Source organism: Protomyctophum bolini (genome assembly GCF_963924005.1).
Source record: "Protomyctophum bolini genome assembly, chromosome: 1".
In the NCBI taxonomy this organism is placed as follows: domain Eukaryota; kingdom Metazoa; phylum Chordata; class Actinopteri; order Myctophiformes; family Myctophidae; genus Protomyctophum; species Protomyctophum bolini.
Window position 1 is genome coordinate 5,702,320 of NC_137862.1, and position 144,179 is coordinate 5,846,498.

The following is a 144,179-nucleotide window of genomic DNA, read 5'->3' on the forward strand; positions in this document are numbered from 1 at the left end:
GATATCATTATAGCATTGTGCTATTTCATTCAGCAGGTTGACAAAGAAGCACAAGAGCACAGCAGGACGAGTGGGAGAGCCAGAAGGAGAGCAGCGTGGCCATGGTTGATGAGTGCTACGAGATAGAGCTGATGAAGACGCCTCCTTCACTACAAAAGATGCGGATCAGGGATTTAATGAATGGCCTGATCAGCGCCAAAGAGTTCTTCCACAGGTTGGAAAATGAACAACCGGTTTCAACTCTAAGTGATGTCTCAATTGTGGTGAAGAGCAAAAGTGGCAGAAAGCAGAAGCTCCACAGGGTTAAACTTATATATATATAAATATAGGGTTAAAGTTTTATCTTATATATAGGGTTAAAGTTTGAGTTATTTATGTTGCAGTGATTTGTTTGTTGGCTCCATTGTAGGGAGCCATTACCAACTGTGGGTTTGTGTAGGGGACATGCCAACAGTGTTTTTATAGAGAGAACTCTGATTATCTTATATATATATATATCTTATATTATATTATATGTGTGGATAATTTATAGACTACTATGTAACACTTTAAACGTGTTGTGATGTCTTTGGACAGAATCCACTGGTAAGATTGTGGAATCAATCCTGGGTTGGTTTGGTCCATGGGAGGGGCCTAGCCTTTATAAGGTCCATGGGAGGGGCCTAGCCTTTATAAGGTCCATGGGAGGGGCCTAGCATTTATAAGGGTTGGTTTGGTCCATGGGAGGGGCCTAGCCTTTATAAGGGTTGGTTTGGTCCATGGGAGGGGCCTAGCTTTATAAGGGTTGGTTTGGTCCATGGGAGGGGCCTAGCTTTATAAGGGTTGGTTTGGTCCATGGGAGGGGCCTAGCTTTATAAGGGTTGGTTTGGTCCATGGGAGGGGCCTAGCCTTTATAAGGGTTGGTTTGGTCCATGGGAGGGGCCTAGCCTTTATAAGGGTTGGTTTGATCCATGGGAGGGGCCTAGTCTTTATAAGGTCCATGGGAGGGGCCTAGCCTTTATAAGGGGAGGACCTTCCACTGCACAGGAGTCATTGGGTATGGGCACATCTAAGATTCCATGCGCGGCCAAAGGAAGCCGACTCCCGACGTATTTTCCGGGTTTTTAAGACAGCTGGTGGATGGAAAAGAAGCTCCACCCATGCGGCAGGTTGCCGCGTGGGCCAGATTCCCAGAAAAGCAGCTTGGCCCAGCCCAATGATGCAAAACACAGCTCCTTCTGTCCACGCATGGAATCTAAAGTGTGCCCAGGCTAAGCATAGCGTAGGACTTAATTTATTGTATGTTCCTTGGGTATAAGGAGAGTTGGGCTGTTGATTTATGGTACAAACCAAAACTAAGAACATACAGTATCGTCTTATCGAAAATAATTATGGACCTGAACTTTTAGGTTACACAAAATCTATCAAAAAGTCAAAGATCTTTTTGTGAAAAAAGGCATGTTTTGTTTGTGTGAAAGGGAGCTAAAAAAAAAAACGTATTGTTTATTGAAGCAATGATTTGTATGTTGTGTCCTATAAATCCACGTGGGCTGGTCACCTTTGGTGCATGACACATAAATAAATAATCTATCTATCAATCAATCAATCATAACACGGGATCCCTGCAATCAATTTTTTGACAGCTCCTGTTGCTAGGCAACGCCTTGCGCACAGCCATTCACTTCCTTGTTTACGGGCCGTCAAAGCGGTCTATTATCTCTGAATCTACGCCGCCGTCCATGGTTTTGATCAGATCAATGTCCTCATTTCTGATTTAATCAAGCATCTGGAATATGAACGCTTCTAAAGAGAGACGAGACGTGACAGCGTGAGGTAGTAGTAATGGAAGATTAGACCTCCCGCTTTTGGGGGGGAAATGGAAGGGCGGGGCTTTTCAGAGTAAAATCGGCCTCATCTGCTTGGCACTCTAGCACCTTTATTTTGACAAACTCTGGCAGCATCGTAAGTGTTTTAAGTGGTCAAATTGGTGGGCCGCGAATGCTTTCAAAGTGAGTCCCGATCCAGAAAAGGTTGGAATCCACTTAGAAGCCGTGTTCGCCACGGTGTTTCTTTCCCTCCTCAGTGCAGTATACAGTATGTTTGAACCCCTTTTGGTGTTTTAAAGCATTATGTTATACTTTAGCTATTGAAAAATAGCAGATCTACAAGCTCATAGCGCGCCACTCGGATGGGGGGTTGGCGGCCAATTACATATATTGTTGGGGCTCCTTGACATGAAATATTGAGCACCACTGATACAGAAACATGGATATTTCAGAAAACTGTCATGATTTATCAAGAAATCTTTACATTTCTACGTCAGGCCAAAATGGGTTAAATTGTCAAGTATGCTAGAAACCCCGGGACAGTGAGGCTTTCATGTCAAGGAGGACCGCTATAAAAGAAGATCTGTGTTTTGAGTAGGGCCGGGACTAATTGAGATTAATTTAGATGAATTAACTACAGAAAAATTAATGGCGATTAACTACAGATAAATTAACCGCACCTTTTTTTTCCACCGCGGAACGTTTCTCACTGGGCTCTTTTCTATAGTACTGAAAACTGGAAATAATAAAACGTCCCCCCATTTTGTGTTGCCTAGAACTGGAGGTCTGACAAAAAACAGTAACAATATGAAGTAAGTACAGCTTTGTGATGTCACTGAGATGTACTTGTTACTGTTACTACATTTTTTTTCAGACCTCCAGTTCTAGGCAACACAGAATGGGGTGACTTTTTATTATTATTTCCACAACAGGAATATTAATGACAGTAAAATGTTGAAAATGAGTGGTATCCTGCAGTCACTATTCATTGATTCACTGGGATACCAAAAAACATTTAAAAAAAAAGGTTTCTCGCTGTTCTCAGGTTGAATATTGATATGCGATTAAAATGCTACAAAGCCTTTGATTAATTAGATAAAAAAATGTAATCGAGTCCCAGCTCTAGTTTTAAGCTATTCCAATTTTTCAAAACTTGCAGATCAGTGATTTTTCGAAATAGCCGATGTTGGAAGTGGTTAAACCGATTTGATGCAATATGAACTCATTTCGCTGGGGGCCGCCTGGAAGCTTCTCAAGGACCCCCAGGGGGTCCCCAGACCCCACTTGGAGATGCACCGTTTTAGAAACAACACAGGGAAAACAAAAACATGTTCGTGAAACACACAATCGTAGTTGGTGTCGCACAACTGATAGAAGTGTAAAATCAGGTGTAAAAGCAGGTGTAACAGCTCCCATCAGCAGGCTGAGAAGTTGCACCACATAGAGCTGCAAACCCAGACAAGCACAGCTCCACCTCTGACGGGCGCCGTACTCCACTTAAAGGGACACTTCACCCTTTTTGCAAAAACATATATGTTAATGACGTTAAGAAGCTTTAGAACACTTTCCTGGGGGTCTTTATGTGTGTAATATGTGGTTTTAGATATTTTAGATTGTAGCAGTGAGCCCGGTGTCTCTGATGTCATGGACACTGGTCTCACTTCCTTCCTGGACTACATGTTGTCTCAGTAAGACAGATCTCCCCCTATCCACAAGGAGGAGCAGAGCACCAAAGAATTATGGGAATTGTAGTCCAGGAAGGTAGTGAGACCAGTGTCCATGACATCAGAGACACTGTGCTCACTGCTACAATCTAAAATATCTAAAACCACATATTACACACATAAAGACCCCCAGGAAAGTGTTCTAAACATCATGAACATATATATTTTTGCAAAATGGGTGAAGTGTCCCTTTAAGCATTGTTTCCTCTCCCCGTCAGTGTCGTGAATGTCCCTGACCAGAAGAGGCTCTGCTTCTCTAGAAATTATGTCAAGGTCTTTCCATTTAGGTCCAGTTGTCTTGTAGCCACTGATGAGAGCTGTCCTTCTGTGTGTGTCTGTGTGTGTGTGTGTGTGTGTGTGTGTGTGTGTGTGTGTGTGTGTGTGTGTGTGTGTGTGTGTGTGTGTGTGTGTGTGTGTCTGTGTGTGTGTCATGACACCTCATGAGTTTGAAACAGATTTGGTTGCGTCACCATCAACAGCCAATAAGGGACCACCATCCTCTGCCGTACATGGTCTACTGCACAAATCGCAAGTTGGCATCTCGACAGAGTGCGGTTCTACTTTATTATTGTCTTTGTATTATTGTTGTGGCACAGAACTATTTGGCTTCCTGTACCTTGTATGAGTGAGTAGTGGCCAATAAAGCTTCTTGATAATGGATTCCATGTAGAGAGAAAGGCATTGAGCTTTAAAGAACAGCCTGTGCTTAGGTAGGTAGGAGTGTACGAGGTCAAATTGACACCGTGGTTGACTCGGTTTGCGTTAAATACCAGTGCAGAGTCAATTCAGTTCTGTTCTGCAGTTCTTTACTGTCCAGTTTAAATGCTGCTTGTTTTAAAAAATAAATAAATGACAAATAGTTTTTTCATAAATTCATACAGAGCCATGCTGATGATTCTATCAACATGTGGGAGCAATCGTAGCACATGGTTCCAGTAGTACTGTGTAGGTCCCAGTCAAGGGTTCTGTCTGTCTACTCCACACTCACCCTGCCAGGCAGGGTTCTGTCAGGGTTCTGTCTCACCCTGCCAGGCAGGGCCGTCCCAGGGTTCTGTCTCACCCTGCCAGGCAGGGTTCTGTCAGGGTTCTGTCTCACCCTGCCAGGGCAGGGCCGTCCCAGGGTTCTGTCTCACCCTGCCAGGGCAGGGCCGTCCCAAGGTTCTGTCTCACCCTGCCAGGGCAGGGCCGTCCCAGGGTTCTGTCTCACCCTGCCAGGGCAGGGCCGTCCCAGGGTTCAAGCGACTGCCCTTTTCCACGAGGGAGGAAAGTAGTTCTCTGGGCAGTGGTTCTCAAGCATTTTCATTTAAAAAAGGACCCCTGGGTTTGATATGAGCTTTATCTCCAGGAACCCCCAATTTACTCCTCAATAAACTCCTCAGTGCTACTTTGAACAGAGTTACAGACCCGTCCTAACTCCTCAATGACCCCTGGGGGGAGAACCACTGAGGTAGGACATCCAATGAGAGGTGGTCTTGTGTCTGGTGGTGGTGGCACCGTACCATACCGCACCGTTCTGCTCCCCATCCCGGTTCCGTCAGATGGCGAACTCGGACCCGGTGCGCCGCCCGCCGCGGGTCATCAGCAGGAGGCGCCGTAGACGCAGGCCGGTGAACGGGTTGCACCACAGCAGGGAGGCGGGGCTGCCGAACACCGACTTCATCCCCTCCCAGCGCACGCGGCGCTCCCACGTCGGCTTCTCGTTCTTCAGACGCTCGATTTCCTGGACGAGGGAAAACAGATTATACAAGGATTAGCTTTTTGTTACAGTTAATGATAGCGTCCACCGTTAACCCATTTTGGGGGCCGCCGGGAACCCCTTTTGGTGTTTTAACCCATTCTGACCTGAGATCAGATTCATACGAGGTTTTCCACTGACTGGACACACACTGGTCTGATTAACCCATTCTGACCTGAGATCAGATTCATACGAGGTTTTCCACTGGACACACACTGGTCTGATTAAGCATTACGTTATACTTTAGCTATTGAAAAAATAGCAGATCCATTTGCCATTCTTTGAAAAATAGTGAAAATGTGGCACAAGTCTTTGGGTTTTTCAGAAAACTCATGATTTAGAAGACATTAGAATGGTTCTCAGGTCAGAATGGGTTAACCGTCTATACATGTATGGTGACGTCCATGTAGACGGCATGATGGGAAAGGAGAGAATGAATACAGAAACCTTATCATGTGAAGCAGTCTGGAGCCAATGTGGATCTCAGACTTCATGTGGCATCAGTCACACACATGTATGACACAATGTACTGTACGTCATTTGACAGCCATTTGACAACAACCTGCATGAAGCACCACTCATGGTCAGGGCCAGATTGAGACAATAATTGTGTCTGGGAGTCATACAGCTGGCCAGGCCACCCTGACCCAGGCACCTAACTCCATCTGATATCATCTTATTTTGGTAACATTAGACATTGACAAATGCAATTCAAAAACAAAATAGATTTCAGACATTTGTGGCAAATGCCTATTCTCTCCAGGCCAGCAAAACATTTAAAAAAAAGAAAATAACTAATTATAGAGATAGAAACCTTTATCGCGTTTCTGGCCTGTATCAAAATGTGATTCATTTTTTTTGTCCTGTGTTTTGACAGGCCATGACGTCAGAGATCAGTGATTACACTGGCAGGCCTTGTGCAAGTACCAAAAATAGCAGTTATTGTACTAACCATACAACAATTGTCTATTAACCCATTCTGAACGGGAAGCCATTTTGGTATTAGCATCATGTTATGCTTTAGCTATTGAAAAATAGCAGATCTACAAGCTCATAGCGCGCCACCGAGTGGCGCGCTACGAGCTTGTAGGTCTGCTATTTTTTGAAAAATCGAAGAACGACTGACATTTTTTAGAATCTGATCTCAGGTCAGAATGGGTTAATCAGACCAGTGTGTAGTCCAGTGGAAACCTCGTATGAATCTGATCTCAGGTCAGAATGGGTTAAAACGATGGTTTTCCACTCCGGCGTGGTGGCGGTGGATGTAAACTCACCGTCTCGTCGTTGCAGATGGAGTGGATCTGCGTGCCGAACATGACGGACGTGAAGGTGAGGAAGAGGGCGGCCTCCAGGCAGAGGAAGATGAGCAGGAGGACGGACACGCCCGGGGAGAAGCCGCCGCACTCTGGAGGTCCAATGAGGACGGGGAGAACCGTTAGGACCGGATGACGTGAGCGGATGACGTGAGCGACGTGTAGCGATTGGCTATCGCACGCTCGCACACGCACCCTCGCTCGCACACGCTCGCGCGCTCGCACACGCACCCTCGCACGCACACACACGCACGCACACGCACGCACGCTCGCACGCACCCTAGCACACACACGCACACACACGCACACGCACCCTCACACACACACGCACACGCAAACGCACCACTCAACAGTTCATCTGACATTCATGTCAGATGAACCACGGTGTTGTAACGTCCCATGATCCACAACAACACAATGTGATGAGAATTGAATTGCTTGGAACGAGTCACGTCTTCGTCTACAAGCTAATACAATAGAATAATACAAATTAAAATAAAGAATCAGGCCACAAAAGTAACTAAACGGCTTGTTCCACACTATCATCCTATATTGGTTGATAATGGTACCCCGACTTTCAGCAGCCTGTCACAAAGTTTCCCAAGGGAGTTGGGTTGGAACACATTTTTCTGTGATAGTAGACACGTTTATGAACGTTTATTGTGAAGAAAGCTAGTGGTAAGCATTTTTTTTTCTTGCAGATTTGCCATAAATTAAGCTGACTTTACGTAACCATGTGCAGCATCATCATGACTCTAAGATGACGTCTTGTCAACTGAACAAGAGTTTGATCCCAGCTCTGTGGAGTGGCACGCCGTGACGCCGCATACACCACATTTAGGACTGGAGCATAAATGAGGGAGGAGCGGTAATGAGAGTGCTTACGGTTCCACTGGACTTTGATGCAGGTGAAGAAATGCATCCCACTGAGTCCCAGGGCGTAGGCGGAGATCAGGGCGATGTACATCTGTAGGGGAGACATGTCTGTATCAGCCAGGATGATGATGGGTAGCTACTGTATGGAGACATGTCTGTATCAGCCAGGAGGATGATGGGTAGCTACTGTATGGAGGATGATGGGTAGCTACTGTATGGAGGGCAGCGTTAGGAGGATGATGGGTGGCTACTGTATGGAGGGCAGCGTTACTCACTGGGCTGCAGAGCACTGTTGTTGGACTGGTTTTACCACCACAGGGAGCTGTACTCACTGTCTGTCTACATTTCTACAACACACACACAGCCTGCACTGTCTGTCTGTCTGTCTGTCTGTCTACACACACACACACACACACACACACACACACACACACAGTGGCACAGCCTGCACTGTCTGTCTGTCTACACATACACACACAGTGACACAGCCTGCACTGTCTACAACACAGCTTCTCAAACTGTACTCACCGTCTGTCTACACACACACACACACACACACAGCCTGCACTGTACTCTACAACACAGCTTCTCAAACACACACACACACACACACACACACAGCCACACAGCCTGCACTGTACTCTACAACACAGCTTCTCAAACTGTACTCACCGTCTGTCTACACACACACACACACACACACACACACACACACACACACACACACACACAGCCGGCTATTGCATAACAGGGTGAGGCATGTGAATGGATCGAATCCTAACACCAAGCATCCCTAGTGGTGATAGTGTGTAGTAGTGTACGACTTTACAGTAGTTGCTGTAAGAGATGGAAAAAGCTCTTTGAGAGAGCAGAGGGGGGGACAGAGAGAAAGTGAGTGTGTGTGTGTGTGTGTGTGTGTGTGTGTGTGTGTGTGTGTGTGTGTGTGTGTGTGTGCGTGTGCGTGTGCGCGTGTGCGTGCATGATCGTGCGTGAGCGTGTGTGAGAGAGAGAGAGAGCGAGAGAGAACGTTAAGTTCAATACAATTTAAACGAGCCAGTCTGCCAGGCTGCAGATGGACATTTATGTTTTTCTGTTTGTCCCATTATACATTTTTATCATCCTCAAAGGCCTAGGATCATAAATAAGGTTTAAAAGTCCTGTGTCATCTTACTGGGGGCTGTGTGTGTCTACTTACAGGCCAGGGAAAATAACTGTGTCAGAATATGCTTGTACCGTGCGTGTGCGTGTGCGTGTGCGTGTGCGTGTGCGTGTGCGAGAGAGAGAGAGAGAGAGAGAGAGAGAGAGAGAGAGAGAGGGGGAGTGTGTGTGTACCGTGTACTTACAGTGAAAAGTACAAAGTATCTCTGGTTCTTCTCTCCCACACAGTTATTCACCCAGGGACAGTGGTGATCCATCTTACGGATGCATCTTTTACAAATACTGCAGGGGAAAACACACACAGAGAGAGGAGACGTAACATCAGTGCACTGGTCTCACTCTGCCACCATTATGATGCTGATTCTGCAGATACTGTACACGCTTTGATCCCGTTTACTGACGCTAGTGTCCGTCAGTCTTAACCCATTCTGGGCGGTGTTTTAAACATCGTTATAATTTAGCTATTGAAAAATACCAGATCTGCAAGCTTTTTGAAAAGTCGTGAAAATGTGTCGCACATTTGGAATATATATTTTTTCAGAACGAACGTTTTTAACTCAAATCTTTGCTTCTGGGGGGGGGGGTTCCTGGAACAACATATTTTCAGATGGGGGTCGGAGGCCAATTACAGATCATTTTGGGGGTCATTGACATGAAATATTGAGCACCACCGATATAGAAACATGAGGGTTTTTCAGAAAACTGTCAGGATTTTAGAAGGCATTTGTAGATTTGTCGTCAGGTCTAAATGGGTTAAATAGCAGTAGTGGCTATTTTCACCAGACGACACCATCATTCAATGCATCAGTCACAGATTTTCTTCAAGACATAAATCTTTTTTTAACTAATCCAAACAAGGAGCACAGTACAGTTACAGTACTGGCTTTATGTGAACATCCCGGAAAGTTTTTAAGTTGCTCGAGTGAATATATAGATATTTGATATAATAATTGAGTAGTATGGTTTTTAAAATATTACAAATATACATATCAACAAATCAATTAATGACCAAAGTGACATTTTATTCTTTGTCGCACAATGATAATGCAAAATAGTGGAAAATATGGATCTACAGTAGACGCCAACTCTGCAATTTTCCACGATGTATTCATTTTTTTTAATATTATAGTTTGTTTTAACTTTATGCCTATAATGACAACACCAAAAATAAGTATTGATTATTAAAAATAATAGATTTTTATTATATTATCAATCATTGACCCTTTTTAGTTTAATCAACTATTGCACCCTTCAGAAATGAACCGAAGTTCTGCATCCATGTTAGAGTTAGAATATTTGTCTTTCTTTCTCTCCGTTATAATAACTGATCTGATCAGATATGCTCGGCAGTTAAAAAAATGCTCTTTGAATCTTACAACAGCCAAGGCTGTATAAAGCTGACAGCTTATGGAGATTTACTGTGATTCCAAAGCACATCACTGAATGCAAGTGCAGGGAGATGGGACGCTGTGATGAAATGTGGACGACACAGTAAACTAAATACAGGCATTATGGAGTGGCAGGGAGCCAGTTCTACAAGGAGCCAGATGGCATGGTTTTCACGATATCAAGAAGGACTTTTAAAAGAAACATGATGGTCGGTTCTGGTGGTTTTCCACACAAACCATTGAATGTTCCTTAACCCATTTTGGAGTGGGAACCAACCCCCTTTTTGGTGTTAGCATTGTGTTATGCTTTAGCTATTGAAAAATAGCAGATCTACAAGCTCATAGCACGCCACCGAGTGGCGCGCTACGAGCTTGCATGGCGCGTTGCGTTGCGCGTTGCGTTGCATGGCGTGTTGCATGGCGTGTTGCATGGCGTGTTGAAGGCGTGTTGAAGGCGTGTTGCATGGCGTGTTGCATGGCGTGTTGAAGGTGTGTTGCATGGCGTGTTGCATGGCGTGTTGCATGGCGTGTTGCATGGCGTGTTGAAGGCGTGTTGCATGGCGTGTTGCATGGCGTGTTGAAGGCGTGTTGAAGGCGTGTTGCATGGCGTGTTGCATGGCGTGTTGCATGGCGTGTTGAAGGCGTGTTGCATGGCGTGTTGCATGGCGTGTTGCATGGCGTGTTGAAGGCGTGTTGCATGGCGTGTTGAAGGCGTGTTCTCTGACCTGCAGTGATGCGCTCGCTCCGGTTTGATGCTGCAGCACTTTGGGCACTTATAGATGACCTCGCCCGGCTTCAGCTGCAGGCTCTCCATGTACTCCTTAGTGGCGTTGCCTTTAGGAACGGAACCCTGTGGAGGAGGACACACACACACACACCACACACACACACACACCACACACCACACACCACCCACACACACACACACACGAATTGCAGAGGTGTCATTGACAGGTTGGCTGAGACCGTACTAGGGTATTTTCTAACACAGAACGCAACGGGAAGTCTCATGCCATCCTCTGCCCTCCCAGTAGATCTATAGGATTTTGATCAAACAAAGTTGCCCTTTAAAGCCTTCCAGCAGTGGAACCTTTAGCTGCTGACTCAATATATTTGGGTTCATATAAAATATAAAATATTTAGTACGACCGTCGAGCCGATTCTACTCTATGGCTCCGAGACATGGACACTTGTCGGGCAAAAATGTTGTATTGTTATTTGGTAAATGAATGTCCCTACTGTACTTAGCTCTACAAGCTCACAACGCATCACACAATATATAAACAAAACAAAAAAACAGATAATGAATGAATGAATAAATGAGTGGTTAGTGGGGGTCATTATTGATTCTGATACCAACTATCATCCAGTGCTAGTTGGTAAAGTGCCCGGGTGTGTAGAAAGTAATCAATTAAGAAAATGCGGTAAACGTAGAAATCGCTTTCCCGCACCGGACCGTTGGGATTTGAACTACGTAGAAATCCCTTTCCCGCATTAAGGGCTGTATTTTGCGTGTCTTATAAGTACCAGGTCTTATTACCTAACTTGAGTAAACTAAAGACCTGGGAGGCGTGATCAATGCCATTTGGCTATTCTGAGTGGCCAAAGAGCATTGATCACGCCCTCCAGGTCTTTAAGTTTACTCAAGTTAGGTAATAAGACCTGGTACTTAAAACACGCAAAATACAGCCCTATGTGTGTTAAGAAGCATTAAGAAGAGCTTGTGACTAAATAATAACTACACCGGGAACATTGGAACAAAGGTTGTATTTTTCCAGTTTGTACATACAAGGTTTCCACCGACAGCTTAAAGGACGGTCTAAAGGACGGTTTGTACATGAAGGTTTCCACCCGACAGAGACGGTCTACGGGGACACAGTGAATTAATGCAATGTGTCATAATAATAATAATCTGTCAGTCTGAAGTACAGTAAGTACATATGAGCAGATGGATCCGGAGTTGGTTGCAGGCATTTGAGTGGGGGATTATTTCTGTCAACAAAGTGAAAGGTCTGCTGCCTCTCTGCTGAAAGTCTTTAATTGGACCAATTTAGACCATGTTTAACCCAAATCATATCGTTGTGTTGTTAGAACATATCTCTGGCTACCTAGCTAGGTAAAACACATTGTTAAATGTAGGTTGGCTGAGATCGTACTAGGGTATTTTCTAACACAGAACGCAACGGGAAGTCTCATGCCATCCTCTGCCCTCCCAGTAGATCTATAGGATTTTGATTAAACAAAGTTGCCCTTTAAAGCCTTCCAGCAGTGGAACCTTTAGCTGCTGACTCAATATATTTGGGTTCATATAAAATATAAAATATTTAGTACGACCGTCGAGCCGATTCTACTCTATGGCTCCGAGACATGGACACTTGTCGGGCAAATGGACATGGACACTTTCAAAGAAATTGGAGAAACGGCTGGATGGCACTTACACCCGCCTTCTAATGAGAGCACAAAATCTCTCTTGGAAGAGCCACCCATCGACTGATCTAATATACGGCAACCTTCCCTGTGTTTCTTCACTATAGTCCAATCCAGAAGAACACAGTTTGCCAGCCTCTGCTACAGAGCTGACAATGAGGTTATATCTTCCCTTCTTCTCTGGAGTCCTGCCTCAAAGCAGACCCAGAGGTAGAAAACTGTCGTTCCCTCTGATGTCATCGCTAGGGACACATGCATCAGTAAGCAGCTAGGAACTGGGATAGCAATGAAGGACCGGGAAGTCTGGTGTGGCATTGAGTTGTTGTTCAGCCATTTAAACCGTAGGATGTGTGGAGCCGTTCTAGCTAATCCAACCGATGGATCGCGAGGACGTTTACACACCTCCTAGCGCAGATATTATATTCAAAAATGTTTCCTTCTTTTTTTGGGGGTTGGCCTCTCCTTCTGCACCATACTCCTTGCTGTTCCCCGTTTACAGCTCAGAAAGAAAGGCTCGTATCTCCTAATCTAAGGAGCTCTACGTGGTTCTGACCAGATGGATATACTAAGCTCTTCATTTCTGACTTCAACACGCCTCTCGTTCAGAATATGAACGCGAGGGATTATCTAGCGACTGTATAGTAGTAATCATAGCGAGGTAAACAAGCAACATTATTTCTCCCGATTTTTGTACGGAACGGAACGGGGCGGGGCTTTCAGAGTAAAAGCTGCCATATCTGCACGGCACCCTGAGCTGTCAGGCGCCGATTGTGTTAAAGGTGCTGAGTTGGTCGGATAGGCGGCTGTCCAGAGCAGCTCTGGCCATGATGGCCCAAATGAGCCAATTGATTTCCATGGAAACCCCAGCCTAAGCTTCATTCCTCATTTCCCCACACCCGTCTATTCCCCACAACTGCCATTTGATTACTGAGGGCCGATTCATACTCCTATTTTACCGCTGTAGTGCCGAAATGATTTCGGCTCGTCAGAATATTTCAGTAGCACCGAAGAGCCGACTTTAGGACGGTACCCGCCCCCCCCCCCCTTCCCCCCCCCCCCCCCCCCCGAACCTCAAATGACGTCACATTGTAGGCTCTACAGAGCCGAACCCACTTTTATTCGCCTATAAAATAGGAGTATGAATCGCGCCTTACTCACCGATCCCCCCGTTATTACAGACAGATACAGAGACCTCCATTATATGGGCACAAAAGGGACTCAGACAGACAGACAGACAGACAGACAGACAGACGGTTACAACGGGTACTTTGACAATGCTGTAACTGCTGTTTGACTACAATCATTCATTATTATGTTTTATACCAGATGGTAAACTGTAATCGTCGCTCAATCAGTTCAAAGTGCAACGCCTGATCCCACTACATTTTAACCCATTCTGGACGGGAACCCCTTTTGGTGTTAGCATCATGTTATGCTTTAGCTATTGAAAAATAGCAGATCTACAAGCTCATAGCGCGCCACCGAGTGGCGCGCTACGAGCTTGTAGGTCTGCTATTTTTGAAAAATCGAAGAACGACTGACATTTTTAGAATCTGATCTCAGGTCAGAATGGGTTAATCAGACCAGTGTGTGTCCAGCGGAAACCTCGTATGAATCTGATCTCAGGTCAGAATGGGTTAATGACCAACCAGTTGGACAATTTAAATGTCCTATAATAAACCTTCACTGATGGTGACAGGCAGCATTCCCTGTCTGCCATGACAAGTACATCCTGAATCAGCATCCTCAATCAGTCTGTCTGTCTGTCTGTCTGTCTGTCTGTCTGTGTGTCTGTCCCGCTGTTACTGTATATGTGGACCTGGCCCCTTTTGTGCCCATATATGGAGCCGAGTGATTCACAAATCACTCAGCTCCATATATGGGCACAAAGGGGACACACACACACACACAGACAGACATGATCTGCTAGGTCTCATAGTAAGTGCTCACTGCGTTCGCAAAATCATTAGCAAACCAACGTATGATGTAATCATGCAATGACATCACAACCATATTAATTCTTAGTTCTTTATAATTGTCCGATACACTAAACATCAGTTCACAGTGACTTGCAACGAGGAAGCCTGAGTTAGTCTGTAAGTTAGTTGTCAACGCTCATTGACGGTGGAGCTGCTGTGTGAAATGTTTCACTGGACGATACATCTGGAAGGAGAACATAGGACTGACCAGGCTGCTGCTGTGGTGGTCGGACACCAGATCTACTGCTTTGGAGGAGACGTAAACCAGATGGATCACACTGAAGTACACGTCTTCAACACAGCGTCTTTATGTTGGAGGAAGTTGACCCCAGGGACCCCTGGAACAGGAGAACCTCACCTTGAGGTTCCCTCCAGGCGCCAGGGCCACACAGCTGTGCTGATTGGAGACACTGTCTACCTCTGGGGAGGGTGGACTAACCCAGGTTATAATTACTTGTATAATGTCCTTTATGCCTTTGATGTCGACGCCCACAGATGGTTCAAACCACAGGTTTCTGGGACCGCTCCAGAGTTGAGGTGGAACCACTCATCCTGTGTGTTGGGGAAGGTCATATTTATCCATGGGGGATACAACCATACTGGACCCACTAATGATATCTACAAGTTGGACTCCACCACAATGGTCTGGACTTTAATCAACACCAGAGGAACTCCACCTCCTGTTTCATACTGTCACTCTGCCACCATCATTGGGACAAAGATGTTTGTATTTGGGGGCTATGGGGGTCAGCACTACAACACCATCAGAGTGTTTGACACAGAGACCAACCTTTGGATGAACACACCTTCTACACAGCTGCTTCCAGAAGGACGCTGGGGTCATGATTCAGCCTTTACCTACAATGGAGAGCTGTACATATTTGGTGGCCGTAATTATTTTTATAACAATGGCCAGTACTTCAATGATCTGTGGAGATTCAACCCAGAGAACTTCTCCTGGAAGAAGGTTGAGCCACAGGGGAAACGCCCACATGGGATGACAAATATGTGCTGTTGCATGGTGGGAGATCGGGTCATCGTCTTTGGAGCAGAGAACAGACCAGGTGACCTGTATGTCTTGGACTTCAGTCCTAGCCTCAAGAGATTATGTAAGCTAGCAGTTATTCAGTACGGTCTGGAGCAGTCTGTACTCCGACACGACATCAGGTGGGAACTGGCAGCCATGACTAGAAACCGAAAATGAGAAAATAAACATAGTCCTCTAAACTAAAACTGGAAAAAAACAGTGAGCCCACTAAAATAAACAAAACTGTAAATAACATAAATACATGATAGTTTCACAGAGATGTGTCAAGTTCAGCTCCTATCTCGGCTGCTTTGTTACCAGTAAGACGCGCAAACGCGGGAAGCGAACGCAGCTGAGACCCTGCAGATCATGTCTGTCTGTCTGTGTGTCTGTCCCGGTGTTACTGTATACTGTATGTGGACCTGGCCCCTTTTGTGCCCATATATGGAGCTGAGTGGACCTGGCCCCTTTTGTGCCCATATATGGAGCTGAGTGGACCTGGCCCCTTTTGTACCCATATATGGAGCTGAGTGAACCTGGCCCCTTATGTGCCCATATATGGAGCCGAGTGATTGCTGATGCAACACACTCCATATTTGGATAGCGGGACAGACACACACACACACACACACAGACACACACACAGAAAGACATGATCTGCTAGGTCTCATAGTAAGTGCTCACTGCATTCGCAAATAACAAATAGAGTGAATGCCCCCCCACATATATTATTAACTGTAGTAAGCCTCCTCAGCAGCAACAATCATTGACACAGAACTACTGTAGCATAACTTCATAACATTTACAAATCACAACAACACTCACTGCAAAAGGAAAGCGCGAGACACGGCTAAAGCATTTACGGGAGTCCCCAGCCCATAAGGTTCAGAACCCCATTTACAGGAGTCCCCAGCCCATAAGGTTCAGAACCCCATTTACGGGAGTCCCCAGCCCAAAAGGTTCAGAACCCCATTTACGGGAGTCCCCAGCCCAAAGGGTTCAGAATCAGAACCCCATTTACAGGAGTCCCCAGCCCAAAAGGTTCAGAACCCCATTTACGGGAGTCCCCAGCCCAAAAGGTTCAGAACCCCATTTACGGGAGTCCCCAGCCCAAAGGGTTCAGAATCAGAACCCCATTTACAGGAGTCCCCAGCCCAAAAGGTTCAGAACCCCATTTACGGGAGTCCCCAGCCCAAAAGGTTCAGAACCCCATTTACGGGAGTCCCCAGCCCAAAAGGTTCAGAACCCCATTTACGGGAGTCCCCAGCCCAAAAGGTTCAGAACCCCATTTACGGGAGTCCCCAGCCCATTTACGGGAGTCCCCAGCCCAAAAGGTTCAGAACCCCTTCAGCGGTTTTCAAACTTTTTTGTGTCCGAGGCACACCAATGGGAATTGCGATGTATTGTCACATTGTTATTGTTATTTTCACAATCACTTTTTTTGAAAATGTGTGAATAAAAAATATATATATACATAAAGTGTATTACCGATTACACATTTTCCCCAATAACAGCTCATGCATGTGGTTAAAATACGTTTTGTAGGGTATATATGCTCACAAAGTACTGATATTTCATGACTTTTTGTATAGTTGTATATATTGTATTTGTGGTTACACCTAATACACCAGTGTGCCGGCCCTCTGCACACTGATTGAGAAATACTGCACAAGTTAATTCTCGCACTGTGCTCAACACTGGTTGGCAGTAAGACTCATGAGCCGAAGCACAATACTATATTTTATGTAATATAATAGTCAGGGACCTGCTAACATTCCACACATTCTATCATTCTCTCTTAATCCATTCTGGGCGGGAACCCCTTTTGGTGTTAGCATCATGTTATGCTTTAGCTATTGAAAAATAGCAGATCTACAAGCTGGCGCGCTACGAGCTTGTAGGTCTGCTATTTTTGAAAAATCGAAGAACGACTGACGTAGAGGACATTTTTAGAATCTGATCTCAGGTCAGAATGGGTTAAGCCACAGACTGCTGGGGACAAAAGCTTACCAATGACTATAACAGAGACACAATACTGTACGGTATAGGAATGAAACGGCACTTATTGTAACCTTATCGCTGCCAAAACAAAGACAGGATTTCTGTGACCTGGTCACCTGGAGGTGGGCTATTGAAACTGCTGTGTGTACACCTCTTACAGGGTAAGAGGTGATGCTGTTGCAATCTTTCTTTCTGTCCCTGTAACGTTAATGTGTGACTTGAAGTTGCAACAGTCATGTGTTACACACACGCACACACATCTCTGTCTCTTGCCTGGGCCCCCATGACGATAATAGTGCCTCTAGTTTCAGACAGTGCTGTTATGTTGCTCACCGGGTCGGTCAGCATGGCGCGGAGGTGCGCGGCCAGCGCCAGCACGGCCAGCGAGTTGAAGGCGGCGCCGTTGAGCAGCGAGTACCAGAAGTCGTCGGAGGGAAGCAGCATGACGAAGTTCACCACGAACTCTGCGTACAGGACCAGGAACCACGTGACGCCCGCACACACCATGCCACAGCTGTCCTGTACGGAGGAGTCATATCATATTTATATATACTGTACACCATGCCACAGCTGTCCTGTATGGAGGAGTCATATCATATTTATATATACTGTACACCATGCCACAGCTGTCCTGTATGGAGGAGGGCAGTCATATTTATATATACTGTACACCATGCAACAGCTGTCCTGTACGGAGGAGTCATATCATATTTATATATACTGTACACCATGCCACAGCTGTCCTGTATGGAGGAGTCATATCATATTTATATATACTGTACACCATGCCACAGCTGTCCTGTATGGAGGAGGGCAGTCATATTTATATATACTGTACACCATGCCACAGCTGTCCTGTATGGAGGAGTCATATCATATTTATATATACTGTACACCATGCCACAGCTGTCCTGTATGGAGGAGTCATATCATATTTATATATACTGTACACCATGCCACAGCTGTCCTGTATGGAGGAGTCATATCATATTTATATATACTGTACACCATGCCACAGCTGTCCTGTATGGAGGAGTCATATCATATTTATATATACTGTACACCATGCCACAGCTGTCCTGTATGGAGGAGTCATATCATATTTATATATACTATACACCATGCCACAGCTGTCCTGTATGGAGGAGTCATATCATATTTATATATACTATACACCATGCCACAGCTGTCCTGTATGGAGGAGTCATATCATATTTATATATACTGTACACCATGCCACAGCTGTCCTGTATGGAGGAGGGCAGTCATATTTATATATACTGTACACCATGCCACAGCTGTCCTGTATGGAGGAGTCATATCATATTTATATATACTGTACACCATGCCACAGCTGTCCTGTATGGAGGAGTCATATCATATTTATATATACTGTACACCATGCCACAGCTGTCCTGTATGGAGGAGGGCAGTCATATTTATATATACTGTACACCATGCCACAGCTGTCCTGTATGGAGGAGTCATATCATATTTATATATACTGTACACCATGCCACAGCTGTCCTGTATGGAGGAGTCATATCATATTTATATATACTGTACACCATGCCACAGCTGTCCTGTATGGAGGAGTCATATCATATTTATATATACTGTACACCATGCCACAGCTGTCCTGTATGGAGGAGTCATATCATATTTATATATACTGTACACCATGCCACAGCTGTCCTGTATGGAGGAGTCATATCATATTTATATATACTATACACCATGCCACAGCTGTCCTGTATGGAGGAGTCATATCATATTTATATATACTGTACACCATGCCACAGCTGTCCTGTATGGAGGAGGGCAGTCATATTTATATATACTGTACACCATGCCACAGCTGTCCTGTATGGAGGAGTCATATCATATTTATATATACTGTACACCATGCCACAGCTGTCCTGTATGGAGGAGTCATATCATATTTATATATACTGTACACCATGCCACAGCTGTCCTGTATGGAGGAGGGCAGTCATATTTATATATACTGTACACCATGCCACAGCTGTCCTGTATGGAGGAGTCATATCATATTTATATATACTGTACACCATGCCACAGCTGTCCTGTATGGAGGAGTCATATCATATTTATATATACTGTACACCATGCCACAGCTGTCCTGTATGGAGGAGTCATATCATATTTATATATACTGTACACCATGCCACAGCTGTCCTGTATGGAGGAGTCATATCATATTTATATATACTGTACACCATGCCACAGCTGTCCTGTATGGAGGAGTCATATCATATTTATATATACTGTACACCATGCCACAGCTGTCCTGTATGGAGGAGTCATATCATATTTATATATACTGTACACCATGCCACAGCTGTCCTGTATGGAGGAGTCATATCATATTTATATATACTGTACACCATGCCACAGCTGTCCTGTATGGAGGAGTCATATCATATTTATATATACTGTACACCATGCCACAGCTGTCCTGTATGGAGGAGTCATATCATATTTATATATACTGTACACCATGCCACAGCTGTCCTGTATGGAGGAGTCATATCATATTTATATATACTGTACACCATGCCACAGCTGTCCTGTATGGAGGAGTCATATCATATTTATATATACTGTACACCATGCCACAGCTGTCCTGTATGGAGGAGTCATATCATATTTAGATATACTGTACACCATGCCACAGCTGTCCTGTATGGAGGAGTCATATCATATTTATATATACTGTACACCATGCCACAGCTGTCCTGTATGGAGGAGTCATATCATATTTATATATACTGTACACCATGCCACAGCTGTCCTGTATGGAGGAGTCATATCATATTTATATATACTGTACACCATGCCACAGCTGTCCTGTATGGAGGAGTCATATCATATTTATATATACTGTACACCATGCCACAGCTGTCCTGTATGGAGGAGGGCAGTCATATTTATATATACTGTACACCATGCCACAGCTGTCCTGTATGGAGGAGTCATATCATATTTATATATACTGTACACCATGCCACAGCTGTCCTGTATGGAGGAGGGCAGTCATATTTATATATACTGTACACCATGCCACAGCTGTCCTGTATGGAGGAGGGCAGTCATATTTATATATACACACTAGGGCTGCACGATATGAACAAAAATTCATATCACGATATATATGGCAGATATCTCGATATCGATACGATGACGATATATCGTGCAGCCCTAGCTGACACCGTCGTCGGGAGACTCCAGACCTGAATCGCCAGAACATATTTTCTTAATGGGCGTGGCTAGCGATGCAGGGCTAGAGCCAGGCTACAACAGGACAGAGGGACAAACGAGTGATGGTTTATTTTCCAAGGGGCACAGGCTAAAATAGAGGGCTGGCTTTAGAAGTGGACGATATATTGTCGATATAGACGATATATCGATATGTCGACGATATATCTATATCGCGATACCGTTGCCTTTTTGCGATACTGATATTGTGCATGTTCATACCTCGATGTCAATACGATAACGATATATTGTGCAGCCCTAATACACACACCATGCCACAGCTGTCCTGTATGGAGGAGTCATATCATATTTATATATACTGTACACCATGCCACAGCTGTCCTGTATGGAGGAGTCATATCATATTTATATATACTGTACACCATGCCACAGCTGTCCTGTATGGAGGAGTCATATCATATTTATATATACTGTACACCATGCCACAGCTGTCCTGTATGGAGGAGTCATATCATATTTATATATACTGTACACCATGCCACAGCTGTCCTGTATGGAGGAGCCATATCATATTTATATATACTGTACACCATGCCACAGCTGTCCTGTACGGAGGAGTCATATCATATTTATATATACTGTACACCATGCCACAGCTGTCCTGTATGGAGGAGTCATATCATATTTATATATACTGTACACCATGCCACAGCTGTCCTGTATGGAGGAGCCATATCATATTTATATATACTGTACACCATGCCACAGCTGTCCTGTATGGAGGAGTCATATCATATTTATATATACTGTACACCATGCCACAGCTGTCCTGTATGGAGGAGTCATATCATATTTATATATACTGTACACCATGCCACAGCTGTCCTGTATGGAGGAGTCATATCATATTTATATATACTGTACACCATGCCACAGCTGTCCTGTATGGAGGAGGGCAGTCATATTTATATATACTGTACACCATGCCACAGCTGTCCTGTATGGAGGGCGTCATATCATATTTATATATACTGTACACCATGCCACAGCTGTCCTGTATGGAGGAGTCATATCATATTTATATATACTGTACACCATGCCACAGCTGTCCTGTATGGAGGAGTCATATCATATTTATATATACTGTACACCATGCCACAGCTGTCCTGTATGGAGGAGTCATATCATATTTATATATACTGTACACCATGCCACAGCTGTCCTGTATGGAGGAGTCATATCATATTTATATATACTGTACACCATGCCACAGCTGTCCTGTATGGAGGAGTCATATCATATTTATATATACTGTACACCATGCCACAGCTGTCCTGTATGGAGGAGTCATATCATATTTATATATACTGTACAGCATGCCACAGCTGTCCTGTATGGAGGAGTCATATCATATTTATATATACTGTACACCATGCCACAGCTGTCCTGTATGGAGGAGTCATATCATATTTATATATACTGTACAGCATGCCACAGCTGTCCTGTATGGAGGAGTCATATCATATTTATATATACTGTACACCATGCCACAGCTGTCCTGTATGGAGGAGTCATATCATATTTATATATACTGTACACCATGCCACAGCTGTCCTGTATGGAGGAGTCATATCATATTTATATATACTGTACACCATGCCACAGCTGTCCTGTATGGAGGAGTCATATCATATTTATATATACTGTACACCATGCCACAGCTGTCCTGTATGGAGGAGTCATATCATATTTATATATACTGTACACCATGCCACAGCTGTCCTGTATGGAGGAGGGCAGTCATATTTATATATACTGTACACCATGCCACAGCTGTCCTGTATGGAGGAGGGCAGTCATATTTATATATACTGTACACCATGCCACAGCTGTCCTGTACGGAGGAGTCATATCATATTTATATATACTGTACACCATGCCACAGCTGTCCTGTATGGAGGAGGGCAATCATATTTATATATTCAATTCAATGGAAGTTGGTGGTGTTTGAAGGACCTGGAAGAACACTCTACTTCCAATTGTTGAGGAGGCGCTATATGTACAGGTTTGTTTTTAGTCCAATGCTTTAAAAACGCCATTGACAATGAAGGGAAACTTAACGTCATCTTGTAACTAACACAAACATAAAATGCCATTAACAATAAAGAGAATTTAATGTTTGTTTTGACACCGTTTGTTTTACATCACCATTACATCACCTAATCATAGGACTTTAATATATCAGCTCCCCTCACTTCACACGGGTTAGCCGCTCTGGGGGTGTTGGTATGTGCAACAGAACCTTCTACAAATGTCTTCTAAATCAGTGATTCTCACACTTTCAAAATCTTTGAATTTTTTTCAAAAATAGCAGATGTACAAGCTCGCAGTGGATGCGAGTAGAGATGTCTGATACTGTATTGGAATAGTATCAGTATCTGCCCTTATTTGGTCATATCGGTATCTGCGAATATGCCAGTCTAACCATCGATCTGACACAAGGGTAAGGGGTTGCTTTCGAGTTGCCCAAACTGCACATTTGAGTGAGGCGTCTGCTATAAACACAACACCAGATATATAGCTAGATAGCTATAAACACAACATGAGATATATCTGTATATCTGCTACTTTTTTTAAGCAAACACAAAAATCTAGCAGATCTACTTGAGCATGTGACATCTAGTGAGCTTGTAGATCGGATATTTTCACTATTTTTGTGCAACAACGTTGTACAGTAAGTATAGGGCTAACAATAATAAGGGTTAATCATAATAATTGATGAAGTCATTATTTATACAATTTATTTTGGAATATTTTCAAATATGTATTGATATACAGTATCTATATAAAACTAATTATATATACAAAATAAACATGTTTTCTCGATCATTCATTCATTCATCGAAATAATGGATATTTTCCGCCCTACCTGTATGAACCAAACGGGGCGACTCCCAGCCACGTGTCCCACATGATGCGAGGCCCCCACCATGACCCCAGGGGCCAGGGGCCCCGCCTCCAGGTCCCTGTCGTCTGACAGTAGGGGGTGCTGTTGGTCCATGTCTCGTAGCCGGTGGCCTGAAGACTGCATCCTGCCCTGTGGAGAACACCACATTATCTATTCACTGTGTTTGTCAATGTCCCATGACTCCCATCTACAGACATAGTTAGTTAGTTAGTTACTTTATTGACACAAATGTATAAAACATTGGGTCCAAACAATAATAAAAAACCCATGAATCAAAAATACATACACAAAGAATAAATATGTCCCATCTACAGACATACATAAAGAATAAATATGTCCCATCTACAGACATACATAAAGAATAAATATGTCCCATCTACAGACATACATAAAGAATAAATATGTCCCATCTACAGACATACATAAAGAATAAATATGTCCCATCTACAGACATACATAAAGAATAAATATGTCCCATCTACAGACATACATAAAGAATAAATATGTCCCATCTACAGACATACATAAAGAATAAATATGTCCCATCTACAGACATACATAAAGAATAAATATGTCCCATCTACAGACATACATAAAGAATAAATATGTCCCATCTACAGACATACATAAAGAATAAATATGTCCCATCTACAGACATACATAAAGAATAAATACTGTTCGTCCTAAACTGAAGTCATCACCTATAACATCACATCGGAGCATCCACCTCTGAAGGAAGTCAAGGACTTCAAGTCCCTGGGCTGAGGCTCATGAGTCAACTCAACTGAGCAAGATCTTAAAGTGAGGAAGGCACTTGCATGGAGGGCCCTGAACGGCATGGCCAGTGTATGGAACTCCAACCTCCTCCGCCAAACCAAACTCAGCTTCTTCTATGCAACGGTAGTCTGTTCTCTTATACGGCAGTGAATGCTGGAATAAGCTCTACGAAAATAATGACTACTATACCACAGACTACTACACACACACTACTATACCACAGACCTATTACCATAATTATTAGACTACTATACCACAGACATATTGCCATAATGATTAGACTACTATACCACAGACTAGGCTTGGGCAATATATCGATATTACCGTTTACCGCGATATTTGAAATCAATATCTGTAATATCGTGGAGTATATAAGTAATATCGAATACCGATAATACCCAATATCGTAATTTTACCGTCATGTAAATATGGATTTTCTTTTAAATAAACATCTAATTTACTGTATGTGTGTGTCTGTGTGATGAATTTACAAGTATTTCATTTTAAACAACTATAATTTGCCTAATAACTTAGTGTCCATGCATTGACAACAAAAATGTCCTGCATCTCGGATATTCAATTAACCGGCATGAGAAAGGTTACATCGGTTCTAAATACAGATCATTTCGGTACATTTTGGGTTAATAGCCCAGCCATATTCAGTCTGATGCATTTCTATTGATCATTTGTCAGCGTACACAGCCCAGTCATCTCTTGAAAAAGTCATCTCTCTGAAAATAGCATAATCTGAAACCAATACAAACACAATATGTTTTTTAGGTGCTTTGCTATAATTGTCAAAGGAACATTCTTGTCTATCTGATGTGGATGAGAATGAGGCCTCAGCGTTGAGTGGAGAGGCCATGTCATTGTATAGAAAAATAGCTAAAATAACACTTTTTTTAAAATGTATTTGCCAAACAACAATCGAAACATAGATACATTCAAGAAAAACAAAACAAAATGAAGACAAACCAGTACAAGAAACAAAACAACAAAAGAGAGGGGAGGGGGGGGGGGGGATACACACTATTCACTGTTGTATAAATGCCATTTTTCCCCAACGTTTTTCAAACAGCTCCGCCTTGGTCCTCAGATTATGAGTCATTTTCTCCATGAGATATTATTTCTTACATAATTTCCATCCAGTGTTCCTCTCTAGGAGGGTCTGCTTTCTTAGCTGCTATTAATTATTCTGAGCAGGTATAAGTCCTCATGTCCCATTGTGTCCTCTGATGTCAGTCCAAGGTATAAACTACGGGGGTCAGGACTCAGGTTAGAAGGGTAATTTTTGCTACATTTGAAACATAAGAAAGCCTTGATAAGCCCTCCTGTTTCTGTATCTGTAGATTAATAACCCTGGCATTGATGTGGTCAGCTTCGGTATAGGGAACGGAACGTCAATTTCAGATTCATGGTGATGGTGAAAGTGTACGATATAGCATCACAATCATTTTAAACACTTTATCCATTCACACGTTGGGCTATTCAAAAATAGTAGATCTACAAGCTCGTACATTGAAAAATATCGAAAGATATTTGAATAATATCAAAACTTTTTGGAAAAATTGTTTTAAAAGATTTTGTGCATACATCTTCTCTTCCGAGGGTCCCTGGGAAAAGAATTCAGATGAGGGTCTGTGGCCAAATAGTACAAATACATTTTGTCATTTGGAGTCCTTGACGTGAAAAAGTTTGAAGACAGAAGCTTTCTGTGTTTGGTTGGCTGGGTTTACTTCACCCTGCTGGCAGAGACTGAAGGTAACCCGCCCGAGGGCCATAACTATTGATTATCTTCTTATCCATTATAAAAATCACGAAGCGTGCTTTTTAACTTTATAATTAATTTAATCAATTAGTTTGATTAAGCACTTGGGCCTTATTTTATATTCGTTGTACAAATGTATCGTGTGAAAATACCAATAACTCATCCACAGGCTCAAAATGTGTCGTTGTGAGCTGATATTTTGGGAATTTTAGATTTAGATAAAAAAAAATATATATAATAGATATTTTACAAAAGTCTGTGAAATCGACATGCATATTATTACCAAGACGGTTACATATACATATACATCCAGGATCAGTTTCCTAAATGGTCATCGATTCATCCTCAACTGCACGGTCATAGTTTGTCTCAGGTTGGTCCCTGGTGTCCTTGACATGACGATGACGACGGAGGCACAAGCTTATTGCACTGACTCACGTTACAGCAACAGTAAAGCTAAAAGGGCCTCCTCGTACTGGCATGCAGAGTTGAGCCTGAGGTTGACTCAACCTTGCTTTTTTAATGAACCACAGTCCTATACTTTGACCCTTTACCTTGCTTTTCTAATGAACCACAGTCCTATACTTTGACCCTTTACCTTGCTTTTCTAATGAACCACAGTCCTATACTTTGCCGTATGACGAATAGCAAACAATTGCAGGTCTAAAAAAAAGCTGCAGATTCCATTCTTGATGGCAGACTAAAATTAAATTACCTCTCGTCAAAACATCACATCTGTGACCCGGCTAGCCAAGAGGAAGGGTCATTTGTTCTCCCCGGATGGCGTTCAGGAGAACAACTGAGAATATAGTCCAGATCTCAAAACGACTTGCCCATCAGGTCATGTTCTCCCTGCTCTCCTCCATCACTAAGCATAGATCATTTTGTCAGCATCCCGTTTCATATCGTTGCTGTAGGGCAGCTCCATCTGTAACAAATAATGCTATCACTGGGGAAAAGCTTGCATGTCCAAAAGACCGTTCCTTTTCAATTATTACATTCAAAACCTTTTTAAACAGTGAAAATAGCAGATCTACAAGCTCACAAGCTGTCAGGCGCCAAGTAAGGCATTCTTTTACGGAGAAAAAAAAAGAGATTTCTGCCCGACAGACAGCAGTGATTTGACGCATAGGATTTCAAATGATAGGTCCCAGAGAAAACCCTTTGCACTATTGATGTGCATTAGGCTAAGCATGCGTATGAGGATTCCAGCTGCCCTGCAGTATGGCTAACTGTTTTCATCCTGGCTTGTTATTCATTATGTTTTTTCATTAAAAACAATATCAGATCTACAAACCTATCACAATGTGTCACTAGAGCTATTTTTGTTGTCTTGTCGTCTCAGTTTTGTGCACGAGGCCCCAGAATTGAAGACAAACAGTTAGCATTATGTTATGCTTTAGCTATTGAAAAATAGCAGATCTACAAGCTCATAGCGCGCCACTGAGTGGCGCACTACGAGCTTGTAGGTCTGCTATTTTTGAAAAATCGACTGACATAGAAACATAGCTTTTTCAGAAAACTGTCAGGATGCAGAAGACATTTTTAGAATCTGATCTCAGGTCAAGATGGGTTTTAAGTGACTTGAAGTCTAGAACGGAGCTGCCTAGATAAGAGCAAAATGTGTCATGTCTTTGTGCCAGTAGCCACTAGCCATGCATCCAGGCTGCCATCCAAATCCACTCTACTGTTGGTTTCTGCTTACATCCAAATAAAAGGGGAAAATCAGCACGTTTGCATATCAATGGCAGCGTAGTGGGAATGCTTGTTTGTGTAGGGAGAGAAGGAAAATGGCAGAATGACAACAGTGGGCTGAATGAAGACAGACTGGAGAGAGCTGCAGAGTCAGAACCAGTTGAGTCCAGACAGACTGGAGAGAGCTGCAGAGTCAGAACCAGTTGAGTCCAGACAGACTGGAGAGAGCTGCAGAGTCAGAACCGGTCCAGACAGACTGGAGAGAGCTGCAGAGACAGAACCGGTCCAGACAGACCTTAGAGTATATATGAATAGAGATGGCATCCGAGTTCTCCTTCCATCCACTTGCATTAAGTTGCTCAAAAGCGCATGAGGCGATTTCACTCCTCCTTCCCGGGATAGGAACAGAGTGCATTCTGGGATGGATTGCAATAGCGTCTGGGCCCAAAAAACACATGAACGCGCTGCTGTTGAACGTGCACGAAACGCGCACAAACGTGCTGCCGTCGTGAACGTGCACAATGATAGTCAACGGACCAGCGTGTTCATGTGTTTGGGTCCAAATTCGGCCACCATGTGACCATTTCGCCTCAGGGTTTCCTCTGGGGGCCGTCTCTATTCATATATACTCTAAGAGACAGACTGGAGAGAGCTGCAGAGTCAGAACCGGTCCAGACAGATGCCTCAGGGAGGTCCCTGCTCTCTGAACGTCTCATTTCATCCTTCATAATTATGGGGACGGAGAGATTTAAAGGGAACGGGGAATAAATTAAATACAGTTAAGAGAGTCCACTATACTGTACTTTGGTCATGTTCAATTATAACACCTATATAAACCTGGCCTGATACTGCCAGGAATTTATATCAGAGATTAGTAATGTATGAATAAACTATAATTTATATCAGAGATTAGTAATGTATGAATAAGCTATAATTTATATCAGAGATTAGTAATGTATGAATAAGCTATAGGCCACCGTTTGGTTCCCATGGGACCGAGACCCATTTTGTCATTTGAGTGACGGACCAATTTTTATGGGTCACGACGACTAGAGTAAAAATCCCATTTTCTTTTCCAACATTTAAAAATATATGTTCAAAAGATTTGTTTGAACCCATTCTGACCTGAGATCAGATTCTAAAAATGTCTTCTACAAAAAAATGTCTTTAAAAAAAAGCTGTGTTTCTATGTCAGTCGTTCTTCGATTCTTCAAAAATAGCAGACCTACAAGCTCGTAGCGCGCCACTCGGTGGCGCGCTACGAGCTTGTAGATCTGCTATTTTTCAATAGCTAACACCAAAAGGGGTTCCCACCCAAAATGGGTTAAATAAATCAATCTAAGAAATTCCAAGAATAAAAAAAAATATATATATATAATAATTAAGAAGTAGTACTCGCGACATTAGCCGATCTACAAGCTTGCAACGACGGGGCACGAAGCGACGACACGTTGTGTACTTGTAGATCTTCTATTTCCCCACTTGTTTGGGTCCCGGGCAAACGTCTAATCTCTCTTTTGAATCTAGACTTGAAAAGTTTGGGAATCACTGAGCAAGGCATCTACAAGAGGAGCTGTTCAGTGGTCAACAGTAGTACTACGTACTGGGCAGTTCCCAGGTTTAATGTGTGTGCAATATGTACAAAAGTTGTATACTTAACCCATTCTGAACGGGAACCCATTTTGGTGTCAGCATCATGTTATGCTTTAGCTATTGAAAAATAGCAGATCTACAAGCTCATAGCGCGCCACCGAGTGGCGCGCTACGAGCTTGTAGGTCTGCTATTTTTTGAAAAATCGAAGAACGATTGACATTTTTAGAATCTGATCTCAGGTCAGAATGGGTTAATCAGACCAGTGTGTGTCCGGTGAAAACCTCGTATGAATCTGATCTCAGGTCAGAATTGTGCGCCTTAATGCACACTGGAAAGTATAAGCAGGCTTGATAAATTACATAAAAACACACGTGTAGCTGTAGCTGTATGACCACAGAGTCTCTCCTGTCAGGAATAATCCTTATGCTTTCTTTCTATGCTGTAAAGAAAAAGGAGTCCGTGTTGCAGAACTGGTGATTTAAAATAAACAAAATGATAATTCAAAAGGACAAACGATGATCAGCCAGGGTTCTAATTATGTATCGAATCTCCGTAGTAAAACAAACAAAATAATATATCTCTTCCTCTGAATAGCGCGACCGCTTCCCTGCACACCAGAACAGAAAGTAAACACAAGATATCCCATAATACTCCTCGTCCGAGCCTCAGCCCGCCAACACAGTTAAAGGAACAATCCCCCTGTGTATACCTTAGGGTTACAGCTGTAGAGAGGGATCGAGGGAGGTGGTTCATTATTGGGTCAGTTTCTCAGCAATTGCTGACTAGGTGCCAGGCCAGTCCTTAAAGGACCGCTTTTCAACCAATCTTCATATAATTGGTCCTCTCCTCACCAATGTTCATGATAAAATACAAATGTCTTTCTCTCTACTCTGTCTGTGTCTCATAGGAGGGCTGTGGGCAGTTCAGAAACCTGTCCACCAGTGACATCATCGTTAGGCAGATTTTTTTAAACCACAACGTCCACAGTGATTAGATCAGAGGTGGTGGTGTCTCTAACGTCCACAGTGATTAGATCAGAGGTGGTGTCTAACAGTGTTTAGAGGGAAAGATAGCACAGCCTGGAAATACTGGCCAGTGAAATGGGTTTCGAATTGATTGGCTAAGTGACTTTGTTTATTTTTCAGTGCCATGGTGGAGCCCAAAGGTGTACTCTACTGTAAGCCTAATGGGTTCCTCTACTGTACCCCTAATGGGTTCCTCTACTGTACGCCTAATGGGTTGAGTTCCTCTGTGACTTCATCCTCTCCCAAAAAACAACAGGCACATACAGTAAATACATCTACCCTTGACTGGATATGCTGACATAAGTGAATATAATATTATAATCCTATATTTTCTGATGCAACACAATACAACAAAATATAGATTCTCTAATATCATTAATATTGCATGCAAATCCATTATGTAAAGGGATCCGCAACCAAATAAAGAGATTTATTTAGCCTTTAAGGACTGTTAGTATGAGGCTATGAGCATGCCCAAAACAAAAACATAATTGCCCAATCCCCCGCCGGCGGGGTAGGTTCCAACTACACGTACGATATTTTAGATTTTCCCTCCTGGACCCCCCTGGGGTTTAAAAGGTTTTAAGCCCTTTATATTTGTCGTACGGAGAATAACACAAGTAGCAATTCTATAAGCTCACAATGCCTCGCAATGCAACGTGTTGTGAGCTTGGAGATCGCCATTGTTTTTGCTTTAATGACGTTTAGCTTTAACGGAATGACCAAAATAGTGTCTGCCAGGTTGCTCAAAGTGGTTAACAACCCCTGCTGGTGTCTCTTGGTCGGCATCTATTCATTTATTTCAGGATATCGGATTAGTCTTCATTCACTCTTGTTTACTTCCAGCACACATTTGCTGCATAGCACACGTTCCACACACCCGCAGGGAGTGGAGTGCCCGGCCTCGAGTCGGTGGCAGAAACACCACAAAAGGCTCTGGTCAGGCTCTGCCAGTGGGCCTAATGAGACCAACTCCTCTCACCTGGCCAGGCTCTGCCAGTGGGCCTAATGAGACCAACTCCTCTCACCTGGTCAGGCTCTGCCAGTGGGCCTAATGAGACCAACTCCTCTCACCTGGCCAGGCTCTGCCAGTGGGCCTAATGAGACCAACTCCTCTCACCTGGCCAGGCTCTGCCAGTGGGCCTAATGAGACCAACTCCTCTCACCTGGCCAGGCTCTGCCAGTGGGCCTAATGAGACCAACTCCTCTCACCTGGTCAGGCTCTGCCAGTGGGCCTAATGAGACCAACTCCTCTCACCTGGTCAGGCTCTGCCAGTGGGCCTAATGAGGCCAACTCCTCTCACCTGGCCAGGCTCTGCCAGTGGGACAAATGAGGCCAACTCCCCTCACCTGGCCAGGCTCTGCCAGTGGGACAAATGAGGCCAACTCCCCTCACCTGGCCAGGCTCTGCCAGTGGGACAAATGAGGCCAACTCCCCTCACCTGGCCAGGCTCTGCCAGTGGGACAAATGAGGCCAACTCCCCTCACCTGGCCAGGCTCTGCCAGTGGGACAAATGAGGCCAACTCCCCTCACCTGGCCAGGCTCTGCCAGTGGGACAAATGAGGCCAACTCCTCTCACCTGGCCAGGCTCTGCCAGTGGGACAAATGAGGCCAACTCCCCTCACCTGGCCAGGCTCTGCCAGTGGGACAAATGAGGCCAACTCCCCTCACCTGGCCAGGCTCTGCCAGTGGGCCTAATGAGACCAACTCCTCTCACCTGGTCAGGCTCTGCCAGTGGGCCAAATGAGGCCAACTCCTCTCACCTGTGCAATTTCCAGCCTCTGCCTCAGCCAATTGATTGCCATGGCAACCCCACACCTGCCAATTGCTTAGTTAACCAGTCCACTTTTCACAGTCAGTTTGCACTCTTCAGACACAGGCAGACAGATACAGAGACCTCCATGTGGGACATGGACAGACGGACAGTTAAAATGGGTGGTGTGACAACAGGTATTGCATACTAGATCTCCATATACACTATGGGCACAAAAGGGACAGACAGATAGTTAAAACGGGTGCCATGACAATAGGTATTATTAGGTTCCCAAGTTGCATCGTTCCCAAGTAGGCCGGTGGCCCGACGGGCACATACAGGTCTAGTCGCTTTAATCAATAAAGAAAAAGTGATTGCAGATCATTTAATAACTCAAATCTATTATCAATTCATCCCCATGTGGCATGTCAGTATCAGGATAGGTTAAAAGTTTAAAAGAATGTCAAATCCATTTTTTTTTTAATTGTGAAAATAGCAGTTCTACAAACTTCTGCATAAGTGCTTAATCGATTACATTTGAAAAATATAAACTAACTTTTATAACAATTATTAAATTAATTGAAAAAGTAAAAAATACATATAAATTGATCTTCACTCTACATAACTCTAAAGCAAGTCATTATTCCACACCCTCTCCTGAACACCCGAACCAATCCTAGTCGTCTTTTTGGGAGTGCCAACATGGGAAAAAGGAATGTTGCATGACTGGCTCTTCTGTTGTGTTACGGTGTGGAAACAGAATACAGCCTGGCCCAGTCTGCTCTGACATGGACTAGAATACAGCCTGGCCCAGTCTGCTCTGACATGGCTGAATACAGCCTGGTCCAGTCTGCTCTGACATGGACTAGAATACAGCCTGGTCCAGTCTGCTCTGACATGGCTGGCATGGACTAGAATACAGCCTGGTCCAGTCTGCTCTGACATGGACTAGAATACAGCCTGGTCCAGTCTGCTCTGACATGGACTAGAATACAGCCTGGTCCAGTCTGCTCTGACATGGACTAGAATACAGCCTGGTCCAGTCTGCTCTGACATGGACTAGAATACAGCCTGGCCCAGTCTGCTCTGACATGGACTAGAATACAGCCTGGTCCAGTCTGCTCTGACATGGACTAGAATACAGCCTGGTCCAGTCTGCTCTGACATGGACTAGAATACAGCCTGGTCCAGTCTGCTCTGACATGGACTAGAATACAGCCTGGTCCAGTCTGCTCTGACATGGACTAGAATACAGCCTGGTCCAGTCTGCTCTGACATGGACTAGAATACAGCCTGGTCCAGTCTGCTCTGACATGGACAGCCTGGTCCAGTCTGCTCTGACATGGCTGGCCTGCCATGGACTCGAAATAAAGGGAAAAACTACAACAAAAAAACAGTCTTGTCGTCCGTCTGTATTTGACTTAACTAAATAGTTCCCTCCTCACAGTCGCATGCCTTTATATCCAGCATTCACCATGTAGACTCTACATGGTGAATGCTGGATATAAAGGCATGCGATATATAGAGCATGAGTAGGCTACCAATAGGAGCTGGATAACTGGAAACACGCACGCAAGCACAGTCGCACACAATTAGAAAGTGCAGTACTAAACTGTGTATTAGGATTTGGGCAATTACAACAACATGCTAACATAGCATATAGGCTAGCCTGTGTCCGTCCAAGGCTAGTGTGTAACAAATTTGATTGGCTTAGCATGAAATGTGATGTATGATGATGTATAATGATAAGAGCACCCCTCACTTCACACGTGTGCGATAATTTAATCTTGATTGAGGCAAAAGTGCAAAAAGAATCGTGATATTGATATCAAGTTATATCGCCAAGCCCTTCTTACTAGTAGTCGAGTAGTACACTGCCTTGTACTAAACTCTGTATTCATTCAATGTGTTGCAACTGCTCTCTTTCACTTCCACATCTTGACCGGCAAACACCCAACGGCGATTCATATTTCATAGTATAGCACGTCTTGCTATGTTGCAAACAGTTACTGCCAATAAGTGGCCTTATTCATCAATGGTTTCCCTTGGTTTTAAAATATATAGGTGGTGGTAGTAGGATTATATCTGGCCACTGGCTACATCAGAGTCTAATGATATCAATGTATGGACTAAAGAGTAGGAGTACTTGATTGATTCCACGTCTTTGTAGACAGTGAAATGTACCAACCACAAAAACAACAATAAAATAGATTACCGGTAGTCTGGTTAATAACCACTTAAGCCCTGCCTTATATAGAATGAAAGAATTGTGAATAGCCAATCTACAAGCTCACACGTTATAGGCTTGTGGACAATATGATATTTTCTCTTTTGTAATAATCATAATCAAGGCAAATGTTTTAAATTATCATGATACTGATTTGAATTCACCCAGCCCAACATTATTCTCCCATTCCAGCTGACTGGAATGGATGATGTGGTTAGTGTCCTCCTGTCCTCCATGAGAATGTATACCCATTACCCAATGCCTCCCTGCTTGGCACTGGCACTCAGCATCAAGGGTTGGAGTTGAGGAAAGTCCCTGTAACATAGTACTAGCATCATTTCCAGGGGGTGTACTTGTACATCAAGCTGCCTCACGCTAAGGAAACAGGAGATAGGCTGATCTCCTGACATAGGCTTTATGGTTCAGGAACAAGTTTCACATAATCCTGAAAAGGTGAGTTCAGCAAAGGTTGCATTTGTCTGTATAATACTTGGACATTAAATAATTGTGAGATTGATTTGAAGTCATATAGTCCAGGCTTACCATGGATGTGAAAGTTATGATGGGAGTTATTTCATGCGCCAAATACTTTGTTTACTACTGGCCGGCCACAAGCTGAAACAACCACAGACGGATTACAGCTTGTCAAGTGACCAAGATAAGAGGATTTCCTGACCATCTCTAGCGGCTAGCGCCCGTCCATCTCACCCCATCCGCCTAATTTACACCTCATTATGCTGCTTAGTTCACCTCATTATTACTACTTATTTTGAGTTAGTGTTTGTAAACAATTGTAAGTATTGCCTTTGTTAAATGTTTGTCTGTGTCGGACCCCAGGAAGACTAGCCTTTGTCAAGGCAAAAGCTAATGGGGATCCTTATAAACAATAAACAATAAACTACTACTACTAATAGCTGCTGCTTTGTGGACCTACCGAAGTGCTACCTATCACCTTTGTGCCTAAACTTATGCACCTCATGTCTAACCTCAGTCTACTGTACATAGATTATGCTGAATATAATGTATATCGTCTCTAAGATTTGCCTAACCTTGACATGTTTCCCTTTACGGTTAGATTCTTTTCCCCCTCCTTGCTCTCCCTGTCACCCACCTCCTTTTCTCTCTTCCTGAAAAACAATGATGGAATCTACATAGAAACCCATTCTTTACACCTGCAAACCTGTAATGTGACAATAAAGTTCTGATTCTGAATTAACGACTGCCCATCATTTACATAAACAACACAGAACGCGAGCATACTATTGAAGCAATGGTATAGCACTGAATAATGCAGAATAATGTTGCACTGTATGGTGTATTATGACACCAGCTGCTCTCTCACAAAATTGATCACACTATGCTGAACTTAATTCATAGTGAAGTTACATGTGAAGTACTGAAGTGAATTAACTATAAGGCAGTGTGAAGCACAGCAGCTGGCCTACTGAGTATAGCAAAGTATTCCAGATGGAACTGAGCTGAATTTATACACACCACCACAGTAATGTTAGTTACTGAAGTGAATTCACAGTTGATGTAAAAAAAAAATGCATGTCGTGACTGAAACTGTGCGACAGCATCTATCACTCTCAGACACACACACACACACACACACACACACACACGTTATTTTGTGTCAGTGTTAATTAATCATAGTAATCAATGCATGCATATATTCGATCCGCAGCTATAACCCGGTCAATCCCATTCCCAACCAAAAACAACATGACGCTATATAGCTTTCTAAAAACACTGTTGTTACAACACACACACACACACACACACACACACACACACACACACACACACACACACACACACACACACACACACACACACACACCTCAGTAAACTAACGAATCAATTCATTCACTTACCTTCAGCTTTCTTCATTCATTGTGACGAGAGAGACCACGATATATATATACATACACGCATATTTTGTATCGATATGTGTTCATTTTCTCGTCTGTATAACAGCCTCCATGTCCACCAGTGTTCTTCGGTCCATTCTGAGCACCGAACCAAACACGCCCGTCCGTCAATCACTCCCAAATTACAATGTGACTTCCGGTTAGCGGACTTCACAGTAAAAGCATGGTGGCCGGTCGGTGGGTGTACTGGTAAGTCTATGGTCTTCCCCCCTCACCCTGTGTACTCTCTGCTGCCCCACCTGGCGGAGTCAGGTTAGGTCGGTGGGCCTAACCTGACCCAATTAACCATTACACTTGTTTACAAGAGGGTCCACCATGTTCAATTCATCGAAACATTTAGAGACGTACAAATAGACACTTCTATATAGTCAAAGAACAGAACAGGAATTCATCATAATGGAGGTAAAAAGGGAAAAGAAACATATAGCCTACAGTGAGGGGAAAAGGTTCAGATTTTACGGGGGCCATAGTTTCGAATTGCAGCCGTCCGTATAGGTGCCCTTTGTGGCGCTGTTAAAATGTACTGTCAGAGTCCTACAATATTTTCTGCCAGGGACCCCGACGCCCACCCCATGTAGCACAGACAGGCTACAGCGGTGTCACATTTGACTTAGCCCCAGTATGTTCCCTCAGCACTATACTAGTGCACTAGTATAGTGCTGAGGGAACGTATACATATACTGGGGCTACATTTTACGTAATACCAGGTGTTATATGAAAAAGCATGCATGCTTGCATCAATGCATGCTTTATTTAGTGAATCATAACAACAACAACAACCTCCAGTGACATTTTTCCATATAAGCTTTTTTGGGAACGTTGTCCAAGTAGAGGGGTCAAGGGGTCACAGGTCACACACACACGTACACACGCACGCACACACACGCGCGCACACACACACACACACACACACACACACACACACACACACAAACATCAAGTAGCTTTGTGTGTGGCTGCCTGGCTGGGTCTGAGCACGAAAAAAACATTTGGGTTTTCAAAACCAATTGTGTCACTGTTGTGCAGCCTAACACACGCATACATATTATGATTTAATGGTGTATCAGTAGGCTACAGTACAGTACAGTACAGTACAGTAGAGGGACCCACACGGTAACTGTCATTTCTCAACCGTTTTGGACATGGGGAGGCTGGCCGGAACCGGACCGGCACCCTGGGCTTGTTCCAGCGGGTCTGGAAGTTTCGGGGACCCCCCGGAGACCCCCACACGCACCACTTACTTCACACGGGTGTGATTTTTTCTTTTTGTTTTACAAAGGACCTTCAAATTGAAAATGTATTATTTTTCTTTCTCTGTCTGAAACAACACCTGCCCTTTTAATCATGATGGGTGGTCTGTGCCCATGCTTATCGCTCCCTCTAGTGGTAGGCTACAGTACTGACTTATATTGATTCAGATACAGTAGACCGGTAGGTTAGAAGTTGGTCTATAGCCTACTCTATAATAAATATTTGTAGGCTGAAGTGATACGTGATCCAGAGTAACAAAATGTAATTTGGTGTAACACCAGTAAAACACCAGTATTTCACATTCAAATGCAATAACTTTGTTTTGTTTCCTATAAGAGAGACAAAAATCAAATATCAAAGGATGCAGTAAAGATAGCCTACTACTTTAATAGAGTTTAATAGCTTTTATTCAGAGTAAAGCTAGTAGAGTAGAGAGAAATAATATCATTACAAGTATTTTCTTCTTTGTTGAACTGAATGTTTTTGTTCCAAGGTTACTTAAGAAGAAGAAGTAAGAAACAGTGACATCATCAAATTAGTAAAACACTGAACACATTGATACATGTGTTGCACTGAATAATAACATTATGAAGTACAACATTCTGGACAAAATAAATGTGTATATGTTGTTGTGAGCGCTAGCACAATTATGCCATTGGTGTTCATTTATTTTTAAGGACGGATTTGAGCATTTAAAATAGTGACTATTATATATTCTCTAGACTCCTTTCATCAATGGCCCTGTCGATACATTTTAACCACCTCTTTATGAAAATGGGGACACATAGGGGAATGGCACCTGATCGCATGCTCTTCTGTTTTATTCGGCATTATGTAGGATGTAGAAATGAATGAGTAGCACTTTCTGGCAAAGCAGTGGTAAACTAATAAACGCCTCAATAATAGGATTGATTAGGGGGATGTCACTCTGTATAGGTGTCACTGTCTCTTGTATAATTTGTAGAAAAGCCAAGGCCCATATCTTCCGAGTGGTAAAAATACATACAAAACAGCCCATCAGGATTGTCGTCTTTAAATGCATTTAAACAAAGCTTGTTCCACATTTAGTTACATTTAGTTTTCCTTCTAGGCAACACCCTGGAACATAAACATTTGACAAAGGCAGCAAATGTCAGCAGTGTAACCAAGAATCCTACTATTAAGAACAACATAACATCTACAGAGTGGTAAGAGTACCAGGGCATTTTGTAGGCCTGTGTGCGGAGGTGAGCAGCACCTTTGTGTCTCATAACAAACTCTATCCAGAACATGGCGCTGTCCAGCGGCTTCATTGGCGTGTCTCTGTGCAACCTGGAGAGTCTCTGCATGTTGTTCCTGTAGGAAGGCTCATGGAGAACCTCCTCAATGCCTTGCAGAAATATATCTTTGTTCATAGTAAAAATGTCAATGACCTTTGCTGCGCCTCGTATCTCCATTTTAAATAAGTTATCATGTTGGTCAAAAATCAACGGGAGTCCTACTATAGGAACTCCATGGTACATGGCTTCCTGAACTCCATTCGTTCCTCCATGCGCTACAAATGCTTTGGTCTTTGCATGACCTAACAGGTCATTCTGTGGCATCCAGTCCACCAGTAAAGTGTTGTTGCCTAGAGTAGCAGGCCTATCACCTTTATGCCTCCAGATTACTTTCTGAGGTAGCTGGGCAAAAGCTGCAGCTATCTCCTCTGTTAAGTCTTGTGGAAGCTGTCCAACTAGAGTCCCCAAAGACATGATGATGACTCCATGTTCCCCAGAACCCTGGACAAACTCTTCCAGGTGTTGCGGAAGAGGTTTAGAAGGTTTACACTGGAACCCTGCCATATAGATAACATTAGGCATGGTGGGGCGAGGGAACTCAAACACAAAGTCAACTCTCATCAGCCACAGGTCTGCTGCTTGAAACAGGGAGATGAAGTCTACATCAGAACCAAGGTACTTTTCTAACAGACCAACATAATATGGTGTGACATAATTATCTGCTTGGAATTTCACAAAGGCAGATGCCAATATGTTTTTTATTCTTTCCAGAAAGTTCATTTTATCTGTTAGCTCCATCACTGGATTTGGAACATAAGAAAGTGGAGACGGTGCAATTGAGGAATGGCCTTCACCAAAGGTGGTCCATCTCACGTTGAAGACTAGTGGTAAACTAAGATAGTGGGCAAGAATAGTGCCGCTTGGCAGAGCAGGATCAGTGAGAACCAGGTCATATTTGGAATCCTGTAGAGACTGCATCAGATATTTGTTTTCCAAAATGTCTTCAAGCATGTTACTAACGGTCTGGTGCATTTCTGAAGCCTTTTCCGCTACTTCCATTTCTAGCTTGAAACGAGCCCAGGCAGACCTTCCTTGCCTCTGGATTTCCAGAAGTCTAGACACAAATGTCTCGAGAAACGCCTCATCTAATCCACTTGCAGCATCAATCGTGATTGCAGTGTAGAAAGGTGAGCTTTCCTTAATGTACCAGCTATCATTTGATCGCATTACTGAAACCTGGTGGCCCCTTGCATGCAGCTCCTCAACTATGACCTTCATATTCACCCAGTGGCTGCCATCGACAGGAACAACAAGAACCTTACCCCCATGAGCAACGGCTGGACAGAGGAAGAGGACAGCGATCCAGGCCAGGTGGAAATGCATTTCTTCACTGTAAAAGCCAATGAAGGACACAGATTACTTTTAATAAATGTGGTGTAAGTAATACATTTTTTTTAAGGCTGGGTCATACAAGACTACAGAAATGGGACCCAATGCCTCCAATGCAACATATAGTGTCATATCCAGGGGGTGTACTTTTACCTCAAGCTAATTAACTCATGCTACAGAAACAGGAGATAGGCCAAGGCTGCTTACTTAGAACTGAAGAGACGTGGAGACCCCTGTTATTAACCAAACAATGATTTTATCTGAATAAAATCATTGCTATGCTATTTGTCTGTGTGAAATAAACCGCTAATCTTAATAAATCAAATAAGCACATAACACTTCACTGTTGCACATAAACTAGGGAATTGGTTATAGAAAGTGCACTACAAGTGGTAAGATTATCTATATACAACAATGGCACACAATGAAAATTGTGCAGCACACACACAGGGCATGACCAAAGTTTACATCAATTACCTCTCCCCATACATATAAGGCCCATGTTACCTTTGATGGATAATCCGTAGCTCGTTCTGTCTTCACCAGTCGTCATAGGAAAGAAAGACATCAGGAACGGTTTCAGAATGTATAACTTTGGGTTGGACTTCAGCCATGTTGTTAAACTCTCAGCTGATAACAAAGCTGACTGAAGTGTAGCTGACCAAAGGAGAATAGAGCTATGATTAAAGTGCCTTGCAGAGTGGAATGTAATCGACGCAATAAGCACTACGCAACGGTTGGTGAGAGAAATCTCTCGAGGTAACAGAGAGAGAAATATTTTTACCTGTACTTTTAAACAGAGAGAGAGAGACATAACAACAACAACAACCTCCTGTGACATTTATCCATTTAAGCTTTCCATAATAGCTGTTTTGGGAACGGTGTCCAACTGGAGGGGTCACAGCCACGGGTCACACAGTGACACACACACACACACACACACACACACACACGTACGTACGCACGCACACACACACACACACACACACACACACACACACACGCGTTCCTGTGGGTCTGGAAGTTTCGGGGACCCCCCGGAGACCCCCACACGCACCACTTACTTCACACGGGTGTGATTTTTTCTTTTTGTTTAACAAAGGACCTTCAAATTGAAAATGTGTTTATTTTTCTTTCTGTCTGAAACAAAACCTGCCCTTTTAATGATGTACTTTATTTTTACCTGTAGGCTACATTGAGATTTTTACCTGTACTTTTGGTGTCCAAGTGGAGGGGTCACAGTCACGGGTCACACACACACACACACACACACACACACACACACACACACACACACACGGCCCTGCCCATTTTGATAGGCTGGAAGGAATGGTTTAGGGTTGACGACAGAGTACGGCATCTTGCAATGGGCCTGGTCCACAAGATTCGCTACAACAACACCACCACCCAGGGCCGGTTCTAGGCATAGGCGAACTAGGCGGTCGCCTAGGGCCTCAACCACTGAGGGGGCCTCGTCACAGGGAGAAGATTTTTTTTTTTCATGTATCCCTTACATGGGCTACTGGCCACATGTGGCCCCCACCTAGCTTCTTAATTTTGATCTCAAAGTGCACCAGATTGAAGCATTTTCATGGCAAATTTACAATTTTTATCCGGCGTGGCAAAGCAGGAGGGGGGGGCCCTCTGTATAATATGTTGCCTAGGGCCTCAAAAGGCCTAGAACCGGCACTGATGGTCGGGGGGGTAGGACCAAGGGATTTGGGATTTGTTTATAAACATTTTGGTATTTGTTTATAAACATTTGTGATTTGTTTATAAACATTTGTGATTTATTTATAAACATTTTGGGATTTGTTTATAAACATTTGGGATTTGTTTACAAACATTTGGGATTTGTAAGTCTCATGGGGGGGGTAGGACCACTACCAGTTGACCTGTAGTAAGTCTCATGGTCGGGGGGGTAGGACCAAGGGATTTGGGATTTGTCTATAAAATTTTGGTATTTGTTTATAAACATTTGTGATTTGTTTATAAACATTTGTGATTTGTTTATAAACATTTTGGGATTTGTTTATAAACATTTGTGATTTGTTTATAAACATATGTGGCCCCCACCTAGCTTCTTAATTTTGATCTCAAAGTGCACCAGATTGAAGCATTTTCATGGCAAATTTACAATTTTTATCCGGCGTGGCAAAGCAGGAGGGGGGGGGGGGTGCTCTGTATAATATGTTGCCTAGGGCCTCAAAAGGCCTAGAACCGGCACTGCCACCACCTGTCTAAATACTTCCTTAATGTCAACGAAGTCCACACTTACAACATGTACCAGACGTAACCAGAGGGAGTTCAACAAACCGAGAAACCACGTACAACCCAGATTCTGATTAAATTAATTTATGAATGATTGCCACTAATGTGGACATTTTCAATCAATCAATCAATCAATCAATCAATCAAAACCAATAAATAGAGCTAACATTTACAGCTTTGTAACATTTCCTTCATATATAATTTTTTAGATTTTTTGGAAACACAATTAACTGGGAAGTGGAATATTGTAAATAATTTAAATCATATCCTACTCCTTATTCAAACATGGTTATTCATTCGAGATTCCCACACACATGGGAAAAAAAGATGAGTCAAGTTAGTCAACCGCCAAAGATGATTGCAGTCAACATGAGTCGGCTGGAGACGGTCATAAACTGACGTCATTGGGTCGCACCCCTCCATTCGGTATTTCTGCCACGTCATACTAAAGTGCTTGAGCCACATAGAGCAGTTTTTGCCTCATAATAGTAACAAAACAGAAGTGTGTAGCCTAAAATGCGCCAGAACATTATATAATAATTATTATTATTATTATTATTATTGTTATATTTGTTGTTGTTGTTATTATTATTATTATTATTATTATTATTATTATTATTATTATTATTATTATAACATTGATGACACATTGAATTCCCCAGGACTTTTTGTGTTATCCTTTTAGCTTTAAGTTACTGTAACATGTGCTGTTTCCATATCGGTTCTGTCTTACAAAAACTAAGGGGAAAACAAATATCATAAGTAGGCTAAGTACTCCTCATGCCCGGCTACTGTTTACTTCTCAGTGCTACAGAGCCCGCCTACTGTTACTGTATCTAACCTATCTCACACATAGAGTTATTCTCTAAGTTATACTCTAAGATCTCACAGCCTACACATAACATGTACACAACATAGTGCGTTTCCGTATCCGCCCTACACCGGATATAAACCGCAAAGAGAATATCCCCAGTGTACAGCCCGGAAGCTCACATACAGTATTACAGTAGGCATTGATGATGATGTAGTTTCAAATTAACAACACATTCATTCAGCCTCACGTTGTTACAACAACGCCATTCAACCCGCAACCCAACCTCCTTACTTTAGAGTTTAGACGAGTTTTTCACCGGTAAGTAGCACCATTCTTTTTAACTTGACAACGTTTGACGTTACATTTATGGACGCGAGTAAAGTGTTTTATAAGTAATATGGTAGCTTTAGCCCTTTTTAAGCTAGCCGAGTAGGGCGAAATATTTGAAATGTTTGAAAAGCAGATCTACGTGATATTTTCAGACAGACACATACAAGCACTATTATAGATCCCCACAAAGTTTTAATCTATCTTGGTACATATGCTCTGCACTCATAGTTAACAATTAATAGTCACTCATTTATGGTAATTAAGCATTTTATCACACACACAGGCATGGTGGACACATTAATTGAAATGTGTGAATAATGTCTGATTATTTACACTAGCTTCTTACTACTGCATTTGATTACATATTGATTACACTATTCAGGGGACTTGTTGTTAGCTGCAATAATCTATTATATAATTTATAATGTGATGAATCTAGAGTTGCCTCCATTGACTCCCCACTCATCCAATTTGCGTTTGCGATCTGCTTGTTAAACTCTGACGTTAAACTCACCAACATTGCAGCTGTAGTCCAAGCTTGAATTATCCTCTTTCAATCTGCCGAGCTTGTTTTTCATAAAAAATCCCCCGTAGACATGTTATGAGACTTTCTGTCAAGACATTCTGTGCAAGTGATTCTTTTTCTGGAGTTTGGATACAAGTTATTGTATGCGTGGCTCACCAGGAAGTATAATGTAAAATGAACAAACTTGTCTTGATTATCTAATCTAACTTAATAATGAACATTATATATTATCTGTCACTTTCATAATAAACGTTGCAGATACAAAGCATTTGACTTTAAATTACAACTTAAAGTGTCAGAAATTTGGACTAATAATTACTTAACTAATTAACACTAGCATTATATCTCTGAAGTAAAATCAGACAGAAGTAGCCTGTGCTTAAATTCATATCTGGAAAATGTTTCAGATGTTATACATTTCTGAGATGATAGAATGGTGATGGATGATGATGGTCATGGAAGAGGAGCCTTCTGAAAGCTTCATGGGTCAAAGATAATCAACTTCAAAATGACCTCTCAGACATGCTAGTGGTAGTAGTGGCCTTGGTATCAGTGTGGGATAGGCCTGGATCATATTGCATGTCCTGGATAGGAGGTGTGGTCGTCACCAAAATCCTGTTTCCCAGACTACTGTAGGTGTGTTGTGTGTGTGTGTGTGTGTGTTGCAGAGCATATGGTATACTGGAACTAGGCAATTAACCAGTAATATAAATGTAAATATGTAGAAGTTAACAAGGATGCCTAACATTCAACAAAATAAATATTACAGTAAAAACAGATGCGTGGTCCTGCCATGTACCCTCAGAAAAAACAATTAACCACAACATAATACACCACCAAAATACAGCAATATAAAGTGCACACAGAACAATTTCCAAGACCTGCGTCTTTGTTAAAAAATCTCACCTGTGTGAACCGAGTGGTGCAACTCCCCTCTCTCCCCCCCCCCCTCCCCTCCTCTCTCTCTCCCTCTCTCTCTCTCTCATTAGCAGGCAACAGTCTGTCAGCACTGTCTCTCTCTCTCTCTGTTTCTGCATGGCACAACAGCGCCCCTACTGGTACTCGTACTGGTGCTCATACATAGGTGAACACATAGGTGTACAGTACACGGACATGGTTGTAGGAGTGGTTGCACCACTCAAAAATGACAGTTTAAATGACGTGTGTGTGTGTGTGTGTGTGTGTGTGTGCGTGTGCGTGTGTGTGCATCAATCAGTGTGTTTCTTAAGCTGCGCTAGTGGAATGCTGCTGGACAACACTCCGCTCTTTGAGCCGTCTCTGCTGCAGGATCTGGATTGGAGCAGCAACTCCGTCCCGTTCTCTCCGGCCATCTCTCCTTCGGACCCGGGCCCGGGCCTGGTGCTGAGGCCCCTCTGCACCGCAGACTTCAACAGGGGTTAGACACCACGCACACTTTACTGCCTGGGTGAACTAGTGTTCAATAGTATCAATAGTCAACTAAGTCAAGTGTTATATCAATAGTCAAGTGTTGTATCAATAGTCAAGTGTTGTATCAATAGTAATAAAGATTATCGATTTTGGGGGAAAAACGTGTCCTTCCAATTTCCTTTTTTAAATGGCTAAACTAGCCGATCTACAAGTAGTTCGAGAAAATTAGGGAAATGTGTGTCAAATCTGCAAAACAAATGCTTACCACTAGCTTTCTTCACGAATCTGTTCATAAAGGTGTCTACTTATCACATATAAATGTGTAACTCCCTTGGGAAACTTTGTGACAGCTGCTGAAAGTTTAATAACACTAATCTTGTATGGAGGTCCCTGGCACAAAAACAAATCTGATTGGGCTGTGGGCTCCGTGGCCAAATACATATTCATGACTTGTTCATGTCCATGACTTGACACGAAACATTGTGATAATCAGAGAGCTACTGTACCATACCAAGATCAGAGAGCTATTGTACCATACCAAGATCCAACCCAAGCTCTTTTTCTTCCAGGATTCGTTAAGGTCTTATCCCAGCTCACACGGGCAGGTGATATCACACCAGAGCAGTTCATTAGTAAGTCTATTTTAATCTGAATTTTCATTCGGCATCATGATCATTACAGTTGACATAAACACTTTATGGAATGTTAAAGACGGAGTGCCGTGATGTTTGTATTTCTTCCAGTTTTTCATGTGATTATGAGGCGACGGTACTTTATTAGACCCCTTGGTGTGGTTATTATTATTAGAGATAATAAAGCTCCTGTGTGCTGTTTTCACAGATAAATTTGAGCACATGAAGAAGACTGGTGACTACTACGTCATCGTAGTAGAAGACTCCAACGTGGGACAGATTGTCGCCACGGCCACCCTGATCACAGAACACAAATTCATCCATTCTTGTGCTAAGGTACAGTACATTCTAACCTGACATCACATCTTGACCAAGGCTATAAGACATGTACAGTAGTCCACCATTATAACCAAGAATAAACTGTGTGCAACTCAAGAAAAATAACTCTTAATCCATATCCTCACCGGCACAACAGTGGTCCCCAGGTTGTTTCTTAGTCACAATCACTTGAAGACCCCTTATCCCTAAACTTCTTTGCCTTTTTTCTTTTTTTACTATTTTGCAAAACATTTTTGAATAGTTAAAATGGCCAGTCTACAAGCTCACAATGTGTCAATGTAGATTGGCTATTGAACTATTCAAAAATGTTTTTCAAAATGGTAAAAAAAAAAAAAGGCAAAGAAGTTTAGGGATAAGAGGTTTAGCGGTGACGAAAATGGAGCCCAACGTGTCCTCACTGTCCGTGTTTGGTTTACAGAGAGGCCGCGTGGAGGAGGTGGTGGTCAGTGATGTCTGCAGAGGGAAGCAGCTGGGCAAACTGTGAGTTGAGTTGAGACCAAACATTTATTCAGAAAAGGAAATGCTTCTTTTTGTGGACTGCTTAAAAGTTTGTTAAAAAAAATAATCTAAATAGTGAAAATAGCAAATCTACAAGCTTGTACTGTAGATGCACTATTTTCATTATTGTGTATACATTAATTCTCATGTGGTACAGTACATCAATTGGTTGATATACAAAAAATATATCTTGATTATGCACGTGAACAGTGAACACACAAGTGACATTATAGTATATTGTCACTGGCTCCATTCCCATTTGATTCCCTTCCTGCCATTGTTACATCACAGGTTTACAGGTGTAAAAAAAAAAGTGGGTGAAATTCTTTTTCATAAAAGCTTCCATCATTTGTAGTTTTCAGGAAAGGGAATAACAATAGAGAAAAAGGGTGGAATGCCAGATAAGATGAGCAGAGTGAGATAGGCCTACGACGCCTACATACTTTACAAGCAGGTGGTTGGATAAACCAGATATTCCTGAGTAGAGTAAGATAGCTCTGCATTCCTACTTATATTTTAGGTTGGTGTCAACCCTCACTCTCCTCTGTTCTCTCCTGTAGGTTGGTGTCAACCCTCACTCTCCTCTGTTCTGTCCTGTAGGTTGGTGTCAACCCTCACTCTCCTCTGTTCTCTCCTGTAGGTTGGTGTCAACCCTCACTCTCCTCTGTTCTCTCCTGTAGGTTGGTGTCAACCCTCACTCTCCTCTGTTCTCTCCTGTAGGTTGGTGTCAACCCTCACTCTCCTCTGTTCTCTCCTGTAGGTTGGTGTCAACCCTCACTCTCCTCTGTTCTCTCCTGTAGGTTGGTGTCAACCCTCACTCTCCTCAGCCAGAAGTTGGATTGTTACAAAATCACACTGGAATGTGCCCCCAACAACGTGGCTTTCTATCAGAAATTCGGCTACAACTCCTCAGACGAGACGTACATGCAGTGTCGCTTCTACGACTGATGGTCAAACATGGATTCGGAAAGCCCTATTTCGGGGCTGTGATGCCAATATCATTGACCCCTTTGAGACGAGGACTGGCATTTAATGAGTGTCTTTGAGTGTAGGAATGCCGCTCTAGTACACTTCTTGCCCCTAGATTTAAGAGTGAATGAAACGGATGGGTTTCCCAACTGCTCGTCGCATGCGTCAGCCCTTAAGGGCTTGAGAGACTTTACTTTCTTGCTCTGAGAGACTTAATAAATCTGTTGTTTGAGTGGAATGAATACTGCTCTCCACCCCTTCGGTAACCACGGCTACCTCACCAGGTTGTAGATCCGATCCCACCCTATGAACAAATGAATGTCAGTAACAGTTCTTAACCACATTAACCCATTCTGACCGGGAACCCATTTTGGTGTTGGCATCATGTTATGCTTTAGCTATTGAAAAATAGCAGATCTACAAGCTCATAGCGCGCCACCGAGTGGCGCGCTACGAGCTTGTAGGTCTGCTATTTTTGAAAAATCGAAGAACGACTGACATTTTTAGAATCTGATCTCAGGTCAGAATGGGTTCATCAGACCAGTGTGTGTCCAGTGGAAACCTCGTATGAATCTGATCTCAGGTCAGAATGGGTTAACACTAGGGTCCCTATTCTGGGTATGTCATGACAGGCCAACATTTGGCAAAGATAAACGGGTTAGCCTGTTCTAAGCGTGTAGATTCTTTACAAAGATAAACGGGTTAGCCTGTTGTAAGCGTGTAGATTCTTTACAAAGATAAACGGGTTAGCCTGTTGTAAGCGTGTAGATTCTTTACAAAGACATTTGGTGTAGGGGGGGGGGGGGGAAAGGAGGGGGCCTAATGTAGAACCCTGGTACCCAGGGGGGTACTTAAATATGTTGACTTGTATAATGTATGACTTATAGGAAAAACTTTGGGCAAGGTCTTATACATGTAAGCAGTTATGGTATTTATTTTAAGTTATAGTTTCAAGGAAGTATAAATCTAGTGACAGTTTTATTTTGCTGGATACCTTTGTATGTACAAAAACTGTTACTTTTCAGGAAGTGTGTAAAAACGACGTGTGCTCTGATGGATCTAATATAGTGAGTCAGATGCTCTCGTTAAGTGCTGTTTATTATTCTGTAGACTAGAGTTTCGGGCTGCTACGCAACAAATGTGCCAATCTGGGCCGCCCAATAGAATGTGGATAACAAGATTTTGGGCCACTCTCAGCCCTCCTTCTGGTGGGGCGCCTATGTTTTCATTCCCACTAACAACAATGTATACAGTACATGTTCTGAATGCCCCCTGTCAACAGATTCAGTAGTGCAGCTCGGACTCTGTTCATGAGATTACAAATGTGCAAATCGGCATTATTAGGCAACAGTTTCTGTTGTGTCTGACATCACTGCATGTCACGTTGGTTTGTGACAAACACCGTCCACCAGTCTCCATATATGGGACTGTTATGTTTGTGACAAACACTGTCCGCCAGTCTCCACATGGCATGTCCCAGTGACACAGATTTTCAGGCCGATTTGCTGCGTGACAATCTCCAAATATGGGCATGTTATGTAGGTTTGTGACGTCCACTGTCGGCCGACCCACAAGGCAATTTGAATATGATAAATAAACTGATCGGGTGGGGTTTGAATTCAGGCTGTATCTTGGGAGGCGTTATGAGAGTGCGCTATATCCGAACGCAACCGTAGTTTGTCAAATTATCGATTCCACAAATATCTGCTTTCCAAATAATCAAATCCTGTTGGCAATAGCTGCTGGGTCAGGTAGTCAGCCAGCAGACTGGAAAACATGTTATCAAGTCCATAGTCCATTAAAGAACCTGCATTTATTCTGAACATAAAATATTTTATAAAACTGTCTATGAACATTTTATATTTGGTGAATATCAGGAATTGCAATTGATTGCAATAATCATCGGGAGCAAATTAATGTGTTTTATAGTATTATTGCTTAGTTTGATGCATTCTTTTTTTTCTGGGAACGGGGACATATTTAAGTAATTTATGTACGAAGATAACATGTAATAGTCAAATAAAATATATATGTGGAATTGGGCTGTTTGGTTCAGTAGTTGTCATAATATATATTACTACAACGCTGTGCAGTTAGTTTATTACAACAAAAGTTTAAGGATCAAATGTTACTCTTAATGTTCTGCCTGCCATAGGATGTTAATGGTAGGGTCACATATTAACCTTATATAGGATATTAATGGTAGGGTCACATATTAACCTTATATAATATAGGATGTTAATGGTAGGGTCACATATTAACCTTATAGCAGTGATACTCAACCTCAGGCCCGCGGGCCACATCAGGCCCACGGGACCATTATGACTGGCCCACCAATGAAAATCTAAAAAAAAGAAGAAAAAAAAATCTGGAAAATGAAATAAAAATAAATAAATCTGAATGAAGTTATCTTTAATTACATTATTATAAGTAATACTATTAGAGTTGTACTATTACTCGAACGAAAATAAAAGCTTGGGGGGGAGATGCAATGCAAATGAAAGACATATACTGTGTATCCCTATTCCCTGACATAATTTTATAGCTAAACGGACAGAATTCTATTTTATTTGAATGATGAAACCCAGCTGCCATTAATAGTTGGAAATGGAAATTGCGGAAATGGTCCAAATGGAAATTGCGGAAATGGTAATTGCGGAAATTGCTCTTCACTTATAGCTATCTATTTTCAGGTAGATTGTTTTATTTTACTCAGTCAGCCATATCACTACTCATTTTTTTTCATGAAAAAGGTCATAGCTGGGTAATCTATTTTCAGGCAAATTGTGTTTATTGTATTTTATTTTACTCAGCCATAACAATTTATTTTCTGTTAACCAACTTGCTGGCTGGCAGGCAGGCAGACAGCTACTCATAGACAGGCAGACAGACAGACAGCTACTCATGGAGAATTGGACAGGCAGGCAGTCAGACAGCTACTCATGGACAATTGGACAGGCAGGCAGACAGCTACTCATGGACAATTGGACAGGCAGGAAGGCAGACAGCTACTCATAGACAGACAGACAGCTACTCATGGACAATTGGACAGGCAGGAAGGCAGACAGCTACTCATAGACAATTGGGCAGGCAGGCAGACAGCTACTCATAGACAGACAGACAGCTACTCATGGACAATTGGACAGGCAGGAAGGCAGACAGCTACTCATAGACAGGCAGACAGACAGCTACTCATGGACAATTAGGCAGGCAGGCAGACAGCTACTCAGACAGGCAGACAGACAGCTACTCATGGACAATTGGACAGACAGGCAGACAGACAGACAGCTACTCATAGACAGGCAGGCAGACAGCTACTCATAGACAGGCAGACAGTAAGACAGCTACTCATTGACAGACAGACAAATAACTACTCATGGACAGACAGACAGGCAGGCAGGCAAAGAGCTACTCATGTTATGTTATTATGTTATTATAACAGCTACTCATGTTATGTGCAATAATTTGTGCAGTTATGGAAACAGCTCTTAATTTGTGTTTATGCAAGAAAATGTAACACATTTATTTATTTACATATTGTGTGCATGCACATTGTACTTTGATACATTTTGCGAAAATAAAGCAATTGAAAGAGAGAAGTTATCAAGTATCATTAATGTCATAATTTTATCTACTGGCCCCTGGCCCCTTGCCATTTTTGTAATGTGGCCCACAGGTAAATCTATTTGAGTATCCCTGCACTATACTATAGTACCCCCTTTTTGAAACTAGCTCCTTGCCACTCTCCCTACACACTTCCACTTGGTTTGAGCTGCATAGATATATAGAGATGGCACTGGATGGGAGGGGAATCCTGGCGCCGTCTCTATTATTTATATAGCTATACTCAAACCAAGTGTGTAGGGCGAGTGGCGAGGAGCTAGTTTCAAAAATGACCGTAGGGTATGCATTGCTGGTTGCCTAATGCCAGGATGACGCTTGAGTTGACCCCTGTTCTCATGTTCTTTTAACATGTTTACAGGTCTTGTGGCCTCCCATCTTATGAATATAATGCTGATAAAAACCCACCTCATTTCATGGTCACGTGCCCCAAATTGTTGTACAAACAACATTCACACAGATTCAAGTCAGATCTTTTTTTTTTATTAAGCAGTGAGTCGTTATTTTTCATTCCTTACTATTCCACAGTAAGCCTCATTATTAGTTCGAATTCATAATTTCCAAGCCAAGGCTTTAAGCTATTCCTCTGTCATAGTCACTGGGTTCACTTTCCCTTTTCCATACTGCCCCCATCTGGTTGACCACAGTATTAATTCAAGTATTGAAAGTGCATAATTGCAATACTGTCCCGCTGCAAATGCAAAAATGCTTTAAATACTATAAAACTGCAAAAAATCTCCCATCAGTGCATACAGCGCCCGAAAAAAAGAAGAAAAAAAAAAAGAATAAGAATTACACAAAAATGTCAGTTATCAAATCATCCCGTTCCCCATCGCCTCCGCATGTCTCAGACAGCCGGAGCGCTCTCCCCCTCCCTCCCACCCACCCCCATCCCCATCCCCTTAGAAAAAGTTCAAATATTTACATTTTTAATCCCAATAAAAATGTAAAAAATAAGAGTGCACTGCGCCACGTCTCTTAACAGCAAAAAAATCTCATCCATTCTGGGTCGCTGTGACCTGCATGCCCCCGAAGTCCTCGTCTTCCTCCAGGCTGCGCTTACGGCTTCCTGACGGACACACATGGATGGTTTCAGTCTTTCATTTAGAAATACCACCGTTAATGTTATTGCATTCAGTTTGGTGCATACTACACGTTAGATTACCTGTTGCAAGCATGATACAGAATCTGAGATCACAAACCCCAGGAGCAGAGCATTAGATAGTAATTACATGAACATGACATTGAACCTTCAATTGCATGAGTTAACCCATCTTGACCTGAGGACGATTCTAAAAAATGTCTTCTGCATCCTGACAGTTTTCTGAAAAAGCTATGTTTCCATGTCAGTCGTCAGTCAAAAATAGCAGACCTACAAGCTCGTGCTATGAGCTTGTAGATCTGCTATTTTTCAATAGCTGAATTATGACATAATGTTTAAAACACCAAAAGGGGTTCCCGCCCCAAAATGGGTTTTAAGATACCACATCAGTATACATTTGAGCCGGCAACAAGTTGTGCACGCACACTTCGGCCGACAGTTCAGTTCGGCAAGGTTCCGACCGTGACACATGCTGAGCATGCAGAAGCGCCGCCTACGCCCATGCTCCGTGGCCGCGACATGATGTCACAGACGCTACCCTGCATTTTCAACCCAGCTCTGTGGTTTCCCTGTCCGAGAATATACATGGACAGCGGACACACAACATTCACGGAGAAACAACACACAACCTGCCCATCACGGAAAACACACGGTCAGTGGCCACAGACACACACACACACACACACACACAAACACACACACACACACACACACACACTCTGATTGCACTGCGACGAACACATGCGGCACGGTGAAACAACACCACGGACCGTGTGGCATTAAGACGCGAGCGTGCCGCAAGGCGCACAAGATTATAGTACAGTCAGTACAGTACAATCCACAGAATCATCCTATTAACGTAATTCGTCGCTGTCTGGCAGAAACCAGCTAACTCCATTATTCAGTTTGAGATATATATATATATATATATATATATATATATATATATAAAATAATTTATCTTTTCATAAATCAAAGCTATTTAACACCATCAGTTTTGGTTAAAAACAATAGAACACGCACATCCACTAACTGAACGCCAGGTGCTGGGCTGAAGTAAATAACATAAAAGAAAGGAAGGTCCGCCCACTGGACTGAGCTCCAGAAGCTTAAGGTTTTATTTTCTCACCACAGGGACATGACGTTTCATCAGACCGTCTGATGAAGAGCTGTGAGGCTATTTTACTTACTTTTTTTTTTACTGCACTTAAACACTTTCTGTGCCGATTCATACTCCTATTTTACCGCTGTTTCGGCGCTGCAGTGCCGAAATGATTTCGGCTCGTCAGAAATTTCCAGTAGCACCGAAGAGTCGACTTTAGGACGGTACCCCCCCCCCCCCCCGAACCTCAAATGACGTCACATTGTAGGCTCTACAGAGCCGAACCCACTTTTATTCGCCTCTAAAACAGGAGTATGAATCGGCCCTTGTACTCTCATCTTTACCGTAGAAGTGCATGGCAGAAAGGTGAAGACAGCTAAAGAACAATGCTTTCTGTGGACATGGTCCACAGAAAGGTGAAGACAGCTAAAGAACAATGCTTTCTGTGGACACAGAAAGTGTGGGTGCGAGACTGGGCATGTACTAACCTGGTAGTCCAGCCTGCATGGAGAAGGACCTGCCCAGCTGCATTGGCGACATCATTTTGATGGTCAGCTTGGCAAGGTAGATCGCTTCATACTCCTGGGAAATTAACCACATCAGTATCACGACTAAAAGAAAACCAGCCACTAGCATAAGACGTAGGATGTATTTCAGGGGTGACCCGACCGACTCAGTGTCATGTCTACTTTGAAGTAATCTCTCAAGAACGGATTCTGTGCTGCGCTACCGAATCTGTCAGCAAGGCCATTCAGAATGTGTGTACACTGTTGATAGGGGGAATGAAAACCCAGGCACACCACAGGAAGTGGAGGGCTGAGGCCGGGGCCAAATCGGACAACATCCTGTTATACACATTCTAATGGGGCCGGGGTGTGCACGCTTTTCTGACACACCAAAAGGTCCGAAGCGCGGGGACATTACGATGCGATGCGAAAAATGCGACGGTCCGACATGCAGTGCTCTCGTGCTTGCGGTTATGGTTAGGTTAGGGATTGAGGTTTCGGATCAATAGTATGTCGGAACTAAAGCCTGTACCCATGGGGCCACGCCCCCAGAGGCAAATTCAAAGGAAACAAACAGCAGAGGGTGCCGTTTCTTTTTTTTTTTGCCGATTGGTTCCCAGATTGATTTTGAAGTGCCCAGGTAGGTAATAATGTTTTATTATTGTCCTCGGTTAGCCCTGGAACTCAAAACCTGACTGAAGTGTGTTGAACTTGAAGGTGGACCTTTTGGGACTTTATAATACTGTATGTGATCTTATCCATTTATTCATGTATATCCAAAGTGCAATTGGTCTAAAAAGTTTTAGGGCTGCTATTTTCACTAATAATGTATGACCAACTGTTGTGTTGACATACTGTAACTGTTAACGTAAGTGGTTAATCAATTCCTTGATTCATAACAAATGTAAGAAGATAGAAAAAACTAAAAGGAACCCTCCTTGATTATTCAATCCATCAAAAAGTTATAATAGAATAATCTCTATCAATAGTTGCAGCCCCGAAGTAGACTAGGGGGTTTTTAACGTGTGAAGCATTGCACTCACAGAGAGACTGAAATGAACAGATCAACATTAAGATATTAGCTATGCTTAATGCTGTGCTGCATTAGTTTTCCGAAATCCAGCATATAGTGAAAGGAGAAACACTTATACGTACTGCATTGTATGCAACATTAGTTTTCAACCAAGGTTCATGTTTTAGGTTGTCATTAGAGAAAGTAAAAGATGTGTTAATACTTTTTCATTTGCTGCAGGGAGGGTAAATCTGTCTTGTCCTTAGTTTACGTTTTGTACTGTTCCTTTTGTGTCCTGCATTTTGAAAAAATAAATAAATAAATAGATAAAAGAAATGTCTGCACACAATAGGTTGCTCTCTGGTCTTTTCTTTAATATTTTAACCAAACAAACAATGTTTTGCCCATTCAGGGAAGTCGAACTATTTTTTGGGGTCCAGCACCGTGTGCTGCTGTGAGAAACTGAGAACGTGCATATCGTACTGCTTTTTCCATATCGTCACGTCAGGGGGAAACCACCTCCAACTCAATGTTTGAGGTTTTTGATTTTATTTATTTTTTATAAATCAATGCTATTGATTTTTGAACACCCTTTACGCCTGTGTGTTGGTTAAAAAGAAATACAGCACAAAACCTCTTTACTCCATTGGACTCTCAACTGTCTGCTAAAACTCCACCACCAAGTAATTGACAATATATAAAGTCACAATATCAACTTTGTTGGGGCAGTAAAGCATTGTTTTTAAAATATGTTTTCTTCATTTCCTGAAAAAAATATATATAAAAAAAACCTTTATATAAAAATAATATATCAATTTCCTGAAAAATGAACATTTGGAGTTAGGTGGTTTCTCCCCGACAGCAGAGAATCTGACCTGTAACTGATGCACGAAGCCCACATTGGGGTTGATGCAGAATCTCCTCTCTTGGACGTGGCTGAAAGCATCCCTGTTGAATGAAGATACAGGGTTAGCTACAGAGCATTGTGCCAAATAAATAGCACAGGAGAATAAAACTAGATTTATCCTGATAGAATGATCAGTTAATCAAAGTCAATTAAATTAAGTGTAGATCTGTAACTCACCTGTACTTCATCCCAAATGTCTCCATAAGGTATGCAATCACTAAGGCAGCACTGGAAGGAATAAAGTATGACGTTTATATGAACCTGTATTACTGTGTGAATAGAATATCTTCATAAATGCAATACAGTAAACTGTATACCATTTTACAAATTGCAGCATTTAACTCCCATTTCATTTTATATGGTTATAATGTGGTTATTATATTCATGTAGAAAACAGAAGAAGAAATGATTATTATTATAACTAAAGCTAGCAAAATAAACTAGAATTAAAAAAACAGTACAGCAGTAGTGCATCCCGTGGATGCAGAGGTTGTTTTGCGTCCCTCAACTATAATCTCTGATGCAATAACACAGACTGAGGCAGCACTGAAATAAGGAATTACGTTTATTAAACAGTATATTAACATGTAACCTGTTACTGTAACTGTAAATAAGACAGCCTCATCATCATAGCTATTTAGCCTGCTGGGCCCTTTACGAAAAGAAGTGTGTATACTGTACATTTAGCCCACATAATTAGTTAATTGGCGTATTATAACGCCATTCAACATCTGTGTAAACAGTATGCGAAAATTAAATTAATTGTTTACTACATTTTGGCTGATGTCAATATGTAATATAATATATTCTTCTTATGAAGTGGGAGTGTGGGGACTAAAGGTAATATAGGTTTTTATTTCCGTTTATACCAAGCCTGAGAAACATCACTATTTTTTATATAGTGATGTGGTGTTCTTGAGATCCAGCACCCATCTGATTTGGCTTTGAGATGTGCATTATGCATTATCTGTTTTAATCATTTTATTTGCCTTTAAAATGTTCCAATGTAATAATGTGATCAGTAAAATCACTTTTTATGCAAGACTGGAATTCCTGTAAACTAAACAACGTGATATTTAATTTATGAGTGATCTCAAAGTACCACCCAGTATATAGTACACATACACAGCCTAAAACTAGAACCCTTACCTTCTTGATATCCCTGCATTACCATGAATAAGTACCTTTCCTTGGGGAACAAAAAAAAAGTATGTTCAGAGCAATGCTAAAAACTAAATGTGCGATGATAATGTACACCAGGGGTTCTCAAACATATTTACATACAGTATACCAGGAAATGTTTCAGTGACCCTACACTTGATTTATAGTGCAATTTCAAAGTTTAAATAAAACATATTTAAGTAAGCACACACTGGTAGCCTCGAATAGGAATATTTATTAGAAAGTAAATGTATAACATTGTAGTTTAAAAGCTATACAGAACAGTGTTTCTGCAAACGCAAGCAAATGAAAACTGATGCATATTATTTTATTTACCTTCAGTTGCTAAGCAGTTATCAATAAATTCTTTAGTCTGTTGAGGGAGAAATGACAATTCAATTGAACAAATACCTTATAAACATGCAAGCCCAAGTAGCCATTAGCCAACAGTCGACGTTGTTACTTACCATAGGGAAAAATCGTATTATATTTTCCACTGGATTGTCAGCAATATCTAACACAAGGTATCTGCAAGCATACAACAACATTTAGTGTTTGCATTTTGATCAATCCAACCAAGCTTTGTGTGCAGCTTCACTTCATCAATGATGACAAAAAATGTTCAAGTGTAGTCTAGTCAGGTCTAGTCTAGTCAGGACTAGTCTAGTCAGGTCTAGTCTAGTCAGGTCTAGTCAGGTCTATACTAGTCAACTGACAGATCTCAGTTGATTGCTTACCTAAATGTATGCGGGAAATTAGGCTTGATAAAATTGGCTTCAATATCTTGGCGGACACAAACAACATGAGTTATGCCCTGTCTTTCAAGGATTGGCAGCTAGACAAAGAGAAAAGCGTGTATGTGATATGAGTTATACAAAGACATAACAGACAAAATGAAGTCTCACAAAACGGGTGCTCTTCATACCCATCCCTACATGTCTACGTTTTGAAATAGTGTTCAAATTACCTTGCTCTTCATTGCAGCAGAGTAGGGGCCTAAAAATAGTCCGGGCAAAATCTCCTGCAAAGAAATTGTGCAAAAAAGGGTAAGAAGCGTGTATTGCGGAAACTTGCGCCGTTTTGAACGGCGGTGGGAGGGGCCCAGGGTGTGACCTCATCTCGGAGCTACAGAATGAGCGTAGGGAGAGGGAATGATCAATTCATTAATTAATAATTGATATGTTTTGATAATCTTTTCAATCGATTAACCGGTTAGTTGATAAGCTGCGTTCTTGTATTAAGAAATCTGATAATATAATCTTAATTTCGCTCAATGTCTAACATAAAAATCGACATTTTGCTGAAATAATACAAAAGGCATATTATATTCTTTAATCAAATATTTATTCGAACATTGACGATACAGGGCCAGGCAATGGCATCTTTGTATGTGCGTTCCATGAGCTTGTAGATCTGCTATTTTTCAATAGCTAAAGCATTACATGATGCCTAACACCAAAAGGGGTTCCCGCCCAAAATGGGTTAAAGCCTACGGTGTCCCACCCAACTTACTCCGGGCAATAGAGAGCACGTATGCAGGAACAAGGTCCAGGGTGGCAACAGTGAGGAGTTTGACATCTTGGCTGGGGTACTGCAAAGAGCCCCCTTCCTCTTCGTCATAGTCCTGGACTACGCATTAAGGAAGGCCATCAATGGACGAGAGCAGGATCTTGGCCTCACCATAACAACAAAGACGACACCCAACAGTAGTCCTGACAGACCTGGACTACGCGGACGACATCAGTTCTCAGATGACTCAGCACTGCTGGTCTCGGACAGGAACAAACTGCAGGTTGAAAAGGCCCTCAGCTCTGAACTCGGTAGAATCTGCACCTGGCTCGCTGATAAACTATCTTTACACCTGGGAAAAACTGAATCAATTCTCTTTGGATCCAATAATAATATAATAATAAGTAATCTCAGCAAGGCAGATGGCTTCCTAGTTAGAGTGGGTGACAATATTATCACACGTAAAGATGAAATTACCTACCTAGGATCCATCCTGGAGGCTAATCTGTCCGGTGCTAAAATGGCCACCAAGCACCAACGTAATCAAAAAAGTCAACCAAAGAACAAGATTCCTTTAGAGGATCTCCTCACTGGTCAACAAAAACACCTTGAAGACCTTAACAGGAGCCCTCATACAAGGTTTCTTTGACTATGCATGCACCTCTTGGTACCACAGCACCTCAAAGGCCCTTCATTTTAAAACTAGGCTCCAGACTTCCCAAAACAAACTTGTCAGGCTCCTACTTGGCCTCACCCCCCGAACCCACCTCACCCCTTAGGTGGCTAAAGGCTCATACATAGTCTGGATTTACGGTGGTGGGGTGACCACCGAACTACAACATGAAGTCGCGAGCCGTGGTGAAGAGCAAACCACCGCCACCGCTCCAGCCCTTCTCTCTGCTTTTACTCACCACCGCTTAACGTTATTTCAGCTCCGGTGGTCAGTTTAACACCAGAGCGGTGGTCACCTCACCACCTAAAATCCAGACTATGAATAGGCCTTTAGGCTTAGGGTCGAAGACAGAGTACAGCATCTTGCAATGGGTCTGGTCCACAAGATTCGATACACCACCAATACTAGCGCTGACCAGTCATGCTGGCATATAATAATAAAAAATAAACACAGTGAAGCAGAATTCTGCTGGTGTAATGGGGACGGTGCTAGTCAAATCATTATTTCTTCTCTCTAGCTTTTAGTTGATTTTTAATTATCTTTGTTACTCATGCTTTTCTTTTTTCTTTATTGCCCTGTAAAGCATGTTGGGCTGCATTTCATGTGATGAAAGGTGTATTATTATTAAGTTGTCCTTGGCCTGAGAAACGTTATGGTTATCCATCTATGCATCCGTTTTCCACCCCTTTTTTTCCTTTTTCAGATCGTTGGGAAGAAAATGGACAAAATAAAATCATCATCTACATTCTACAGTACCTGCATGTCTCGTCTCATTGGGTAAGCCCAGTCCTGAGGAAGAGAGCAAAGCAAACAGTTAGCAGATTGCAGACATTTGAGGCTATCTTTGTATGTGTCACTTGCTTATCAATAGAATAGAATACAAGCCAACAATGCGTTGTAGGCCTAAGCTTATAATATAGTCTATAGAGTCGATTTTTTTTAAGGCAAGTGAAGCGACACCCTGAGGCGGATACCGCTGCAGACTTGAATACGTGGCTAACGTTAGCAACCAGGCTAGGCTAGTAAACAGCGTTTGCGTGCTGGGACAAAAATGACATGAGTTTCAACCAACAAATGTGGCGACGTGACGCGTGTCGACAAAGCTCTCATAACCCAATAACACGCCATTCGTGTCGAATGATAAAGTAGTGAAACGCTCACACATGACAATCACAACCTAAGCCATGCAAAGTGTTAGCGAACGCACCAGGAGCTCCTCCTTGGACGCAGGCAGAGACGGGAACTGAAGCTTGTTCTCCTCTTCCATGTTACGGTGTATATATATGTATATCTCTTTTTTTAATACACGGTTCTTGTGATTAATAATTCCGCGTCTCCGAAAGATGGTTAACTGAAGAATCGTTGTTGCGGTTTGTTTTCAGGTTGCACATGCATGTCCGCCATGCTGTTTTGCCTGACAGATGTGTCACGTGACCAGCCAGGCGACGCTTGGATAAAAAAAATCACACTCGTGTGAATGTGAAGTGAGGGGCGCTCTTATCGTCATACAATGTGGCAAATTGTGATTTTCCTTTGTTACTCGTCTTATAATTGAAATGACTTGCGTTTTGTATCACTGTATTTATAATTGACCATAAATTAACATTTTTTTTATTGATTGTACAGGCTACTACTGAAGTGACAAGTTTAATGCACAGATTTTATTAGTGAAATTATGAAATTATTTGATGATTGTAACCGTATTTATTCTATAGTTTTCACAGTGTTGGAGTAAATAAACACACCCATCGAGACCACCCATTCTTTCATCAATCGAGGACCACTTACAAATACAGAACATATTAGAGGACTGCTAGAGTAGCTTTGAATATTACCCTTTGTCTATGTGCCATATCACATCCACAACTAAATCTAAATGAATTTCACAGGGTCCTTGGCAAGATTTTTGTGTTTAGATGTTTTAAGATTCTTCCAAATCTTTCAAGATTTGTCACAATGTCTAAATAGCAAATGTATCAAATATGGTGGTTAAGTTAAAACCCGTTTTGGGCGGGAACCCCTTTTGGTGTTTTAAACATTGTTATAATTTAGCTATTGAAAAATAGCAGATCTGGTCTGCAATTTTTGGAATATATATTTTTTCAGAACGAACGTTTTTAACTCAAATCTTTGCTTCTGATATTTTCAGATGGGGGTCGGAGGCCAATTACAGATAATTTTTGGTGTCCTTGACATGAAATATTGAGCACCACTGATATAGAAACATGAGGGTTTTTCAGAAAACTGTCAGGATTTAGAAGGCATTTGTAAAATCGTTGTCCGGTCTAAATGGGTTAAACTGACTTTGATGCTACAACAATTTAGCTGGGGGCCCCTGGACTCCCGCCCCCCCCTGGGCCCCTGGACTCCCGCCCCCTTGCAACATGGCTCCTAACAGGTGGTGCATGATGGTAGCTTCTGTGATGAACCGTCTGACTGCACCTCTCCCGTCATGAAATTATCTTGATTAGAGATAGATTCTGCACAGCACTTTTACCATAAAATGTAAAATAATGAATACACTATGGGTTAACTTGTTACCATACAGTTCATGTTTATTAAAATGGGACAGCTTTACAGTTTGTACATTCCAACCACATTGGCATTGATTTACAAAGCAACAAACGGGTATAAATACAGTATATACATACTAGTATAGATATATATATATTATTTATAAAATACATTTAGATTTGTCCACATTAATTAATTTAAAAAGTATTTAAAGTCATGATAGGCTGTTATTGGAGGGATTGTTCAGCAAGCTACATTTAGAATGTTCAGACATGTTGTGCATATGCTGTGAATTTGCCATGTTCAATAAACCTATATTATTATTAATGAACCTATCTACAACAATCATCTTCCAAGAAATATACCCAGATGTAGGCAGACTTCCATCTATAAATGGGTACAATTTACAAAAGGCAATAGCAGGGGCACTCCAGAACCCTGCAAAGGCTTTGTTGTTAAACAGAGATTAAGATTGGTTTGAATGACAAACAATAAAGCAGACAATGGGCACTATCTTGCCATTTTTACCCTTTTCAAAAACATTGTAATAGTTCAAATATCTCCAAGCTCACGTGTCAATGTAGATTGGCTAGTTGAACCATTTTTAGATGTTTCTCAAAACAGTAAAATATAGGTAATAAGTTTAGGGGTAAGGCAAGATGGGGCCCAAACAGTTTTCTCCCCATTGTTTTTCAGATTTTGTTTACACACCAGACATTCCTTAAAAATTAGGACGATAAGACAACTTTTAAGCTTGACATGACCATCCCTGTAGACTTTCAAGATTGGAATGACAGCTGATTTTCGGGGGAGTTTGGGATGGATGATTGGCACAGTGTTGGAAAGCAAAAGTCAAACTCAATTTCCCACCTCACCATGCAGCTGCAAAACATCATTTTCAACACAATTGATTTCCAATCTTCCATGACTCGACTCAAGTCTGTATGGAGTGCCATTGTGCAAGATATTGCCACAACTGAGACTGGAAACAGCTGATGACATACCATTGTGCAAGAAAATCATGCAAAAGAGATAAATCACACACCCTTTCAAGTCTATAGAGGAAAGGTAACTGTTGATAACTATCTTGTTTATAGAACTGTGCTTTTAGAACAAATATTAGATTAACTCATTTCTATGAATTAGTTTAGAGGGCATACACTACCCCAAAACAAGACAGTATTTTTCATTTTGATTAGTTTATCTGACCTTGGTTTTTGCTTTGTGGATCAGCCAGGCTGATCATGTTTTAGGCTATTAATGAAAGATGATTTCAGCTATTATGTTAAATGTGTATCCATGTTACAGTAGGATATTTCATATATTCTAATTACGTACCATTTCCCCCCCCCAAGTATGGATACGGTATATCCATACCCAATCACAGTAAAACAAATGCAACAATGACTGCATCATTTTTACAGTCTGAATGTTGTTACTTTTGCTATTGAAATATTATGAAACCTAAACAAATGTATACTTGTTGGCATACAGTGACTACATTTAGAGCATTTTTGCTTAGGGGACAGCATAGTCAAGAGTGAGAGAAAAGCTTGTTAGAAAGAGGCACAAATGTGCCACACAGGTGAGGTTGGCACTTGGCAGCCACACTTCAAACTAAGGATGCACCGAAAGGGAAATTCTTGGCCGAAACCGAATACCGAATATAGGGAACCGTTGGCCGAAATCCGAATAGAATTAATATTATATATCTTTTTTCCTAACATTGTTGTCATGGCCCGGCCGTACCTTAAAAGCTTCCCGATTTATGACAAAATAAATGCTTATGGCAAAAGTTAACTTAAATAATCACTTATGGGCCTATGAAACATTTATTCAGCTCTTTTGAATGCATTAATTGCATACACTATTCAGTGATATATTCTCTGCCTATTCGGGCCGAAACCGAATAGGCCGAAAAAGCATTTTTAGCCATTTTCTGCCGAATATTTTCTGCCGAATATTTTCTGCGGCCGGATATTCGGTGCATCACTACTTCAAACCAGAACATTGGTGTGAAACCTTCCAGAGGTGCATCACTTATTGATCCCTCTTTATTCATCCCGAGTAACATTCATTACATTGACCATACAAGTTCAAGCCAACCAGATATGCAGAACAAAGAAGATAAAACAATGTTTTTGCGTGCACATTTATGTTGGGATAATTTCTTTCTAATATGGTTGAAAACAGGTCACTTTCAACTTTTCCAGACATGTAAACTTTGTATGAAATGTCATATCAGGTTTCACATTGTCATTAAAAGAACATCAAACCATAAAGTTCCGTCTTTGTTTTCCGAGTTTACATGTTGAGATTATTTCCTTTTCTGTCCATCCTAACCTCCCGGTCTTAATCTGAACCCCAAATTAAGCTTAGTTTTGAGGCAACGCATTTCATCTACTATAAGATTTCCAATTATTGTTGACATATGGTTAACTTCCACCATAAATAGCAGTACTCATTTAAACCTGTTCATCCCTATCCATTAGTGTTTGACAAGCAAATCTCAAAAAGTAATTGCAATTAACTTCATCTTTGCACAAGGACACATACTGTAGTTTTTGTAACCCCATGACCTTTTCTTCCACCATCACGCCAAACTTTCAAAGTGAGATTTTTATTTGAGGCATTGGCAGAGGTCTACTAAAAACGGGGCTTATAAATTCTTTAAGCATTGTTGTAGACCGAGTATAGAAACAGCAATGGACTGTGTAATAAAGCCTAAATGATGCATTGAGATTGTGAATCAGTTAATTCCAGCAAGCAACAAGTTGCATGACAAAGTAAAATTTAGGCTGAAGAGTGACTAACCCTAACAATGATGTTAACTTGAGTCTTTGATGCATTTCATCATAAATCCAGATTTGTTTTATGTACTGGGCACAACAAGACAATGTCACCTCGACAGAAAACATATATAGTTTAGCTTTGTTTAAAAAGAAATATCTTATTATCAATGTCCTTGGGACAGAATACATAAACAGAACATCCATTATCAAATTATGAAAATATCAGCACAGAAAAGGACAGCTTTAGCAAAGCCTTATTTCAGACTTTTCTATATGAATGTACTGTAGATTAGGGGGCAGTCAATTATTTGTTTGTTACGTCACAGTGTGAAAGGGCTGTATGAGAGCGGCACTGGAATAAATATCTTAATTCAACAGACACATTCACACACGCACGCACGCACACGGTTGCTTCTATTCGTCAGGGTAACGGGTGTTCTGTGCTTTTTGTGAGCTCCATAATCCTCAACCACCACAAACGTTAACGTATCAGACTTGTTGTGTGTTGCACTTTCAATCACAGCCAAACCTCACTCGGTGATGAGTCTCATGTATGGTTACTGCTATTGGTTAACAGTCTCTTGGTGGGAGTGTCTCTCACTCTTTGGGCAGCACAGTGTGTATGGACAGGCACGCCACCTGGCAGACATACCACGTCAGGTCCACTGAAGGTGTTGTGGCACAGGTGACATCCCTTCGTTTCTGACACAATCACTGGATCTCTCCGCTCTTTCAGCTGGGAGAGATGGCATATTAGAAAACATTATATTCAGTTGATTCATAATATTATCAGTTAAATGACTAAATATAAATTTCACCTAAAACATGACAATCTTTGAAGTTTTTATTTTTAGGCTAATAGGCTAATTCTGGATGATCTGGAATTCCACACTCTAGAACACCTTGAAGTTCTCTGTTGTGTAATTAAGATAATGTGGCTACTGCTACTCTAGATGGAGTTAGTAACATTTGTCTTCTAAAAGCAACTAGAAAAAGTGCCCTTCTGGGCACAGGTGTCCACCAGGAGGATAGGAGTGTGTGTGATGTTTGGCAAAATGTGACCTACCTGACCTACGGACCTACAGAGACCCGAGGAGCACTTTTTCTAGTTAAATATAGTATCATAAACTGTAAATAATATTCATTCTTTTCACAGAATCAAATGCTTTATGGTCATGATTGAATCACCACGATCCTGGGTGGCTTGATTCTAGGTTTAGAAATAATTGCTATAAATATTTTTGGAAATCTCGATGGGAAATGAATGAATGAATGAATGAGTCATGATTACATGCATACCGTACCATGGTCTTGTGTATTATTGCTTAATTGCTACAGGACAGCGAGTGAAGGAGCTCGTTAATAAATATATTTATTTTCATTCACATAAAAATGAACAGAGAAAATGATCAGTGAAGTGACCGACTGATTAATAAACATCCTAAGAAAAAAGGTAATAAAAAGGTAATAATCCATTCCATCCACCGACATGATGTACCATCATCATTTCTTCTGTATTTTAAAGTTAAACTAAACACTTGTGAACAACGCTGATGTGCAGACTTTCATCCATTTCAATTCGTCATGTTAGTTTTGCTCACCCTATCATGTTGCAGCTGAAGGTTTTCGGAGCGTGCCAGCCCCAAAGCAATCTGGGAGGTCCGGCAGGCGTGCATACTGGACCGAACAGCACGACCCAAAAAGGGCTTCAAAAGCTGCAGTGACCAACCCTCAGGAAGCATGCCCAGTACCCGACACGCATCGAACACCTCCCCATGGCGGTTCAGCAGATCCACTGCAGCCATCTCCAGCTCTCCACCACCACCACCAGCTATCCTGTAAGTTCCATCAAGGTTTCTGTCTAGATAAACCGCCAACAGGAGGTGGAACAAGTGTTGTCGGTAATTGGAGCCTTTAGAAGTAGCGGCCCATATACAGTAAGCCTCAGCCGAGATAAAGTCTTTGAGCTGATGCACCAAGATCTGCAACGCCTTATCGTGCTCTTCCCGTTTCCCATGTAGCGTTGCACGCTCTAGCAGCAGCTGCTCAGAGTTCTCCAGCTTACCTAGAAACAGAACAGAGGGAACAAGGGAAACAATCAAAGGGTTTAAACCTGCACTAAGATGGGACCAAAGTGTTAGCATTTGTCTTTAGATCTTTAGTCATTTATATGACAGTCGTCTCACCCAAGAGCAACTGTACACTGTACAGATTTGACTCCCTGAGCAGAGCCTGCAGTTGCTCCCTGGCTCTAGTCACCTGCTCCTCGGGGGGTGATGGAGACCGGGACATGAGTGACAAGACCCTGTCCAGGTACAGCAGGGCCAGGCGTGTGTGGAACTTCTCCTTCTACAGCCAGAAAGATGGAGAGAAGGTTTTTGTTAACATTCAGAAAGTTCCAGCACAATTCTGACTAACTGCCTCTCAGATGCATGTGCTTCTTCTTAGCAGTGTTAAGTATATCCGTTTCCTATACCTGTAACCGTCTTATACCTTAAATATATATATAATAAATATATCTTATACCTGTGAAGTTTATTATTACCTGTAACCGTCTTTCCAGCACCAGGTATTCCAAGTAGACCAGCAGCGCCTGGCTGTGCTTCCCCAGGTATGTGATGACGTCGTCAGGGTTCAGCTCACCTGACTGGTTCTTACTGGCAGGTCTCTTGGTGAAGATCTGGACACCTATCTGAGAACACAATAAAAAACACTCTTGTTTTTCCATTTCATGAGAAATAAAGAGTCAAAAGTATTCAGTCATCTTGAAAGTTAAACATTGTCTTACAAGTGGTACTTTTTTGTTGCTGGCATTCTTTGCTAATTTCAGAATGCCAAGGGCAGAGAGACAAGACTATGGTCAGTGTCGAACCCGGATCCTTGTGCTCTCAAGGGGCATATGATCTGTGCTGAGCCACCAGGTACCGCCATCCAATTGGTATTTTCATTTAATGCAAACGCTTGCTCCAACTGTACATTTTCAAAACAAATGTTGAAATAAAATACACTTGTAGTTTAACATCAGATATTTTAAAGAACATTTAAATATCCTGCTTGCATACTTGGAGATTAGCTACAAGATGCTCAGTTTAGTTGGATGACCGTTTGTGGACTGCAGTTTTCAAAGAGTGCCACAGATTCTCAATGGGATTGCAATAAAGACTTTGACTGGGGTGGGCCACTGTAGGAAATCTGTCTTGGAAGAGCCACCCATCGACTGATCTAATATACGGCAACCTTCCCCGTGTTTCTTCACTAGTCCGATCCAGAAGAACACAGTTTGCCAGCCTCTGCTACAGAGCTGACCATGAGGTTATATCTTCCCTTCTTCTCTGGAGTCCTGCCTCAAAGCAGACCAGAGGTAGAAAACTGTCGTTCCCTGCATGTCATCACTATAGGGACACATGCATCAGTAAGCAGGAACTGGGGGTGGCAATGAAGGACCGGGAAGTCTGGCGTGATATTGTGAAATCCACAATCTCGACCGCAGTCGAAAAATGATGATGATGTGCTTGTTGTGTCCTGCTGAAGGGTGAACGCTATCCCAAGCATTAGGTTTTTAGCTGACTGTTCCTGAAGCAGGTTCTCTAGATTTATTGCCAAGTATTTTGCTCCACCCATTCTTGATTTAATTTGAACAAGATGCCAAGTTATGAAACGCCTCCCGACATACTACACTGTATGTTTGGCATTTCATGAAGTACTGTTTGCACCACAAACAGTGCTTTGAAATCTTATCCCATGAGTCATTTTCTTTTTGACGCTTCTTTCTGGCCACCCTCCCATACAAGCCAGTTTTTGGAACAGCTCTCTAGGTATTGTTGTACCATTATCAGAATGTATGGATCTGTATTACATAATCTCTAACTTCCACATGGTCTTTTGTCTTTCATACCTTTCCTTCAGACAGCCTGACCAATGATCCTTAAACAAGAGTGGGGGTTTTATATCCAGTTAATCTGAACCCCAAATTAAGCTTAGTTTTGAGGCAACTTGACAGTTCATTTAACGATTCACAGGGAAGAGATCAATGATAACTAAGGCAACTGTTCCTTCGTATTCACAGGGAAGAGATCAATGATAAGTAAGGCAACTGTTCCTTCGTTAGGAGCAATTTATTTAATACCAGTTGAATAATTATAGAAATATATTCTACCGTAACAATAATGTGTTTTTTTCTTTTTTTGTTTTGTCTTTTAAATAAAAGGTCTGAATAGTCAGTGCAACTGACTTGCATGAGTCATATTTTAGAAAACAAAACAAAAAATATAAAAAGCAGACAAGTTACAGTTACTAATAGTAATATTAGAAGAAAAATAAATAAGAAGAGGAACAGTTAGGAAAAGTCTATTTTATGTATTTATTTAGATGCATTTAGGTGTGAGTTTACATACCGTGGGATCTTTGTGCAGGGCCCAGTCTGCGTACTTCCAGACTGAATCCAGGTCCGTGCAGAAGCTCAGGAAGTCCACGACATACTCGTATAAGTCTGATCTGGTGGCGTCCTGCAGTTCCCCGTCGACCACACGTATCCACATCTAGAGGGAGAAGTCATAACGGACTGTCACATTTATATTCGGTACCGCAAGTTCCATAGGAGACCTGTTAACCCATTCTGACCTGAGATCAGATTCATACGAGGTTTCCACTGGACACACACTGGTCTGATTAACCCATTCTGACCTGAGATCAGATTCTAAAAAATGTCAGTCGTTCTTCGATTTTTCTAAAATAGCAGACCTACAAGCTCGTAGCGCGCCACTCGGTGGCGCGCTATGAGCTTGTAGATCTGCTATTTTTCAATAGTTAAAGCATGACATGATGCTAACACCAAAACGGGTTCCCGTTCAGAATGGGTTAAAACCTGTTCCTTCTATACCTGTAGTGCTGCTGAATCCTGCCCGTTATAACGATAGAGGAGTCCAAGTGCAAAATATCTAGAATGGAGCAAGAAAGAAAAAAAATACAATCTCTCATTATCTCCTACATACAGCTTTTGGTTAGCGTCCACAAACGTTGTCTTAGACAAACATTAAACTCCGATTGACAATGAATGGAGAATTTTACGTCAGTGTCATGATGATGTACGATGATGACAAGAGCGCCCCTCACTTCACACGGGTGTGATTTACTCAACACCTGATTAAAGTGAACAGAACACAGAAACAGGACTCCACAAGGCCGGGTTGCCAACCCAGGTGCCAACACAATGAATCTTTGGAAGTCAGTGAAAAAGTAGACATAATCTCGAGCCTTTGGCAGTCCGACCTGGTGGAGACAACAATGAATGGCCTGATCTTTTAGGTAACAAGACAACTCTGTTTTCCTCCAAGGACTTTTCCCCAGTGAGGGGTGGGAGAGACGGCTGGACTTTGAATTTCTCTAACTATAAACTTTCATGACAGCAGACAACCCAAGTACAAATATAATTTATGAAAAGCTACTACATTGAAGTCTGTTCACAGAAGTTGTTGTAGGATATGTGGGTATTATCTGACGAGGTACCATTTGAGTGTGCAAAACCTTACATATACTAAATCGTTTATAGGGTCAATATAAGTAAAATACAGGAGTATCTTTTTATATTTTTCCAAAAAGAATACCAACACCCAATAGCATTATTACAAAGTTATCCCCCTCACTGGTGAAAATTCCGGGAGGAAAAACGGGCACGCACGGGGGTGAGTTGTCCAGTATTCATCTTTTAGCCCCAAAGTAGCAGTTGCAATACCCACTTGTGATATTTCTCTAGCCAGGGGGCGCTATCTGCAAGCAGACAGGCGTTGTCGGAAGCCAACAGGTCCAGTAGGCTCTCGTGGTCCTGCTCAGCATAGAGCTTCAGCAGTGCAGTGTCAACGTCCTCTAGACAGCCGTTGGCCACCTCTGTGCTCCGAACCTGGGAATGCAGAGATGGACAGAACGCTGCAGATTCACACGTATGCAGCGACAGCAACATTTATACTTACAGGATGCGTGTTCTATAGAGCGTCGCAGTCCCGCCCCCTGTCATGACAACGCCAGGCCCAGGAAATGATTCCCAATGCATTTTTCCCCATAGACATTTCAAAAAGTATTTATTTAAAGACTGTTACGCCGCGGACAAAGCCAACTCGAGTCATGACAAATCATGACAATAAACACAATATTTTGGACCAAACAAATAATTACAAAGAAGAAAAACAACAAAAAAAAGTGTTGTAACCTGCCGTTTTTTTTGTCGGCCCAAAAAATGGTGTTTGTTGTCATGATTTGTCACGACAAGGGTTGGCTTTGTACGACGCTTAAAAAGTCTTTAAATAAATACTTTTTGAAAAGTCTATGAGGAAAATTAACGGAGAATCATTTCCTGGGCCCTGGTAGGGGGCGGGACTGCGACGCTCTATAAAAGGCTGTTACATCGGAAGTCCGTGTATTTTCAATTTGGTTTACCTCTCCCAAGTACGTGATGAGGAACCTTTTGCATCGCAGCACCTTTTCCGGATCCCCCTGAGCCAAATGGTTGAGGTCGGCAAACTCGTGAAGGGGAGGGTGACAGCGTGTGAAAGAGGACGAGGCTGGCAGCAACAATGGGTAGAGAGAGATGAGCTCCCGCACATCCAACTGACCCTTCCTGAAAATAAGAAATACTTCCTAGGTTTTAGTTATGAAAGGCCCGTCATAAACCTGCATAATTTTAAGTAAAAAAAAACGTATCGTGTTGCTGTAAAAAGCCGGCTGATCATGGACGCAGCCATCCGTTGTGGAAAGCCTGGTGACGTGAGGTTAGTTTGGAGGGGGCGAGGGGACTATGGCGTCACCTTTTCAGCAAATAGGCGGCATTCACTGTACACACGGAGACGACAAAGTAGCGTCTCTCCGAAGTTTGTCACTCTGGGAGCGGTTCCCCCAAACCGCCGTCTCCGTGTGGCAGAAAGGGCAGATCGGCAAAGTACTTATGAGGGTAACGTGGGCGAAATACGTCCTCGTCTGGACAGAACCTCAGTGTGTTACTTATAGGCCAAGGGGCCAGTGAGGCTTTCCAACGTTGAAGCACTGGGCCCCTAGCGGTAAGAGGAAGGACTGCAGGCGGAGCCGTGGATTCATGACGAGGACACCCCGTGCAGCAGCTGGGCTTTAACATTGAGCGCTCGGTTGCACTTCCGCATTTGGGCACCAACATTTGGTGGCCAAATACGGAAATGCGGAAATAGACGGTCCTTCCGGGTGCTTCAAAACGCCACTAAGCAACTTCCACTGACATGAATAGCGGAGGGGGGGGGGGGGGGGGGGGGGGGGGGGGGGGGGGGGGGGGGGGAGGGGGGGGGGGGGTGCGGGGGGGGGGGGGGGGGGGCTTCGCGCCAGTTCAGTCTCTATCCTATAATACTCTATGGTTACAGGCCATTTCAAATTGCGCTATCCAAGATCCGATCAGCTGAGGGAAATTATACTCAAACGGTTTATAGTTGAGGTAATTAAGGCATTAAAGGGACACTTCACCCTTTTTGCTAAAAAATATATGTTAATGACGTTTAGGAGCTTTAGAACACTTTCCTGGGGGTCTTTATGTATGTAATATGTGGTTTTAGATATTTTAGATTGTAGCAGTGAGCCTGTTGTCTCTGATGTCATGGACACTGGGCTCACTTCCTTCCTGGACTACATGTTGTCTCAGTAAGACAGCTCTCCCCCCCTATCAACAAGGAGGAGCAGTGCACCAAAGAATTATGGGAATTGTAGTCCAGGAAGGTAGTGAGACCAGTGTCCATGACATCAGAGAAAACAGGCTCACTGCTACAATCTAAAATATCTAAAACCACATATTACACACATAAATACCCCCAGGAAAGTGATCTAAAGCTTCTAAACGTCATTAACATATATCTTTTTGCAAAAAGGGTGAAGTGTCCCTTTAAGGCCTGAGTGATAATGAAGATCTTAATCACAGAACGGAATAAAATAGAAAACAACAGACAAGTCTCAGAAAAAGCTAAAAAGAAATAACCATATAAGGGACGACTCAAAGCCTTACCTAAAGTGTTCTTTTGCTTCTAAAAATTGAAGTTGTCCAAACTGTATGAAGCCAGCCTGCTGGAGGATTCTTTTGTGCAAAATCTGTAAAAGGAAATTGACAAAGTAAATAACAAATTGCCTATTTTTTATGTTATATTATAATTATATATAGTATACACAAGAAAGAAAATTATTTATTTATATGAATGTATTTATATTACAAAAAAATATTGTCTGTGTTTTAACCCATGAGGTCGAAGAAAAGGCTTCTAAATCCTAAAAGAATTCAGAAAAACCTATGTTTCTATGTCATCTCAACCTTTTTCATGTCAAGGACCCCCAGAATTATCTCTATCGGGCCATGGACCCCCATCTCAAAATAAGTAGTTCCAGGGACCCCCCAGAAGCAAATATTTTAGTTAAAAATGTTCGCTCTGAAATATATATTCAATGATTTGCGCCACATTTTAACGATTTTTCAAAAATAGCAAACCTACACGCTCGTATGGCGGCACTCGGTGCCGCGCTATGAGCTTGTAGATCTGCTATTTTTCAATAGCTAAAGTACAACATATGCTTAAACACCAAAAGGGGTTGTTCCCGCCCCAAAATGGGTTAAGAAGTGTGCATACAACACTTATGTCTTTTTTATTATACTGTATGTGGAACATTTACATTGCCTGTTATTTTTTTTATTTAACTGAATTACTTATTATCATTGTCTAATATTCTGAAATTGTCACACAAAAAATGCCTAATAAAAACAGTATTAAAAAAAAAGAAGTGTGCATACAGTAGCACATATTATGCAAATGCATACCTGGAACTTGTCTTTGGGAATGTTTCTCTGGGCTCCCTCGGTGAGGGTCAGTGCTTCCTCCACTCTGTGACTGGCCAGCAGGTCCTGGATCTGTCTCTCCAGAGGCAGAGGCACTAGGATGTACACCGCCTTAGTGGACGCCAGAATCACCTTCCCTAGAACACACAATACAATGGGCAGGTCAGACGGTAACAGTGTACAGTCGCCCCTTTTCCACCTGGCCCCACAACTCTACCCAACTGTAAATAACAGGTACGGTCGCCCCTTTTCCACCTGGCCCCACAACTCTACCCAACTGTAAATAACAGGTACGGTCGCCCCTTTTCCACCTGGCCCCACTACTCTACCTAGCTGTAAATAACAAACATAATTCATGTTAAAAGGTATTATCATTATCATAATTTATCATTGTTAAGTTCACTCTGTATAGTCACGGGCATAATAGCATGATGATGCCATTACAAAACATGGGCTACATGTTTAATAAAACGAAATTAACTGCTAGAAGGTCCTAAATTAACTTAATTAAGCTGTCACCGTCTCTGTGACATGTTGTTCTTTCTCAATTGTATAGAGAGTATAGAGATCGACTACTCTACAATCAAATAAATCTGTATACAAGATAATTTCAGATTTCAGAGATGGAGGGAAATACTAAATGAACTGTTAACTACATTTAAAAAAAATGGCGGGGGCGAGTTTGTTAAAGGGGCGAGTCGTTTGGTATTCTGCACAGGTCAGACCACGCCCTAGACCATGTTCCTAAGCCCTAACCAAGCCCTAGACCATGTTCCTAAGCCCTAACCACGCCCTAGACCATGTTCCTAAGCCCTAACCAAGCCCTAGACCATGTTCCTAAGCCCTAACGGAGCCCTAGACCATGTTCCTAAGCCCTAACGGAGCCCTAGGCTTTTCTGTGGGATGGACAAAAAAGGGCCGAAAGAGATCAATGTGCTGATGAACAGATCAGGTACAAGTAAATTATGTATGGCCAGCCAGGGTGGTTTATTTTCAGCCTGGGACACAAATGGGAAATGTAATCTCTTGTTTTGTGGCTCGGGATTATACGGTAAATTCTACTACTAATGGAAGGCCTACGACAGGAAGCACCATTATTTATGGTTTCACATTTAAGATAAATGTGTCTGTGAAAATCATCAAGACCACAGTGGTGTACAGGGGAAACACACCAAACTGGTGTTATTCTGACCAAATTTGAACATTTCAAATGGTCACATGTAAAGTAATTATGAAATAGGAAGAACAAAACGTGTGTTAACCCATTTTGGGCAGGAAACCCCTTTTGGTGTTAGCATTATGCTATGCTTTAGCTATTGAAAAATAGCAGATCTACAAGCTCATAGCGCACTACTCGGTGGCGCTATGAGCTTGTAGGTCTGCTATTTATTTTTTTAATCGAAGAACGACTGACATAGAAACATAGCTTTTTCAGAAAACTGTCAGGATGCAGAAGACATTTTTAGAATCTGACCTCAGGTCAAAACGTGTGTTTAAGGATACCTTCAAAGTCTTGTAGAATGTGTCCGTCCCTGAACGAGAGGGTCTGTTTCAGCTGCTGGTCCAGCATGCTGTGCACGGTGATGAAGCCTTCGTCCAGCGCCACCACGTAAGGAAAGCACACGGCTGCACCAATCACACTCTCTGCCCAGTTCACAGGGGCGCGCTGGGACACGCCTTCTGCGTTGGCAAACATTCCTGATGGTATGCGGAAGAGGGAGTTTGGGAGTTATTTTGGAAGACAAATATTCACTAGCCCACAGATTTTCAATCTGGGGGCCGCCCCCAGGGGCCAATTTGGAAAAGAGGAAAAATAACCCATTTTGGCCTGACGTTGAAGAAAGAAAAAATCGCTCTGAAAGAATATATATTCAAAGATTTGTGCCGCATTTTCACGATTTTTCAAAAATAGCAGACCTACAAGCTATGAGCTTGTAGATCTGGTATTTTTCAATAGCTAAAGCATAACATAATGCTTAGTTAAAACACGAAAAGGGGTTCCCGTTCAGAATGGGTTCTTTTGGACCGCCCCAGGGGCCAATTTGGAAAAGAGGAAAATGAAAGGGAACATAAATGATATATACAGTAGATCAATTAAAATCAAGTACATATTGCTGTTCCAGTGTAGCTAGCCACTGTCAACCTGCCTCCCTACTGCCCCAGTGTAGCTAGCAAACAGATTTCATTAAATTGCAACGGTGTTGCAATTTAATGGTTGCATTAAATTGGCTTCAAAGGTTAGTGAAAACACAGGCAGGGAACGGGAATTAAGAGATTCATTTATAACGCAGTCAACATGTTAATGTGGTGCTGGGAGATAGTTCACCGTGTTGGCATTCTCCACCATCATCGTCAAAACACCAAATGAGGGAATATCCTTTGTTAGCATGATGGTGTTCCATCCCTTCAGTAGAGTACCAGAGACGTGTACAATGTATGCCAAATGATGTGCTGTTCTGGCAGCTTGTGGTAGCCGGCCCTCACCTCTTACCGATATTTGCTTTGATATTTGCATTTGTCACCTGTCTGTTAGTGCCCATCTGTATATATGATTAACCCATTTTGCGGCGCGAACGCCTTTTGGTGTTTTTTAGAAAACTGTCAGGATTTAGAAGACATTTGTAGAATCGTTTCCCAGGCCTAAATGGGTTAAATCCCAGCTAATACATCTAAACAAGTAACAACCCCAACATATTTTTAAAAAGTAAAACTCACCAAGACCACCAGGTGCAGCCAAGAGGAACTCCTCCCTGCCAATCCGTTTGACAATCGGCCTCCTTTCCTCGCTGTTATAAGGGAAGAGATCTTGCGAGGCTCCCGTGCTGTAGTTCAGGATCATGTATTGCGTCGCCAGGGCCAGGCACAGGAAGTAGCCATCCAGACTGACGGCACAGGGCTGTTCGGGTGTGGTCAGCTCCTTCACCAGCTGAACCCTGTCCTCGTAAACCATGTAGATCTGCACCGTCCGCCGCCGTGACGAGATCACGCCCATCTCCACGCAGAACGGGTCTCCGTTCACCGGGTTCTCGTTCATGCAGAACGTCGCCACGCCTTTGATCTTTGCCCCGCCCCCCGCCGCGGAGGGCACCATCTCCAACGTCAACATGTCGACGAGGAACACCACTCCGTCACAGAGGACTATGAGACGCTCCAGAGCCGAGGCGGCCCGCAACTCGGCGACGGGTTTCTTCAGGCCCAGATACTTGTGCAGCAGCTTCTGAGCGGCATACGCCAGTGTCCCTTTTGAGGAGGTGACCTCGTCTAGGAGGAAGTGGTGGATGAAGCAGTCATTTGTGCCCACGTACAGGTGCTTGCCACAGCACTCGATACACTCGATATTGATGCGAGCCTTGTCACCCATCAGGAGGTCTCGCTCCACCGCGGGGACCAGCTCAAAGGCCTTCACACTCATCTCCACCAAGGCATCTACAACACTGTAGAGAACAACGTACAAAATAACACCACTGAAAAGTTATTAAAGAAGTTAAGGAAAATCCAAACCACTATGGCTCTTATTAAAACCTTTTTCTATATTTCTTGTCTGAATGGAGAAGCCTCAAGGGTAGCGCTGGTCCATAGCTTAGCCCCTTTCGGACCTCTAGTTTACCTTTTCTGAAGTTTGGACGAAGGTAACCCTTGGGTCCCTGATCGGTTATTCCACTCTCCATGGGATGCAGATGTACATACTCTGTGTTCACGGAGAGCTTGAGTGTTGGTGAGATGTTTCAAAGATGCATAACACGGCTATAGGAGACAACGGAAACGTTGTCACTTCTCATGTCCCGCCTCCCACAACACAACAGCATTATAAACATCATAGACATATAAACGTAGACGCCCTTTCCGGCTCTGAGGCGCGTGTCACAATTGAAGGCACAATTTTCCCGAGATTCCTTGCAAAGCATTTGCCTTCAATGAGCAGCTTCCGCGTGCGTAACATAAGTCCCGGAAAAGACGCGCTGTGATTGGCCAGTAGTCACTTGAGTGACAGCGAGAGACATGGAGGAGTCGCATGAGTGACAGTGTGCCTTCAGAGCAAATGCCTTCAGCACTTCTAAATAAGAAAGCTGCGCAGAACTGTTGCTTTGTGTGAGGCATCTATTTTTTATAATATCTATGATAAACATCCTGCATGTATGCGGTCGGCCAATCAGAGGCAGTAACTAGGACGCGCAGCTAGCCAGTCTCGGTGCGGGAGGCGGTACAATGGAAAGTCAATAAGGAAGTGAGGAAGAGAGAATTTCAGAGAAGCCAAAACAAAAAAGATTAAATATATTTCACAGCATCAGCGGTTAATGCGATTTCGTACACGTTTCCGTTGTCTCCTATAGCCGTGTTATGCATCTTTGAAACATCTCACCAACACTCAAGCGGCGGTGCGGCTCTCCGTGAACAGAGAGTATGTACATCTGCATCCCATGGACAGTGGAATAACCGATCAGGGACCCTAGGGTTACTTCGTCCAAACTTCAGAAAAGGTAAACTAGGGTCCCGAAAGGGGCTAGTGCATAGCTCTAATGCCGAGAGCAGTAAGGCTATGGACCAGAGCTAACTCAAGGGTAGCTCAGCAATAGTTGTTGAGGAAGGGCAAAGCATTTGTCTTTTACCTGCCCATGCAGATTTTCACATCTTGTCTGGCTACCTTTCACCCACAACTATTTCTCAATCGCTCACTCTGCCCCAGTGGGAAGTAAGTATAGTAGCCTATGCATTCAATCTGCCTTCTAATTTGAGTCCATTTAAAACAGCAAGTTTACCTGGTCGTATATTTGCCAATTGCTCAACCTGGTATCACATTTTCTTCTACTGGACTTGTTTGACATGTAAAAACAACAAGTATGCTTTGCCCAGCTAAGGGTGACTAACCTATTTTGGCAAGCTAACAACTCTTCTCTGGGTGCTAGTTCAATTAGCAGAGGCTCCACTGAAGTTAGCATCAACGTTTGCCTTCCGCATGAGGCATGAACTAAAGTTAACTAAACATTGTTGTAATATTATCTAGTCAGGTTAAATGTCAATTTCCACTAACAAATAAATCCATGTTTCAGGTATAGAACAATGTAGTCAACTCAACACTGCCTTGCTAGCTTCAGCAAGCTTGCTAGTTCGGCTAACATTAGCAGAGTCAGCCTGTGTTCCAGTGTGTTACCTACCCAGTGAGAGCTCAGCTGTGGCTAACGGGGAGGTTAGCAGATCATTTGATTGAGGAAGCTGTCAAAACATTACACCGTCCATTGACAAACAGTGGGTATAATTCATTAAATTCCGAATGGTTGCCTCCCTTCCCTTCTCAGGGAAGATGCTCTGCACAGTAGATTCCTCTCTTCCTGGCTGTGGTGGGGTTACCCGTTACCCTCAGCTGATGCCGCTAACCCACCCAGGCAACAGAACACAGCACTGCAGGCCAACAAAAAAAATCACCACAAATGGGCGTGTCTTGTTTCTACACTCGCACTCTGCAGTCTGCACACATTCTGCGTCGCTTCCCACCTCGGAGGAAAATACATCACCTAATAAACATGATGCACGGGCCAAAAATCACACTTTGGGAAGACTGACAAATTCTGCTAATTTAGTGAGTTCTCTCTTGCATGCTCTGCTTGTGTAAAACACCACCTCATTGGCGCTCGCTGGCTGCAGGTGCAGTTGGGGGTATGTTCAAGAGTAGCCATGAAATATGACCGTCATCGTGAATAATCATGACAAGCGTCATTGTGCACCATGGCTAGTTCAAGAGCAGTGGTTCTCATTCTCAAACATTTTAATTTCAACAAGGACCCCACGGGCCACGGTCCCGAGTTTACAGTCAGACCTCTCAGAGTTTACAGACCTCGTAAGGATCCATTTGGTTCTTGAATCCTAATTATCAATATTTCAGCAGGGGAACCCCTTGGAAGGAACCACTATCCTTGAAGTGGTTCAAGGAGTTTAATTTTAGGATAGGTGGGACCTCAGGTCTTAGGCAAACTGCAGGGGGTCAAGGGAGGGGACTTAAGGACCAGTCTCTCAAATAACTTTATGATGATGATATGTGAATGTGAATGTGAATGTGAATGTGAATGTGAATGTGAATGTGAATGTGATTGTGATTTTGATTGATTGATTGATTGATTGATTGATTGATTTCACAGTATGCAGAATGGGTTCATTTCAAACGAAAGTCAATACAAAAACTCAGAACATTTAGAGATATATAATATAGGCCTACACTTCTATTAAAAAAGGAAATCATATATAAAGAAAGCAAAAAAGGGAAAAACATGTACAGTATGGGGAGAAAGGGATGGGGGAGGAGAGACAATTTATAGGGGCCAGTTTCGAATTGCAGCCGTTCGTTAGGTGCTCTTTGAGAGCTGTTTTGAAGGAGTCAAGGGATTCACATGTCTTAATGGCTGTTGTTAGGGCATTCCACATTTTAGTGGCATAGGAGCGAAATGAATGTAATCCCTTGTTTGAGCCGAATCTGGTGTCAGAGCAAATGGCCTACAGGTGTCAGGTACTGGTGCTGGGTTCTGTACAGGAACAGAGGAACTGTCCATGCTGGCTCTGACCTGTCGCATTTACTATGAAATCCTGTGTATTGCACGTCCGTCACACCACCATATTATGGTTGCCAATCCATCATGCCTTCATTGTGACATTACGTGACAATATGGAGACCCTTAACGCCTCCGTATATGGTCACGCCTCATGACATCATGCCTTGTGACACATCACGTCACCATATATGGCCATCTCCATATATGAAGACCACCCAGGCGGATGCGTGCCCTCAGGGCGTCTTACTGGTTACCTTCAGCTGTGTTTATCATCAAAATGGATAGTGTGAAAAGTCATAATTAGAGTTATAGTATGGCAGTACTAGTACTACTACTAGTCTACTACTAAAATTACCAGTAAGACGCGTTAACGCGGGAAGCGAACGCAGCTATTGTGGCAGTCTGACACACACACAAAATGTTACTGTATGTGGACCTGGCCCCTTTTCTGCCCATATATGGAGCTGAGTGATTTGTTTGTGATTGATGCAACACACTCCATATTTGGATACAGCGGGACAGACAGACAGACAGACAGACAGACAGACATGATCTGCTAGGTCTCATAGTTAGTGCTCATTGCGTTCGCAACTAAACAGTTCAGGCAGAGGAAATGGCATGAAAACGTAGCATGGAAATGTGTACCATGCACGGTGTCACAGTGTGTAAAAAGAAAAGTGTTACAGTAGCATTAAGGAGTGGACAGACAGCTGGTGCAGAAAGCTGGTGTTGGACCAGTCGAGCCCTGCCGTCCTCAACTCTCATCACTGTCTGGGGGAGGAGGTCGAGATGGTGGACAGACAGTACACCTACAGTGTTTATTAAGAAGAGCCATATAGAGTAAAGGCTCATACATAGTCTGGAATTTCGGTGGTGGGGTGACCACCGAACTACAACATGACGTCACTGAGCCGCGGTGAAGAGCAAACCACCGCCACCGCTCCAGCCCTTCTCTCTGTTTTTCACCACTGAAAATCCAGACTATGAATAGGCCTTAAGACATTGTAAGTGTAAGTGTTACGACATTGAGAAAACAGCCCGGTCACGTACATGGTTCATGTAACTCGTTTGTCACTATCAATCAGAGCCATAGAGTATAAGAGAGTTACGACAACTCCGTTCACTTCATGGGGCCAGTAGCCTGGGCACGGGCAGCATTCCTTTTCCAGTTTATGCGGATGATATCACTACGTCATTGTTTTGTAGTCATCACGACACGCAGGAACCATCAATCTGGAACTTCCTTTCCCCTCATGCCGATTTTTCTCAATAAAAGCTGCAGGCTACGAGAGCTTTTATTGTTATTCTTCCGGTTTGAGGGAAAGGAAATTCCAGATGATGGATCCTGCCTGATGACTACAAATTCAAACAATGACTACAACATGACATAACGATATCATCCGCTCCGATATCATCCGCTCCAGACCGGTTCACATGCAATTTTGTAACACAGACAGAACAAGAACAGGCTTGTGGAAAGTAGTCCACTGACAGTTAGTAACTCTGTCTTACTTGGCTCTGGTCTGGAGGTGGTTATAGGGAGGATGCATAGAGTAGTGGAGGATCATGAGGATAAGATCTTATCTTATCTCATTAACTTCATGCTGCTGCATGGCTGCCACACCGCACACACGGATACAATACAATACACATGAAACACACCTATACATTTATGATTTTTGGCTACGGTGAAAAGGGTCCAAATACAGTTATTATTCAAATTTGATAATATTATTGTAAAAACATCTTACTGACACTCGTCGTTAGTTACTATTTATTCATAAAAATGAACACGGTTTGTTGTGAACGCAACTCAAATACGATTCCCCCAGCATGCACTTGACCAACTCAACGGTCTCGAGACAAGCCATTTTGTTATGCTAGCTGGCTATATGGCTAAAAGCCTCTGATGGAGTGCCATGATGTTATAATAAACAATATGTCGATTTTACTTTTTTGGATTGCTACTGTCAAAAATAACATTGAACTAGCTGATGTTTAGCTAGTAGCAACATAAAATGGAAACGTAATTCTGAAATCCTCCCTTTAAGCGCTGTGGAAGGGGGCTAACTTATTAGGCTAACTTGTTAGCACAAAAAAATCTGCCGTTAACGTTAGCGCGAGCTTGTTAGCCAGTTGCTTGTTGTGTTGTTGTTCAGTTGACTTGCTTATTTGTACCTGTCTGTCAGTCAAAGAGCTCACTCAACAGTACGGTGAAGCTGTTGGTGGCAACTGGCAAGGAGGGACAGGCGAGTTATTGACAAGCTATCGCAGAACGTTTGGAACAGTGGCGTTTATTGCGAGCCGGCTAACCCAACATACATGATGGATGCAGACACACGACAGGACAAGAAGGCTTTGACGGAGCACAACAGCAACGGGGTGACCAGGACGTCTGTTGTGGCCTCTGGGAAGACGGGCGCCTCCAAGAAACTAGTGATCAAAAACTTCAAAGGTATTGTTTAGTAACATTACCCAATGAGCTAACGGCTTGCAACCAACAGGATGCCTTTACAGCTTTTAGCCACATTAACCCTGGCGTCCCTATTTTGGGCATGTCAATAATGTGTAGACATTTGCACAAATTTCCCCCCTACAATTGCTATTAGATCGCCTATTTTCTAATAGTCCAACTATAAAATATGGTTGATGTGGTTAAATGCACCTTACGCTCGTTATCGATTCTGACGTCATCACTCAGAATCGATGAATACATGAGTCTAAATCTTAGGCTACACCGTACAAAGCCTGCTATTACTATATGTGACATGTCATTCTTCACTGAGTCTTACCTAACTACAAGACAAAGCGGTATCTCGATAGGTTTCGGAAATGGACCCATATGGCCAATTCATGCAGAATATATTAGTAATACAATAATTGTGTGGACGACACATTTGGCCTACATTACTCTTTTACAGAGAATGACTGGTCTCCTAAACTTGCTGTGTCAGTGTATTGATCATATCAGTGATCATCAGTGATGTGCCAAAGTTCTAAATTGGTGCCAAAGAAGTGCTCACCTTGACTATACCTTGAAGGCTAACGTGCAGCTTATTTCTGTTATTAAACAGACGATTTCCATTATTGTTCCATACAAAAAGGACGCAAAGCCAATTATATCTGTCTTATAAATATAATTTTATCCAATGTATGATGCTCAAGTGTTATTAACCATGTTATTGATTGAAATATTTATTAACAGTTTGCAGAATTACAGAACATTTCAAGCACAAACTCAATACAAAGACTGTTAACTGAGTGGACGATCCAATTAAGCATTACAGTTGTTTACAAGAGGGTCCACCTTGTTCAATTCATCAAAACATTTAGAGACGTACAAATAGACACTTCTATATAGTCAAAGAACAGAACCGATATAACAGATAACAGTTAGGTGTGGAATTCCTCTTTAAACTGAAAACGAAATGATCCCATATTTATACAATTTCCAATTATATTTGTTATAAAACATGTGAGTAATTCCATCCCGCGCCACATCTGCTAATGCAGGATTACTATGGACATACTAAGGACGTAAATGTAAATAAAAGATTATTGATTCTAATATTGAACCATATCCAACAAGCAGGTTTTTTATACAGCAATGCTGAATCTAAGAAGGAGGGTTCACTTGCCATGTCTAAATAGGGATTGTAGCGCCTAAATCCCTGTATTGTCAGCAACACCTGCTGCTTGATTGAGATCTGATTAAATACCCTTCCAACCTTCACATTGACCACACCCCTCAGTGGACATCATTGGCCACAATTAGGAGACTCAAATGGCGCTTACAGGGATAGATTGTGTAACATGGCCAAGACCAGGAGGCCAGGATAAAATAATATTATTAATTCCAGGAGGGAAATTCAGGTATTTTATTCTAGATTTTTTTCCTTTCCACAAAGGTGAAGTGAAATTTCTGTTAAGACAGTACAAGAAGTCTTGAGGTATTTGTAGGTTCTGGAAGAGATCAAATAATTATGGAAGTATAGAGATTTTATGTGATTTACTCTAACTATCAATGATATCAGTAAATATTAGTTAAATGTTGTAATCCAAGCTATAAAATGTAGTATATGTTCCTGGCAATAATAGCACTGTGACGAGTGCCTGCATAGTCTAGAATTGGTGTTAACCCATTTGTGGCAGGAAGTTCCCCTTTTGGTGTTTTAAACATTGTTATAATTTAGCTATTGAAAAATAGCAGATCCACAAGTTCATAGCGCGCCACAGAGTGGCGTGCTACGAGCTTGTAGGTCTTGCTGTTTTTGAAAAATCGTGAAAATGTGCGTGTAAATCTTTGAATATATATACTTTCACAGTGAACATCTTTAACTAAAAAAGAACGCTATATAGTAATGATTAGTATTACTAGCGGAATATAGCACTTTAACATATTAAGAACATTTTTTTTGTTTAACTAATAAACTAATAAACCATTGTCGGTCTCATGTAACAGACAGGCCAAAACTAGCTGAAAACTACACTGAGGACACTTGGCTGAAGCTGCGAGATGCGGTGGGCGCCATTCAGAACAGTACCTCCATCAAGTACAACTTGGAGGAGCTCTACCAGGTACGGTTGTTTCTCCTCAAGGTCAAGGACATGAAACATTGTTAACACAATACATCCTGAAACCTCTCTGTTACTGCCGGTATGCATTTTGTGAATGTCATTTTTAGGCTGGATGTGGTGGCAGCAGCCCTTCATCTTTGAATGCCATAAATGCTGAACATATAGGGCTGGGCGCAGTGGCCGATAGGACTAAATCAATGTTTTTATAATAAAATTATTTCAAAATTTTGCCTTGAATGAACAATGATTTGATATTCTTTGACTCATTTACTGCCGTTGACATGACGTGGTGGGTTAACTTAGAACTAAACCGTGTTGCGGGTTAAAATTCACTGTGGCTTCCTGTGAGGTTAGGGTTTGGGGAGGGTGTCCGAGTATCGCGTTGACACACCTTTTCCTCCCGATGAGGGTGGAAAAAAGTCCTCCCCCCACACAAACGGAAACAGTTTTGACGTGGGTTTTGACATATAATAATTTCAGAAATATTAAAATTATCCCCTTGCTATCGGCCAATCATGAGAAAAACAATCTGTGATCGGGATTGGTCCCAAAAACCCTGATCGGAGCATCTCTCTAAGCAAGATTAAGTCATTTACTGGTTCAAAATGTCAGTTTTAATATATTTCCCATTAATTGCCCAGCCCTAGCTGCACGTATATATGACAGTTTGAAGTACTCACTCTTTATCTTTGTTCAATGTTTTTATGTGTTTGTCTTGTCCCCCATGACCTCTAATCTGTCTCCTTTGGAAACCCTCCCAAGGCGGTGGAGAACCTGTGTTCCTATAAGGTCTCCCCTACACTGTACAAACAGCTCCGTCAGGTCTGTGAAGACCATGTGCAGGCCCAGATCCACCAGTTCAGAGAATATCCTTGTGTGTGTGTGTGTGTGTGTGTGTGTGTGTGTGTGTGTGTGTGTGTGTGTGTGTGTGTGTGTGTGTGTGTGGAATTGTTTGCCAAGTCACATAACATGTGAAATGTATTTACTGTATGTCTGATTTGCAACTAGGTTCCACTAATTGCAATTTACAGTAGTTCTTCAGTAGCTTTTTCACAAGAGGCCGATAAAAGCCAACTTTGCAAAGATTTTAAAACATGAATGCTAATGAAAATCACAGTGTAGTCTTGTCATGGATTGCTTATGCTTGCTAATAACATGTATTTTCATTTGAAAAATGTTGTTCCAGGGACCCCCCTCCCCCCCCCCGCCCCCCCGGAAGCTCGGTGCCGCGCTACGAGCCTGTAGATCTATTTTTTAATAGCTAAAGTGTAACCTAATGCTTGGAACACCAAAAGGAGTTCCCGCCCCAAAATGGGTTATGTAATGTTTAACTAAATTAACATAATAGATTGACATGAACTTGCATCAATTTCTCCGTCCACATGAGACTGTAGAGCAGACTGACCTTTCCTTAACATGGAGTCCACAGAGTCTTTGGACAGCCTCTCCTTCCTGAAGCGCATGAATCGCTGTTGGCAGGACCACTGCAGGCAAACAGTTAAGACCACAATATTTATTTCATCAGCTACTTAACACTGTTCAAATTAAAACTACATACTTTCTCAGCTTCGGTTAACGGCTAACTGCAAAACAAATAGCATGTTTTTTTTTTTCCTCCTGTATCAGATCATGATCCGAAGCATCTTTCTCTTTTTGGATCGTACCTATGTTCTTCAGAATTCTCTACTCCCATCCATTTGGTAAGACCCCAAGTCCAATTATAGTGTGGGCCAAACCTTTGTGATTTCAGTGTTTTGTGATTTCAGTGTGTGTGTGTGTGTGTGTGTGTGTGTGTGTGTTTTGCAGGGACACTGGTTTAGAGCTGTTTCGTACCCATATTATAAGTGACAGTGCTGTTCAGAAGCGCACAGTGGATGGCATTCTGGAGCAGATAGAACTAGAGCGCAACGGAGAGACGGTGGACCGCAGTCTGGTCAGAAGCCTGCTCGGCATGCTGTCAGACCTGCAGGTAACCACACATATCTGCATGTATATTATGTACCATATAACGTCACTTTAGAGAGGATCCAATCTGTACCATTGTTTTTTTTTTTTACATACACAAATGCATTCCTATCCAGGTTTATAAAGAGTCCTTTGAGGAGAGATTTCTGATAGAGACCAACCGCCTGTACGCAGCAGAGGGACAGAGGTTGATGCAGGAAAGAGATGTGAGGCCTATATTTATTTTTTATTTTACTGCACTGATTGTTTTCATACACATTGTTTACCGTATGCATTCATACAGCTGCTGGTTGTATGAATCGGTTGCTCAACTCTGTATGCATACTGTGTCTGTGTGTGCATTCATGTGTCTGCGTGTGCATTCATGTGTCTGCGTGTGCATCCAGGTGCCTGAGTACCTGCATCATGTGTCCCGTCGTTTAGAGGAGGAGAATGACCGTGTCATCAGCTACCTTGACCAGAGCACACAGTAAGTCCACCTGCTGAGGACGATTGAGATAAAAGTACAAAAACGTGCATAAATATAAGATGAAACATTTACAGCCTTGCTTTGATACTTGCTTTGCATTACTTTGCGTTTTGATACCGTTTAATTGTCTCTTCACAGAAAACCACTAATCTCCTGTGTTGAGAAACAGTTGTTAGGGGAACACATGACGGCCATACTGCAAAAGGGTAAGGATGGTGAAGTGACTTTGACTTCCATGATTCCTTTTTAGGTTGCATGCATGTTGTTAAGCCAGGAAGACTACATCAAGAGGGGCTGTACTGTGTGATTTGGAACACACAGTTTACGGCAAGCTTACAAAAAAAAAAGTAAATCCTGTTTCATGAACCTTTTGAGTGGTGCAACCACTCCAAGGAACAGCAATGTCCGTGTTAACCTATGTGACTATGAGTACCAGTAGGGGCGAAAGTGGCACTGTTGTGCCAGAAACACAGAGAGAGAGAGAGAGAGATAGTGCTGCACTGTTCACTGCTAATGAGAGAGAGAGAGAGAGATTTACTCGTCTACATATGACGTAAATTCTCCATTCATTGTGTAAGACGAAAATCTACACTGTAGCTGAATATAAGGGGGGGCTAAAGAATATGTAACTTTTATTATGTTTGTTTTTTTCATCAGGTCTGACCATTTTGTTGGACGAGAATCGTGTGACTGAGTTGGCCCTCCTGTATCAGCTCTTCAGTAAGGTCAAGGGAGGACTCCACGCACTGCTGCAGTTCTGGAGAGACTACATCAAGGTACCTCAACACACACACACAGCCACACACTGTACCTCAACACACAGCCACACACTGTACCTCAACACACACAGCCACACAACACACACACACAGCCACACACTGTACCTCAACACACACACAGCCACACACTGTACCTCAACACACACACAGCCACACACTGTACCTCAACACACACACAGCCACACACTGTACCTCAACACACACACACACACACAGCCACACACTGTACCTCAACACACACACAGCCACACACTGTACCTCAACACACACACACACACAGCCACACACTGTACCTCAACACACACACACACACACAGCCACACACTGTACCTCAACACACACACAGCCACACACTGTACCTCAACACACACACAGCCACAGCCGCACACACACGCCACTATTCCCTAATCTATCATCTTCAAAATACCCATCATTTGTCTGCATTCAGACCTTCGGAGGAGACATTGTAAGTTCACCAGAAAAGGACAAGGACATGGTGCAGGACCTTCTGGACTTCAAGGACAAGATGGACAACGTCTGTCACGGCTGCTTCACACGCAACGAGAGCTTCATCAATGCCATGAAGGAGGCATTCGAGACCTTCATCAACAAGAGGCCCAACAAACCTGCAGAACTCATTGGTAGGTAAAGAGAGAGAGAAATGATAAAGGGAGTTTGAAGAGTTTGATTTTCATCTGTGCACTACTTGGACAATCTAGTATTTGGCATTAAAAGTTAAAAGAGAGTAGATGCCAGCTTAGACCAGATGTCCTATTCTAAAACCCAGTGTGAAATGGGAAAGGTGGTATTATAATTGTATTTGTATATACTGTACATGTCATATTTTTCCCAGCTACATCTATGCAGTGTGTGTTTTGTGCAACAGTAGTCCTGGATGGACTAACCTGATTTTAAATGTCCTACTCTTGCACAGCATAAAATGCAAATGCATCTCTGCACATTTGACAATTAGTCAAAATAGATAGTTTCTCAGTCTGAAAATAATCGATCATATAACAATCGATTTTTAATTACAATCCATCTGTCTTAAATTGATCCGAATTCATTCAATAGGATTTCCGTTTCTTGTTAGCATTAGCATATAACGGGTGTTTGTCATGTGGTTAATAGGTTATGATATGATGTTTGTTTAGTATGAAAAGAAACAATATAATAAACACGTTCTCTGGCCTATCATTCCTCATTCAGCTAAGTATGTGGACTCGAAGCTGCGTGCAGGAAACAAGGAGGCGACGGAGGAAGAGCTGGAGAGAATCCTGGACAAGATCATGATTATTTTCCGCTTCATACATGGTCAGTCATCATTTGGTATTTAAAAAAAAAAGTTTTCTAAATCATGACAATTTTCTGAAAGATTTGAGGCACATTTTAACGAATTTTCAAAAATAGCAGACCTACAAGTCGAGCTGCTATTTTTTCCAATAGCTATAGTTTAACGTAACGCTTAAAACACCAAAAGGGGTTCCCGCCCAGAATGGGTTAAGTGCAACGTTCCAAAAGGAAGCTGGAATGCACAAAATTATTACACAAGCATTTCTATCCACGGCTGTAACATTTGATTAGTTCATAGTCCTGTCGGTGTGGAGCAGTTATACGGCACAAATCTTTATTTATTAACTTTAAGAAGCCCTGTCAACAGAAATAGTTGTTTGAGTTGGCAGTGCCTTTCATTGTTATGGTAAAGAAGTGTTGGAAAAGGTTCAACTTTTGGAGAGCACCATCTAAAGCTTTCTGCTCCCTGCCCTGATGAGGAGGATGGTGCTGTTTGGCCGCTTTATATATCATTATTGAAACCCGGGATATGAGACTACATTTCTTCTGGGATTTTGGATACAAGAATACTGATGATTAAATTTACTTTTCTGAACTTGCATACTTACTTAGCTCTTCTATTATTCGTCTACTATTATTTGCCTTTATGCACAGTTATTATAGGCATTTCTGAGGATAATTCATGAATAAATCTCATTGTGTAATTTCATTTCGTGAAATAATATTGTCACATTATGGGTATTGGGGTATTTGGTCCAAAATGTTGTAATATTTGATTTTAAAGCATTTAGCAAGAATGGTTCTAAATAAATGCAGACCTTGTGTGTGAGGTGAGGATGTTTGTTTCCCTGTTACAGTAGTGCTAAACAAACATGCATGTGGCATTTTTCTACATTTTGATTTCTCTTTATTTCTATCCATCTAGGAAAGGACGTGTTTGAGGCTTTTTACAAGAAGGATTTGGCCAAGCGACTCCTGGTTGGCAAGAGTGCCTCAGTTGATGCTGAGAAGTCAATGCTTTCCAAGCTCAAACATGGTGAATATTCAGTTCCACATTTTTCAGAATAAACCTGGCAAAAAAGAGGCATTTATTCTTCTTATACATTAATGAATATGTTTACTACTTATCAGCGTAAAGACACTTAGTAGAATAAAATACAAATCCTATACATTTTGCTTAAAACAAGGCAGAGATATTTGTTCCTGTTCTCAAATATATGCATAACATTCTGCTGTAAGTTAAAAGCTCATGCCTGACCTAATTATACTTTGTACTTAAGACGGTGTCACTTGAAAATAGTCATGACCTATTTTTGTACGCTTTAAATTAAGCATTAAACAACTGAAAAGCAAGATATTAACACTGGGGCTGTGTGATAACATGAGCTGTGATATATGTGGTGTTTCTCTAGAGTGTGGAGCAGCATTTACGAGCAAGCTAGAGGGGATGTTTAAAGACATGGAACTGTCAAAAGACATAATGATCCAGTTCAAGCAGGTAACAATCGGTACAGGTGTGCGGACACATACGCACCTGACTTCTATCTGATGTTTTGGTATCCTTCCATTTTCATTATAATTGAAAATGTATTAACACTATTGTATTAATCTTAGCGTGCATAATTGATTTACTAGACTCAGTAGCCAAGACTCAGCCTGGCATTCCTTTCTCTCCCAGTATACTCAGAACCAGAGTGAGCCCAGCAACATAGAGCTCACGGTCAACATCCTCACTATGGGCTACTGGCCCTCATACTTGCCCATGGAGGTCCACTTGCCCCCAGAGGTAAGCTTTTGTCTATACATGTTGGTTTGTACACCTAAGCATCTTAAGTCCCAAACCTAGCGTCAACTGCACAGAAGTCCATTACAAGCACTATTGTTTTAATTTGTTCCCAAACTCTCCCCCGTCTCTGTTTTTTAGATGGTGAAGCTCCAGGAGGTTTTTAAGCTGTTCTATCTGGGGAAGCACAGCGGGAGGAAACTCCAGTGGCAGCCCACACTGGGCCATGCAGTAGTCAAAACAGAGTTCAAAGAGGTGTGTGTGATGTCATAACACATCAAATGCCATGGTATTGCATGGTGTGAAATTTAAGGGGTCATCCCTATGTTCCCCAGGTTCTATGTTCCCCACTTACCTTAGGGTTTATAGCGTTAGGTTTCTGGTTTAGAGGCAGGGGCGGTATTGCAGTCGCTGTACCGGACTGTTGTGACGAAAAGAGAGTTGAGCCAGAAGGCAAAGCTCTCTGTCTACCGAGCAGGCCTAAAGTTCAATGGATTGTTCAAAGACTGAGCTTAAATCAGAATCTGCTACTAAAAGTAACACTAAGACTAAGTTTCTCAAATACTTTTAGTCTTACTAGAATTACTAAAATGACTAGGTTAGGTTTCTGTGGTTTAGGTTTATTCTAAGTGGGGAACAAAGAACCTTTTTTTGCATGGTGGGGAACATAGAACCTGGGGAACATAGGTACGCTCCCAAATGTAACATGCACAAGTTTCTTGTTCATTTTGAACGCAGTATTTAGGAATACTTGGATCCTACTCGTTTCATACCATTCTTCTCCAGGGCAAGAAGGAGCTGCAGGTGTCACTGTTCCAGACGCTTGTGCTGCTAATGTTCAACGAGGGAGAGGATTTCAGCGTGGAGGAGATCCTGTCTGCTACTGGCATAGGTGTGTTTCCTTTATACTATGTGTTCTAATTTGTACTTCCCATTTGATGCCAATAGGCCGTTCTCACAGCCCTTCCCCGCTGCCTTTTCTGAGCTAATGGTGTTGACCTTAGACATTACATGTTAAAATACCTACATTCAGAAGCCATAAACAACGCTTTTTCTGAAGGTAAACTTTATTTTATTTGTTTTAGCTTGTTTTACCATCTTGTTTTCTTCATAATAATATTGGTCTTTTACATTTTAAGTAACATTTGGAAACTTAAAATGAAACTTAAAGAAAGCAGGTAGGGATGTAGCTCTGGTCCATGAGTAAGGCTATGGGGTGGGGGCGGGGAATGGCTGTGAGATAGGCCTATTGCATGCCTGGGAGTTGATTCTATTGCATGTTGCCATGTCCTGTGTTCTGCAGAGGAAGGAGAGCTCAAGCGTACCCTGCAGTCTCTCGCTTGTGGCAAAGCGCGCGTCCTCAATAAGAACCCCCGGGGGAAGGATGTGGAGGACGGAGACCGTTTCGTTTTCAACCAAGACTTCAAACACAAACTGTTTCGCATCAAGATCAACCAGATCCAGATGAAGGAAACGGTACCAAACCATGTTTCTCTCCATTTTTATATTTAAATAGCTGAATTTCAAAATAGATTTCTAGTCAAATCAATTACGGATTTTTTTTTCTTCTAATCAATTAAATTAATTAATTCACTGTACTGTTTCACCCCTAGAATTCATGATCTGTGTCAAGAGTACTTAGTATTTGAAGGGAACCTTCTAAACTCTGTTCATGCTGTTGTGTGTGTGATGTGTTGGTCCACCCACCAGGTGGAGGAGCAGGTGAGCACCACAGAACGAGTCTTCCAGGACAGACAGTATCAAATCGATGCGGCTGTGGTACGCATCATGAAGATGAGGAAGACCCTCAGCCACAACCTCCTGGTGTCAGAGCTCTACAACCAGCTGAAGTTCCCTGTCAAGGTGACCTCTTCAAGCATCTCTGAGTCTTCTGTCCCTCATCTCCTAATATTGCACTTCTTAAGTCGAAGTAAAAATGTATTCATAAAGCACATCGATAAGCTAGCATTGACCCAACACGTTGTACAGACCAAGAGGTTGCTAAACATGCATGCAGTCCATTAATGTCTCGCATGTTTTCTCCACAGCCGGGCGATCTAAAGAAGAGGATCGAGTCACTTATAGACAGAGACTACATGGAACGTGATAAGGAGACTCCTAACCAATACCACTACGTTGCCTGAGGGGGCACCACTTGTCATGCTTTCCTCATGGCGAGCGTTGAGCTGCCCCTCTGAAACAGCATACAGCCCTTCAGCCACCCGACTCTCCTCCGGTGCCCATCTTTTCACCTGTCCGGGATCCTGGACCTAATGTCTGGATCAGAGAGTGCCTCAGAGAGGCCAGACTCGGCTGCACTGTTTCCACCCAGCATCACCCCTGACTGACTAGAACTGGTCCGAGATGGGTTTGGAGGAATGGTCCGGGTTGATGGTCAGTTGATGTGACTTGCACAGTTCAATAATCGTTAAACTCAACTAAAAAAATAACTAGCACTTTCCCATTTTATGTTCTTTTTCCTTTACTTTTTTTTATTTTATTTTTTTAGCTCCATCCACCTTGGTTTAATCAGTTATTTTCCTGCTGTATTGGTTTGTCTTCTTGTTTTATTCGTAGTTCTTATGGCCAGCATTTGTAGTTCTTATGGCCACTTGCTTTTTCTTCTTCCCTCTTTTTTTTTTTTTTTTAAGCTGTGTCTGGCAATCATAATCTGATTTGGACAGAAACAGTGTTTGGAGACCAGGACTCAAAGGCAAGGAAAACAAGAGTGTGGCTACAATGTAATGAACTATGGCAGAGGGTTGGGGGGTGGAGGCAGGAGTTCTTTGGTTGGGGGGGGGGGGGGAGGGGGGCGGGTTGGGATGCAACAGCTTAAAAAAAAGAGGTCAAGCCACTTGGGTATTCCTTTTAGCGATCTAATATTTTGACCAAAAATGTCCAGTGTCGTGAGCTGAATTTTTGTAGATGAGATTGTATTCTTTGTAAGAGTGAGAAAAGTGAACATGAATAAATGGATATTTAATGAATCAATGAATGGATGGGTGAAGATCAGTGAGTCAGACTGGTTTGAATTTATTTCTATGCGAGTATGCCTGTGTTCACAGAGAAGATTGTGTGCACATCTCAATGCCTATTATATTCAGGTCAGGTGCTGGAAGTCAGGCATCAAGGCAAACATCAAGGAAGAGAAAGAACATCTGCACACTACTTTCTAGAGCTCCGAGACTTACTTTATTTAGAGGCAACAAATTGCGTTTCGACCTACAAGGTCTTCATCAGGCAAATATCTATGCGAGTATGCCTACGCTACCACAAAGAATCACACCACTGTGGGCGATTAATTATTTTCGCTGACAGTGCAATGAATGTCTCCTATCCTTTGCAGCCTAATTGGATTTTGTCTCATGAATTGGGAGTAATTATTTAGGACAACAAATTATTCCTAGGACAGCAGCTCAAACGGTTATGTAACAAAGGGAGACCTTGTGTTGTTTGTGCTACTCTCTCTACAGCTTGATAGTAAGACTCCAGCAGCTGCAGTGTAATTCTACAGCTTGATGTAAGACTCCAGCAGCTGCAGTGTAATGCACAATATAGATTATATAGTAAGACTCCAGCAGCTGCAGTGTAATGCACAATATAGATTATATAGTAAGACTCCAGCAGCTGCAGTGTAATGCACAATATAGATTATATAGAAGACTCCAGCAGCTGCAGTGTAATGCACAATATAGATTATATAGAAGACTCCAGCAGCTGCAGTGTAATGCACAATATAGATTATATAGAAGACTCCAGCAGCTGCAGTATAATGCACAATATAGATTACAAAACACATTGGTGCTGATTAGTTTAAAAAAAAAAATGGTAAGACTAATAAAGCATACACTCTCATGTTAAGCCAATGGCCCTACAACTGTCACACAAGTGATACAGTAGGTTATGCATTGCAGATATAGTGGGAACTGGGAATTAAATGCTTTGATCGTTGCCTCAAATGAGATGTGAGATAACCTGTTGACATCTGGTAGGTAGGCCTACAGCCCTACAGTATTGGCCTGGATAAATTATATTACAAACGTCACAAATCACAATGAGGCTTATAAAATGAATTGAAATGAAATGGTACTTTTTATTTATTTAAATAAAGTAAAAGCCTCCGATAATAAGTCTCAACAATGACAAGAGACTCAGAAAAGAGTAAAGGACAGCTTGGCAGTAATGTGTTCTCAGTGTATACATGTTTTTTTTTACAGCATAAAAGTGGCATGTTCTTCTCTGTTAAAAGCAAACAAATACGCAAGCGGAAAGAATGTTACAGGGTCCCGATAAGTGTTGTTGGACATTCACAGCGTTCCCTCGGGGGTTTCTGCACGCCCTCGTGAATTGATGCAAGCCATCAGCTGACTTCCCCAATCCCCACCATTGCACAGACCTGTTCATCATAGGACGGCTCACATGCTGCTCGATGTGGCCTGCAAAAATATGAACTGCAGGGATACGTCTCGATCGTCTCGGATTTCAACTTACTAATCATCTTAATATGTCGGGTGTTTTTTACTTTGCCCATATGTTTGTATGTTGGTATCTGTTATACGTGGGCTACAAGGCTGTTCGAAGCTTACAACAAGTCAATTATACATTTAGAGAAGGCTTGGCTAGCTATATTATTAGATTAAAGACGTTTACACAGTACATTAACCAGTTTGACGAGTGTCTACTTATACAAACATTTCATGGTATCTTGTCTGTATAAAAGCATTGTGCTTTTTGACAGTACAGCACTGTTCAGATCTCACGTGACCGTGCTGGGTGTTTCTAAAGCCACTGGTTCACATGACTTCGGACATTCTTTCTATCCGGGACATGAACCATCATATATCTGCTACTAGACAGCATGCACTTCCACAGCCGGAGACCACGAAGACGACCAGAATTCAATTAAATCAAGCCACAACTGCGGCCGCGGGGGACGGAATAAAAACAAACAAAGCGAGAAGAACCGTTATATTTACTTTGTCATATTCGACTGAGATTTTATAACGGCCCAGGCAGAGGGAGAAACGACGCGTCAAGTGCGTCTACTCTGACTCTGTGCTGGTCTACCTGCGTTGTTACCATATTTTATTTTGTATCAATAATAATACATTAAGGATTTGAAACATGACGGGCTCCTTTTCTTTGTTCGCACTCATCGCCTGGTTTCCGATTCTAGGTGAGTGTAAGAGTGTTGTGTGTACTGTGTGTGTGTGTGTGTGTGTGTGTGTGTGTGTGTCTGTTACGTCATTGTAGTAGGGCTAATGTTTCAAAACGACGTCACAATGTAGCTTATATTCCCTAGGGTGGCCTTGACGAGGGCCTACACGTCACGATGTCATTTGACGTTACAGAAAAGCCTATAGTGTATGTGTATTGTGGCGGCTTTGTTGCAGGTATAGTCTATATGACAGGTGAGATCGAGCTAGACGGAAGAGATATACTTCTTCCTAAATTTAAGTTTTAGGCAATAATTGTATGTTCTTTTTCGACAGTAAACACGAATTAAGTGAAAGGATTAAAACTGTCGGCCAATTGTTTTGTGTGTTATTGTAAGAGAGGCACTGCCATACTGCTGTCTGTCTGACAGACAGGCAGAGACGCGCATTGTTGTCCCAAAGAGCGCTTCATTCACGTGACCGCAGCGTCGCTTTGTGCCCAGATCAACACCCTGTGAGCCTCGGCTCTGACCCATGGCTCTGACACAGCATGTTGGGACGGGACGGGACGGGAGGGGCTCTATTGTGGTGTATCTATCCATACACAACGCTAGCTCTGGTCCATAGCCAATGCTTCTATGATTCTGCCCTAGTGCATTGGCTATGCTATACTTTCGCTTTTTACTCTCACATGGAACTCCAGCCTCTCCTCTTTAGTGTATTTAAAAAGAACGTTTTTGCTACTCACCAAAACAAAGGCGGGTTGTGTCATTAGAAAGCCTACTTTCCTTAGTGTACACACTCGGAGGCCCCGTCCCCCCACCACACACGTATAAATGGGTATTTTTTTGGGCAGAAAGGGATTTTTTTTCACCGGAGGAAAAATATGCTCTATGAGGCAGTTCTCTGGGCAATATCGGTAGAGGGCGCATTGGAGTAACTAAAAGTATTCTTTTCCCCGGTGGAAACAAAATCCCCTTTTGGCCAAAAAGTACCGTTTATATATACGTGTGGTGGGGGGCTCAGAGTGCGCCCACTAAGGAAAGTAGGCGTTCTAATGACACAACCCGCCTTTGTTTTGGTGAGTAGCAAAAACGTTATTTTTTAAATAGTGTTGGTCCTTGTGTTGGCTCTCATAAACACACCTGTCCTTTGTGTTGGTCTTTATTGGCCCTTATAAACACACCTGTCCTTTGTGTTGGCCTTTATTGGCCCTTATAAACACACCTGTCCTTTGTGTTGGTCCTTGTGTTGGCTCTTATAAACACACCTGTCCCTCTGAGTTCATATCTGGACTCAAAAGCTTTGAAAAGCTCCTGCATGCAGGGTGGAACTAAATGATGGTGTGCCTTGTACATTATGACCGCTGTGTTCATATAGATCTTCTAATTTTAGGGTGTTATTATTAATAAAGAGTGGATTGGTTGATGCTAGGTATTCTGATTTATTAGCAATTCTTATGGCTTTCTTTTTTGTAACAGGAAGATGGAGTTGATGTTGGTTTTATATGCATCCCCCATACTTCCACACAATATGTTAAGTATTGGAGTATGAGGGAGCAGAGAGTTATTGTTGACAAAGGGTTTTAGTTTATATAGTATTGCAATTGTTTTGGATATTTTTGACTTTATGCTTTATGCTTGCGGCTTCCAACAGAGAAGCGTCTGATTCATTCACGTTTTGTTTGCTCACTGTTTGATTGTTATTTGTTAGAGTCTTTGCACATATTTATTGCATATATATATATTGTATTGTAATATTTGGTGCACTGAACTATATAAACATTTTAAACTTTAAAACGTCATTACAGATTGTTTTTAGCTCCCATGTTTAGCCTGCCGGTTGAGTAATTTAATGGAAATTATTATCAGCCACAACATAATAGCCTACAATTACTAGCCTAATGTTGTGAGGTTTGCAACTTATTGCTTCATGTGGACTAATATGCACACTGCACTGCCCCATTTGAATGTTATCAGTAAGCTACATCTGCTATGCTGTGCAGGCTGTCATGTGCCGATTACTGTATAGTTGGCGGTGCTACTGATGACTATAGCCTTCTTCTTAGGGCTAGGCTACTACTGCTTAAAAGAGACACAGAATGGACCACCTCGGTTCTTCCAGGAGTCCTTGGGGGTCCTTGACAAGAGAATATTTGAGAACCACTGGGTATAATTGGCCTGGTTCATACAGTAAACCAGACCACTGGGTATAATTGGCCTGGTTCATACAGTAAACATCTGGGTATAATTGGCCTGGTTCATACAGTAAACATCTGGGTATAATTGGCCTGGTTCATACAGTAAACATCTGGGTATAATTGGCCTGGTTCATACAGTAAACATCTGGGTATAATTGGCCTGGTTCATACAGTAAACATCTGGGTATAATTGGCCTGGTTCATACAGTAAACATCTGGGTATAATTGGCCTGGTTCATACAGTAAACATCTGGGTATAATTGGCCTGGTTCATACAGTAAACCCCTATGGGCTACTGAAACATCTGATACAACAGACCAGGGGACTGAATATTAATAACAAATAGTAAATCATATTGCATAAAAATGGTTGCTTGAACATCTTTGTAGATCTTTTGGAAATGCTGAAATAAATCCCTTTACCATCCTTGACCATTGTACACATGTAATGAAGTAAAGGTGTTTTTCTCTCACACACAGTCACAAACATAGGAGTGACTTGGCATCTTCCAGGGGTGTATTAATAGCCATTAGGAGTGTAGTGGTGCCAGGGAAAGTAAGCCGAGGTTGTAAATAATGTTTTGTAATCATGTCAGTCTGACCCTTGCTTGAAAAGGAGGGGTGAGATGGGAGGAAGATACTTTATTGACTTATTTGACAACCATGATTCTTCTTCATTACTCAGGTAAAGTTCTAGAACCTCTGACATAAGTCTAGGCCTACTGCCTACATAGCAGGACTTCCTCTATTCATACGCTATAGGGTGCTGCTTGTTTGAAGACCTTTAAACACAGGCATGAGTTTGGGGTTGAGTTTCTAGGAGTTGGGTTTCTGTTTGTCTTTGGTCTCAATTTGTTGCTCTGTACGGCTCTCTGCTGGTCAATAGTATAAATGACAGTGTGGTTAATAATAGTAATATTAATATTATTACCCAGTGTTATATTAAATGTCCTGGCATCCAGTCATGGAGGCTGTTAAGTAATTTTGTGCACAACATGTTGTATGTTTCTGCAGGCTGCGTCCAGGCTGTTACACTAGAAGTGAAGGATGGAAACTCCACCTGCATCAAAGCAGATCTTTCTGCTGTCCTCTCCATCACATATGACTCCACCAGTGGCACGGTATTTTAAAAGTTCTTGTTGTGCCCTGTCTTAGTGCAGGGGTTTCCAAACCTTTCATGCAAAGGCCTCAACAAACATCCATAGCCTCAGTCATGGCTGTGGCTCCCATATTGCAAAATGGGTTTTTTTGCCAGAAAATAGCCAATATAAGCTCTCAGTGCATCGATCACAACATGTGTGTTTACAGTTTATAGAGTTTATTAGCATCCCCATTAGCTGATGCATAACAACAGCTAATCTATCTGGGGTTAGAATGCCTGTTGCCTGTGATTGGTTAGCTGATTTGCTGACCTAATTTCTCTGTTCATTGTCAATGGCAAATATTGAGACGTGTGGGGACAAAGTAGGCCTATATAAGAAGTAGGCCTTTGGTTACGTCAGAAATGGACAAAGTCGGGTTTCCTTCGAACAGTGACTTCATATGATATCATCCATCCTACAACTTATTCTCTGATTCCCCATTACAAATGTAAGACTGTGAAAGTGGCCAGAGGCCATCCTTTTGGACCAATGCTGTGCTTGACTGTACCCTGTACTGTTTGCATCAAAATTGTCTAATAAAATTATCAATCAATCAATCAATCAAAGGCGACCCCTGGTGGCCCCCACTTTGAAAACCACTGTGCTATTGCCTACTTTTAGAAGTGAAATGCAATATCATCAACAGCGAGTGTGCATCACTATCATGTCCGACTTTCAGAACCAACAAAGTTTTCCCACCTCTTCTCAGAGTACTGTACCGGTGTCACTCCCCGCCTCCACCACGGTGGACACGGAGAGCAGCTCGTGCGGTAGCGACGGCAGTTCGCCATGGCTAGTGGGCGTGTTCGGAGCAGGTCACTCTCTGGGGCTCGGCTTCTCCACCAATGGGAGCCTCTACACTGTGGCCAACCTGACAGTCCAGTACAACCTCAGTGATTCTTCTATCTTCCCTCAGGCCAACAACTCTGGTGAGGACATCAAAGTCACACGCAATTAAATGAGTAGTACATGTTTTACGTATTCTTGTACTCGCAAGGTTTTTGAAATTGATAAAAAATAGAAACATGGATGTGCCATATACTTGTATCCGTAAGTCTGTAATTATTATTATTATTATTATGATTATTATTATTATGTTATAAAGACACCCACCTGCTTCTCTAACCCCTTTTGGTGTTTTAAGCATTACGTTATACTTTAGCTATTGAAAAATAGCAGATCTACAAGCTCATACGAGATAATTGTGAAAATGCGGCACAAATCTTTGAAAACTTAACATATATTCTTTCAGAAGACCTTTTTATTTATTTCGACGTCAGGCCTAAATGGGCTAAGCTGGCTTTATAAAAAATCCAATATCTGTAAGCTCATGTTCCGCGCCACCGCATTATGGGTTTGTAACCAATGCCGCTATAATTATGACCCGTCTTAGGTGTGGTTACGGTGGTGTCGACGTCCGTAGGGATTTGGGCGAGGGTCAACACCACCTACCGCTGCCTAAGCTCTGCCAGTGTCCAAGTGGGCACTGCCACCACCGTCACCTTCTCTGATATGACCATGGAGGCGTACATGCTGGGGGAGGATTGGAGTCCTAATGGTATGACTGACACACACTTTGATCTTATTTATGGTAGATTATAGTTATAGTCACCAATGTACACAGTTTCTGAATGTTGTTTTTTTAAATGTACAAATATTTATATCCAAAACAAAACATTTTTCTTTTTACATAATAGGTAGTTAAACAATTAGTCGACCAGTCGAATAGTAAACTAGGCAACTAGTAAAAATGACTAGAAGTGAATGTCCTAGTGTGTGTGTCTCTGTTGGTGCTTTTTTAGTTGGCCGATTCATACTCCTATTTTAGAGCCGAATAATGTGACGTCATTTGAGGTTCGGGAGGGGGGGGGGGGGGGGGGAGGGGGGGGGGGGGGGGGGGAGGGGGGTACCGTCCTAAAGTCGTCTCTTCGGTGCTACTGAAAATTTCTGACGAGCCGAAATCATTTCGGCACTACAGCGCCGAAACAGCGGTAATATAGCCGTATGAATCGGCCCTAAGTCAGCCTGATTTGTAATTATTTGCATTTTGTGTCCCTCAGAAAGTGTCTGCTCTGCGGATGAGACCAGTACAACGGTACCCCCTCCTCCTCCAGTGACAACCACCCCGGCGCCAGCCCCAGTTCCTACCCCTCCCGGACAGCCTGAGCGGGGCACATATACATTAGCTAATAGCAATGGCACAGTATGTCTCCTGGCCCAAATGGGACTGCAGTTTAATGTGTCTTTTTTCTCCATATCTCAGAATAAGGTAATACCCCAAAAGTATTATAATTATATAAACATTTTTTTTATCTGATGTTTTATCCAGACTAATCCAGTAGCATCTTTCTACTATTAACAGTATTGACTCTCCAGTGAGCACCTGGTTGTATCTTTGTCTCTAAAGGCCTATTCATAGTCTCGTTTTTCGGTGGTGAGGTGACCACCGCTCCGGTGGTGAGGTGACCACCGCTCCGGTGGTGAGGTGACCACCGCTCCGGTGGTGAGCTGACCACCGCTCCGGTGGTGAGCTGACCACCGGAGCTGAAATAACGTTGAGCGGTGGTGAGTAAAAACAGAGAGAAGGGCTGGAGCGGTGGCGGTGGTTTTCTCTTCACCGCGGCTCGTGACGTCATGTTGTAGTTCGGTGGTCACCTCACCACCGAAAATCCAGACTATGTATGAGCCTTAAGAAGGAATGAATGCCTTTATTGCAGACTCAGGGTCCATAGAGAAACATACAAAATACATGTTAGACAGGCATTTGTGACAGTTATAAATAAGGCTTTTAAGCCAATGTCTTCTAAGGCTAGAGGAGTGAGTATCTAGTGCAGCTTTTGACAGGGTTATTAATACTGACGGTGATGCTATTCAGACTCATCCAAGCGACACATGAATCATGAATACTAGGGTTAGGGTCACTGCACCATCTAGGCTTTTTGAGTACAATAATCATGGCATCATTATAGCTACTTGAAGATTCTGAATACTTGCTTTTTTGTAGCTTGACCACAAGTGGGCAGTGTAGAGTGGTGTACAGACTACAGTAAGCTCTAAGACAGAAAAAGAGGGTGCTGTTTTTCCTTTGTTTTGCCAATGGATTCCCAGATTGTAATAGTTCTCTCTCTCTCTCTCCATCGCCAGACTGTGCAGGAGATTGTGAACCTGCATCCTAATCTGACAACTACTACAGGATCATGTGGTCCCAGCAGTGCAGCCTTAGTGCTAATGCAGGACACGGCCACTAACCTTACGCTTACCTTCACTCTGGTAAGGTTAGCTGTGTGTGTGTGTGTGTGTGTGTGTGTGTGTGTGGGAACCCCTTTTGGTGTTAGCATTATGTTATGCTTTAGCCATTGAAAAATAGCAGATCTACAAGCTCATAGCGCGCCACCGAGTGGCGCGCTACGAGCTTGTAGGTCTGCTATTTTTTTTAAATCGAAGAACGACTGACATAGAAACATAGCTTTTTCAGAAAACTGTCAGGATGTAGAAGACATTTTTAGAATCTGATCTCAGGTCAGAATGGGTTAATCAGTGTTTTGATGTCCCCCTTCCTTCCTCATGGCGTTTCATCTTCAGAACACCACAGCCAAACGGTACCACCTGAGTGGCATCGCTCTGGTTGCTGGTTGGCCTGATATGACTGGTAATCTACCATCATGTGTCTATAATATAAACCTGAGCTACATGGTGTCTTATTGGACTGCATTACAACAACAACGAGTCCTGACCCCTGATCACTCTCCCTCCTCCCCTTTTCCCAGCTCCACTCCTAGCCAGTAACAACAGTCTGGACTACATGGCGAGCGCGTTGGGCCGTTCCTACATGTGCAGCGCAGAGCAGACTCTGGCTGTGGCCGCCGCATTCTCTCTCAACACCTTCCGACTGCAAGTCCAGCCTTTTGGGGTCACTACAAATCAGTTTGCTACAGGTAAGATCTGCCATCCTCTCTCACCTCTAATGTAGTCCGGTGGACAGGTGGGAAATTTGGTATATAGTCTTTTTTGTATTGGCCTAAAATATTGTCTACATACATTCATGAATCCACTTGCTGACCAGCTGTCAGTATTGAGCAATTTGTTTTATAGGTCTTTCTTGTGACCTTACCATTAACATCCTATATAAAAGGTTAATATGTGACGCTACCATAATGGTAGGGTCACATATTAACCTTATATAGGATGTTAACGGTAAGGTCACATATTAACCTTATATAGGATGTTAAGGATGTTAATGGTAGGGTCACATATTAACCTTATATAGGATGTTAATGGTAGGGTCACATATTAACCTTATATAGGATGTTAATGGTAAGGTCACATATTAACCTTATATAGGATGTTAATGGTAGGGTCACATATTAACCTTATATAGGATGTTAATGGTAAGGTCACATATTAACCTTATATAGGATGTTAACGGTAAGGTCACATATTAACCTTATATAGGATGTTAAGGATGTTAATGGTAGGGTCACATATTAACCTTATATAGGATGTTAATGGTAGGGTCACATATTAACCTTATATAGGATGTTAACGGTAAGGTCACATATTAACCTTATATAGGATGTTAACGGTAAGGTCACATATTAACCTTATATAGGATGTTAATGGTAGGGTCACATATTAACCTTATATAGGATGTTAATGGTAAGGTCACATATTAACCTTATATAGGATGTTAAGGATGTTAATGGTAAGGTCACATATTAACCTTATATAGGATGTTAATGGTAAGGTCACATATTAACCTTATATAGGATGTTAATGGTAAGGTCACATATTAACCTTATATAGGATGTTAAGGATGTTAATGGTAAGGTCACATATTAACCTTATATAGGATGTTAACGGTAAGGTCACATATTAACCTTATATAGGATGTTAACGGTAAGGTCACATATTAACGGCTCCGTCTTATGAGCAGATTTAGAACTTCCGGTCTGAGAGCTAGCAGATTTAAGACATCCGGTTGCTTTCAGAATAAAATAAGGTTATTTAATTCGTTAATTAAATAATTTTTACATTACATTATTAGTATTATTATTACATTACAGTTATTGTAAAGACACACATTATGTTTCTGTGTAAAAATAAGTAATTAAATAACATAAAAAAGTTATCTAAATGGATAAATGCTATTCACTGGAGTGCATGGACTTTATAAAGTGGACACTGGACAAAAGACGGCTCCGCGAGGCAACTATCTGGACATACCCACGCGTCCGGGGAGATGTCCTCTACCACCCCACAGTCTCCGCTAAGCGGGAGAGGTGTAAAATTCACAGCAGCAGAGCTTCTACTGGGGTCAATGCAAAAAAATGTACCGTTTCCGGACCCAGAATGGACACTGGACAAAGAGGCCTCCGCGAGACAACTATCTGGACATACCCACGCGTCCGGGGAGATGTCCTCTACCACCCCACAGTCTCCGCTAAGCGGGAGAGGTGTAAAATTCAGAGCAGCAGACCTTCTATTGGGGTCAACACTCAAAAAAGTGCCGTTTCCAGACCCAGAATGGACACTGGACAAAGAGGCCTCCGCGAGGCAACTATCTGGACATACCCACGCGTCCGGGGAGATGTCCTCTACCACCCCACAGTCTCCGCTAAGCGGGAGAGGTGTAAAATTCAGAGCAGCAGAGCTTCTACTGGGGTCAATGCAAAAAAAATTACCGTTTCCGGACCCAGACTGGACACTGGACAAAGAGGCCTCCGCGAGGCAACTATCTGGACATACCCACGCGTCCGGGGAGATGTCCTCTACCACCCCACAGTCTCCGCTAAGCGGGAGAGGTGTAAAATTCAGAGCAGCAGACCTTCTATTGGGGTCAACACTCAAAAAAGTGCCGTTTCCAGACCCAGAATGGACACTGGACAAAGAGGCCTCCGCGAGGCAACAATCTGGACATACCCACGCGTCCGGGGAGATGTCCTCTACCACCCCACAGTCTCCGCTAAGCGGGAGAGGTGTAAAATTCAGAGCAGCAGAGCTTCTACTGGGGTCAATGCAAAAAAAATTACCGTTTCCGGACCCAGACTGGACACTGGACAAAGAGGCCTCCGCGAGGCAACTATCTGGACATACCCACGCGTCCGGGGAGATGTCCTCTACCACCCCACAGTCTCCGCTAAGCGGGAGAGGTGTAAAATTCAGAGCAGCAGAGCTTCTACTGGGGTCAATGCAAAAAAAATTACCGTTTCCGGACCCAGACTGGACACTGGACAAAGAGGCCTCCGCGAGGCAACTATCTGGACATACCCACGCGTCCAGGGAGATGTCCTCTACCACCCCACAGTCTCCGCTAAGCGGGAGAGGTGTAAAATTCAGAGCAGCAGAGCTTCTACTGGGGTCAATGCAAAAAAAATTACCGTTTCCGGACCCAGACTGGACACTGGACAAAGAGGCCTCCGCGAGGCAACTATCTGGACATACCCACGCGTCCGGGGAGATGTCCTCTACCACCCCACAGTCTCCGCTAAGCGGGAGAGGTGTAAAATTCAGAGCAGCAGACCTTCTATTGGGGTCAACACTCAAAAAAGTGCCGTTTCCAGACCCAGAATGGACACTGGACAAAGAGGCCTCCGCGAGGCAACTATCTGGACATACCCACGCGTCCGGGGAGATGTCCTCTACCACCCCACAGTCTCCGCTAAGCGGGAGAGGTGTAAAATTCAGAGCAGCAGAGCTTCTACTGGGGTCAATGCAAAAAAAATTACCGTTTCCGGACCCAGACTGGACACTGGACAAAGAGGCCTCCGCGAGGCAACTATCTGGACATACCCACGCGTCCGGGGAGATGTCCTCTACCACCCCACAGTCTCCGCTAAGCGGGAGAGGTGTAAAATTCAGAGCAGCAGAGCTTCTACTGGGGTCAATGCAAAAAAAATTACCGTTTCCGGACCCAGAATGGACACTGGACAAAAGACGGCTCCGCGAGGCAACTATCTGGACATACCCACGCGTTCGGGAAGATGTCCTCTACCACCCCACAGGCTCCGCTAAGCGGGAGAGGTGTAAAATTCACAGCAGCAGAGCTTCTACTGGGGTCAATGCAAAAAAAATTACCGTTTCCGGACCAAGAATGGACACTGGACAAAGAGGCCTCCGCGAGGCAACTATCTGGACATACCCACGCGTTCGGGAAGATGTCCTCTACCACCCCACAGGCCCCGCTTAGCGGAGACATTCTTTTGCAGTGACCCCAGTAGAAGGGCTCCAGCTGTGAATTTTACACCTCTCCCGCTTAGCGGAGACTGGGGTGTGGTACAGGACATCTCCCCGAACACGTGGGTATGTCCAGATAGTTGCCTCGCGGAGCCGTCTTTTGTCCAGTGTCCATTCTGGGTCCGGAAACGGTCATCTTTTTTGCATTGACCCCAGTAGAAGGGCTCCAGCTGTGAATTTTACACCTCTCCCGCTTAGCGGAGACTGTGGGGTGGTAGAGGACATCTCCCCGAACGCGTGGGTATGTCCAGATAGTTGCCTCGCGGAGCCGTCTTTTGTCCAGTGTCCATTCTGGGTCCGGAAACGGTACATTTCTTTGCATTGACCCCAGTAGAAGGGCTCCAGCTGTGAATTTTACACCTCTCCCGCTTAGCGAAGACTGGGGTGTGGTACAGGACATCTCCCTGAACACTTGGGTATGTCCAGATAGTTGCCTCGCGGAGCCGTCTTTTGTCCAGTGTCCATTCTGGGTCCGGAAACGGTACATTTCTTTGCATTGACCCCAGTAGAAGGGCTCCAGCTGTGAATTTTACACCTCTCCCGCTTAGCGGAGACTGTGGGGTGGTAGAGGACATCTCCCCGAACGCGTGGGTATGTCCAGATAGTTGCCTCGCGGAGCCGTCTTTTGTCCAGTGTCCATTCTGGGTCCGGAAACGGTACATTTCTTTGCATTGACCCCAGTAGAAGGGCTCCAGCTGTGAATTTTACACCTCTCCTGCTTAGCGAAGACTGGGGTGTGGTACAGGACATCTCCCTGAACACTTGGGTATGTCCAGATAGTTGCCTCGCGGAGCCGTCTTTTGTCCAGTGTCCATTCTGGGTCCGGAAACGGTACATTTCTTTGCATTGACCCCAGTAGAAGGGCTCCAGCTGTGAATTTTACACCTCTCCCGCTTAGCGGAGACTGTGGGGTGGTAGAGGACATCCCCCCGAACGCGTGGGTATGTCCAGATAGTTGCCTCGCGGAGCCGTCTTTTGTCCAGTGTCCATTCTGGGTCCGGAAACGGTACATTTCTTTGCATTGACCCCAGTAGAAGCTCTGCTGCTGTGAATTTTACACCTCTCCCGCTTAGCGGAGAGTGGGGTGTGGTAGAGGACATCTCCCCGGACGCGTGGGTATGTCCAGATAGTTGCCTCGCGGAGCCGTCTTTTGTCCAGTGTCCAGTCTGGGTCCGGAAACGGTAATTTTTTGAGTGTTGACCCCAATAGAAGGTCTGCTGCTCTGAATTTTACACCTCTCCCGCTTAGCGGAGACTGTGGGGTGGTAGAGGACATCTCCCCGGACGCGTGGGTATGTCCAGATAGTTGCCTCGCGGAGCCGTCTTTTGTCCAGTGTCCAGTCTGGGTCCGGAAACGGTACATTTTTTTGCATTGACCCCAGTAGAAGCTCTGCTGCTGTGAATTTTACACCTCTCCCGCTTAGCGGAGACTGTGGGGTGGTAGAGGACATCTCCCCGGACGCGTGGGTATGTCCAGATAGTTGCCTCGCGGAGCCGTCTTTTGTCCAGTGTCCATTCTGGGTCCGGAAACGGTACATTCTTTTGCAGTGACCCCAGTAGAAGGGCTCCAGCTGTGAATTTTACACCTCTCCCGCTTAGCGGAGACTGGGGTGTGGTACAGGACATCTCCCCGAACACGTGGGTATGTCCAGATAGTTGCCTCGCGGAGCCGTCTTTTGTCCAGTGTCCATTCTGGGTCCGGAAACGGTCATCTTTTTTGCATTGACCCCAGTAGAAGGGCTCCAGCTGTGAATTTTACACCTCTCCCGCTTAGCGGAGACTGTGGGGTGGTAGAGGACATCTCCCCGAACGCGTGGGTATGTCCAGATAGTTGCCTCGCGGAGCCGTCTTTTGTCCAGTGTCCATTCTGGGTCCGGAAACGGTACATTTCTTTGCATTGACCCCAGTAGAAGGGCTCCAGCTGTGAATTTTACACCTCTCCCGCTTAGCGAAGACTGGGGTGTGGTACAGGACATCTCCCTGAACACTTGGGTATGTCCAGATAGTTGCCTCGCGGAGCCGTCTTTTGTCCAGTGTCCATTCTGGGTCCGGAAACGGTACATTTCTTTGCATTGACCCCAGTAGAAGGGCTCCAGCTGTGAATTTTACACCTCTCCCGCTTAGCGGAGACTGTGGGGTGGTAGAGGACATCTCCCCGAACGCGTGGGTATGTCCAGATAGTTGCCTCGCGGAGCCGTCTTTTGTCCAGTGTCCATTCTGGGTCCGGAAACGGTACATTTCTTTGCATTGACCCCAGTAGAAGGGCTCCAGCTGTGAATTTTACACCTCTCCCGCTTAGCGAAGACTGGGGTGTGGTACAGGACATCTCCCTGAACACTTGGGTATGTCCAGATAGTTGCCTCGCGGAGCCGTCTTTTGTCCAGTGTCCATTCTGGGTCCGGAAACGGTACATTTCTTTGCATTGACCCCAGTAGAAGGGCTCCAGCTGTGAATTTTACACCTCTCCCGCTTAGCGGAGACTGTGGGGTGGTAGAGGACATCTCCCCGGACGCGTGGGTATGTCCAGATAGTTGCCTCGCGGAGCCGTCTTTTGTCCAGTGTCCATTCTGGGTCCGGAAACGGTACATTTCTTTGCATTGACCCCAGTAGAAGCTCTGCTGCTGTGAATTTTACACCTCACCCGCTTAGCGGAGAGTGGGGTGTGGTAGAGGACATCTCCCCGGACGCGTGGGTATGTCCAGATAGTTGCCTCGCGGAGCCGTCTTTTGTCCAGTGTCCAGTCTGGGTCCGGAAACGGTAATTTTTTGAGTGTTGACCCCAATAGAAGGTCTGCTGCTCTGAATTTTACACCTCTCCCGCTTAGCGGAGACTGTGGGGTGGTAGAGGACATCTCCCCGGACGCGTGGGTATGTCCAGATAGTTGCCTCGCGGAGCCGTCTTATGTCCAGTGTCCATTCTGGGTCCGGAAACGGTATTTTTTTTTGCATTGACCCCAGTAGAAGGGCTCCAGCTGTGAATTTTACACCTCTCCCGCTTAGCGGAGACTGGGGTGTGGTAGAGGACATCTCCCCGAACGCGTGGGTATGTCCAGATAGTTGCCTCGCGGAGCCGTCTTTTGTCCAGTGTCCACTTTATAAAGTCCATGCACTCCAGTGATGAGCATTTATGCATTTAGATAACTTTATTATTACTATTATTATTATTGAATTACTTATTTTTACACAGAAACATAATGTGTGTCTTCTAGCATCATATAGCATCATTTAAATGCTTAATTTGTAGTTTTAATGTGCAAATGAAACTTTTTTTTCATACTCTAGAGGGTACTCTTATTTTGAAGAGATCGTCCACCGGAAGTCTTAAATCTGTTCATTAGATCTGTTCACTTATATAGGATGTTAAGGATGTTAATGGTAGGGTCACATATTAACCTTATATAGGATGTTAATGGTAGGGTCACATATTAACCTTATATAGGATGTTAACGGTAAGGTCACATATTAACCTTATATAGGATGTTAAGGATGTTAATGGTAGGGTCACATATTAACCTTATATAGGATGTTAATGGTAGGGTCACATATTAACCTTATATAGGATGTTAACGGTAAGGTCACATATTAACCTTATATAGGATGTTAACGGTAAGGTCACATATTAACCTTATATAGGATGTTAAGGATGTTAATGGTAGGGTCACATATTAACCTTATATAGGATGTTAACGGTAAGGTCACATATTAACCTTATATAGGATGTTAATGGTAAGGTCACATATTAACCTTATATAGGATGTTAACGGTAAGGTCACATATTAACCTTATATAGGATGTTAATGGTAGGGTCACATATTAACCTTATATAGGATGTTAACGGTAAGGTCACATATTAACCTTATATAGGATGTTAAGGATGTTAATGGTAGGGTCACATATTAACCTTATATAGGATGTTAACGGTAGGGTCACATATTAACCTTATATAGGATGTTAAGGATGTTAATGGTAGGGTCACATATTAACCTTATATAGGATGTTAATGGTAGGGTCACATATTAACCTTATATAGGATGTTAACGGTAAGGTCACATATTAACCTTATATAGGATGTTAACGGTAAGGTCACATATTAACCTTATATAGGATGTTAAGGATGTTAATGGTAGGGTCACATATTAACCTTATATAGGATGTTAATGGTAGGGTCACATATTAACCTTATATAGGATGTTAATGGTAGGGTCACATATTAACCTTATATAGGATGTTAAGGATGTTAATGGTAGGGTCACATATTAACCTTATATAGGATGTTAACGGTAAGGTCACATATTAACCTTATATAGGATGTTAACGGTAAGGTCACATATTAACCTTATATAGGATGTTAAGGATGTTAATGGTAGGGTCACATATTAACCTTATATAGGATGTTAATGGTAGGGTCACATATTAACCTTATATAGGATGTTAATGGTAGGGTCACATATTAACCTTATATAGGATGTTAATGGTAGGGTCACATATTAACCTTATATAGGATGTTAACGGTAAGGTCACATATTAACCTTATATAGGATGTTAACGGTAAGGTCACATATTAACCTTATATAGGATGTTAAGGATGTTAATGGTAGGGTCACATATTAACCTTATATAGGATGTTAATGGTAAGGTCACATATTAACCTTATATAGGATGTTAACGGTAAGGTCACATATTAACCTTATATAGGATGTTAACGGTAAGGTCACATATTAACCTTATATAGGATGTTAAGGATGTTAATGGTAGGGTCACATATTAACCTTATATAGGATGTTAACGGTAAGGTCACATATTAACCTTATATAGGATGTTAACGGTAAGGTCACATATTAACCTTATATAGGATGTTAATGGTAAGGTCACATATTAACCTTATATAGGATGTTAACGGTAAGGTCACATATTAACCTTATATAGGATGTTAATGGTAAGGTCACATATTAACCTTATATAGGATGTTAACGGTAAGGTCACATATTAACCTTATATAGGATGTTAACGGTAAGGTCACATATTAACCTTATATAGGATGTTAATGGTAGGGTCACATATTAACCTTATATAGGATGTTAATGGTAAGGTCACATATTAACCTTATATAGGATGTTAAGGATGTTAATGGTAAGGTCACATATTAACCTTATATAGGATGTTAACGGTAAGGTCACATATTAACCTTATATAGGATGTTAAGGATGTTAATGGTAGGGTCACATATTAACCTTATATAGGATGTTAACGGTAAGGTCACATATTAACCTTATATAGGATGTTAACGGTAAGGTCACATATTAACCTTATATAGGATGTTAAGGATGTTAATGGTAGGGTCACATATTAACCTTATATAGGATGTTAATGGTAGGGTCACATATTAACCTTATATAGGATGTTAATGGTAGGGTCACATATTAACCTTATATAGGATGTTAATGGTAGGGTCACATATTAACCTTATATAGGATGTTAACGGTAAGGTCACATATTAACCTTATATAGGATGTTAACGGTAAGGTCACATATTAACCTTATATAGGATGTTAAGGATGTTAATGGTAGGGTCACATATTAACCTTATATAGGATGTTAATGGTAAGGTCACATATTAACCTTATATAGGATGTTAACGGTAAGGTCACATATTAACCTTATATAGGATGTTAACGGTAAGGTCACATATTAACCTTATATAGGATGTTAAGGATGTTAATGGTAGGGTCACATATTAACCTTATATAGGATGTTAACGGTAAGGTCACATATTAACCTTATATAGGATGTTAACGGTAAGGTCACATATTAACCTTATATAGGATGTTAAGGATGTTAATGGTAAGGTCACATATTAACCTTATATAGGATGTTAACGGTAAGGTCACATATTAACCTTATATAGGATGTTAAGGATGTTAATGGTAAGGTCACATATTAACCTTATATAGGATGTTAACGGTAAGGTCACATATTAACCTTATATAGGATGTTAAGGATGTTAATGGTAGGGTCACATATTAACCTTATATAGGATGTTAAGGATGTTAATGGTAGGGTCACATATTAACCTTATATAGGATGTTAATGGTAGGGTCACATATTAACCTTATATAGGATGTTAACGGTAAGGTCACATATTAACCTTATATAGGATGTTAACGGTAAGGTCACATATTAACCTTATATAGGATGTTAATGGTAAGGTCACATATTAACCTTATATAGGATGTTAACGGTAAGGTCACATATTAACCTTATATAGGATGTTAATGGTAGGGTCACATATTAACCTTATATAGGATGTTAATGGTAGGGTCACATATTAACCTTATATAGGATGTTAACGGTAAGGTCACATATTAACCTTATATAGGATGTTAACGGTAAGGTCACATATTAACCTTATATAGGATGTTAATGGTAGGGTCACATATTAACCTTATATAGGATGTTAATGGTAAGGTCACATATTAACCTTATATAGGATGTTAAGGATGTTAATGGTAAGGTCACATATTAACCTTATATAGGATGTTAACGGTAAGGTCACATATTAACCTTATATAGGATGTTAACGGTAAGGTCACATATTAACCTTATATAGGATGTTAATGGTAGGGTCACATATTAACCTTATATAGGATGTTAACGGTAAGGTCACATATTAACCTTATATAGGATGTTAAGGATGTTAATGGTAGGGTCACATATTAACCTTATATAGGATGTTAACGGTAAGGTCACATATTAACCTTATATAGGATGTTAACGGTAAGGTCACATATTAACCTTATATAGGATGTTAACGGTAAGGTCACATATTAACCTTATATAGGATGTTAAGGATGTTAATGGTAAGGTCACATATTAACCTTATATAGGATGTTAACGGTAAGGTCACATATTAACCTTATATAGGATGTTAACGGTAAGGTCACATATTAACCTTATATAGGATGTTAAGGATGTTAATGGTAGGGTCACATATTAACCTTATATAGGATGTTAATGGTAGGGTCACATATTAACCTTATATAGGATGTTAAGGATGTTAATGGTAGGGTCACATATTAACCTTATATAGGATGTTAATGGTAGGGTCACATATTAACCTTATATAGGATGTTAAGGATGTTAATGGTAGGGTCACATATTAACCTTATATAGGATGTTAATGGTAGGGTCACATATTAACCTTATATAGGATGTTAATGGTAGGGTCACATATTAACCTTATATAGGATGTTAATGGTAGGGTCACATATTAACCTTATATAGGATGTTAACGGTAGGGTCACATATTAACCTTATATAGGATGTTAACGGTAAGGTCACATATTAACCTTATATAGGATGTTAAGGATGTTAATGGTAGGGTCACATATTAACCTTATATAGGATGTTAAGGATGTTAATGGTAAGGTCACATATTAACCTTATATAGGATGTTAACGGTAAGGTCACATATTAACCTTATATAGGATGTTAATGGTAAGGTCACATATTAACCTTATATAGGATGTTAACGGTAAGGTCACATATTAACCTTATATAGGATGTTAAGGATGTTAATGGTAGGGTCACATATTAACCTTATATAGGATGTTAACGGTAAGGTCACATATTAACCTTATATAGGATGTTAACGGTAAGGTCACATATTAACCTTATATAGGATGTTAAGGATGTTAATGGTAGGGTCACATATTAACCTTATATAGGATGTTAATGGTAGGGTCACATATTAACCTTATATAGGATGTTAACGGTAAGGTCACATATTAACCTTATATAGGATGTTAACGGTAGGGTCACATATTAACCTTATATAGGATGTTAACGGTAAGGTCACATATTAACCTTATATAGGATGTTAACGGTAAGGTCACATATTAACCTTATATAGGATGTTAAGGATGTTAATGGTAGGGTCACATATTAACCTTATATAGGATGTTAAGGATGTTAATGGTAAGGTCACATATTAACCTTATATAGGATGTTAACGGTAGGGTCACATATTAACCTTATATAGGATGTTAACGGTAAGGTCACATATTAACCTTATATAGGATGTTAACGGTAAGGTCACATATTAACCTTATATAGGATGTTAAGGATGTTAATGGTAGGGTCACATATTAACCTTATATAGGATGTTAAGGATGTTAATGGTAAGGTCACATATTAACCTTATATAGGATGTTAACGGTAAGGTCACATATTAACCTTATATAGGATGTTAATGGTAAGGTCACATATTAACCTTATATAGGATGTTAACGGTAAGGTCACATATTAACCTTATATAGGATGTTAAGGATGTTAATGGTAAGGTCACATATTAACCTTATATAGGATGTTAACGGTAGGGTCACATATTAACCTTATATAGGATGTTAACGGTAAGGTCACATATTAACCTTATATAGGATGTTAAGGATGTTAATGGTAGGGTCACATATTAACCTTATATAGGATGTTAATGGTAGGGTCACATATTAACCTTATATAGGATGTTAACGGTAAGGTCACATATTAACCTTATATAGGATGTTAAGGATGTTAACGGTAAGGTCACATATTAACCTTATATAGGATGTTAACGGTAAGGTCACATATTAACCTTATATAGGATGTTAAGGATGTTAATGGTAGGGTCACATATTAACCTTATATAGGATGTTAATGGTAAGGTCACATATTAACCTTATATAGGATGTTAACGGTAAGGTCACATATTAACCTTATATAGGATGTTAACGGTAAGGTCACATATTAACCTTATATAGGATGTTAAGGATGTTAATGGTAGGGTCACATATTAACCTTATATAGGATGTTAATGGTAGGGTCACATATTAACCTTATATAGGATGTTAATGGTAGGGTCACATATTAACCTTATATAGGATGTTAACGGTAAGGTCACATATTAACCTTATATAGGATGTTAACGGTAAGGTCACATATTAACCTTATATAGGATGTTAAGGATGTTAATGGTAGGGTCACATATTAACCTTATATAGGATGTTAATGGTAGGGTCACATATTAACCTTATATAGGATGTTAACGGTAAGGTCACATATTAACCTTATATAGGATGTTAATGGTAGGGTCACATATTAACCTTATATAGGATGTTAATGGTAAGGTCACATATTAACCTTATATAGGATGTTAAGGATGTTAATGTTAGGGTCACATATTAACCTTATATAGGATGTTAACGGTAAGGTCACATATTAACCTTATATAGGATGTTAACGGTAAGGTCACATATTAACCTTATATAGGATGTTAATGGTAAGGTCACATATTAACCTTATATAGGATGTTAAGGATGTTAATGGTAGGGTCACATATTAACCTTATATAGGATGTTAATGGTAGGGTCACATATTAACCTTATATAGGATGTTAATGGTAAGGTCACATATTAACCTTATATAGGATGTTAAGGATGTTAATGGTAAGGTCACATATTAACCTTATATAGGATGTTAACGGTAAGGTCACATATTAACCTTATATAGGATGTTAAGGATGTTAATGGTAAGGTCACATATTAACCTTATATAGGATGTTAATGGTAAGGTCACATATTAACCTTATATAGGATGTTAACGGTAAGGTCACATATTAACCTTATATAGGATGTTAATGGTAAGGTCACATATTAACCTTATATAGGATGTTAAGGATGTTAATGGTAAGGTCACATATTAACCTTATATAGGATGTTAACGGTAAGGTCACATATTAACCTTATATAGGATGTTAAGGATGTTAATGGTAGGGTCACATATTAACCTTATATAGGATGTTAATGGTAGGGTCACATATTAACCTTATATAGGATGTTAACGGTAAGGTCACATATTAACCTTATATAGGATGTTAATGGTAGGGTCACAAGAAACCCCTATAAAAAACTGCCCAATACCGACAGCTGGTCAGCAAGTGGATTCATGAATTTCTGTATATAGACAATATTTTAGGCCAATAAAAAAAGACTATATAGCAAATTTCCCACTATAAACAAAAGAAGCCTGTAGGCTGTCGGACTAATACATCTCTTTTCCCACCATTTAGTTTAGTCTGTATCTATTTTTCCCACTTTGAGTGGCTGCCAATGAATGTTACTAGGGTTAACACAGTGAGTCGCCTTGTGACTAGGTTTGGATTTGTTAGGATTTTAACGGTTCCGGTTCCCTTAACGGTTCCTTTTTTTTCCCCCTTTTTTCTGACATATATTATAACTAACCTAACCAAGTACTTAATAAACACAAATTAAATTATTGTATTTGCACTTTACAATTATGAGTTGGCACTATTATTTAAACTCATAAAGACAAATGTTGTGTCTTTAATGTTCAGATTAATTTAATATTATTTTTTATTGAACTGTAGGCTACGTTCCTGTGCTTTTTTCTGCAAACTGTTTATAAAGTAATCAATGTATGGAGGTATATATGCACCTAAAGGCTGGGCTCTCAACAGTTGCGCGATTCATTTAGAGCCAAATTGAGTTGCTTGTTGTAAAAATAAGTGCAGACAAATAGATTTCTTTAATTCATGGCTCTATAGTTAACGTGATTCAGACAGAAAGACGTCGAGTCATTGGCGTTCTAAATTAACACCATTAACAACAGTTGTACAATAAGCCTAATAAAAAGCTCTGTAGACGTTAGTAGTTTTTATTTTCCAACGTTACTAGCCTGGGGAAAGTGAACCAGCCTTGCATCATCCTCGTCCCCCGCCGGCTGTGGTGGAACGGCTTTCTGCAGGCTCTCAAACACGATGTGTCTAGATTAATCTCGTGACTCGTGTAGGCGTATTGATTTTGAGATGTTTCCTCAATGTGGACGTGCAACTGGTGCAAGTTGCAACGACCTTTGCAGGAAACTATGGCATTGCATTTATTGCACTTTGCGTGCTCGGCCTCAGAGTCATTTCCCTCTCTGTTAACCACATTCGCTCCGCGGCGGTGACCGCTCGCTGAATGCACAGAACAGTGGTGTATCCGCCCACTCACTCACTCATCGCAAAGTGCAATAAATGTGATGCCATAGTTTCCTGAAAAGGTTGTTGCAACTTGCACGTCCACATTGAGGAAACATCTAAAATACGCCTACAGTCACAAGATTCTACTCACTCATGTGACGTCACCCCAGTAACTTGGCTCTGCACGCATGCATGCACAGACACAGCGGAGCTAAATGACGACTGATGAGAACCGTTTGGGGGAACCGTTAATAAAAAAAACGATGGAACCGGCTCCGAATCCCAACCCTACTTGTGACAGGCTTGTGATTAGACAGACACAGGTTCAGTGCACCTGAAAAACATGAAAGTAATGGACTAGGCAAGTGTATATTAATAATACTTTTCTCACAATCTAAATTCCCTTGAGCAAGGCACTCAATAAAGTGGGTGTTGCAGGGCGTTGTTAAAAAGAATCACACCCGTGTGAACTGAGTGATGCAACTCCCCCCCCCTCCTCTCTCTCTCTCTCTCTCTCTCTCATTAGCAGGCAACAGTGCAGCACTAATACTATCTCTCTCTCCGTTTCTGGCACAACAGCGCCCCTACTGGTACTCATAGTCATATACTGGTGCTCATGGCCACATAGGTGAACACATAGGACTGAACACAAACATTGCTGTTCCTTGGAATGCATGGTTGCACCACTCAACAAAAAGAGCACACAGCAAAAAAATGTTTCTCTGAACAACTTCAAGTAAATGTTTCTATAACGCTGCTCCGTTCTCCTCTCCTCCAGCGGAGGAGTGTCAGATGGATCAAGACCAGATGCTGATCCCCATCATTGTGGGAGCGGCGCTGGCCGGCCTGGTGCTCATTGTCCTCATAGCGTACCTTATTGGCAGGAAGAGGAGCCACGCTGGATACCAGACCATCTGAATGGACACGCCCACTCCCTTTATCGCTGCCAAAAACAAGTATCCCTGACCTGAACTGACTGATCCATTCAGGTGTAGAGCTGAACCGTCATTATGCGCAAATGTGCAGATGGACGTGCTTGTGTGTGTATCTGGTGCATGATGCCTGCTTGAGTGTACGAATGGGTTAGTTAGTGTGAGTACATGAGTGAGTGAATGGGTTAGTTAGTGTGAGTACATGAGTGAGTGAAAACGATTGATGCTCAGTGTTTTTTGGGGTGTATGTGTGTGTGTGTGTATGCACATGTATGCAAATGTGTGTGTATGTCTGTACTGCCTATATGTGACCTTTGAGTATTTGTGTTGACTTTCTGTTACTTGCTGTAGATGGATGGTGAAGAGAAACCAATGCTTTTTATTTGCCCCTGTTTTAGAGTAGGCTCAAGTGTGCAAGGACAAAGTGTACCTCCTATCCACGGACAGGATGAAGTGAGCCCTAATAATCATATATTATTTCTAAAAAATTGTTCCCGCTAAATTGTCTCTTCGGCTCCGTTCTATTTTAATTTATATATATATATAGGCCTATATATTTAATTTGATTGAATCTTCTTTCATTTCTATTTGATATTTCTATAATACTTGTTTTGTAAATGGACGTTTTCATGACACATTTTAACCCATTCTGACCGGGCACCCATTTTGGTGTTCCAGCATCATGTTATGCTTTAGCTATTGAAAAATAGCAGATCTACAAGCTCATAGCGCGCCACCGAGTGGCGCGCTACGAGCTTGTAGGTCTGCTATTTTTTGAAAAATCGAAGAACGACTGACATTTTTAGAATCTGATCTCAGGTCAGAATGGGTTAATCAGACCAGTGTGTGTCCAGTGGAAACCTCGTATGAATCTGATCTCAGGTCAGAATGGGTTAAAGTGTCTATAAAATGGGAGAGAAGATAGAGGGTTAACTTATAACTTATAAGTAACCAATCTTGTATCGAATTATATAATTTTGAGTCTTACTCAAAACAGGTCAGAATTGAATGGTGAAATTGACCATTTTGGGACAAAACATAATTCTTTGCCCAGTCCAGTAGGTCCAACGTCCAGTGGTTGGAACTTGGAATACAAAGACAGGAATAAATCTAATGTTTGTGTTAGTTGTTTGAACACCTGTAATGAATATCCCTCTGTACAAAAGGTATTTCTTTTTGCTTTTAATGACATAATTGACATTTATATAGAATGCCCGTTATTCTACAATGAAAAGGGAAGCCTATGAATAAAAGCCTATATAACTGCTGTAAATGTATTAAACAAAAAAGGAGGCTTTTCTCACTGTTTGGTTTTGGTTCAAAGTTTGCGAAGACCATAGAATATCTGTTGCTGCTATGTGTACATTCTGTTGAATGGCTGGAGCCATAAGAGTGACTATACATCTATTTAAATGGAATTGGATTGTGCCATTTGTTTTTTCCATTCTGCAGAGGTTGTGTGAATTATTGGTTTTGATTCCCCCGGCCCCACAATGATTGTTAATATCAATTGTAGTGATTTGATCTTTTATTTTTATAGAGAATGCTTTGATCTTGTTTTCTATTTTGCATCTTACTAAAGTCAATTAAAGAAACTTCCTTTATCATTTCTTTTGATAGTGCCCATAATGTACATAAACTTGTATTTTTGTATGGTTTAAAATACTGTATGTTTGTCATACCTCTTATGTGCTTAATCCATTCTGGGGGGGAACCCCTTTGTGTTTTAAGCATTATGTTATACTTTAGCCATTGAAAAATAGCAGATCTACAAGCTTGTATAGGTATGCTAATTTTCAAAAATCGCGAAAATGTGGCACAAATTTTCAAATAGGCCTATATATTATATTCTTTCAGCGTGAACATTTCTAACTCAAATCTTTGCTTCTGAAGGGTTCCTGGAACTACATATTTTCAGATGGTGGTCGGTGGCCAATTACTGTATAGTTTCTGGGGTCCTTGACATGAAATATTGAGCACCACCGATATAGAAACATAGTAGGTATTTCGAAAGTCAGGTCAAAATGGGTTAATTTGACCATGGCTTTTGTACGAGGCCTTTCCTGTAAACAACACCCAGACAAAAGAGCAGTGACACTATTGTGTGGAAAGAGGGCAGCACTTTGTGTATAGATAACTTAATTGTGTATAGATAACGTAATTCAGGTCAGCATTTCACTGCGGTGTACCAAAGCTTGTTCAGGGACCATAGCCATGTCTACAAACCAGAGAAGGCCAGAGTGCTTATCATGTTGCTGCGGCTGGAGGGCAAACTTCAAGTGATCTCATAACAATTCCTACAGTCAATAACAAGGAATGAAAAATCTAGTTGTGACAATAAAATTGTGTTTAAATAAACGCTATAAATATATAAAACTGCTATTTTAATTAGTTGGTCTTTTGGTGCTTTGCATTAACAGCTCTTCAGAAGGACAAGCCACAAAAGGCCTCTAGCGTAACCATCCTGGCCATGTGCGCTTTTTTTTTTTTACAAATGCCCCTCTAGACTATTTAATCCCAAAGCTAAACGCCACCCGTCTTCATGCCAGTTTGCGGAAGGTATTTATGCACTGAAGGCCACCGCAAAGGCCTAGCTGATACCGAAAGGCAGGGAGGGCAACCAGAAACTGGAGGCCTGCATGCACCTCTCAGCTGTGCCCCCGAGGCGACCGTGCATACGCACAGCCGCTATACAGCCACACCTTGCACCTAAACCACCCCCCGGCCTAGACCCAGCGAGCTACGTTATATACGCAGAAGCTAAACGCACCTAACAGGGACACTCATAACCATACAAAAGACAAAACCAACCAGGCAAACCTTTTTTCTACTTTAGAAAGCACAAATTCCAGGAAAAAACCTCCCCACTAGCACCAAACTTAATCAAATTGCAAAATAACCAAATGTCTTAACAAATTCAAATTCCAATAATCAAACAAATCAACTCCATCTCCCAAAGTCCGAGCACACAAGTGTGTACGCTGAAGTAAACATCGCTTTGTACTCACCGGGCTGTAGTGTTGACCACATGGACAAGGAAACCCCCGGAATGGTTCCCAGATGATTTGACTCAATTATTATAATAAATCTATTATAATAAAAATGAAATGTATTGTGTGCGTGTTGTATGCATTAACAGAAATGTTGAAAAGAGTGCATGATGGAACAGTTACAGAACAGGACTGGGGAAGCAGGCATTTATAGGGCGTCGACACCCGGGCCCAGGTGCGAGCTGATCATCATTAGAAGCTCTGCTCCCCAATCCTATTGGACAGAGAACAGAAATGATTAGGGGCAAAGCAACTACACACAACCACATAGTAGTAGTCCTACTAAAGCAACTATATTCACACACACACAACATAGGGAACCGTCACAGCCACGCATAAAGTCCCCCTCGAGCCATGTTTTAAAGTATTTAAAATACTCTATGATTAATATGTTGTTTGACATGATTTTGCCCTATATAAGTGAAACTCACCCTATTTGAGAAAAAATACCACAGGCACGGAGCAAAGTCATTTAAGACGGAAGTAATTTATTGTACCATGACAGGTTCACAGTATTGGCAATGGTGACATCACATATGACCCTCCAGCAACCGGCTCAGATTTGCAAAAGAAACACAGAGCAGCTCCTCCACCTCCACCGTCAGAATGGGACAAGGACACTGATGGCATGTTATAATAATCTATGGCCAAAGCCGATACCTCCAAGAGGACTTGACTGTAGGGGGAAAGGTCTTTAACCCATTCTGGGCGGGAACGCCTTTTGGTGTTTAAGTATTACGTTGTACTTTAGCTGTTGAAAAATAGCAGATCTACAAGCTCATATAGCGAGCGAGTGGCGCGCTACAAGCTTGTATGTCTGCTATTTTTGAAAAAATCGTAAAAATGCCTCACAAATCTTTGAATATATATTCTTTCAGAGCAAACGTTTTTTTTAATTTTTACCTTTTGTAACCTAGATGAAATAATTATTCAGACATGTAATTATCAATGATAATCTGAAAAGCTGTGATTCAATGTAATATTCATGATAATCTCCCTTAACCCATTCTGACCGGGAACCCGTTTTGGTATTAGCATCATGTTATGCTTTAGCTATTGAAAAATAGCAGATCTACAAGCTCGTAGTGCGCCACCGAGTGGCGCGCTACGAGCTTGTAGGTCTGCTATTTTAGAAAAATCGAAGAGCGACTGACATTTTTAGAATCTGATCTCAGGTCAGAAGTGGCTTAATCAGACCAGTGTCTGTCCAGTGGAAACCTCGTGTGAATCTGATCTCAGGTCAGAATGGGTTAAGGGCATCAACTAGGTATACATACAACATTCTGCTAAGCTTTATCTCTGCTGTAGCTCACGATCAGGAGTAAAGTGCACATTTATGCATCAGATTCATAGAAAATAAAGTCAATCCACTTAAGACTTCACAGTGAAAATACCTATTTTAAATATCTAGAAAGTACCCAAATTGAGTCTATATGCAACATTCATTTTGCTTCTAAAATAGAAATTATGCTACAAGTTTTACAATGCATAGTCATCGCTTTGTGTATAGTATACCATTAATGAATTTACAGTTATGCCGTGCTATTGGTTGAATGTGTATTTAAAGACACATAAATTAAATGCAGCAATCACTGTGACAGTAAAGTTGGTCATAAACAACCATCATCTAAAAAAGAAGGTGCAAATGAGGTGTTGGGAGTTTATCCCAAATCAGAATCCTCTCTTTTCAAAACTCCAAGGTCACTCATCAAAGCCAAAGGAGTGTAAAGGAGACAAAATGGTGTATTGGGACATCCCTGGAATGTGTATTGTGTTTGACTGACAGGTCAGGGTTCAGGACCCCTCCGCAACAATGCGGGCACGACACATGTCCCGATGTTTGGATATAGTCGCCATGGAGAGGCTTCCTGGTTCCGAGAAGATTTTCTGGAAAGACAAAAAGGCAGGTTATAGGATTTAACTACTGGGAAATAGCAGATCTACAGTATACAAGCTCACAATGTGTTTAAGTGGTTAACATGGGATATACCAACTGGTCCAATTGAATGTACCTACCTATTTAGTATTTTATTTACTATCTACTGGTGCTCCTCCAATAAGATGAAACTATATCTCACCTTCTATTTACTTTATTATCAATGTTGAAGATTTGATTGTACTGTGGAGCTAGCTATCAAATGTAGTAGACGGATCACGGGTTGTTTTGTGTTGTATTATTGTGTTGGATGAATGTTGTGAATGTATGTAATAATAATATGGTTAGAAATGTTTTAATGAGGATATGTTTAAGACCGCAGGAGGAATAGCTGCTATGACTCATAGTAAGCTAATGGGGATCTAATAAATACATTTAAGGGCATAAAATATTTAGGCATAATCTTCCCTTCTAAATTGGACGAGTTAGTAAAAACTAACTTCGAAGCTCCTGGATAAAATATGGACTGATGAACGATGGTGGTCTTTGTTTCTTTCTATGTGGGGTAATTAAGGCAAACATTATTAAGATGAACTGTGCTCCGAGACTCAACGATCTGCCCCAGGCCCTAATGAGGCTTCTACATACTATGCCATGTTCCTAGATGCCTCTGGATGTAAACTGACCATGGGAAAGGGATTTAGGACTTACAATATCAGATGGTGATTGGGTTAGAATTCTTAGGAATGGAAGGAAAACGTCAAGAGAACTACGTACAAGGTTGATTCAATTAAAAATTATAAATAGAATGTTGTTTAGGGTCGGCTTGACTGATGGTCCTGAATGCTGGAGGTGTCAGGATAGAGAAGGTACACTCTTACGCATGCTTTGGGGCTGTTCCAAAATTCAGGAATATTGGACTGCTATACATGAAAGACTGGAGAGAATAAAAGGCCTACACATTCCTTTATCACCCAGGCTGTTGCCACATTGAGGCACGTTGCTCCTCCTTTAGCTGAATGGATACAAACGGCCATCATGTCAGGAGGCTGTTGGTCAAGGACTGGAAGGCTCCATCCCATCCTCTGGGATGCCTCGATGGGACTATTGGCCGCTTACGAGCGACTGTCATACAGGCTGCTCAATAGGACGGACGACTATGACTTAAAATGGGGCTTTTTACCAAATGCACGTATAATGGCTCTGATTAGTTTCTGGCTCTGAGTGAGCTCTGAACGGGCTGCGACTTTAGAAAAATACACTGAAGGAATATGTCTGGAAATGGGGCTGGGGTGGACTGCGGGATATTTCTGTGCATCTCTGATATATTGTTTTGTTTTGTTTTGTTATGCGTTTGTTTTGTTATGCATTTCTTTGGTTGTGTTTTGTCAATGTCTTATATACAAAAGAAAATAAATAAAGTACAAATCCTAAAAATAAAAATAAAACTTTTTTTTACCTGCATGAAAGTATGGCATTCTTCAACGAATGGTCCGCGTACAATCTGTTTGAAGACCTGGCAGATGTCCGGCAGTCCGGCAGCCTCTTGAATCTCTGTCTGGTTGTGGTGGATGAGCGTCAGAGCAACACGGAACAGGATCTTAGAGCCCTCGTAGAACAGGCAGTCCCAGATCCGCAGAACCGTCTGTGGAAGAGAGGGAACCAAAGAATGTACCATTTCAACAAACTAATCCATACAGTTTATCTATGAAACAGTACTTTACACAGACCATTTAAATCCTATAAAATATGTAACACAAAAATAAGTTAACCCATGTTGGGGGCGGGAACCCCTTTTGGTGTTCTTAGCATTATGTTATACTTTAGCTATTGAAAAATAGCAGATCTACAAGCTCATAGCGCCTACGAGCTTGTAGGTCTGCTATTTTTTTTAAATCGTGAAAATGTGCCTAAAATCGTTGAATACTGTATATATTCTTTCAGAGCGAGTTTTTAACTCAAATCTTTGGTACTAGGAGGGTCCCTGGAACAACATATTTTCAGCGGCCAATGTCATATACCGTATTTGGGGTCCTTGACATGAATATGTTTGAGAATGACTGACATAGAAACATGTTTTTCAGAAAACTGTCAGGGTTTAAGTGCCATCCAGCTGTTTCTCTAATTTCTTTGAAAGTGTCCATTTCTCGGAGCCATAGAATAGTAAAATCGGCTCGACAGTCGTCCTAAATATTTTTACTTTGAAGCTCTTACTAAACTGGGACGACCAGATCTTATGCATGTCATTGCAGGCTGACCAGGCCTTCCTAGTTTGAATTTCCTTTTGGGAAGAAGATATATACTTGTAGTCATCAACCTGTTATCAACATCATGCCATCATCAACAGCGTAGATAAGACGGTTGCCTCATGCCTCTGTGGTGTCACACACCAGGCAAGCATGCAAAGTACCAACCTGCTCATCAGGAGCAGTGGTTTAGGGGTTCAGCAAGAACACTTCTGACACTAATCAAGAACACTTCTGACACGGCACCACAACTTTGATGCACCCCTCCACCTCTCACCTCTACTGGGAGGACATCTATACGTAGAGACAGATGAACCCCTCCACCTCTCACCTCTACTGGGAGGACATCTATACGTAGAGACAGATGAACCCCTCCACCTCTCACCTCTACTGGGAGGACATCTATACGTAGAGACAGATGAACCCCTCCACCTCTCACCTCTACTGGGAGGACATCTATACGTAGAGACAGATGAACCCCTCCACCTCTCACCTCTACTGGGAGGACATCTATACGTAGAGACAGATGAACCCCTCCACCTCTCACCTCTACTGGGAGGACATCTATACGTAGAGACAGATGAACCCCTCCACCTCTCACCTCTACTGGGAGGACATCTATACGTAGAGACAGATGAACCCCTCCACCTCTCACCTCTACTGGGAGGACATCTATACGTAGAGACAGATGAACCCCTCCACCTCTCACCTCTACTGGGAGGACATCTATACGTAGAGACAGATGAACCCCTCCACCTCTCACCTCTACTGGGAGGACATCTATACGTAGAGACAGATGAACCCCTCCACCTCTCACCTCTACGTAGAGACAGATGAACCCCTCCACCTCTCACCTCTACGTAGAGACAGATGAACCCCTCCACCTCTCACCTCTACTGGGAGGACATCTATACGTAGAGACAGATGAACCCCTCCACCTCTCACCTCTACTGGGAGGACATCTATACGTAGAGACAGATGAACCCCTCCACCTCTCACCTCTACTGGGAGGACATCTATACGTAGAGACAGATGCACCCCTCCACCTCTCACCTCTACGTAGAGACAGATGAACCCCTCCACCTCTCACCTCCACTGGGAGGACGTCTACGTAGAGACAGATGAACCATCGGGACACCACCAGGGTCCAGCTGACGTTCTGCTCCTCCATGCTCTGCCACACTGCGGGGGCTTTGACCTTGACCAGCTCCCCCAACACCTCCTGGTCCGTCTTCAGCCCCAGCATGGCTGGACTGTAGTAGTCTAGTCACACACACACACACACACACACACACACACACACACACACACACACACACACACACACACACACACACACACACACACACACACACACACACACACACACACACACACACACACACACACACACACACACACACACACACACACACACACACACACACACACACACACACACACACACAATTAAATACATTCACACTGATGAGTCTAGACTCTTAGCTATTTATACATTATTTTTTAACAGTTTGGTTAAACACCTTGGACATCTAATGCATGCTTTATATGCTTATCCAGAGATTACAATAGGGTGCATTTTGCATCCCAAAATGCAGTTTAATAATAAACGCAATAAAACAACGACCTCTGCATCCACGGGATGCACTACTGTACTGTTTTTTATTTCAGTTTATTTTGCTAGCTTTAGTTATAATAATAATTTCTTCTTCTGTTTTCTACATGAGTATAATAACCACATTATAACCATATAAAATGATATTGGGAGTTAAATGCAGCAGTTTGTAAAAATGGCAAAATATGACTCCTAACGTTATTGAAGTGGGACTGGGGCTCGTCTAAAAGACCACCCCTGCAACCCGGGACTCATTACATTGAGAACCTGTTTACAATCACTGCTTATCATAAACCAGGTAATTTAATTCATAGAGTCACAGATCAGTGTGACTGCCTCGTCAAACTGTGCATGTGGGTTTGAGTGAGTGAGTGAGATACAGACACATCAGTGTCCCTCATGGTGTTAGCATTACGTTATGCTTTAGCTATTGAAAAATAGCAGATCTACAAGCTCACGAGCTTGTAGGTCTGCTATTTTTTTTAAATCCGACATAGAAACATAGCTTTTTCAGAAAACTGTCAGGATGTAGAAGACATTTTTAGAATCTGATCTCAGGTCAGAATGGGTTAAGCTACAGAGAGATAAAGACCATGTGACCTCCGGCAAGGGATATTTATAGCACAGAGAGCCAAACCAGAACGGTGATAACAGTTATTGGTGGTGCAAGACAACACAATACACACCTGGCAATATCCTTTCCAGAAGCGCCTCCATCAACCAGAAAGATTTCTCCTCATCCTTAGTGACGATGAGCAGGTAGCCAGCGATGAAGTTCATGCCCTGAGGATACAAACACAGATTGAAATGATTCAATGGCCAATCACTGCTGACCCGCCAACTGGAGAGTGTCTTAAGAAGGTTGGAGACCACCTGATGACCTCTCCTCCAGGCCAAGGCTTTATCCATTAGAAATGGATAATCGCATCTTTGATGTATTTGTGCACAGCTAATCTCAAACACTGCTGGTCTGGATGTCTGCAAACACTCCCAGTAGAGTAGACAAAAGAAGACACTCCGTGCCAAATGATTCAAATCAACCTCATGGTGGCTCTAGTCTATACTGTACATGGTTGTTTTATTACCATAGGTGAAACAATCAACCTTTTTTCCACCTGGATTCCTTGGATCATGATAAACCTCTCCATATACACGCATTTCCGCCCTAATTATATTTTCCACCATTTCGCATTTTCTTTAAACAAGAAAACACTACAGAGAGTGTGTCCAAAATGCATGAACTACCTTATCTATCTTTTAAACAACACAGATTTCACTTTTTTCACAAATGCAACAAATTGTTTATTGTAGATAATAAATGTGTTTGTATTCCACCACACTCTGACCATCTGATTCTGGTGCGTTGTCCTAGCAAACTGTTCTAAAACACACTGCACTACAAACTGCTCTAAAACATACTGCACTACAAATTGTTGTAAAACATACTGCACTAAAAACTGTTCTAAAACACACTGCACTACAAACTGTTCTAAAACATACTACACTTCAAACTGTTCTAAAACATACTGCACTCAGAAAAAGATTGGTTTGCTTGTGTAAGTTGTTTGTTCCGTTTACTTGTGTGTGACACACACTGATGAAGGTTGGATGTCTAATGCGTTCTACGATCTGTAATAGGCATGAAATGTCTGATTCAAAACGGATAATTTTCTAAGTGCAATCCTCTTTCTTTTTCTTTAATGTTAACTGCATGATTTTTTCCCACCCCCACCAAATTAGCTACAAATTATCTCATGATTCATGTGACAATGACCGTTATGGTTCTAATCCATTTCTAGTCCATTCAGTTTGCCTGCAAATGTGTGGACACAGTGCCTATTTTGTACAAACAACGGCATATATAATTGAACGCAACAACATCCAATCAACCGCATATGGGTTGGCTCAACATTACCTGACAGTAGCCCACGGATGGGTTGTGGTGTCCGTACGCTAGGAGCACATTATACAGAGGTTTCTGCAGACATGGGTTAGACGTCTTGCGGAACAGGACGTTGTCTGGAAATGTCCTGTTCAGATCTAAGAGAAGGAGACCGTAGAGAAAGACATTGTGCATGTTGAGAGCAAAGAGTAAGAGACTGAAAGTGTGTGAGAATGTGCCAATGAACTGAGTGAGTGTGAGAGAACGACTTTTCAAGAGAGTGACAATGAAACTGTGTGTGTGTGTGTGTGTGTGTGTGTGTGTGTGTGTGTGTGTGTGTTAGGGCATTAACCAACTAGTCGACTAACTAGTCGACTAGTAAATCCACTAGTCGACCTTGTTGGTACTAGTTGACTAGTTGATTAGAAGGAAAAAATATATATAAATATATATATATCTTTTTCCCCTTATTTTGTAGGCCTCAAGATCAGGTAGATTATAGTCACCAATGTACACAGTTTTTAAATGTCAAATAAATATGTTTTTGTTGTTGTTTTTTACACAATAGGTAGTTAAACAACTAGTCGACTAGTAAACTAGGCAACTAGTAAAAAATAAAAATGACTAGAAGTGAATGCCCTAGTGTGTGTGTGTGTGTGTGTGTGTGTGTGTGTGTGTGTGTGTGTGTGTGTGTGTGTGTGTATTATTCCACTTTTTGCTTGAGTGACTGACTGACTGACTGACTGACTGACCGACCGACTGACCTATGCGGACGGTTTCCACCAGTTTGGGGTCGTGCTCGGCGACCAGTAGAGACTGGTAGTAGCCCGTCTTGGTCTCCAGCCGCTCCAGAGCTCCACTGGCAGCCATCCAGACTAGAGCCCTGTGTTCATTGGGGACCCCCTTCCGTACATAGCGCTTTACTGAAGGAGATACACAACAACAACTCACTTTAGAACCTAGTATTTTATTCTGTGAAAGATCTATAAATGTATGAATGTACTTTAATGGTTATCACACACACACAGTCACACACACACACTCACATTTGACATTCTTCTCCACTTTGCTACTGCCCTTGAGTAGCTTTGACCACTGGATGGCTCGCCTAGTGAGCACAGCCAGGTACTCTGACATCAGCTCTTCATAGGATTCATAATCAAAGTCTTCTTTCCGCTCAAAGCCATACGGATCCACGCTGGAGGAAGTAAATGAGCATGAATAAAAACATTCCTTAATTTAAAGGACAACTTTATTTTTTTTCAACCAAGGTTCATGTTTTAGGTTGTTATTAGAGAAAGTAAAAGATTAGCGTTATTTATTTATTTTTCATTTACTGCTTTCTTTCGTTTTAGGGATTTTTGAGGGGGGGGCATTCAAGCATGGGGATAAATATGTATTTTTTTTACAAAATATTATGGCGATTTATTTTTTTATTATTTACTATAGTCCTACTAGACCCCAGGAAATTACATCTGGCCACAGATCACAGGATCTACTGAATGTGAAGGTAGCCTACTGGGGGGAAGCCACACTGTGTGTCATAGGCTCAATATGCAGTTTGACACATTCAGTAGATCTCGTGATCTTTTATGGCCAGAAGTAATTTCTTGGGGTCTAGTAGGACTATAGTAAATAATAAAAAACAAAATCGCCGTAATATTTTGTAGAAAAATACATATTTAGCCCCATGCTTGAATGCCTAAAACATGAACCAAAACTAAAGTTGTCCTTTAAGACTGTCCAAAGCCCCAAGTCTTTGTCATAATGACCATGGTGGCAATGGCATTAGAGTAACATTATAGTAGAGCTAACTCTTATTTTAGATTATTGCAATTATTTTGCATAAACGTCAAAATAGTTTCCATTCAAAGCCTGGCTAAAGGACAAACAAAAATGACATGTTCCAGTAAATTTCAATGCCAAAAACATAATTAAATCATAATCCCAACAGTCTCATATTACGATAGTTATTTGTATGATAATTAATCGTAAAGTAAACTTTCATGATTCAGATTGTGAGAATTTGTGAGAGCCCTACTAATCGGCTATAATGTTTACCTAGCTCTGGTCCATAGCCAATGCTTCTATGATTCTGCCCTGCATTGGCTATGGACCAGAGCTAATGTTTACCCATAGAAGGATTTGTTTTTATCTGTTTTTATCTCTATCTGTCCATCTTCTTTTTAATATAAGATGTGTGTGTGTGTGTGTGTGTGTGTGTGTGTGTGTGTGTGTGTGTGTGTGTGTGTGTGTGTGTTTTTGTGCATCGCCCATCTGTTGTGAACTTGTGACAATGAACTGAGTCATCAGCAATCTGATTTCAGACTGAGAGAAAAGCCATGAGAGACACTGGCCCAACTCAAAGCCATGAGAGACACTGGCCCAACTCAAAGCTATGGAGACACTGGCCCAACTCAAAGCCATGGAGACACTGGCCCAACTCAAAGCTATGGGAGACACTGGCCCAACTCAAAGCCATGAGAGACACTGGCCCAACTCAAAGCTATGGGAGACACTGGCCCAACTCAAAGCTATGGGAGACACTGGCCCAACTCAAAGCTATGGGAGACACTGGCCCAACTCAAAGCTATGGGAGACACTGGCCCAACTCAAAGCTATGGGAGACACTGGCCCAACTCAAAGCTATGGAGACACTGGCCCAACTCAAAGCCATGAGAGACACTGGCCCAACTCAAAGCCATGAGAGACACTGGCCCAACTCAAAGCTATGGAGACACTGGCCCAACTCAAAGCTATGGAGACACTGGCCCAACTCAAAGCCATGGAGACACTGGCCCAACTCAAAGCTATGGGAGACACTGGCCCAACTCAAAGCTATGGGAGACACTGGCCCAACTCAAAGCTATGGGAGACACTGGCCCAACTCAAAGCTATGGAGACACTGGCCCAACTCAAAGCTATGGAGACACACTGGCCCAACTCAAAGCTATGGAGACACTGGCCCAACTCAAAGCTATGGGAGACACTGGCCCAACTCAAAGCCATGGAGACACTGGCCCAACTCAAAGCTATGGAGACACTGGCCCAACTCAAAGCTATGAGAGACACTGGCCCAACTCAAAGCCATGGAGACACTGGCCCAACTCAAAGCTATGGAGACACTGGCCCAACTCAAAGCTATGGAGACACTGGCCCAACTCAAAGCTATGGGAGACACTGGCCCAACTCAAAGCTATGGGAGACACACTGGCCCAACTCAAAGCTATGGGAGACACACTGGCCCAACTCAAAGCTATGGAGACACTGGCCCAACTCAAAGCTATGGAGACACTGGCCCAACTCAAAGCTATGGGAGACACTGGCCCAACTCAAAGCTATGGGAGACACTGGCCCAACTCAAAGCTATGGGAGACACACTGGCCCAACTCAAAGCTATGGGAGACACACTGGCCCAACTCAAAGCTATGGGAGACACTGGCCCAACTCAAAGCTATGGGAGACACTGGCCCAACTCAAAGCCATGGAGACACTGGCCCAACTCAAAGCCATGGAGACACTGGCCCAACTCAAAGCTATGAGAGACACTGGCCCAACTCAAAGCTATGGAGACACTGGCCCAACTCAAAGCTATGGGAGACACTGGCCCAACTCAAAGCTATGGGAGACACTGGCCCAACTCAAAGCTATGGGAGACACACTGGCCCAACTCAAAGCTATGGGAGACACTGGCCCAACTCAAAGCTATGAGAGACACACTGGCCCAACTCAAAGCTATGGAGACACTGGCCCAACTCAAAGCTATGGGAGACACTGGCCCAACTCAAAGCTATGGGAGACACACTGGCCCAACTCAAAGCTATGGGAGACACTGGCCCAACTCAAAGCTATGGGAGACACTGGCCCAACTCAAAGCTATGGGAGACACTGGCCCAACTCAAAGCTATGGGAGACACTGGCCCAACTCAAAGCTATGGGAGACAGTGGCCCAACTCAAAGCTATGGGAGACAGTGGCCCAACTCAAAGCTATGGGAGACAGTGGCCCAACTCAAAGCCATGAGAGACAGTGGCCCAACTCAAAGCTATGGGAGACAGTGGCCCAACTCAAAGCTATGGGAGACACTGGCCCAACTCAAAGCTATGGGAGACAGTGGCCCAACTCAAAGCCATGAGAGACAGTGGCCCAACTCAAAGCTATGGGAGACAGTGGCCCAACTCAAAGCTATGGGAGACACTGGCCCAACTCAAAGCTATGAGAGACAGTGGCCCAACTCAAAGCCTCAAAGATGCTTATGTAATCCTATAATCTGACTGCAGCTGCTTACACTCTCAAGAAGGAAATAAAGGTTACTAGCCAATAGTTGTCTACAGTAATAGATACAACAATAAGACCATGTAAACCACTTAACTTGACATGCACACTGTGTTAAAGTAGGCTATACAACCGTATGTTCCCCTGTCAAATGTCCCAATACACATAGCAAGTCTCATTTGTACCATAAAGCATGGTGGGTTTCAGTCTTTGGTTGACATTAGCCCAACATTTAGACTCCCGTTATGAACCAAATAGACATACGTCATGTTACAGACCACGGGTGACTCTGTTAACTCCAGTGTTGGGTTAAACTCCAGTGTGTGAAAAACACTCTACGAGAGAGTCTAAATGTCGGGCTAGGTTGACATTATCAGATTTGTCCATTTTGTGGTGTGGGACATGTAAGCAGGTTCACAGGACGACTGAGAATAAATTCTTAGGTTTAATTATTGACAGTAAACTTAATTGGAAACCGCATATAAATAATCTAAGGACAAAATTATCTAAAACCATTGCTATAATAATGTATAAAGCTAAACCTATACTAAACCAGAACTCACTATATATGCTGTATTGCTCCCTCGTACTCCCATACATCAATTACTGTGTGGAGGTAACTATCCAGCCAATATTTCTACTTTAAAAAAAAGCCATAAGAATTATCACCCAATCTGATTATTACGCACCCACCAACCTATTATTCATTCAATTAAACACCCTAAAACTCCAAGATATAGTAGATCTAAATACCGCAATAACAATGTACAAGGCACACAATCACCTGCTCCCGAGCTGTATCCAGGAGCTGTTCTGGCTTAGAGAGAGACCTCTACAACCTAAGAGGCACTTCCATATTCAAACAAACAAACAGATGCTAGAATAAACATCAAAGAGAGGTGCATATCGGTCAGAGGGGTCCAGCTGTGGAATGGATTGGATGACGAACTAAAAAACTATAGTACAATAAATAAATTAAAAAAATTATATAGATCAAAAATAGTAGATACGTATATAGAACATTGATATGATGTTTTGTTTTCTCATTTCTCTCTCGTTTTGTGTTTTGTTGCCTTGTTCCTGTTAACTGTATTGTCCTGTCTGTCTTTGTTTTATGTTATGTTATTTGTTTTGTTTTGTTTTTTCCCCCTTCTGTTTACCTATATGAAAGCCATTTATTTGTTAGAAGGGTAGGCACAATAAGCTTAGGCTTCAGCCTATACACCTTTGGTCAATGTTTCTTTTGCACAAAAAAAAGCAATCACTGTATTGATTTGTTTTAATGACCAAAATAAATAAACTCTACTCTACTGATGCTGCATCTGGGACAGGGATGATGAGTAACCTTTAAAATAATAATAATAATAAAAACAATAATAATAACAACAACAACAACAACAACAACAACGTATAGAAAGTTTATCGGTGATTATATTAGTGTAAACTGTGATTTATCCCAGTGTGCACTGCACTTCATCACCGATTCTTAGCGTATGGGGTCCGTCCGGGGACCCACCGGGACCCACCGGGACCTCGGTGGTCCTTGAGGGTCCCCTCCTCCCCAACCTGATCGTCATGAACCAAATAGAGATACGTCATGTAATGTTACAGACCACGGGTGACTGTTAACTCGAGTGTTAGGTTAAACTGTGTAGGCTACTATAGTAAATGATCATCCCTCCTGATCCACTGGCACTGCTAGCCTGTTAGCCTGCCTCATGGCCTACCTGTTCAGCCGGTCCCTGGCGCTGCTGCCGCCGGTGGTGCTGAGCGAACGCTGCTGCTGCTGCTGCGGCGTTTGGGTCCCAGCGCTGCCGCCGTTCCTCTCCATTGCAACCCGATCCAGGCGGCCAGTGTCGTGCGGAAATCCGTGCCTCAACTCTCATGCAGCCTCTCTCTGTCTGCAAGAACACAGTAACTACTATCTAGTGGTCCAAACGTTTAGCCCAGACGACGTAGAAGAGGCTGGCTCAGTGGCTGTAACTTTCTCCATGAGTGCGCTCGAATGATCCGAGGGACTTTGTTGTGGAAGACGAAAGCTGCGATTACTTCATTTTTAAACTGACCGAATCGCGAAGTAATCCCAAAGAGTTCTATTATTGGAGTGTTAGTAAATAAATACCGATTACCGATCCACTGATGAACAGCCCGGGCTGGCGTGGGACGACAGCGAATCTGTCCTGGGAAGGAATAAGGATTCAGACTCCAGAGTCCAGCAGACATGCACCTGTCCTGGCTGTTGGTCCTCCTGAAGAGACTCCGTCCGTCTGCGAACAACATGCACGTTCTATTTCTATCGTCATCTAGGATCAAACGGAACGTCTATGACTGATTTCATTTCATAGAGTTATAGCCTCGGGAAAGCGTGTCAAAATACACTCATTTGCGCCTCTTTTCAGTGACTCTCTGGTCTGGATTGTTCCAACAGGCAATCCAGGGACTAAATTACAGTGCTCGGGGCACCTGTCAATCAAGCCTGGAATGTGAAGTTAGACACGCCCTCTCCGAGCACAGCCTGCGACACAGTAGAACGCACACACACACACACACACACACACACACGCGCACACACACACACACACACACACCACCAGTGAAGTTTAATAGGTCGTTCGTTAGGCCTTGTTTAAAATTATTATTATTAATAATAATAATAATATTTTTGTAATACAAAAATATTGAGTGTATCATTCTTTCAGTAGTACCAACATCCATTTCTTATGTAGTGAATGATTGATTGAAGTATTTATTAACAGTAAAAAAAATCACACCTGTGTGAAGTGAGGGGTGCTAATATATTAAAGTCTAACTCACGTTGATTAGGTGATGTAATGGTGATGTAAAACAAACGGTGCCAACACAAACATTACATTCTCTTTGTTGTTAATGGCATTTCACTAGAGTACAGACCACATTCAATGTGAAGGATGAAGGCCAGGTTCCGGGGGTAGGATACCCTGAGTGTTTTGGCCTGGGGTCTGTGTAGCGGGGCGTCCTTCTGATCGAACGAGGACACGCCTCCGAACCCAGACCCCCATCTGGAACCTGATACTGGAGAACCAGAGTTAGTGAGAGAAACGGGAGGGAGGGAGGGAGGGGTACGAGTGGCTGGTGAAACAGACTGGCATACATACTCTTCCCTTGATGGAGCGAGGGCGGTGATAGGGCGGGGAGCTTGACAGTTGCCATGACAGCGAGGCCTCGGTGAGTGGCGAGGATGGAGCTGAGATCCATATAACCATGGCACTGATGGCAGATGAATGGTGGAGTTGACTGTAGCTGTGGAGAGGTTGATTGAGCTCCATACCATACCTGAGGCTAGGAATGGAATTAGCATGGAATGCATGGTGTCAACCAAACAATCTTATCTTATCTTTAACATATGTTGTACCAACTCCATTTAATGTTTGTGTCAGGGACAGATGATGTAAATTTTCCCTTCATTGTCAACGGCCATTTGAAAACAAACATTGAACTAAAAACAAACGTTAAACCTGTATATAGGAGGGGCAGGAATTCATCATAAAGGAGGTAAAAAAGGAAAAGAAAACATATAAAGTGAGGGGGAAAAGGGGTAGGTGGGGGGGGGGGGGGTTTCGGATTTTACAGGGGGCCAGTTTCGAATTGCAGCCGTCCGTAGGTGCCCTTTGAGAGCGGTTTTGAAGGAGTCAAGGGATTTGCATGTCTTAATGACTGTTGGTAGGGCGTTCTGCATTTTGGTTGTGGGTGTGGACTTCGTTGACATTAAGGAAATATCTAGACAGGTACATGGGTATCTTGGTGGACGGTGGTGTATCGAATCTTGTGGACCAGACTCATTGCAAGATGCTGTACTCTGTCGTCGACCCTAAGCCATATCCCAGCCTGTCAAAGTGGGCAGGGGTGAGGTGGGTTCGGGGGGTGAGGGCCGCCCAGTAGTAGCCTGACCAGTTTGTTTTGGGAAGTCTGGAGCCTTGTTTTAAGGGCCTTTGAGGTGCTGTACGTGCAGGTACCAAGAGGTGCATGCATAGTTGAAGAAACCTGTTGGGGTCTTTTTGTTGACCAGTGAGGAGATCCTGTAAAGGAATCTTGTTCTTTTGTTGACTTTTTTGATTACGTTGGTGGCCATTTTATCACCGGACAGATTAGCCTCCAGGATGGAACCTAGGTAGGTCATTTCATATTTTCGTGTGATTGTCACCCACTCTAACCAAGAAGCCATCTGCCTTGTTTAACTATAAAGTTACAGAAGTGTACACTTATAACATTTGTATATCAAGCATATGGTATCCTCAACATCACATATAGCACACAATTATTTGAAAAGGAATGCATAGGAAAAGCCTGTGGCCTAATGAAAATCAATTTGGGGTCCATGACATGTCATGAAAAAGTGTAGAATCCATGCAATATGCCACAGACCTCCCTTCATAGCTTACCATTATTTATGTATTTATTTATTCCATTTATATCTGGGACCTCAATCTAATCTAACTTTTATGTATTTATATATCGTAAAATCATTGTCAACATAACTCTGAGACAGTACATTTGTACACTCTCTAAAGCTCTTGAATATGATAAAGGGTACTGTCATTATGGTCATCTCACACTTCATATCGCACACACCACACCTGTAACTTTCATTAGCTATATTTTCACTGGTTGAGTACTGTGTACCGGTGTCTTTATTTTCTGCCAATTTCTTCACCCTCCAATTATGTTAATCCTCAGGATACAACATGCAGATAGATGGAAGATAGATGAATGTTGGTGTTTCATCTTCCTCCTGTCAGAAGACTGAATGATTCACCAGTGGTGGAAGAAGCACTCTCAAAAATGTACTCGAGTCAAATTACGAAAGTATTAGCGTCAAAGTGAAGACACAGATTATTTCCACAAACCTTTTCAAATGGCTGATCTACAAGCTCACAACATGCTGCGATGTGACGCATTGTGAGCTTGTAGATCAGCTATAATTTCAAAAAGGAACAGTCGGTTATGTTTTGTAATATTAATCTAAATCCACAAAGAAACTACACTAAATTATGTTTTCAAATAATTGAATTGGAGTAAAAAAGTATAATATTTGCCTTTGAGATTTTGTGGAGTTTAAGTATAAAGTATCAAATACTGGAACTACACAAGTAACAATAAATGTATGTAACTACTGTACTAGTTGTACAGTAGTTGAGTAAATTTATACTTCCACTGCCAATCACTGGAGCATGAAACCATGCGCCTATCATCAGATGTGGTCACTTAGGAATGGTAATCCACAAGCCTTGAAGCCTTTAAGCGTAACATCAATATGTTGTGGGCCGTAATTATGGAAAACAGGCAAAACATGTCATGTGTTTTTAGTTTATACAATACACATTAATATTAATATAATCACTATTAGTTTATCTAAATATCCCAGATGTGAGCCATGCTGCTACTGTATGTTTTCCATGGGCAGGTTGATGGTTTTTGAGGTTAAAAACTCAAAATATAAACAACATAAAGCAACATACAGAAATAGAAGCAAATTAGTAGGCCTATATACTGCTGCAAACACTGCACATGAAGCAGGCACATTAAACACAGTACTTATCTTTAAGTATGATTTTGTCACGTTAAAGTAAGGGTGTACCGCAGAGGAAATCTTTGAAAAAACAAGAAGGTGGCCGGCCGCACACGCCAAAAGCCAGAGTGCCAATATTTTATTAGGACGTAGTGTTACAGTAGCAGGTAAGACAAATGAATCCAACGATTTGGCGGTTAAGCCTTCATCAGGGAATACAGACAGAGCACATAATGGTTCACACTTAAGTATGGTGCCAGAGAGTCATTCAACCAATCAGAAGGGGTTAAATAAGACCAGTCCCTGTGATATGAGAGGTCGGGATCAAAGGTCATGTGGTGTCTCACCTTCAAATACAAGAGGAGTTACCTCAAAAATGACTCATAAGGCCTCATAAGAGGCTCTGGAATATAAATTCCTTGTCATAGAGACACTTACATGTATCTGAGAAATACAGCAGATACAATAGTGAAATATTATAATATAGAACCATACAACAGCGAAATCTATACAAAACTAAATACATTCTCGTCTATGTTGAGATTACAATGAGATTTATGTGCATCCTTTTCTTGTACGAGTGACGTTAAATCTCTTGTTCAATCAGTCTACAATAAGTTTCAATAGACGCATTGCGATTGCTAGGAGGGATGTACCACCACAATACGCACAATAAGCCATAGAAACATAGAACACTGAAGTTGAGAGAAAGAAGACAATTCACAATATGACATGTATCTGTGTTGGGAGCCCCTCGAAAAACAAGATGGTACATCTCAAGGGGTCTTTTTCCTAATAAAGAAACTTGAATCATCAAGAGAGGGAACGTGTCTGATCCTCATTCCTCACTCACAGCACAGGAACGTATGAAGATGATTCATTTCACAGTATGCTATATGGTGGTATCTACACACCTAGGATGTTTCACTTCATTTTGTTTTTTTTCATAGTTAATTGCCTTATATGTACTATAGTATTAAGTTGTTGTTGTTGCACCACCCCTAAAACTAGATTGAATTTACATGCAATGGGTTGTACATCACTATTTAAAGATTATTCACTAAATTCTTCAACTGGTCCTCAAGGCAAAGTGCCATTTTATGCTCTTTTGAAATTAGACTTTTCCCCTCCCAGCATGTATACACCACAAAAAGAAAGGCAAGCTACGAGTTGCATGATATTACTTTTATTTGAGGGTGACAAATAGGCACTGATGTACACTACACTGATGAAGAACTACTAATTACTACTAATTCCATTGACGAGTAGATGATACTGGGTGTTCCTCAGAGTGTCATTGGACCTCATAGGAACTCGAAACTCATTGGACCTCACCCCTCAACCTGTGAAAGAAGCACATAAACACAGACATGCAGAACAAATGGGAACAGAAGTGGAATGTAGACAAATCATTTGAAAAAATATAACTTTGCTTCACATTTTGGCTCCAGGTGACCATTTCTTCCCCCAATATTTATCCTCTACCATTTAATCCTGTAGCTGTATAAAACCCTGATCCATTTAATCCTGTACCTGTATAAAACCCTGATCCATCCATCCAACTTGAACAGATTCAACCTGAACAGATTCCATTGGCTTAGCTTCCATCGGTACAGCATGCATTGCCTGTACTGGCAGTGGATCTTTAACCTGAACAGAATCCAGTGGCTTCTGTTCAGCCCCTACGGCAGCGTAGAAGAAACAGAGTAGTTTACAGTGTAGATTAATACAGGATATGATTAATATGATTCTCTATAGAGGCTCTCAATTCAGAGTAATGCTATATATTATGCATATAATCATGATGACATCTCGTGAAAATGGTTACCTGACTCATCCACAGCGTTCACATTTGGCACTGCAGCGGCATTAATAACAGTCAACAGAGCAAGAAGCAAGAACGCAATTTGGGTCTTCATTTCCTTCAAGAATGTAAAATAGTAATAGTTAATAGTTATAAATGGTGCATTTATATAGTGCTTTACAATAATTGTGCATTACATTCACCCATTCACGCACACATTCATACAACGATGGCAGAGGAAACCATACAAGGCACCAACCTGCACGGGAGCAATTAGGGGTTCAGCGTCTTGCTTAAGGACACTTGGACACTGACTCTGGGGGAGGCCGGAATCGAACTGGGAACCTTCTGGTTCACTCTAACCCAGAACCACTGCTATTACAATTATAGTAATTGTCATAATTAAGCATTCATTGTATGCATGGTCAGACTGCGTAGACACTATAGTCTGGAACTTCGGTGTGGAAGATTTATTTACAAATACGGTAGACTCCAACGTCGCAGTAAAAAAAAGTGTCACTTTGAATAGTGCGCTCTGATTGGTCACCCACAAATCTGGGTCACTAATCCACCCAGGGATTATTTTCCCTGTGGCAGATTTGTCTGGTTTCCAGGCTATTCATTGTATATTGTAGGCTACTAGCAAGTCATGTCTTTAATATTACAGTTAAGTATTGAGCTCACCTTCAGTAGTTTGGGGAGATCCTCGGGGGTGAGAATAACCTTGCGATGTCTTCAATAAGAACTGTACGGTATGTGACTAGACACTGTTATATAGGCCCACTGTATGCTCACTCCAATATTTAATGATGGCAAATACAAATAGTCCTGTGCAAAGTTCATAATTTCCATGCAGATATGCAGGTTCTTACACAAAGGTTCCCCTTCACTGCTTTTTTCACACATGGGAACGATTCTGATTATTATTACTAGAAGTTCCACCAGTCTGTGAGCCGTCTCACCCTCGGAAAAGAACAAATATAATAATAATAATAAATAGAAAAAAAAGAAGGTGTAACGCAGAAAATAACTCATAATAATAATAAATCTAATCTAATAAAATTATATAATATATGGACCGGTTCGCAGTAGAGTGTATGGTAGCTGGGATGAGGATCAGCATCTCCAAATCTGGACCAGTTCGCAGTTGAGTGAATGGCGGCTGGGATGAGGATCAACATCTCCAAATCTGAGGCCATGGTTCTCAGCAGGAAACCGATGGATTGTGCAGTCCAAGTAGGGAATGATGGCATTACCCCATGCAGGTGAAGGAGTTTAGTATCTGTAGGGAATGAGGCATTACCCCATGTTGTGGCTTTGTTGGTTCCAAACATTTCTACCTTATATCCAACAAACCCACTGATGCACCTAGGGACTATGGATGTACGCAGGTCAAAGAAAGAGATTGTCCACAGGTTCAATGTCATGTTGTTGTATTTGCATGGTACATTACAAGCAGCTCCTTCTGTGTTGTCTCTTCTGTGTTCTGTCTGGTAAAACTGGTTTGTCCACCAGGTGCATGCCGCTCCCCAATCACCCAGGCCTACATATGCTCTCTCTCTCTCTCTCTCTCTCTCTCAATCAATCAATTAGGCCTGGGGAGGCATGCCCTTGGTGTCCAAACAGTGATTCCAATACATAACCCCTCAAACCAATAATGCCAAATAATAACTACAACAATTGTGATAACAATAATATTAAATAGACATACTAAACAGTGAGGATGGCTTCTACACCCCAGGTGAAGGAATACCGCTGGGTGACCTAAAGCGGCATTTTTGAGAGCAGCCTATAAAAGGGCCATTCACACTGAGCACTGTAACTATAACTGCAGCCAGCCAGCGGTTTTGTTGAGCAGCCTGCACCGCTCGGTTCACACAGGTGTGATATTTCTTATTGCTTGCAGGCCCCGTCTTATCGCTGCTTGCAGCTATATATGTATTTCCTTGCAGTGTGAATGTTTGCTCACACTATTTGTTCAGCATTTAACCAACCGGTTGTCTTAACAGTAGGCTATTGACACAGTCAGAGAGAACATTTTGTAACCTTGGTCCTTCTTGTTGCATTTACCGGATGTCATGTTGAGATATGCAGATTGAGATTGGTTCATAATCATGACTACATCGAGCTAGTAATGCAATGTTGTTGTTTCCCCTGCACACCCTGATGCAACACATTAACCGTGATAAGCGATGGCAAGCCGTTTTAACTTTTTTTGTAGATATATGAAATGGTAGTTTCTCCTAGCCTGGCTAATAAAACAGACTAATCTGGTTTATTAGCCAGGCTAAGTTTCTCCTATAGTAAGAATTAAATAACAGTTGTGGATAGGAGGAATGTCATTGTGGATATCTGAAACTTTAGTTTTGACTATCAAGAACTGAATTACAGATATCTGGAATACATATCCAGTCTAGCTCTTAAATGTTAAAACGGCTTGCCATAGACAAGGCCATGAAAGGTACCTTGAAAGGTACCATATGTTTGCAGAGGAACCAACACCTACCAGCTTAACTCCTGTAGGTTATATAGGGGTTATTGCTATACTGTTATTAAATACACCATCAAATATTTATTCTATTATTCAACTTATTTTATCAAAAGAATAAACGCTATATTTTTAAAGAAATATGATTTAATACATTATTGCAATACAAATCCAATGCAGATACATTACATAAAATATATTTGATTGATGAAATGTGTGTTGCATTTGCTTTCATTTCGTTTTATACGTTGTTCAGTCGTAATAAAATAAGTAATACGTACAGAAATATGGTTAAATGAGCTCCACTGAATATACTATTATACATATTACAGTGCTATGGCTCCACTGTGTGAGGGTAGAGTACAAGGACAATGAGATTAGATGTCTAATCTAGAACGTAAAGGTGTCTGTAAAGCGGATGACTTTGGCTTTATATGTGTCTTTCACTGAGGGATCGCCGTAGTTTATTGTCCTGTACTTTGGTCTGTCATTGTAGCCGCCTGTTTGAGGC

General features: G+C 42.1%; 9 protein-coding genes across 13 annotated transcripts; 4 read left to right on the forward strand and 5 right to left on the reverse strand.

Moving 5' to 3' along the window:
- Window positions 1-4,725: 4,725 nt before the first annotated feature.
- zdhhc7 (zDHHC palmitoyltransferase 7) lies at window positions 4,726-36,494 on the reverse strand. 2 transcript variants are annotated; one of them, XM_080763003.1, is made up of 8 exons: window positions 36,359-36,494; window positions 23,603-23,770; window positions 17,767-17,952; window positions 10,725-10,849; window positions 8,797-8,893; window positions 7,463-7,544; window positions 6,539-6,669; window positions 4,726-5,249 (listed from the first exon to the last, which is right to left on the reverse strand). In XM_080763003.1, the coding sequence occupies exons 2-8, from the start codon at window positions 23,762-23,764 to the stop codon at window positions 5,064-5,066; spliced, it is 969 nt and encodes a 322-aa protein (XP_080619129.1). In that variant the 5' UTR covers window positions 23,765-23,770; window positions 36,359-36,494; the 3' UTR covers window positions 4,726-5,063. The 2 variants fall into 2 exon arrangements, with proteins under 2 accessions (XP_080619129.1, XP_080619130.1); XM_080763004.1 differs by having other exon boundaries at window positions 23,603-23,765; window positions 36,359-36,483.
- Window positions 14,674-15,609, forward strand: LOC308314434 (kelch domain-containing protein 3-like; the record flags this gene model as incomplete). The annotated part of the gene is made up of 1 exon (XM_080762065.1): window positions 14,674-15,609. The coding sequence occupies one exon, from the start codon at window positions 14,674-14,676 to the stop codon at window positions 15,607-15,609; it is 936 nt and encodes a 311-aa protein (XP_080618191.1).
- LOC308314846 (UDP-glucuronosyltransferase 2A3-like) lies at window positions 33,792-40,203 on the reverse strand (the record flags this gene model as incomplete). Its single annotated transcript, XM_080762594.1, has 2 exons — window positions 33,792-33,812; window positions 38,824-40,203. The coding sequence occupies 2 exons, from the start codon at window positions 40,201-40,203 to the stop codon at window positions 33,792-33,794; spliced, it is 1,401 nt and encodes a 466-aa protein (XP_080618720.1).
- A 3,391-nt stretch (window positions 40,204-43,594) lies between these two features.
- gnpnat1 (glucosamine-phosphate N-acetyltransferase 1) lies at window positions 43,595-48,424 on the forward strand. The gene is made up of 7 exons (XM_080768724.1): window positions 43,595-43,717; window positions 45,472-45,651; window positions 46,214-46,276; window positions 46,485-46,612; window positions 47,034-47,095; window positions 47,914-48,205; window positions 48,260-48,424. Exons 2-6 carry the CDS (start codon window positions 45,498-45,500, stop codon window positions 48,059-48,061), a joined length of 555 nt encoding a protein of 184 aa, XP_080624850.1. The 5' UTR covers window positions 43,595-43,717; window positions 45,472-45,497; the 3' UTR covers window positions 48,062-48,205; window positions 48,260-48,424.
- Window positions 48,425-52,607: 4,183 nt separating this feature from the next.
- Window positions 52,608-61,084, reverse strand: styx (serine/threonine/tyrosine interacting protein). Its single transcript, XM_080759621.1, has 11 exons — window positions 60,883-61,084; window positions 60,432-60,464; window positions 58,461-58,514; window positions 58,231-58,328; window positions 57,961-58,021; window positions 57,830-57,866; window positions 57,482-57,521; window positions 56,510-56,560; window positions 56,301-56,373; window positions 54,396-54,489; window positions 52,608-52,772 (listed from the first exon to the last, which is right to left on the reverse strand). Exons 1-11 carry the CDS (start codon window positions 60,940-60,942, stop codon window positions 52,699-52,701), a joined length of 675 nt encoding a protein of 224 aa, XP_080615747.1. The 5' UTR covers window positions 60,943-61,084; the 3' UTR covers window positions 52,608-52,698.
- Window positions 61,085-62,216: 1,132 nt separating this feature from the next.
- On the reverse strand, window positions 62,217-79,339 carry tgfbrap1 (transforming growth factor, beta receptor associated protein 1). 2 transcript variants are annotated; one of them, XM_080764247.1, is made up of 14 exons: window positions 78,962-79,339; window positions 77,416-77,552; window positions 76,524-77,242; window positions 75,312-75,506; window positions 73,791-73,945; window positions 72,990-73,072; window positions 71,411-71,591; window positions 70,717-70,877; window positions 69,861-69,918; window positions 69,376-69,519; window positions 67,527-67,673; window positions 67,168-67,330; window positions 66,583-67,046; window positions 62,217-65,717 (listed from the first exon to the last, which is right to left on the reverse strand). In XM_080764247.1, the coding sequence occupies exons 3-14, from the start codon at window positions 77,218-77,220 to the stop codon at window positions 65,529-65,531; spliced, it is 2,637 nt and encodes an 878-aa protein (XP_080620373.1). In that variant the 5' UTR covers window positions 77,221-77,242; window positions 77,416-77,552; window positions 78,962-79,339; the 3' UTR covers window positions 62,217-65,528. The 2 variants fall into 2 exon arrangements, with proteins under 2 accessions (XP_080620373.1, XP_080620372.1); XM_080764246.1 differs by lacking the exon at window positions 77,416-77,552.
- Window positions 79,340-82,209: 2,870 nt separating this feature from the next.
- Window positions 82,210-93,968, forward strand: cul4a (cullin 4A). Its single transcript, XM_080759445.1, has 20 exons — window positions 82,210-82,802; window positions 84,810-84,925; window positions 85,688-85,791; window positions 86,353-86,422; window positions 86,552-86,625; window positions 86,732-86,894; window positions 87,007-87,096; window positions 87,277-87,359; window positions 87,498-87,565; window positions 88,017-88,135; window positions 88,587-88,779; window positions 89,348-89,452; window positions 90,357-90,467; window positions 90,844-90,929; window positions 91,110-91,217; window positions 91,356-91,469; window positions 92,001-92,106; window positions 92,518-92,690; window positions 92,925-93,077; window positions 93,263-93,968. Exons 1-20 carry the CDS (start codon window positions 82,670-82,672, stop codon window positions 93,356-93,358), a joined length of 2,265 nt encoding a protein of 754 aa, XP_080615571.1. The 5' UTR covers window positions 82,210-82,669; the 3' UTR covers window positions 93,359-93,968.
- A 2,028-nt stretch (window positions 93,969-95,996) lies between these two features.
- On the forward strand, window positions 95,997-120,495 carry lamp1a (lysosomal associated membrane protein 1a). 2 transcript variants are annotated; one of them, XR_013963945.1, is made up of 10 exons: window positions 95,997-96,390; window positions 99,584-99,690; window positions 100,421-100,640; window positions 101,105-101,269; window positions 101,772-101,980; window positions 102,856-102,981; window positions 103,294-103,360; window positions 103,479-103,646; window positions 118,735-119,572; window positions 119,644-120,495. XR_013963945.1 is itself a non-coding variant. In XM_080761663.1 (9 exons), the coding sequence occupies exons 1-9, from the start codon at window positions 96,339-96,341 to the stop codon at window positions 118,872-118,874; spliced, it is 1,254 nt and encodes a 417-aa protein (XP_080617789.1). In that variant the 5' UTR covers window positions 95,997-96,338; the 3' UTR covers window positions 118,875-120,495. The 2 variants fall into 2 exon arrangements, 1 of the variants encoding a protein (XP_080617789.1); XM_080761663.1 differs by having other exon boundaries at window positions 118,735-120,495.
- Window positions 120,496-123,087: 2,592 nt separating this feature from the next.
- Window positions 123,088-136,234, reverse strand: grtp1a (growth hormone regulated TBC protein 1a). Of its 2 annotated transcripts, XM_080765939.1 has the most exons (8): window positions 135,559-136,234; window positions 130,604-130,755; window positions 130,322-130,480; window positions 129,591-129,715; window positions 128,362-128,458; window positions 127,151-127,323; window positions 125,274-125,459; window positions 123,088-123,825 (listed from the first exon to the last, which is right to left on the reverse strand). In XM_080765939.1, exons 1-8 carry the CDS (start codon window positions 135,660-135,662, stop codon window positions 123,733-123,735), a joined length of 1,089 nt encoding a protein of 362 aa, XP_080622065.1. In that variant the 5' UTR covers window positions 135,663-136,234; the 3' UTR covers window positions 123,088-123,732. The 2 variants fall into 2 exon arrangements, with proteins under 2 accessions (XP_080622065.1, XP_080622066.1); XM_080765940.1 differs by lacking the exon at window positions 130,322-130,480.
- Window positions 136,235-144,179: the final 7,945 nt, after the last annotated feature.

Bases quoted from the DNA above. Each gene is read 5' to 3' on its own strand.
- zdhhc7 (XM_080763003.1), bottom strand. From the start codon at position 23,764: ATGCAGTCTTCAGGCCACCGGCTACGAGACATGGACCAACAGCACCCC. The intron at 10,850-17,766 runs GTGAGCAACATA...CCTCCTCCACAG, and splicing joins GCGCCATGCTGACCGACCCG to GGTTCCGTTCCTAAAGGCAA. The intron at 7,545-8,796 runs GTAAGTACACGG...TCTCCCCTACAG, and splicing joins GATACTTTGTACTTTTCACT to ATGTACATCGCCCTGATCTC.
- gnpnat1 (XM_080768724.1), top strand. From the start codon at position 45,498: ATGCTGCTGGACAACACTCCGCTCTTTGAGCCGTCTCTGCTGCAGGAT. The intron at 45,652-46,213 runs GTTAGACACCAC...TTTTTCTTCCAG, and splicing joins CACCGCAGACTTCAACAGGG to GATTCGTTAAGGTCTTATCC. The intron at 46,277-46,484 runs GTAAGTCTATTT...CTGTTTTCACAG, and splicing joins CACACCAGAGCAGTTCATTA to ATAAATTTGAGCACATGAAG.
- styx (XM_080759621.1), bottom strand. From the start codon at position 60,942: ATGGAAGAGGAGAACAAGCTTCAGTTCCCGTCTCTGCCTGCGTCCAAG. The intron at 60,465-60,882 runs GTGCGTTCGCTA...TCTCTTCCTCAG, and splicing joins CGTCCAAGGAGGAGCTCCTG to GACTGGGCTTACCCAATGAG. The intron at 58,022-58,230 runs GTAAGCAATCAA...GTATGCTTGCAG, and splicing joins AATTTCCCGCATACATTTAG to ATACCTTGTGTTAGATATTG.
- tgfbrap1 (XM_080764246.1), bottom strand. From the start codon at position 77,220: ATGAGTGTGAAGGCCTTTGAGCTGGTCCCCGCGGTGGAGCGAGACCTC. The intron at 73,946-75,311 runs GTATCCTTAAAC...TGTGTGTTCTAG, and splicing joins CATTCTACAAGACTTTGAAG to GGAAGGTGATTCTGGCGTCC. The intron at 67,331-67,526 runs GTAATAATAAAC...TTCTGGCTGTAG, and splicing joins TGCTGGAAAGACGGTTACAG to AAGGAGAAGTTCCACACACG.
- cul4a (XM_080759445.1), top strand. From the start codon at position 82,670: ATGATGGATGCAGACACACGACAGGACAAGAAGGCTTTGACGGAGCAC. The intron at 82,803-84,809 runs GTATTGTTTAGT...CTCATGTAACAG, and splicing joins AGTGATCAAAAACTTCAAAG to ACAGGCCAAAACTAGCTGAA. The intron at 90,930-91,109 runs GTAACAATCGGT...TTTCTCTCCCAG, and splicing joins TAATGATCCAGTTCAAGCAG to TATACTCAGAACCAGAGTGA.
- lamp1a (XM_080761663.1), top strand. From the start codon at position 96,339: ATGACGGGCTCCTTTTCTTTGTTCGCACTCATCGCCTGGTTTCCGATT. The intron at 99,691-100,420 runs GTATTTTAAAAG...ACCTCTTCTCAG, and splicing joins ATGACTCCACCAGTGGCACG to AGTACTGTACCGGTGTCACT. The intron at 100,641-101,104 runs GTGAGGACATCA...GACCCGTCTTAG, and splicing joins CCCTCAGGCCAACAACTCTG to GTGTGGTTACGGTGGTGTCG.
- grtp1a (XM_080765939.1), bottom strand. From the start codon at position 135,662: ATGGAGAGGAACGGCGGCAGCGCTGGGACCCAAACGCCGCAGCAGCAG. The intron at 127,324-128,361 runs GTGTGTATTGTG...GTGTGTGACTAG, and splicing joins TCTGGAAAGGATATTGCCAG to ACTACTACAGTCCAGCCATG. The intron at 123,826-125,273 runs GTAAAAAAAAGT...TTGTCTTTCCAG, and splicing joins AATGCCATACTTTCATGCAG to AAAATCTTCTCGGAACCAGG.